The 144,179-nt window shown below is 43.2% G+C and overlaps 5 protein-coding genes across 11 annotated transcripts in view; 2 read left to right on the top strand and 3 right to left on the bottom strand.

Annotated features, from left to right (window-relative positions):
* LOC143280819 (mediator of RNA polymerase II transcription subunit 6-like) overlaps positions 1–3,417 on the bottom strand; it is a 30,726-nt gene extending 27,309 nt beyond the window's left edge. The window contains exons 1-2 of the mRNA XM_076585519.1: positions 3,271–3,417; positions 737–899 (exon numbers count right to left, since the gene is read on the bottom strand). Of these exons, the coding sequence (XP_076441634.1) occupies positions 737–899; positions 3,271–3,283 (176 nt within the window). The 5' untranslated portion in view covers positions 3,284–3,417. The remainder of the gene's footprint in view (positions 1–736; positions 900–3,270) is intronic.
* Positions 3,418–6,150: 2,733 nt separating this feature from the next.
* LOC143281554 (small ribosomal subunit protein uS10m-like) lies at positions 6,151–26,594 on the top strand. 4 transcript variants are annotated; one of them, XM_076586778.1, is made up of 7 exons: positions 6,151–6,183; positions 7,069–7,118; positions 8,035–8,143; positions 9,136–9,278; positions 13,475–13,583; positions 23,179–23,268; positions 26,431–26,594. In XM_076586778.1, the coding sequence occupies exons 1-7, from the start codon at positions 6,166–6,168 to the stop codon at positions 26,497–26,499; spliced, it is 588 nt and encodes a 195-aa protein (XP_076442893.1). In that variant the 5' UTR covers positions 6,151–6,165; the 3' UTR covers positions 26,500–26,594. The 4 variants fall into 4 exon arrangements, with proteins under 4 accessions (XP_076442893.1, XP_076442894.1, XP_076442892.1 ...); XM_076586779.1 differs by lacking the exon at positions 6,151–6,183 and adding an exon at positions 6,210–6,228; XM_076586777.1 differs by lacking the exon at positions 6,151–6,183 and adding an exon at positions 6,364–6,405 and having other exon boundaries at positions 8,035–8,134.
* A 15,847-nt stretch (positions 26,595–42,441) lies between these two features.
* On the top strand, positions 42,442–79,027 carry LOC143281553 (protein stum homolog). The gene is made up of 3 exons (XM_076586775.1): positions 42,442–42,895; positions 72,656–72,829; positions 78,200–79,027. Exons 1-3 carry the CDS (start codon positions 42,589–42,591, stop codon positions 78,214–78,216), a joined length of 498 nt encoding a protein of 165 aa, XP_076442890.1. The 5' UTR covers positions 42,442–42,588; the 3' UTR covers positions 78,217–79,027.
* Positions 79,028–82,990: 3,963 nt separating this feature from the next.
* Positions 82,991–108,788, bottom strand: LOC143281552 (transmembrane protein 160-like). 4 transcript variants are annotated; one of them, XM_076586770.1, is made up of 5 exons: positions 108,526–108,786; positions 107,563–107,989; positions 106,040–106,064; positions 91,057–91,155; positions 82,991–85,999 (listed from the first exon to the last, which is right to left on the bottom strand). In XM_076586770.1, the coding sequence occupies exons 1-5, from the start codon at positions 108,669–108,671 to the stop codon at positions 85,749–85,751; spliced, it is 948 nt and encodes a 315-aa protein (XP_076442885.1). In that variant the 5' UTR covers positions 108,672–108,786; the 3' UTR covers positions 82,991–85,748. The 4 variants fall into 4 exon arrangements, with proteins under 4 accessions (XP_076442885.1, XP_076442887.1, XP_076442886.1 ...); XM_076586772.1 differs by having other exon boundaries at positions 107,563–107,676; positions 108,531–108,786; XM_076586771.1 differs by having other exon boundaries at positions 108,531–108,663.
* Positions 108,789–118,538: 9,750 nt separating this feature from the next.
* LOC143281377 (uncharacterized) lies at positions 118,539–119,672 on the bottom strand. The gene is made up of 2 exons (XM_076586582.1): positions 119,187–119,672; positions 118,539–118,943 (listed from the first exon to the last, which is right to left on the bottom strand). Exons 1-2 carry the CDS (start codon positions 119,670–119,672, stop codon positions 118,539–118,541), a joined length of 891 nt encoding a protein of 296 aa, XP_076442697.1.
* Between the last annotated feature and the right edge of the window lie 24,507 nt (positions 119,673–144,179).

Genomic DNA, 144,179 nt, shown 5'->3' with positions numbered 1-144,179 from the left:
GCAAATCTGTGTGTGTGTGTGTGTATGTGTGTGTGTGTGTGTGTGTGTGTGTGTGTGTGTGTGTGTGTGTGTGTGTGTGTGTGTGTGTGCAGGGTTCAAATTTAACTTATTTTTTTGAGTGCCAGTTGGGCACTCTAGACAAAACATTTGACTGCCCAATTGTGGTTTTGGTTGCCAGCCTGATAAAATGAATTAAATCTTCCTTCATTTCAACCGTGTGCTAAGGAAAGTCTTCCTGCAAGGCTTCATTGTACACACACTGGCGCTTTGATTCGTACTCCTGATGTTTATTCTTTTTGTCATCCTGATCTTTCATCTCTGTTTCGGGAGCCTTTCTTTTAACATTGATGATGGGAAATATCGTTCATCGCTGACGCGCCATGAACATCAACATCCAATCGCATACGCACAAAGATGCTGCTCCGCGAAGTGAGCTACAGCAGATGACACTTTACATTTTGATCAACTGCGTTCGAGCTTGCTTTCTTGGTGTGTCTTTTAATTAATTTCCTTTCGCCTCTATCAATTTTTGAGTGCCAACTGGGCACTCTTGACAGACAATTTGCGTGCCTGAGCCCACTTTTCGTAGCATTTGCACCCGAGCACCCGCTAAATTCAAACCCTGGTGTGTTTGGGTGTGGGTGTTTATTGTCTGCTTTGTTGGCTTTTTGTATGAACATCATCTGACAGTTATCAATAAGGTATACTATTGTGACAGTCTCAGGAGATATCTTACACAAGCTGATCTGGATTGAGACGCTGCATTTTGATGACCTCATTGTTACATGTGCGGTCATAAAAAGGGTTGCTTCGCTCAGAGAAGTAGTCCAGGACGTTGCTCTGACTCAGGATGGGAATCCACTGGGAGTCATGCCAGGAAATCCCAAGGGTGTTACTCTCTGTGCAAACAGATGAATGGTTATAAAATCAAGTCACTTCCTCAGCATTCGCAACATTGTTAAATAACACATTTTTTTCACATTCAAGTAATCAACATCTGAATAAAAGTTCCTTTGACAGCTTTACCCATGTAATTATAACTAAAACTTAATAAAAAATAAAAAATAAAAAAAAAGTAACTTCAGTACGATGAAGGCTAACTATAAATCATGTCTAAAATAAAAAGAAATTTATCAAAGTCCAACCATCACTTTCAGTGATTAACACAGATTTTTGTTATGTTTATTCATGAATCCATCATCAGGGACATGTCATCTGGTAGCATATAATGTTACAGTTAACACTTCTCAAACAAAAAACATATTTCCTTTGAGTCATTTGATTCATTTCTAAAACAACAAATACTGGCAGAACATGGTGCAATGATCTAATCATCCTTCCCATCCACTTCTTGACACCACCAGATGGCACTGGACCCGCATTAAGCTTTAGTAATATAATGACAAATTTGTATTTATAACTTTTTTTTCTTTTTCTTTTTTCTCTCTCTCTCTCTAACTTAAAAAAAAAAATTCTTTAAAATATAAATCCAGCAAGCATAATATTCAATATTCTATTACATTGTCACTGTTTCTGTCTGTTGTCAAATCAACAGACATTTTCTTGCTGGACTTTGCGTTCGGAGTGTGTGATATGTCAGGATCTAAAATTAACTGGTGCGTTTTTGCAAATGCATAGTACTTAGTGGTTTATTGTTGTTGTTGTTGTTGTTGTTGTTTTTTTTGGGGGGGGTTGTAAGTTATTGCGCGCACATGTGTGTGTGTGTGTGTGTGTGTGTGTGTGTGTGTGTGTGTGTGTGTGTGTGTTTTATGTTTATTGTAAAGCACTTTGAGCTCCCTTTCAGGGAGGAAGCACTCAACAAGCATCCATTATTACTATTATTATTATCATTGTTATTTTCAAAGGTACATTTAGTATCCTTTTTTTATTTTTAACAGTTGTACATTTGTGTACTTTCTCTCCCTTTTTTCACATGATTACATTTCCATTCTCACCCTATTCTTTGTTTGCTTCTATATTCATGGCAACTTTGTGTACATGTAACATTTTTGTGCTGAGTGAGTGTTAGGTTTTTTTCCTTTGCTCTTGTGTCTTTTTTTCTGTCTGCCTGTTTGCTCTGGCCTCTCACTCCCTAGTCATTATTTATTGTGGATTAAGTATACATTCAAGGAGGAAGAAAACAACAACAAAAAACACCATAAAATGGTAGTACCTTGATGTACAGGGGAGAGATTGTGACTGATTTTAACTAGTCTATTTAAGTATTGTGACTTAAGACATCTGTTAATTCAGTATTGTCATGTATCATTTTGGTATGTAACCAGTTTTAAGTGTTGGGACTTATCTTAAGTACTATGATGTTTGAGGTGTTGGGGTACTGGTGTTGTGGAGAGGTCAGCCAGAAAGAATAACAGAACACCAGAAGTTCCAGAAACATGAACAGAACAACTTAACAACTCGATCTTTATTAAGACAGCTACAGACTGGAACAATCTGAATGACAATCAGCTGCTGGCAAGGGTACTTGACCACCATCACAGTTGCAGCAGCATGCGCGCTGTGTAGTAGCTACACAGCGACCCCCCAACCCCCGGTTGTGTATTGTGTATGTAGACGACAAGGCTCCTATAAAGTAAACCATCACAAAAAAAAAGAAAGACAGACAAGAGAGGCAAGGCCTTCAAGACTCACTTGTGATACACTTTTTTTTTTAAATCCAAGTTTTTTATGTATTGAGTATAATGCATTTACTGTTATATTTATATTTTTTGTATTCTCTGTTAAAGTTTACCACGGACACACAGACACACAGACACAGACACACACACACACAGACAACCGAACACCGGGTTAACTCACTCAGTACGGCCAGTCCTCTCTTCTCCTCTACACAGACCCTTCCGATGTCCACTGGGTGTCTGAATGACCCAACCTTTAGCTTCCGTCGTCAGAATTGTGGTATTCTTTGTAAACATTCACCTCTTCAGTATAAGAGCCTTCCGCTTGCAATAATTTGATGATGGTAACTGGGGTGAAACGCTGTTAACGTCGTCTCTTTCGCCGTTCGTATGGAGAGAGTTAAAACATAGACTCACTTTGTTTACACAAGTGAGTCAAAAAAGTAAACAAGTCGTAACAATCACCGCAGAAAAACAGGTTTACGTGGAGCAAGAGAAGGATTTTGGAAAAGACTGCATGATAACTATTTTTAATAAATGTCTCCTGCTGACAGAGAGGGAGGTGTGGGGTGGCCATAGTTTATTACATGCTGTCATGCTTTTAAAATAACAGTAAATTCTTGAAACTTACCCGGTTTATCCATTGCGTGGTCGCCGTCAATCAAAGGTGGAATGATGGTTGGGTGCTCTTTGTGACTTCAAGCTTGAAGAAACTGCTTCCGGGGGAGCACGTGGACATAAATTTGCGAACAAAGAAATGTTTTTCAATCATATTTTGCTGTTGTTGTTGTTGTTGTTGCAATTACTATGAAATTCTTTGTAGTCTATTAACAAATGAGCTCAGGAGGCAGGATAGGTTCAGGGGACTGGGGTCAGCTCGATACTCCACCGTTTCGTTTGATCACCGCGTCGACGCTCCACGGACATAATTATAATAATGGTTGCATTTATATAGCGCTTAATCCTGTGCAGAGACAAATAAAAGCGCTTTCACACCAGTCATTCACACGCATGCATAACTCTGAAACTAAAGAAACTGAAGACAAGGAAGAGGCAGAGGAGGGAGGCTTTCTTGGGAAGAAGTGGGTTTTAACAATTTAAGGCATCCCTCCACGCGAGGGTCCGACGCGCCCCACAAATCAAAACAAAGTGTCGCCAAATCAGCTGAAATATCGCCAGTCCACTAATAAGTCGTCAACCGACGAAATTTTGACGGTTTCTGACATGCTGAATAGCAACAATTCAGCAGTTAACTGGGGATCGAGGTGACAGCGGTTAACACCCTCCTTGCATATAACAATGATATTGTCGCCGACGACATTATGTGCAGGAGAGCGACAATATATACAGTGAGAGTTTGCACATATTGTCGCCGGCGACAATATATGCCGCAATATCTCTCTTTGCCTGTTCCGTTTCTTTAATTTAACGTCTTTTCCCTTTGAGTGACATTATAGACGTCTGCATGTATGCTCTGTTTAGATGTCTGTCTCACGGTACCGGCCTCTGTGTGCGTGTGTGTCAGTGTGTGTGTGTGTGTGCCAGTGTGTGCAGTGTGTGTGTGTGTGTGTGTGTGTGCCCATTGTCCGGCCGGCAATTTGTGTCACTGAGTGTGTGCGTGTGTGTCTCTGCGGTGTCAGCAGTGTCACGGTGTATGTGTGTTTGCCGTCTGTGTCTGTCTGTCTGCCGCCTGTTTGTCTGTTTATGTCTCTGTGCAGTGTGGCTCTGTCTCCCACGGTGTGTCTGTTTTCTTGTTTAACTGAAGCCAGCATGTATCCCGGCTTCACTGAGTAACTGAAGCTAGTGTATATCAGTACAACTAGTCGAGAGTTGTGCCTTGGGTTTCTGCTTATGAATATTCCTCTTGTGCCTGAATCTTCTGCAGTTTCAAGTTTTGATTTTTCGGTTCTGTGGAGTCCGTGGACATACTTGAATGTGTCTATCATATCCCCTCTGAGTCGTCTGTGTTCCAGGCTAGGCAGGTCGAGTCGTTCTAGTCAGTCTTTCCGCGTAAGGTAGCTCACTGATCGAGGAGATCAGCTTTGTGGCTCGGCGCTGCACGTCCTCTAGCTGCTTACATAATGTCTTGTGTCTAGGTTGCCACACAGTTTGCCGTGCGTACTCGAGGATAGGCCTCGCTATTGTTTTGTACAGCTGGATGAAGAGCTTGCAGTCTAAGAACTCGAAGGTTCTGCGGATGACTATGCCAATTACACTGTTCGCTCTTGCTGTGACACTGTCCACGTGCTGCTTAAATTTGAGGTCGTTATCAACTTGAACACCGAGGTCCGCTTCCACCTCACTTTCTGCCAAGGGTATTTCACTGATGGTTCCGGTTTCAGCATCTACATGCTTCATATGGTACGATGCTATTGATTTTCGTGTGCCAATTTTCATCACTTTGCATTTCTGTGGGTGGAATCTCAGACTGAAGCCAATCGTTTGACCAACTCTAAAGGCTGTCTAGGTCTTGCTGGAGCGATGCGGTCGATTCCTGGTTGTCGCTAGCGGCATAGATTTTTGTGTCATCTGCAAACAGTTTGACGGTGTTTTGTACATGTTTCGGTAGATCGTTGACATAGATGACAAACAGGATTGGTCCTAGTACACTGCCTTGAGGGATACCGCTTGTGACAGCTACTTCGTCTGATAAGGTTCCATTGATTCTGACTCTTTGTTTTCGGTCTCCAAGGAAGGCTGATACCCAGTTGAGTATTGGGCCTTTTAATCCGTGGGCTTCGACTTTCTTCAGCAGACGACGGTGCGGTACAGTGTCAAAGGCTTTTTGGAAGTCCATATACACGACGTCACTGATGCTCCTGCCGGAGTCTATCAGCCTGGTCCAGTCATCGAGAGTTTCCAGTAAATTGGTCACGCAAGATTTCCCCTGAACGAATCCATGTTGCTCTTCACATAGTAGTTCATTGCGCTGTAGGCCATGATTCATTATTTGTGTCCTCATGAGCGTTTCCATTACCTTGCACAGGATACAGGTCAGGCTGACAGGTCGGTAGTTTTCTGGCTGCTGTCGGCTTCCTTTCCTCTTGTAGATAGGAGTGACTGTGGCTTCTTTCCAATCATTAGGAATTTCCCCACGTTCCAGAGTGAGGCGGAATAGATGTGCTATTGGACGTGCTAGAGACCCTGCTGCCTTCGCCAACACCATAGGGTGGATTCCATCGGGTCCAGGTGCCTTGTTTGTTTTCAGATTTTGAAGTTGCTTTTTCACATCTGCTTCAGTGATGTTTACCTCTTGCAGTATTTCCTGGATGTTGTACTCGGGTGGTGGTGGTAGGTTCTCCTCTTCTTCCTGTGTAAAGACTCTTTGAAAAAATTCGTTTAGAACGTCTGCCTTTTCTTTGTCTGTTGTCGTTTTTTTTCCATCAGCTTTTTTCAAATCTGCAATGCCTGACCTGCATTTGGTTTTCGACTTGACATATGACCAAAAGACTTTGCTGTTATTCTTTGCGTTGGCTGCGACCTTTTCCTCTCTACCTGATCTTTTCGCTTTGTGGCACGTTCTGGCATGGTTATTTGTGCGACGGTATTCCTGTGTTTATCAGTTCAATAATCTGTGGGGTAGCAAATGGTAATGCTTACTCTGGTGGGGTTTGTAAATAAAAGGTCAAGACTGTATGTTTGTATCTGTGAAAAACGAGAAATTTAATGCGATGTGTGTTATTCGATGTGTTGGTTCTTTGTTCGTTGAACTCCGGTAAATCGTTTCAAAATGGCGTCCACCTTGTTTCGACTCGGTCACATTTGGGTAACAGAAATTTTACTGTCATTGTGATTGTGCCAGAAACTGGCAGTGTTTGAATCTGAAACTGATGGCCAGTATACTTTGTCGAGCCCACCAAAAGACTTGCAGACCGTCTGCTGCCTTCCTTTCGTTATTAACCCAAGTGGCTGAAATGCATACTGTATTACATGTAGTGATGCAGACAGAAAATAAACGTGTGTGTGTGTGTGTGTGTGTGTGTGTGTGTGTGCGCGCATTTGTGTTTATGTGTGTATGATAGGCCTTGTCACTCTGAAAGTTTACACTTTTTGGTCTCCCTCGCTTGGAAAAAAGTGATAGGTTTATGTGTAAGTCTTTCTTCCGTGAATGTCCAGTTTCAGCATGCTCACCATCAGTCGTTACTCAAGTGATATGTGATTATAATCGTCACACCCACCATTAAGAGGTAGTTGGCAAGCTTTTTTGAGTGATATCACAGAATGTAATTTTATTCTCCCTGTGGTTGTGTCTGTGACCTCTGCATGTTTGACACTGTGTGCGTCTGTGTGTCTGTCTCTGTGCCTGTCTGTGTCTGTTTGCAGGTGTTGTGTAATTGTGTACATGTATTCCAGAGACTTTTGGGGAGAAGGAGGGCATAATGTTTTGATCAGAGATAAGGCCTGAGCAAGTTATCCTTTTTGTCATTAGGTGACAAGGGCAGTTTGCTGCAAATGTGGATACACTGGACAGCTTGCAAGGTATGAACTTCACACATAATACAATTTAGCCTGTACTGTTTCTGATTATTCACTTCTTTTTTTTTCACTTCCAAACAAATAGTATAGGAATAGAACAATAAGATTGTTTTGTAATATATATAGATTTCTGAGTTTTACTACCTCCTGCGATGCAAAAGTTTACACTGCAGACTGAGTGAAACAAGGTGGTTGAGGATGTGAACCCTATGGTATGAATTTGTCTTCTTTAGATTGTTCAGTCCTGGTGGACTCCTGACCACAAGAGTGCTATGGCTTAGATAAAAAATAACATTGAGCACAATTATCGATATTCAAGTGTCATTCACTCCACTCAAGTTGACCAATACAAAGGGTGTTTGTATCTCTTGCCTGATAATGTTATGAAATTGGGAGAAATCACACACAATATAAATTTAATGTGGAGCAAAGGGACAGCAGCATTCCTGGAAAATGCAATACCCAACACCAAAGCATTGTTCAGAATGCAAAAATTATGTGAATGAAACAAGACAACCACACATTTCTGTTACAAATATTTGGCTAATTGTCTTTTTCAGATGAACTAAAACAATATTAAAACCAATCTGTAGATCTTCATGTACTCTTGTGTACTCTGTATATATATATATATATATATATATATATATATATATATATATGTATGTATGTATGTATGTATGTATATATATATATATATATATATATATATATATATATAAACTTTTTCCAGACTGCTTTAAAATCAGATTGTCTGTAGTGTTTGTAATTCATTAATTCATATGATATCTTGATTACTGTTGATTTCTAAAAAGAAAGAATAAATTGCATTAAATGTACATGGCTGGTATGTCTTTGGAGAAGATGACTAGTTTGCTCCTCATTCAAAGTCACTTCCTGTCTATTGCTTTGATTTCAGACTTGGTGATACTCAGTCATTGAAGGTTGTTATTCCAAGATTTTGCCTGGCTAAGTCTCCCACCAGTTTATGTGTGGCAGCACAGACATACTGCACTCCAGTAAGAACAGTAAGAAGCATTCCATATTTTGATTGATTGATTTAATTATTCTCATAAATTATGATTGATAAATTATTCTGATATCAAATTAACTAGCTGCATAAGTAGTTAATGATCTGCATAATTCTAATAAATGTTCCATTCATTTGCATCTTTTAAGTAAATAACAGATTTTAAAAACAACAAAAGTGTGTTTGTTTTTTAAAGAGGTATAGCCCATGATATGTTCTTTTTTTCTGGGTGCAGTGATTGAAAGGTTAGAGCGCTGGATTCTTGCCCAAGTTTCCATGTTCGATCGCTAACACACCTTGGAGATCTTTCTGATCTCCCAGGTCAACATGTGCAGACCTACAAGTTCCTAAACCCTTTTCTTATATAGCATGTAGAAGATCAAATACTCATGTTGAAGATCCAGTAATCCATGTCCGCGTTCGTTGGGTTATGGAAATTTATAAGAACATACCCAGCATGCACATCCCTGAAAACACAGTATGGCTGCCTACATCACCAGTACATGGCAGGGAAATAAACAGCCATACACTCAAAAAGTTTCATGTCTGTGTGAGTGGGCATGGGTGCATGACTAAAACTTGACTGACTGACTCAGGACACAAATGATGAGTGCCCAAAGGTAGTTCTCAGTCAGCTCTGCCAAGGGAAGCAGCCCGCTGTGCAATTGACACAGTGTTTGTAAAGCTCTGTTTGATCTCTGACCGAAGATAAGCACTATAAGTTTCCATATCCTCTTCCTCATTTTTATCTGGATTTATTAATATGAAGATCTATCACATGATCTTGCATGCTGTATTTCTTTTTTCCATATGTTCCATATCTGAGGCATTTTGATTTTATCATAAATGGAATCATTTCAGTATGAAAAGACTATAAAAAAAATTACATACTTATCCAGTTTACTAGCTTGTTTTCTTCTTGTTTTTTGAACATGCTCATAGTCTGTACTAGGCAAATGTAGCTTTTTTTTCCCCTGTTGATGTTTCCAGACAGGAGAGGACACAGAAGAAGCAGATGACCTCTACCGGCAGGTGACCATGGAGGTCAAAAGTCATGACAGAGCCGTGCTAAAAAGTTACACCCAATTTGTTACCATGACAGCCAATGAATTTGGCTTGAATCTGGCCAAAGTGTGAGTTCAGCAGTCTGAGTGAGAGTTGAGAAGCTAGAGTAAGAGTACCCAGATTGAGTTGAGTAGCCGGTGTGAGCTGAAAAGCCAAAGTGTTGAGTAGCCAGAGTTTGTGTTGTTTAATCAGAGTGTGAGTTGTGTTGCCAGTGTTGATAGCTAGAGTGTGAACTGAGTAGCCAGAGTGTGAGTTGAGTTGTCAGATTGTGATTTTACTATTTTTAGCAGATAGAATACAAGTTAAGTAGCCAGAGTGAATAACCAGAGTGTGAGTTGTGTAGCCAGAGTGTGAGTTGTCTGGCCAGAGTGTGAGTAGCCAGAGTGCGAATGAGTAGCAAGTGTTTGTAGTCAGAGTGTGAGTTGAGTAGCCAGAGTGTGAGTAGCCAGAGTGTGAGTTGAGTAGCTAGTTGAGTAGCCAGAGTGCAAGTACCCAGAGTGTAGGTTGAGTAGCCAGAGTTTTATTACCCAGAATGAGAGTTGAGTAGCCAGAGTAGGAGTAGCAAGAATGCGAGTTGGATAGCCAGTTAGTGTTGAATTGCCAGAGTAGCCAGAGTGTGATCTGGATAGGCAGTGTCGGTAGCCAGTGTCAGTAGCAATAGTGTTAGTTGAGTAGCCAGAGACTTTGTTGAATAATTCAAGTCTGAACTTGATAGACAGAGTGCGAGTTGAGTAGCCAGAGTGTGAGCTGAGTAGTCGAAGTGTGAGTTGGATAGTGTCATGTAAATTTGAATCTACTACAGTCATTGAGAAAAATCTAGAGAGATCATGTGACTGAGCTGAATGTTTACATCACTCACAGACATACTGCAAAATGACATGGCACAGCACATTAAAGATTCTGCTTGTTTGTTGGGGACTCTTGATTATCATAACTAATCAAATTTGTCCTGAACACAATTACCAATCGGAAGGCTCTTATACTGAAGAGGTAAATGTTGACAAAAAAAACCACAATTCTGACGACAGAAGCTAAAGGTTGGGTCATTCAGACACCCGCTGGACATCTGAGGGGTCTGTGTAGAGGAGAAGAGAGGACTGGCCGTACTGAGTGGGTTAATGTGTTGGCAATTGTTATGATCAAATCTATCAATGTTTTAATCTTTAGCTGACTTTATCATGGCTTTCTGGGCTGGGTGTTGTATAACAAAAACCCGGAATGCTTGATGAAAGCATGACACAAATTTCTCAAAAGCTTTTTAATATGTTTCACACAAAATATTTTGAATTTTTCCCCTTGCAAACATACCTGGGGTTGTAATAATGGGATACCACTGCTAAATACAGACACACAGGCAGTCTGCTTAAGACATCAACAACAACAACAAAAAATATATATAGTAACTCTCAATAATGATGTCTTGCCAGAAGAATCCATGACTTTAACCCCTTGACCCCTGAGCTTTGGTGACAAAAGATCAATGTGGCATGAATTTAAAGCGTATTAACAACATTTTGTGTAATAAGTGGCATCATTGATTTAGGAAAACAAAAGTTACGCAGTCCCCAGAGGAACAAGCCAAAGTAAAGAATGGCGATCAGCATCCTGACCTGTAAGCTCAGTCTGTCTCAGGTGACAGCCCTTCGCAGATTAGCACACTTGTCAGCAGTAGTCTAGGGGTTGATACTACTGTGACTGCACTTTTCACTGCAAAGCTATTTTGCAAGCCTAAGCAAGGAAAAGGCCATTATGACAACAAAAATACTCTTGTGAATTTAAAGCTGGAACACAACTCATTCTATACTGCACAATGACTTCCTTCATTATACTCTGTGTTATGGCCATTTGTTTATGTTACAAGAAAAATATCTAAAAAAAGAATGCAAGTACATACAGCTGTGAAATTTTGTGTTGATATAAAGAATAGAATGGATTAACATTTGGCAAAGTTTCAAAGCACTCACTTTATTGTTGACTGATTTATCATATTTTGAAAAAATCCATGATTTTCAACAGCTGACATAAAGGGGGTGAGTTTTTCTCATATGACAGAAATTTTACAAATGTGGTCTTTTGTAACCACAGACACTTCCTAATTGTAGCAACTGAATGGGCAAATGTGTATGCAGAGTGGATATCCACAACAGAATCAGTTTGTATTCGACTTTGAACCACAGTACTTGCCGAAATTAATGGAGATGCCATCTTGTCAAGTGAGTGAGTTAGAAGGCAGAGTTGGGTGACTGTACGCTCGCATGTATTGTACTCAAACAAAGGCATTCTCAGCCACAACAAAAATACAGGTGCAATTTTGGGTGACTGCAAAACAGAGCTGTGCCATTTAGTTTCGCACAAGACCGTTAACCTATGAACTACAAATTTTTAAACTCGCTGTACGCTACAGCGTACCACAGTAACAAAGCGTTTTGTGCATGAGGTACACTATAGCATACCTTAGTATAAATTAAAGTATAACTATAAAGAAATGCTCATTTCAAAACAATAATTCTGATTGTGCATAGTTTTTCAACACCTTCAGCTCGTTGTTTATGGATTACAGCCACAGATAATGGCTCTATTTGCACCACAACTCTTACTTAAAATGAAGTAATCAACTATAAAAGTTGATGGTGCTGACATCACAAATAATGTGCATGAAACACAAATTCTGGCAGGACTGCCACTTGATTTTCTTCCCCTGCAGGACATCACAATACAAAAAGGGGCAATAAGACAACCCTATTGCTTCACCAAGGCAACAACAACAAAAATCTGGCCACTCACACTTTGGCTATCCAACTCACACTCTGTCTACAACCCATACTCTGGCTACTCACACTCTGGCTACTCAACTCTCACCCTGGCTACTCACACTCTGGCTGCTCAGCTCTCACTCTAGCTACTAACACTCTGTCTACTCACACTTCAGCTACTAAAGATAGACGGAGTGTGAGTTGACTAACCAGAGTGTCAATTGTTAGAGTGTCAAAGTGTGAGTAGCCAGAGTGAGAGCCGAGTAGCAAGAGTGAGCGTAGTAGCCAGTTTGATAGTTGAGTAGCAAGAGTGAGAGCTGAGCTGAGTGTTATTACCGAGAATGAGGGTTGAGTATCCAGAGTGTGAACTGAGCAGCCAGAGTATGAGTGGCAAGAGTGGGAGTTTGATAGCCCAAGTGTTTGTAGCCAGAGTTTGAGTTGATTAGCCAGAGTGTGAGTAGCCAGAGTGCAAGCTGGATAGTGCTAGTAGCCAGAGTGTGAGTTGAGTAGCCAGGGTTTGCTTTGAGTAGCCAGAGTCTGTGTTGAATAGCCATAGTCTGAGCTGGATAGACCGAGTGTGAGTTGGATAGCCAGATTGTGAGTTTGGTAGCAATAGGGTTGTCTTATTGCCCATTTTTGTATTGTGATGTGAGTCCTGCAGGGGAAGAAAATCAAGTATCAAATTAAGTAGACTGCCTGTGTGCCTGTATTTAGCAGTGGTATCCCATTATTACAACCCCAGGTATGTTTGCAAGGGGAAAAATTCAGAATATTTTGTGTGAAACATAAAAAGCTTTTGAGAAATTTGTGTCATGCTTTCATCAAGCATTCCGGGTTTTTGTTTTACAGCACCCAGCCCAGAAAGCCATGATAAAGTCAGCTAAAGATTAAAACATTGATAGATTTGATCATAACAATTGCCAACACATTAACCCACTCAGTACGGCCAGTCCTCTCTTCTCCTCTACACAGACCCCTCAGGTGTCCAGTGGGTGTCTGAATGACCCAACCTTTAGCTTCTGTCGTCAGAATTGTGGTTTTCTTTCTCAACATTTACCTCTTCAGTATAAGAGCCTTCCGATTGCAATATTTTGATGATGGTAATTGGGGTGAAAAGCTGTTAACGTCGTTTCTTTCGCCGTTCATATGGAGAGAGTTAAAAGAGTGAAACACAGATCAATGTGGGCAGGTCTGCCTGGCTTTGGTGGAAGCATTCACACTCCTACACACAACTTTCTGTTTGACAGAAACATGTGTTCTAATAATGAGCAAAAAGCATAGTTTTTGTAGCTTTTGCCTTATGTATCTTTTTGTAATAATTGTATTTCAAATGATTGTATATCATTTCATGTTTTATAGGTTTACTTCTTAAAAATGAAAAATAATAACGATATAACGTAGTGTTAAATCTTGTGTGTTTTCAGTTTAACATCTGTCCACATTATGATTTTAGATGAAAATCTGAAATCTGATTTGTGTGTGTGTGTGTTTCTGTGTGTGTGTGTGTTCAGGTTTGAACCTCCGAAAGTGATCAAGAGGTACACAGTGCTGAAGTCTGTGCACATCTACAGCAAACACATGGTGCAGTATGAGGCTCGGTCACATTTCACTGTGTTTGAGGTGGGTGACTTTCTGTCATACTGTGGTTTTGCTGTGTACAAGCAATACATTGTACAAGAAATAATTTACAAAACATTAAAAAAAAACACTATCTTAGACTGAAAAGCATACTTGACATTTAAAAACATTATTTCAGATTGAAAAGCATATTACCGTAATTAACTCTGATTATACCAAATTTATGGGTCAGGTCAGGGGCATAGCCCTTGCTACTGGTACCACGTAACCCAGTACTACCTGCGGCATGTGAAGTCTCCCAGCGATGGACCAGGCAGAGGAGGAAACCTTTCCCAATGGCTGTGAAGGTGGAAGAGGATGACCAAAGGGCAGGGCGAGCTCTTATCCTTGGCTGGAAGTCCTAGGAGATGGAACTCCGAAGAAAAAACCTGCACCTGTTGAGGCCGTTCTGCATGTGGCAGTATCTGCACCTGTGGGACTCTGAGTGTTGGTAGGCAAGAGAGTGGGGAAGGGACTGCACAACTCCTCTTCACTAAAAAAAAGTCACCTGTGCTGGTCAGGCAACCAGGCAAATGTCGGAACGACGAGCTTGCCCTACAACACCCAGCTTTCCCAAGCTATGCAGCGATAGAGAAGTGGTAACGGGGACAGGCAGAGGATGCTGCTGGCAGTTCCTAGTCACAACTCTGCACGCAGGCGGCTGTGGGGTGATGGTCGTCCGCCGTAGACTGGGGCAGATGCAGTGCCCGTATCCTCACACAGCATCAGAGCAGCCCTTTTTAGGGACAGAACTGCTCTCCCCACACGGGGAAGGGGAGATAAAAGGATCCCTAAACAAAGCCTGCCTCACCTAGAACCAAGTAGGAAGCCGCACCTACTTGGACATCCAACACTAGCGGTCAAGAACAACAGAAGAAAAGAACCAGGAGTCATGCCTTGACTCTTGGTGCCTGGAATGTTCGCACCCTTTTGGACAGAGATGACAGACCAGAAAGGCACACAGCGCTCATTGCTAGAATGCTTGATTGCTACCAGGTGGACATAGCAGCCCTGAGTGAAACCAGGTTTGCCGGTGAAACCCAGCTGGATGAAGTTGGAGGGGGCCACACCTTCTACTGCATTGGGAAGCCGGAAAGCACCCCAAGAACCTCAGGCGTGGGCTTTGCCATACTGACGAACCAAACTTGGAAGACAGCTTGACAGCCTTCCACATGGAATAAACGATAGGCTGATGACCCTGCGTCTGAAGCTGTCTGAGGATCGCTTCACCACAGTCATCAGCTGCTATGCCCTGACGATGACCAACCCTGATGACATCAAAGAAGCCTTCTATGAGGAGCTCAGCCACACCATTTCAGCGGTAGACAGAAAGGACAGGCTGCTCATCCTTGGGGATTTCAATGCCTGCATCAGTGTGGACTTCTCCTCATGGCCAAAAGTCCTAGGACAGCATGGCACTGGCAAGTGCAACTCCAACAGACTGCTTTTGCTGTCCCTCTGCGCGCAGCATGGACTGACCATAACCAACATCCTCTTCCAACAAGCGGACAAGTACAAGAACACATGGATGCATCCCTGCTCCAAGCAGTGGCACATGCTGGACTATGTGATTGTCCGGCAGAGGGACAGAGGTGATGTTTCCATTACACGCTGCATGAGAGGAGCAGTCTGCTGGTCGGACCATTACCTGGTACGCAGCAAGATGAACATCAGACTTGCAAGCAAGCTCCAACCAGCCAGGCAGAAACCCCCTAGGAAGCTGAACATCCACTGCTTCCCTATCACCAAGGACGTGCTGCAGCAGCAAATCCAAGCAGCTCTCTAAGAAATTCTTGCATCGATATAGAAGAGGTATGGAGCACCTTTAGAGATGCTGTGAACACAGCAGCAGCTGACACACTTGGCTTTGTACAGAGGAGCCACTGGTTTCATGAGAATAACTCTGGAATCTCCAAGCTCCTGAACACACTGCATATACGGCATCAGGATCACATTTCCGATAAAGACTGCCAGAGGAAGAATAACCAGTACTTGCAAACCAAGCAACTCGTACAGAAGAGGCTGCATGAGATGAAGAACACCTGGTGGGAGAGAAAGTCCGAAGAGCTTCAGTCCGCTGCTGATGCTCAAACACAAAGACCTTCCATGATGGTCTCTGAGCTGTGTGTGGGCCGAGAGTCACAGGATCAACCCCTGTCCGAGCCTTGGACCAGACCACCCTCCTGACAGACAAGAAAGACATCCTTGCTGGCTGGGCAGAGCACTTCAACACCCTCCTCAACAGGGACTCGTCCGTATCTGACGAGGCAATTGCAGCCTTCCCACAGCTACCAGTCAATGACTCGCTAGCTGCCCCTCCCACCAAGGCCAAGACCCGGAAGGCCCTGAAGCTGACAAAGTCAGGAAAAGTACCAGGAGCAGATGGAATCCAGGCCGACATCTACAAGTATGGAGGCGAGGTGCTGACAGACAAGCTGACGGACCTGTTCCAGTCTATCTGGGAGAGAGGGGAGGTCCCCCAGGATTTCAAGGATGCTTCAATTGTCCACATTTACAAATGGAAGGGAGACAAAACATCCTGCGATAACCACCGTGGAATCTCTCTCCTCTGCATCACCGGCAAGATCTTCGCCCGCATCATACTGAACAGACTGGTGGACCATGTTTCCAACACAGTCATCCCTGAAGCACAGTGCAGCTTCCGCTCAGGCAGGGGAACATGTGACATGGTGTTTGCCGTACGCCAGATGCAAGAGAAAGTGCTGTGAGCACAACAAGGAGCTCCACATTGTCTTTGTAGACCTGCCGTGGTCTGTGGAAGATCCTTCTAAAGTTTGGCTGCCCAGAGAGCCTAATCCAGCTGATTGCATCATTCCACGATGGCATGCAGGTGAGAGTACAGGAAAATACTGACATGTCAGATTCGTTCCCTGTGGTAAATGGAGTGAAGCAGGGCTGCATCCTGGCACCCACATTGTTCTCCATTCTCTTCTCTGCCATGCTGATTGACGCCTTCCAAGACTGTGACCAGGGCGTCTACATTCAGTTTCGCACAGATGGCAAACTTTTCAACTTGCGACAACTCCACGCTAGGTCCAGGGTGTTTGAGGCACTGTTGAGAGAGTTCCTCTTTGCTGATGACTGCGAGCTTGCTGCACACACCATGAGGACATGCAGTTCATTATGGACAGGCTCTCAACCTCCTGCAGGCGTTTTGGACTCACCATCAGCCTCAGCAAGACCGAGTACCAGCTAGCTCACAGAACGCCAGTGCCTCACCCCCACCTGCAATCAAGATCGATGACACAGAGATCAAGTCAGTTGACAAGTTTTGCTACCTGGGCAGCATCCTATGCAGCAACGGAACCCTTGATGCAGAAGTGATGCTGCGCATCGCCAAGGTCAGCTCTGCCTATGGCAGACTGAACAACAGGCTGTGGAACAACAAAATCATCAGGCTCAGCACCAAGATGAAAACCTACAGAGCTGTGAAACATGGTCGACGTATCGCCGTCACATTCAACAACTTGAGCAGTTTCATCAGAGATGCCTACGAAAGATCCTCGGCATAAAGTGGCAAGACAGGGTCTCCAACCTCCAGGTCCTAGAGAGGAGCGGCCTGCCCAGCATCGAAAGCCTGCTGATCCAGTGCCAGCTACGCTCGACAGGACACATTGTCTGCATGACAGACAGCAGGATCCCGAAGATGCTACTGTATGGCCAGCTGAAGGCAGGCCACCGCGAACTTGGAAGACCCTGCAAGCGCTTCAAGGACATCTTGAAGACAGACCTCAAAGCCTGTGACATAGACATCACTTCCTGGGAAACTGATACCTTTGACCACTCTCGCTGGAGGATGCTGTGCTCTAGTGGCATAAAGATGTTTGAAAACAAGAGAACGCTGGCCATTAAGGAGAAGCGTGAGAGAAGGAAGCAGGGCTCAATTTCTGGAGACGTTTTCCCTTGCAACACCTGTGGGAAGTGCTGCGCATCCAGAATCGGCCTCTTCTCCCATATGAGGACATACACTGACAGAAAAGCCTGCCTGCCTACTCATCCATCGGTCCGACGGGAAACTCCATCATTCCAAATTTATTGATAGTTGGTTCTACTACACTCTGTTGTTTGTTGATGTGCATGTTTAATGAAAAAAAAATGATATAAAAGATGAAAAAAACTGTTCATAGCTGGTGTAAAATACTAAAAGGAACTGTTTTAATTGAATCTTTAAAATCCTGGAATACAACTGAATATAATAAATACATTATCTGGATCTGGCAGACGCCACTTCTGACACGACAGTACTAGGAGGATGCATGTACCTAGCAGAAAATATAGGCAGAGAAAGACCTAAAGAAAACTATCTACCATCAAAACCCCCGGTTCAGCCAGAAGAGTCCAGGCCCCACTTCCAGAAGCAAAACCCTATTAAAAACAAAAACAAAAAAAATTTAGTGCTGATGAAAATGCACTGATGGAGCCTACGGTGACAGTGGCCTCACTCGGTTGGTTCCACTCCATGGCAGTCCTGATGAAGAATGAGCTACGATATTGTTTTGTTCTCGCATCGGGGACCTGGAATCCACGGGAGTGGTTGATGGCCTGTCTTTTTAGTACATTTGTTGTTTTGAATCCCTCAAATCTGGTGGGCTTAATTCTGCGGTTATTTGTGGGGGCCGGAGTTAGGAGTTTTTCCACTGGGATAGCTGGGAGGACACCCTCAGCAATCTTATAGAAGAGGCTGAGGCGTTGGTGCCTGCATCTTCCCTCCATGGGCGGTAGGTTTAGTTCCTTCAGCATGCCCCTTATGCATCCGGGATTCCTGGACTTGTAGTCTCCGGTAATAAAACATGCTGCTTGGCGTTGCACTCTCTCCAGCTTCTCAATGTCCTGTCTCTGGTACGGGTCCCACACTGTCGCGCTGTATTCCAGCTTGGATCTGACCAATGTTGTATATGCTAGGCGCCTGCAGTCTTTAGGACAGTTCCGGATGTTCCGGCACAGGAATCCTAGGGTCGATCCAGCTTTGCGGCAGATATTGCAGATATGTGAGGACCATTTCAAGTCCCTCGCGATTTGTACTCCAAGATAGGGGATTTCTTGTACTTGTTTCAGTATGACTCCTCTCAGGCTATAGAGGTAGGATGAAATGCTTTTGATGGAGAGCAGATAGTACTTCTGGGCGTTGAAATGTATGCCCCACTTCTTAGCCCATTCTTCTAGGTTTCTGAGATCTGCCTGCAGGGTCAGATGGTCCTGGAAGCTGCAGATTTCTTGGTACAGCAAGCAGTCATCAATGAAGAGCCATACCATTGATCTCACTGATTCCGGCAGGTCATTGATGTGGCAGAGGAAGAGTAATGGGCCCAACACTTTGCCTTGTGAGAGACCGCTGCTTCTTCGGATGCCTCGCCATCCAGAACTACCCTCATCTTCCTCCCTCCCAGGAAGTTGCTGAACCATGTGTAGACTGGGCCTCTGACTCGGTAGTGATCCATTTTATGCAAAAGTTTGCTGTGGGGGACCTTGTCAAAGGCTTTGCTGAAGTCAAGGACAATCATATCTGTCTGCCTCCCAGCATCATTTGACTCATGGAGATCATTTGTCATGGTGAGGAGTTGTGTCTCACATGAGTGGACAGCCCTGAAGCCATGGTTTTTGTCCAATAGGATTCCATGCTTCTCTAGGTGTGTTTGGAGGTGTTGGCAAACGATATGCTCCAGAAGTTTACAGGCCATTGAGGTAAGCGAAACTGGCCTGTAGTTTTCTGCTCAGTTTTTGTCACCTTTCTTATAGATGGCCGTGATGTTTGCTGAGCGCCAGTCAGATGGTAGTTGTCCAGTCTGGAGAGAGTGGTTGAAAATGGTTGTAAGGGGTTAAGCTATGGATTCTGCACAAGTTTTTAGCATTCTGTTCGGTATGCTATCAGGGCCAGAGGATCTGGGTGGATTCAAATTCCTCAGCAGTTTCAGGACACCGTTAACTTCCACGGACGAATTGTCGATGATCGTGTAGGCTTGTCCATCCATTGCTGATAGTGCTGCGTCATCTTCTGTCGTGAATACCAAGCAGAACTGCTGCAGGAGGATCTGAGCTTTGGTGATGCTGTCGTTAAGAAGAGTAGAGCCTTTCTTCATGGGTGCTACTCCGACACTGTCCTGGCGTCTCGCTTTCACATATTGCCAGAATGGCTTGGAGCTGTTCTCCTTCAGGCCTTTTTCAATTGTTGTGTTTACTTACTCCTACTCAGTCCTCCTGAACTATCTCCTGCATTCTTTTTGACAGAACGTGTAGTTTTTCCAGTCACCATATTTCTTTGCTGTTTGTATAGCCACTTTTTTCATTTCAGTAGCTTCCTGATGTGTCTGTTGATCCATGGAAGGCTGTAGTTTTTTCGCCGGAGGTTTGATGGGATATGCATCTTGACGGCTGACATTAATGGTGTCTTGAACTCCCCCCATGTGGATTCAACATCTGCACCTTCTTTGCTCATGTCTTTGATGGTCTCAGCGATCTTGTTAATGTCCCTGTTGAGATCTTCCCACTTTGCTTTTGAATAAAGATAGTGACGTTGTGGCTTCCCTTTTGCTCTTTGTGGCTTCGTTTTGAAGTCTGTCACTACTGCATGGTGATCCGACACTCCAGGGATAGATGAAGAGCTCCTGGTGATTTGTGGGTTTGAGGTAAAAACCAAGTCAAGCATATTGTTCTCCCTGGTTGGCTGTTCATGGACCTGGGTTAGCTGGGCAGTTGAGGTGATGTCAGTGAGCTCCAACTGTACTAGACAGTCTGTTACATTAGAGGCCACTGTGTTCCAGTCAACATCCGGACAGTTGAACTCTGCTGCCAAGAGGACGGTTTGCTGTTTCTGAGCGCTCATGATTTTTTTTAAGGCTTTTGTTTAATTTGCTTAGGTCTTTCTGTGAGCCATGGGGCATGTAGAAACAGCCGGCAGTCAGGTCCTTGTTTCCTTGGAGGTGGATCTTCACCCAGATCATCTCGCAGTCTGCATCGAGCTCTGGAAGCGCTGATGACACAAGGCTTTTATGCACCAGGATGAATACCCTATCCCCTACAGTTCCTTTATCCTTTCTGTAGGCCGTATATTCTTTTAGGAAGGCCTCAACCACTTTGGTTGATGTTTTGGATTGTGCGTGAAATTCTGCCCAGTTTCTGATGACACTCCGGCAATTGACAGTGAGCACCCTCAAGTTCTTTTTCTTTGGCGCTCGGATGGAATTGCTTTTGTTGGATGTAGAGCCTGAGTATGAGGGCTGCTGTGGTTGACTGTACTGCTGGGGAGTCTTGTTTTGACTTTGAGATGGACTGTGCTAGGTGCCATTCATTGGGTGTTGCTGTGGCTGTGGTATGGAAGCTGGTTTTTCCTTGTTTTTGCTTAGGTTGAGGGGGCTGCTGGTTTTGATAGGACTGAAGAGATAGGAGGAGTTGAAGGAATCAATAGATAGGTCTGATAGAGGCTGATAGAAGTTGTTGCTATCTATAGAGTAGCTGTGGAAGGTGAAGCTACCACAGTTGATGCTGTCACATTTATGACATATCCACTGTATGCTCTGACGTTGAAGCAGGCTGAAGTCTGCGGTGCAAAACTCCAAGCAAGACCTGTGATACCACACACTACATTCATCGCAAGCAACACAGTCAGTGTTCTGGTCACAAAGGCCACAGGGGAAGGTACTTGCTTGTCGGTGTGGTCCAGGATTACAATGCACATTGCCCGCTAGCATGAGGGATAGAACCAGGAACGGACTGACCTGGCACTTTCTGTAGTGGCAGGGCTTCCGGCTCTGTCTTACTTTCTTCCCAAGCAGAAGTGGCCCAGGCGTGCAGAGAGGAGTCTTTCCTGGCAGGGGTGATTTGATGTGGACATAGAAGATGACAAGGAGAAGTAGACTTGCTGAAAGGCTGGCCATGGTGAATTTTTCCACTGACCACTTTCGATATTTCTGTTTTGTTCACATTTTGGTCTGTTTTGAAGGTGGCAGAACTACTGAGTTGTGAGTTTCAATTTCAGTTTTGATATTACAAATGGTCCAAAAGTTTATGAAGGGTTCAATTTCCTTTATTTTACCTTTCTACCATATTTATAAATGTACCTTTGAAAAAAATAAGCTACAAAAACTATTATTTAGAATCGAAAAGTTAAAAAAATGTTTGCAAGATGGTTACGGTGGTATTTCCTGCTCGCGCATGCGCCCTCCAGTCTTATTGTAAGACTTATGTAATGTGTGTTTTCTTTTCTTCATGAAAAATGAACTGTAAAACATCCACACTTTAAAAAAACAGAAGACAATCATTGTTTCCTCATCTGCAGATATGCCCTCTGTGTGAGGGGGTGTGGGGGTGGGGGGAGGTGGTGTCATTGCATAATGTATGTATGTGTGGCTTTACTTACGTATGTCTTGGTTAAGTTTTTGTATGTGCACATTCAATATTAAAAAGAAAAATCTATGTTTGTACATTACCTCAGAATGAATAATTATTATACCACTAACAGGATGATTTCTTATGATCCTATAACAAAGTTGAAAGCCCAAAGATGGAATAAAAAGAAGAAAAAAAAGAAGACATTTTCGAATGATAGTTTCAGTTTCAAGGTGTCAAAGCATGTGGACTGATCCATGCACACAACACCACATCAGCTGTTAGAAAAGTAAAAAAAAAGAAGTAAAAAGAATGAATGGAAAGGAGCAGATTCAATAAATAACTTGTGTCCATCAGTCTCAGGGACTTTAGTTGTGCTGTTGTTGGTGATTGATGCAGCGTCAGGTGAAGTCTGATACTGATCTGTCTGGCTTTGAAATAGCTGTAATGAATATTGGTTTTGATGTCATCAATGTCAATGTTGGAATCACATGTTTCATCTGCTACAGCGACTTTATCTTTGAAATTTTTTAGAATTCAGTTGTATGAATTTTTGTGGCTTTTGCTAATAATTGGACTGAGGTAAGAAAATTTTAGATTTCAAAAGTGCCAGTTGACATGACATTGTATTTCCTGGCTTTAGTTTGGGTCATACAGATATGTAGACATTTCAGATTTTAGCCAAGTACAAGTCAAATTCAGTCAGTAGATGGTCAGTGTTGGGGGGGGGAAACATTGCAGTTTGTGTTTGAAAAGTCCTGTTTATTTTTAAACAGGCATAAGTTTTGCAGTTTCTGTGATGAAAGAAAAATGTGGAGCGGTGGCTTAGTGGTAATGCATCCGACTAGGAAGCGAGTGTCCATGGATTCAAATCTCATATACAGATTCCTCTAGACTTTGGTGGTGATCTGGGTGCTAATCTTTCGAGTGACAAAGTAAATTAAGATCATGTTTACAGCATGCACTTAGTACTTGTAAAGGAACCACAGCAATAAAAGGGTTGTTCCTGGCACAATTCTGTAAAACATTCCACTTTGATATGATAAAACAAATACGCTTGCAGACAGAAAAAAGAAAAGGCTAGCATTTCACTGTCTTGTTATGATGCTTTCACTCCCCCGGCCCCCTCCCCCCCCCCCCTAGAGAGCAGCCTCAATTTCACACAGAAATCTGTTGTGACAAAAAGCAATACAACAATGCAATGCAGCGCAACACAACACAACAGAACACAAATCAGTGCAGTGACTGATTGCAGTTGAAGCATCTGACGGGTTCCACAGCTGACACTTTCCTGGAGTACATACAGCGCAATCTGCCTGAAGGCATGGCCATGAAGGTCACCAAGGTCAGTCACACTCATGCCACATTCTGTGCTGATATATTTCATGTCATTGACATCATTTTAAGGTAAAAGATTATTCAGCTATAAATTAAGTGATTGATTAGCTGTTGCATTCTGTGTCTTTTCAGTCACCTGTAATTATAGAATTAAGTCAACAAAACTTCCCCTTCCTGTCCCCTCACTCTCTCTCCCTCTCTGTCGGTTTTTGTTGTTGTTCTGTCCAGTAGTCTTCAGCCATAGGAGACCACAGATGACCTGGTAACCAGTTCTCTCTGTCTCTTCTTGTTCTTTGTCTACATCTGGTAAGATCTGAAATCCTAAGAAAAGTAAAAGAGAACCTAAAAAAACAGTCATAAGGTCATCACACCATTGGTCGCCTCACAGAAAGTGGGAGCAGCCGTAATTCTAGCTTGAAAGGCCGAGCATGGTCCTTTGTTAATCAAATGACTATTGGCATAATTTCCAAACCAACATAACATAAATTTCTTCAGACAGGAAGATAGCCTTTCTGGGCTTTCCCAAATACATTTGACTGAGCAACACATTCATTTCATCAGAGATTTTTTCTCACCTCTCTTGAGGCAAATCAGTGGCAGTATGTGTGTGTGTGGACATATGTGTATACATATGTGTATGAGTGTGTGTGTATGTGTGTGTGTTTGTTGGGGGTGGGGGTGTACATCTGTGTTGTGGATGTTGTGTGAGCTGTGGAATGTAGTACATGTATTGTGCATGTTTGAGTATATGTGGGTGTGGATAGGTGTGTGTGTGTGTGTGGGTAATGTTGGAAATGGGGAATGTGAGTGTGTGTGGGTGTGTGTGTGTGGAGGTAATGTGGCATATGGGGAATGTAGATGTTTGTGCACATGTGTGAATAGAATAGAATATCATAAATTTTGATATCATGAAACCTTAAGGTTTATAAGACACAAGACCCTCGAAAGCTGCCTATATGGTGAGGTAAAATGGTTATTCACATAAAAGCCCACTTCATGTACATAAGAGTGAACATGGGAGCTGCAGCCCACGAACGAAGAAGAAGAACAAGACACAAGAAGATAGACAAATAAATAAATAAATAATGAGTGTGTGCGCACGCTGTGTGCACAGGAGTCAGGATTTGTGTGCTTTTATGTATAGTGCTAGGCCTGTTTACATTTGTCTTTGCTTTCATATCTGTGAGACTGATCATTTATTGCATATGTTTTGTGTGTGTGTGTGTGTGCTTGTGCTTGTGTGTTTATTTATAACAATATTGGTTTGTTTCTTTATTTATTTATTGATTTGTATTATCAATATTATCATTCATATTACTATTTTTTCTTATATTTCATTTTTGACTCACTTGTGTAAACAAAGTGAGTCTATGCTTTAACCCGGTGTTCGGTTGTCTGTGTGTGTGTGTGTGTGTGTGTCTGTGTGTCCGTGGTAAACTTTAACATTGACATTTTCTCTGCAACTACTTTGTCAGTTGACACCAAATTTGGCATAAAAATAGGAAAAAATTCAGTTCTTTCCAGTCATCTTGTTTAAAACAATATTGCGCTTCTGGGATGGGCACAAAAAAATAAAGAATGAAGCCTAATTATATGCAAACTGCATTTACTGTTATATTTATATTTTTTGTATTCTCTAAACTTGGCACTTTGATCTGATATTCTGACCCAACAGCTAGAGCAGTCATTATTATCATTTTTGGCTCAAACAGGAACTTCTTTTGCTAAGCATGGAAGCTTTATTTATTTTGCAAACGTTTTGGTGCAGATAGAAAAAAAGGGAAATTACTATGTAATGCTAGTGGAGTTAATTTGCTTTAAACTGATCTTTCTCATCTTAAACATTACATTTTGAAACAAGAGAGGCAAGGCCTTCAAGACTCACTTGTGATGCACTGTTTTAAAAAAATGCAAGCTTTTTACGTATTGAGTATAATTTCAAAATGTAATGTTTAAGATGAGAAAGATCAGTTTAAAGCAAACTAAGTTCCCAGCAGAGTAATTTCCCTTGTTTTACTGCCTACACCAAAACGTTTGCAATAAATAAAACTTCCACGCTTAGCAAAAGAAGTTCCTGTTTGAACAAAAAATGATAATAATGATAGATCTTTGGTTGGGTCGAATATCAGATCAAAGTGCCAAGTTTAGAGAATACAAAAAATATAAATATAACAGTAAATGCATTATACTCAATACATAAAAAGCTTGGATTTTTTTAAAAGTGTATCACAAGTGAGTCTTGAAGGCCTTGCCTTTCTTGTATTTATTTATTTATTAAAAAATAATTCTTTTATTGATTGATTGATTAATTGATTAATTAATCTATCTATCTTTTTTACTTGGGGTGTGCTGGGGTGAAGTGGAAGGTGTGTGTGAATTGTAAGTGTTGTTTTACTTTTCAATACATGTATTAATTCTAATGAGTTTGTATCTTGATATTTTATCATGTGGGTGAGTTGAGAGAGCTGAGTAAGTTGTGAGTGATGTTACACTGTTTTTAAGTGGTTTGCAAGTTGTATCTAATCTTTTTTATTTATTTATTTATTTTATTATATTCTGGTTTCTTATTTATATTAATAGGTATATTATGAAAGGCACTTACAGCCGCAGGATAAGCGCTATGCAGATGGACATTATTATTAATATTTCATTTTACTTTCCCTCAGGGCCTGACTAATCGCATTGGTTTGCACTGCTGGTCAGGCGTCTGCTTAGCAGATGTGTAGCGTATATGGATTTGTCCAAACACAGTGACGCCTACATGAGCATCTGAACTGAACTAAACTCTCTGTCTTTCTCAACATTTTGCTCTGTTTCAGGCCTGTCCATTTTGGGATATTGTCCTCCCATCTCTTTTTCTGTCTGCCTCTCCTTTCTTGCACTGTTCCTTGCAGGATTGTCTTAGCAAGTCCTGCTGATCATGATATGTGCCCATACCACTTAAGTTTGCATCTCTTCACTGTGGTTAGATTTTCATTGTATCCGATTGTTTGTCTGACTCTTGTTTCTCACTTTGTCATTGGTGATATGATTTCTGAAGGAGGTGCTGATGGAGTTTTTTGAAGTATCTCATCTCTGTGGCCTGTATGCTCTGCTCTTTGTCAGTTTTTGTTACTGCTGATAAATGTAGAACATGAATTTCATGCATGTATGTCTGTTATGTGTGCAGCATCGCCTGGAGAAGATCCCAGACCATTTATCCCCCCCTGACGCAGCAAGCAATTTGTCTGCATCCTGATGTTCCACCCTGTGTAGACCTAGTACTCTTGTTTGCTTTCATGCTGATTACTGACACTATTTTTAGAAAATGAAATACAAGTGTCACTGAATGTTTTGCTTAGATTTTTCCCTTTTTCTCAACGTGTGTTTGAACTTTGTGCATGTGTATGTGTGTGTGTGTTTGTGTGTGAAGAAATCCAAAAATTCCAAATATATTCATTGCACATGCACATGCATGTACACTTGCTTACACACATGTGCATGCACACACACACACACACGCAAACGCACACACCCACATAAAGGCAACAGAGCTTACACAGCTTGATTCTCTCTCTCTCTCTCTTTCTCTCTCTCTCTCTCTCTCTCTCTCTCTCTCCATCCATTTTTACCAGCCATTTGTACGTTTCCTGGTCAGTTGTTATACATCTTTTTTAGTTGTGAGTTCAGTGTCCAGTCTCCCTCTGTCTCTGTCTGTCTATCCATATCTCTTGCAAGAAAAAAAAATGCAAAGAAAAAAGAAATATTACCGAGGCTTAATATCCTCAAAAGAGAACCCAAAATCAGTATGGCAAGCTATAAATCAACCCACAAACAACACACTTCATCAAGAGCAACCATGATCAAACACTTTCCACAATAGCCCAAACTGTTATTACCACTGATCAAAATAAGTTGAATGATCTTGAAAAGTTAGTTTTTTTTTATTGTCATGATGAAAACACCTCAACTAAACTACATATCCCATCCACAACAGTATTTGAAGTCTTTAACTAGTTACCTTATCCATTTAAAAACAAACACAAACTAACAGATTGGATGGAATTGACTGCAGAACTTTTATACTAGCTGCTCTGATTATTACAAAAACATTAACATACATTTTAGTATATGTATTGACAAAAAACTACTGTACTTTCTGAGAGCATTTTAATGAGCAAAGTTATTACTGTTTACAAATCACGGAATAACTCAGATCCTTCAAACTGCAGTTCTTCTTCTTCTTCCGCATTCCCTAGCCACCCTAGACTTTCAGTCCAGTCAGGATTGCAGTCTGCAGTCTGCCGCAGTGACCCCGCTGGTCCCCACAGTTTCTCCTGAAGTTCCACCGGGGTGGGGCATGCCTGGCGTCTCCGGGCGTCGAAGGTGGGGCAGTGCTGCAGGATATGGGAGGGGGTTTGTGGGCCTGTGCCACAAGGGCACTGGTAGTATGTGATATCTTCAGATGGTAGAGATGGGAGAGGAGCTGACAGTGTCCTGTTTGCAGTCTGAAGATTGTGACCTGTGCTGCTCTGTCCAGCCTATGGGTGCCGTCTTTTTCGTCTTCCAGCCTGATGTCCAGACATTGGCGCCATGCTTTCCTGAAGCTGTCTCTCAGTATCATCTTTGCCTCGCTGCAGGACACTGGGTGGGCTGGCTGCTCTAATTTGCTGCCTGTCTTGGATAGGCGGTCCGCCTCTTCATTGCCCCCTATGCCACAGTGGGAGAGGATCCACTGCAGCACCACAGCAGTTCTATGTTTGAGGAGATCCTGTTCTTGCCTGATGTCTCTTAAGATCTGCTCTCATCCTGGCACCTGGAGACTCTGCAGGATAGACTTGCAGTCAGTCAGGAACACTGTGTTGGTGGGTAGTGTGTCTTCCTGGCTGAAAGTCTGGGCTGTGAGTAGCAGAGCACAGGCCTCAGCACGGAAGTTGGTGACAGGGTGCCTATAGCCACTGACTTATTGATGGTTTTGCCGTCAGGGAATCTATTATACACCACACTTCCTCCATTCTTCACTGCCTCTTCAGCAGACCCATCTATGTATGCTCTTGCCCAGGTATTGGGAGGGTATTTGGTGCTTAGTGCATCCAGAGTCAGCGACTTTAGTTCAGCTGCTATGTGGCACTCCTTGCCCTCAACACCTGGGATGTTGAGCATGATGGCTGGTGTGTCTGCCTGCCAGTCCTCATAGTCTTGGAGGGATTCAGTTGGCTGGTTGGTTGCCGACAGAGGATGGTGGTGTTTCCTCTCGAGAGCCTTGACGTGGTTTGGGCTCTGTCGCTTCAGTCGCTTCTTTGTGGGGGCTTTCAGTTTGGTCCGGCAGAGGGACAGAGGTGATGTTTCCATTACACACAGCATTAGAGGAGCATCGCCTGGTACGCAGCAAGATGAACATCCGACTTGCACGCAAGCTGCAACCAGCCAGGCAGAAACCCCCTAGGAAGCTGAACATCTACCGCCTCCCTGTCACCTAGGACATGCTGCAGCAGCAAATCCAAGCAGCTTTCCAAGAAATTCCTGCATTGACTGATGTAGAAGAGGTATGGAGCACCTTTAGAGATGCTGTGTATACAGCAGCAGCTGACACACTCGGCTTTGTACAGAGGAGCCACAAAGACTGGTTTGACGAGAACAACTCTGGAATCTCCAGGCTCCTGAACACACAGCATAAGGCATCAGGATCACATTTCCGATAAAGACTGCCAGTGGAAGAATAACCAGTACTTGCAAACCAAGCAACTCGTACAGAAGAGGCTGCGTGAGATGAAGAACACCTGGTGGGAGAGGAAGTCCGAAGAGCTTCAGTCTGCTGCTGATGCTCACGTCATGAAGACCTTCCATGATGGTCTCCAAGTTGTGTGTGGGCCGAGAGTCACAGGATCAACCCCTGTCCGAGCCTTGGACCAGACCACCCTCCTGACAGACAAGAAAGACATCCTTGCCGGCTGGGCAGAGCACTTCAACACCCTCCTCAACAGGGACTCGTCCGCATCTGACAAGGTGACTGCAGCCCTCCCACAGCTACCAGTCAATGACTCGCTAGCTGCCCCTCCCACCAAGGCCGAGACCTGGAAGGCCCTGAAGCTGACAACGTCTGGAAAAGCACCAGGAGCAGATGGAATCCAGGCTGACATATACAAGTATGGAAACAAGGTGCTGACAGACAAGCTAACCGCCCTGTTCCAGTCTATCGGGATTTCAAGGATGCTTCAATTGTTCACATTTACAAACGGAAGGGAGACAAAACATCCTGCGATAACCACTGTGGAATCTCTCCTCTGCATCGCTGGCAAGATCTTCACCCGCATCATACTGAACGGACTGGTTGACCATGTCTCCAACACAGTCATCCCTGAAGCACAGTGCGGCTTCTGCTCAGGCAGGGAAACATGTGACATGGTGTTTGCCATATGCCAGATTCAAGAGAAGTGCTGTGAGCACAACAAGGAGCTCCACATGGTCTTTGCAGACCTGACTAAGGCCTTCGACACAGTGAACCACCATGGTCTGTGGAAGATCCTCCTAAAGTTCGGCTGCCCAGACAGCCTGATTCAGCTGATTGCGTCATTCCACGATGGCATGCAGGCGAGAGTACAGGAAAATACTGACATGTCGGATCCCTTTCTAGTGGTAAATGGAGTGAAGCAGGGCTGCGTCCTGGCACCCACACTGTTCTCCATTCTCTTCTCTGCCGTGCTGATTGACGCCTTCCAAGACTGTGACTGGGGCATCTACATTCAGTTTCGCACAGATGGCAAACTTTTCAACTTGCAGTGACTCCACGCCAGGTCCAGGGTGTTTGAGGCTCTGATGAGAGAGTTTCTCTTCGCTGATGACTGCACGCTTGCTGCACACACCCATGAGGACATGTAGTTTATTATGGACAGGTTCTCAATCTCCTGCAGGCACTTTGGACTCAACATCAGCCTCATCAAGACCAAGTCCATGTATCAACCAGCTAGCTCACAGAACACCAGTGCCTCCCCCCCACCTACAATCGAGATCGATGACACAGAGATCAAGTCAGTCGACAAGTTTTGCTACCTGGGCAGCACCCTATGCAACAACGGAGCCCTTGATGCAGAAGTGACGCTGCGCATCGCCAAGGCCAGCTCCGCCTTTGGCAGACTCCACAACAGGCTGTGGAACAACAAAGGCATCAGGCTCAGCACCAAAATTGAAACCTACAGAGCTGTTGTGCTGACCACCTTGTTGTTGCTGTCAAACATGGATGATGTATCGCCATCACATTCAACAACTTGAACAGTTTCACCAGAGATGCCTACAAAAGATACACGGCATACAGTGGCAAGACAGGGTCTCCAACCTCCGGGTCCTAGAGAGGAGTGGCCTGTCCAGCATTGAAAGCCTGCTGATCCAGTGCCAGCTACGCTGGACAGGACACATTGTCTGCATGACAGACAGCAGGATCCCGAAGATGCTTTTGTATGGCCAGCAGAAGGAAGGCCACCACGAACTTGGAAGACCCTGCAAGCGCTTCAAGGACACCTTGAAGACAAACCTCAAAGCCTGTGACATAGACATTGCGTCCTGGGAAACTGATGCCCTTGACCGCTCTCGCTGGAGGATGCTGTGCTCTAGTGGCATAAAGATGTTTGAAAACAAGAGAACGCTGGCCATTAAGGAGAAGCGTGATTGAAGGAAGCAGGGCTCAACTTCTGAAGACGTTTTCCCTTGCAACACCTGTGGGAAGTGCTGCGCATCCAGGATCGGCTTCTTCTTCCACATGAGGACACACTCCGACAGATAAGCCTGCCTGCCTACTCATCCGTTGGTCCGATGGGAGACACTATCAGTTTCGGGAGAAGGGGGTGTGAAGGGAGTCTCTCAAGTTCTTCATTTTGCCTCAGGAGTTTTTCTCGTCTCCTTTCTCCTAGTGAAAGGAGGCCTGCTGTTTTCTCCATTGCTGACACTGGAGTTGTTTCCATGCCGCCTGTGATGAGTCTGGGGCCAGCATTCTGTGTCTTAGTCAGGCTGTCAAGGTTGGTCTTAGCAAACTGCAGTTCAATTTCCATTACTTTCAAAGCCAATAGAGAAACACTTAAAAAACAAAAAACAAAAAAAGTTAACCACTTGAGTGCCCAACAAAAATTTCCCTCCCCTTCCAGTGTGCAAGAAATTGCCCCAGGACAGCTATCACTGTCTGCGTCGCAAAATCATTAAATGTGTGAAATTGTCATAATTTGATTGTTCATTGTTCTTTCAGGAAAGCATAGGTTTTGATACTTTTTAATAGTTTGCATGCTAGAATATAAAAAGAATTACTCTCCATCACCAAAAATCCCATGGCAAATAGTCTCTGAGCATGAAATAAGCTTGGCACTGAAAGTGTTAATGAAATTTAACATCCAGCCCAGTCTGACTTCAGACAAAAACATTCATACCACACAGCATTAGTTAATCCTGTAGATGACTGGCTTTCCAAAAATATCAGTAACAACAGATATTGTAATGTTTTGTTTGTATATATTTCAAAAAAGCATTTGATGTGACAGACTGCAACCTCTTCCTTAGAAAACGAACTATATGGTCTGTTAATCAGATTTTTGAACATTTTCAGTCAGTCCTCTCCATTTCAACTCAACTGGCAAATGTCATAAATGCAAATTTTCAGAAATATGTAAACAACAATTCTGCTTTAAATCACAAGATATCAAAACAATTAATAACACTACATCCGTTTGGTGAAACAAAAGTATATTCACCTTCTTCATCACCTTCACATCATCTGTTCAAAATAATATCAAAGAGAAAGCAAAAATCCAACAATTTACAAGAATTGTTAATTACATCATGTTTGACTTCTTGAGTATTACTCCCATCACCATTTGCATTCCAGTCCTCAATATCGTGGGGCACGTAATTTGCCCTATCTTCTACTACATTTTGTTTGTTACCTTTTCTGTCATTCATGTCACCACATAAAAAAAATTATTAAAAAAAAAAAAAATGTACACACGAATTGTCAACAAGAAGTGAAGATTCAGTAGTGTGAGTGACTGCATGAGCATTACTGTTGGGTTATTTCCCTTGAGGACTCACGAGAGGTCGCCAGAGAGAGTTGCACGGCAGGAATAAATTATAACAACAAACTATGATTGCTGTGTGTTAATTTGAGGCTGAAACATCACATTGGCAACGAGAATTCCCAAAGGACTCGTGCAGGGAAGTACCAAAATACATTTCTATTTGCTTACCATGTAATAGTTCTCACAAGATAGACAGTTCTTGGAGAAATATGCACTTGTTTGTTTCATGCTAGAAAGAGACAGTGACGCCATTTTGTATCAGTCAACAAATCTACAAATTGTTTTTCCACTGTGACATTAGAAGTTGTTGTGTGTGTTGTTGTTTTTTTCAGTCATAATATAAACCTTGCTTGAGTGTAATCCACAATTCAGAATGGCACACACAAATAAGTTTCATGAGTTCAATGCTATTGGACACCTCACTATGTACTTTGAAGCAAACAACATTGCTGATGATGAACATAAGAGTGTGTTCTTGTCAGTTATTGGTGCCAAACATTATTCACTGCTTCGTTCACTGTGCTCACCTGCCACACCAACAACAAAGAATCATGACGACCTAATTGCTATCCTCAAGGCACATGCGTCACCCAAACCACTTATCATAGGTGAAAGGTTCAAATTTCACAACAGAAAGCAGAATGCGCTGGAAACTGTGAACAACTTTGCAGCAGAACTTAGACGATTAGCATTCACATGTGACTTTGGAGAGTTCTTGCAAGATGCACTTAGAGATAGATTTGTATGTGGCCTTTTTGATGCCACAAGTCAAAAGAAGCTGTTATCTGAGAAAGATCTCACCTTTTCAAAGGCAGTGGAAATGGCCCATGCTATGGAAACAGCTGCAAGCCACTCTGCAGCTCTTCACCAAGAGTGCTCAGCTGAACTATCATCTGCACCCGTTGTGAACACAGTCCAAAGAAAAACATCAATCTCAAAAACACCTATCAAAACCACTAATGAGCAAACACAAAACACCAAGTGTTACCACTGTGGTAAGGCACGTTTTGCTGCAAGCTGTCCTTTCAAGAACTACACTTGTAATCACTGCAAGAAAGTTGGACACTTAGCAGCTGTCTGTCGTTCAAGGCACAAAACTGGATTGTCTGCTCAGAAGTTCATTTCAAAAGATCATGAGATAGAAGTGGTGATGTACACTGATAAGAGAGGAAATAAGATCATATAAAGTCCCTATACAGGTTGAAGGCAAACCTGTGGTCTTTGAAATTGACACTGGAGCCTCAGTCACCCTCATCAATGATAGAGTTTTTGATGATACATGGGGTAGGGGCATTTCATTGGCTAGATGTGACACAAAATTGAGAACATATACTGGACAACAGATTCCAGTGCATGGAAGAGTTGAAGTCCAAGTTTCCCATCAAGGCAAGTCTGCAATACTACGTCTTATTGTGGCCAGTGGTGGTGGTCCAAATCTACTGGGCAGAAACTGGACCAGGAGACTGGACATGCAAGCAGCGATTCTAGTGAACCAAGTAAGCATGAAACCACCATGTGGGCTGTCAGAATGTGACCAGTTTCACAACCTGTTCAAGGATGAATTGGGTTGTGTTAAGTCATGTCCAGTCACACTTCATATTGAAGATAACTGCAAACCAAAATTCTACTAAGCCAGAATGGTGCCTTATGCCCTCAGGGGCAAGGTTGAGGCTGAGATTTAGAGGCTTGAAGACCAAGGCATTATTGAACCAGTGAAACACTCAACTTGGGCAGCACCAGTGGTCCCAGTTCTAAACCCTGATGGAACTGTGCGTTTGTGTGGTGACTACAAAGTAATTGTGCACACTGTAGCAAAGGCAGATGTGCACCCCTTGCCTCGAGTTGAAGACCTGTTCAACAAAGTAGCTGGAGGGAAATCTTTCACCAGATTTGATTTGAAGCATGCATTCCAACAGTTACCACTTGCAGAACAATCCAAAGAATTGACCACCATCAATACACAGAAGGGCCTTTTCAGATACGCTCGTTTGCCCTTTGGAGTCTCAGCTGCACCAGCCATCTTCCAGTGAGCAATGGCTGCTTGTGTCAGGACATTGCACAGGTTGCAGTTTTCAATATGATGTCCTGGTCACTGGCAGCACTGATGAAGACCACACTCTCCACCTGCAGGAAGTATTTTGCAGACTTGAAGCTGAAGGTTTCCAGTTGAAGGAGAAATGTGAATTCATGCTACAAGAAGTCACATACCTAGGTCATCAGATCAACGCTGAAGGAGTCCAGCCCACACCTGAGAAAGCGAAGGCTGTTCAGGATGTCCAAACTCCCCAAAACGCAACTGAGTTGAAGTCATTCCTTGGTCTCATTAACTTCTGTGGGAAGCTTTTGCCTCGGTTGTCTCCAGTGTTATCTCCACAGAACAATCTTCTTCGCAAAGGTGTTGTTTTCAGATGGGGAATTCTGCAGGACCAAGCTTTCAAGAAGGTGAAGGAAATGCTTCTGTCAGCTGACCTTCTCGTTCACTTCAATCCAGACATGGATGTAACCTTATCCTGTGATTCTTCCACAGTGGGCCCAGGAGCAGTTCTAGCCCACAAGTTTCCTGATGGCTCAGAACGCCCCATTGCTTACACTTCAGGTCACTGAACAAAGCTGAACAGAATTACTCCAACATTGAGAGAGAAGCTCTTGCAGTCGCCTTTGGAGTGAAGAAATTTCGTGACTATGTCTTTGGCCACTATTTCTGGTTATACATTGATCACAAGCCCTTGATGACATTGTTCAATGAACACAAACCCATTCCAGCAGAGGTCTCTACCAGAATTCAAAGATGGGCATTGCAACTGTCAGCATATATACATACACAATCTGCTACAAGTCAGGAGCCACTATGTCACATGCTGATGCCCTCAGCAGGTTGCCCATACCAACCACCAGTGCTGAGTCTCAGACTCCAGAAAAGTACATCTTCCTGATGGATCAGACCCCAGTCACTTCAACTGACATTCAAGCAGAGACTGACTGTGACCCTGTTCTATCACATGTCAAGAAGTACACTTTAGTTGGCTGGCCATCTGAACTTCCAAGAAAATGGCAGTCAGAACTGAAATTGTACAGGACCCATGAAATAGAACTGTGTGTTCTAAGTGGTTGTCTTCTTTTAAGGAACAGGGTTGTTGTACCTCCGGCTTGTAGAACGGCGATGCTGGAGTAACTTAACTCTTGTCATCCAGGTGTCTGCAAGATGAAGTTCCTTGCCCGCTCCTACGAGTGGTGACCAGGACTTGATAGTTACATAGAAGCCACTGTCAGACTATGTGAAGCCTGCCAGCAAGTTCGTCACATGCCTGAGAAAGCTCCACTTCATCCATGGGAGTGGTGTGAAAAACCATGGTCAAGACTTCATGTGGACTTTGCCAGACCCTTCATGGGACATAATATAATTATTTTTCTTGTGGTTGTTGATTCCTACTCTAAATGGACGGAGATGAAGGTGATGACCAAAATCACAGCAGAAAGGACTATTTGCTGCTAAAGAGAACTCTGCCACACATGGACTACCAGATACCATTGTCTCTGACAATGGACCTATGTTCACTTGCACCGAGTTCAAAACATTCACTCAGTTCCTAGGCATTCGCCATGTGCTGGTCTCACCTTACCATCCAGCTTCCAGCAACCTGACAGAAAGAGCTGTTCAAACATTCAAGGAGGCCATGAAGAAGATGTCCCCCATAACATAACTTGGCCACTTTTCTCCTTGAACAGCACATCATATCTCACTCAACTACTGGTGTGCCTCCTGCAGATCTCTTAATGAAATGGAGACTCAAAACACGTCTGGATTTGACACAGCCAACGCTGTCTCGCAAAGTGGAAGAAGTCCAGTCACAGCAGAAGATGTATCATGATCAAAGTGCTAAGGACAGAGACTTCGCAGTTGGTGACAGAGTATATGCTCGTAACTCTGGGTCTCACAAGTCCTGGCTGCATGGAGCTGTTGTTGAAGTCACTGGCCCTCTCCCTTTCAAGGTGCAGTTTGGAGATGGACGTATGATAAAACGCCACAAAGGTCAAGTTCGCAGACGTTGGACTGAGAACAAAGGACTAGAGAACCTCCCTTTCCCCATGGTGGCTGACCCTACTGTCCCCAGAGAAGAACCAACAGACACCAATGCTCCCAGCCCTGTGGACCCACTTTCTGGTTCCTCTCCCCAAGAACCAGTTCCTCCTGCAGCCACTCCTGGTCCATGCCCAGACACGCCTGTCCGTTCCAAACTCACTCGCGTTGACAGTAAATCACCAGCCTGTGCTGCAACATTTCCAGAAATTCCAGACCTAGGCACATCTTTCAAGAGTGCTGCAGTTTTCCAGAGACCCACTCCTGCCTTGGCTGAACGTCCCAGAAAATTCCGCAGAACTCCAGATCGACTGGACCTGTTAATTCAAGGACAAAAAAAAAGAAAAAAAAAGAAAAAGAAAAACAACAAAAGACAACAAAACAAGCATATGATTTTTTTTCTTTTCTCTTTCGTTTGATTTTTTGACTCACTTGTGTAAACAAAGTGAGTCTATGTTTTAACCCGGTGTTCGGTTGTCTGTGTGTGTGTGTGTGTGTGTGTGTGTGTCTGTGTGTCCGTGGTAAACTTTAACATTGACATTTTCTCTGCAACTACTTTGTCAGTTGACACCAAATTTGGCATAAAAATAGGAAAAATTCAGTTCTTTCCAGTCATCTTGTTTAAAACAATATTGCGCTTCTGGGATGGGCACAAAAAAATAAAGAATGAAGCCTAATTATATGCAAACTGCATTTACTGTTATATCTATATTTTTTGTATTCTCTAAACTTGGCACTTTGATCTGATATTCTGACCCAACAGCTAGAGCAGTCATTATTATCATTTTTGGCTCAAACAGGAACTTCTTTTGCTAAGCATGGAAGCTTTATTTATTTTGCAAACGTTTTGGTGCAGATAGAAAAAAAGGGAAATTACTATGTAATGCTAGTGGAGTTAATTTGCTTTAAACTGATCTTTCTCATCTTAAACATTACATTTTGAAACAAGAGAGGCAAGGCCTTCAAGACTCACTTGTGATGCACTTTCTTTTTTTTTAATGCAAGCTTTTTATGTATTGAGTATAATTTCAAAATGTAATGTTTAAGATGAGAAAGATCAGTTTAAAGCAAACTAAGTTCCCAGCAGAGTAATTTCCCTTGTTTTACTGCCTACACCAAAACGTTTGCAATAAATAAAACTTCCACGCTTAGCAAAAGAAGTTCCTGTTTGAACAAAAAATGATAATAATGATAGATCTTTGGTTGGGTCGAATATCAGATCAAAGTGCCAAGTTTAGAGAATACAAAAAATATAAATATAACAGTAAATGCATTATACTCAATACATAAAAAGCTTGGATTTTTTTAAAAGTGTATCACAAGTGAGTCTTGAAGGTCTTGCCTTTCTTGTTGTTAATTGCAACAAATTTTCTCCTTGAACAAATTGAAGTGACATTTATTGTTCATTTAAATGGGCAAATTTTTTTCTGCTCTGTGACACTTTTATTTTCTTTTATGTTAAGCTTAAATAACAACTTAAAAGGAGGGTGTTGGATTATTTCCCTTGTGGACTCACGAGAGGTCGCCAGAGAGTCGCATGGCGGGAATAGGAATCGTAACAACGGACTGTGATTGTTGTGTGTTCATTTGAGGCTAAAACATCACAATTACTTCTGTTTTATAAAATGACTGACTTGTGCTTCTGGAGGGCCAGAGCTGGCCTTTTTCACGCCTCGGTGAAAATAGATCTGGGAGCTCAAGTGTGTGCCAGTTGAAGCAGTCAGATCTATACGTACTGACAATGGCCGATGTCGTCGCTTATACATTGTATTGTATACTGACGACTATTCCATGCCGTCTGCAATTTGATCTGAGGTCAGTGAATCACAGTGGGAGTGAGTCTACAAGAACTGAAATGACATCAAGGGGAACACTGATGTGTGTAGTAGATATGCTGGGTGACAGTGGTAGGGACAGTATATATGGTCGTCATGATTCATATATCTGTGATCATCGTTGCCCTGTGTGCTGTCAATTCGGTGTTTTCCTTTCGCTGGCTTCTCAGTGGAGATGTAGAAAACAATTACCCCGGTCCCAACCACGACAAACGGTCAGCTTCGCAAAGTGATTCGAGGAGGAAGGAGGAACGCCGGACTCACTCGCAGCTTGCATTCATGCAACAAACATTCTCAGTCTCATACAGTTTTTGAAACATGAATTTAATGAACAGTCTGATCCGAGGAGATCTAGGGTATATATAAGAACGAGTTAAATCAAGTGAAAAAGGAGTGTAGGGGGATCAACACCCGTTGCGGTAGACTGGAGAAAGAACAGAAACAGGTGGCAGAGACAGTGAAAGATGTGACATCAGATACGCAACAGGGTGTACCAAGAGCTGAACGAAGAAAGAAAAGAAACGACTAGACTCGCACAAACAGGCCAAGAGTTAAGAACACAAATCGAACAATTGAAGACTGACACAGACAGGCAGGAAGATTTTTCACGATGGGACAACTTGAGAATGTACGGGATACTGCAACAAAGTTATGAGAGTTATGAAACATGTGCCACTGCCGTGATCGACGCACATGACAGTGTGAGCGGGAACAAAGTGTCGAATATAAATGACGTCATCAGAGCTCACAGAACAAGGCGTGCAGTTGAGAGACAGCCCAAATCAATGAATGAATGATGATGAAGTTTGCTTAGTGGGCAGATAAAATGTCGATCATTAAAAACAACGACTTTCGTGAAAATTCAACAGCAAATGGAGAATGGGTATGAAACGGTCTTACTGAAGCACAGTCACGACTGATCGCACAGGCTAAAAGTGAAGGGAAAAGAGCTTTTTTTCCATTGGGAGAGAAAGGTGGTGGTGCCTGACGTCCGATCTTATTCTGAGGTGGACAGAAGTGGACTGGGCGACAGAAGCGCTGTTACCTCAGGCGGCGACGTGACCCCAGGCGGCAACTGGAGCGTGGTTCCCGAACAGCCGACAGCTGGAGTCTCGGGTGGCGGACATGGAGACGAGCGGGCGGATGACGCAGTGACCACTGGTAGGGCTTCCCCTGGCAGTGACGAAGGCGACACAGCAGCACGCAGGGATTCCTCAGCTCTCTCCATGCAACAAGTCCGTTGCGCATGACCAACCACAAACAGCAGGTGTCAGTGTGAGCAGGGACGGTGTCACACGTAGTCGGCAGAGGCAGTGGGAGCATGTCTGCTTCATCCAATGGACGCATTTTCTCGACGGGTAACGGTCGCAGATCAGCTACGTGCACAAAGGATTCCTCTCGAGGTGACGCACGGAATTTTCCAAGATACGGGTAACAAGATAGGGTCTATAAGAACTGATACTCTCACTCACTCAACCAGTAATGTGTATATATATATATACGTCTGACAAAGGTGATACATTTATTGTATCACTGTGCGCATCTTTGGGTCTGGTGGGGCCCAGTCATTCACCACTGTATATCCCAAGATAAAAGATAAAACACGCTCACGCAGACAGAATAGAAGTTTCTGTGGTTTGTTGAGGTCTGTGACGTGTGTGACTGGAATGCTGCGCAGGATCAAAGGTGACACCTTCACAGTGTACTGAATGCAGCTATTACCCTGTGCAGGGGATATGCCTTATCAGGGGAATAAGCTGACAGCCTTGTGAGTTGATGGATGTGGAGGGTGGAGAGGGAGATAAACGTGAGGGGGTAGGGGCGGGATCGTTCTGGGAGGACAAAAGACGATTGATGCTAATGAGAAAGTGGGAGGATAAGGAGCCGATAGAGATCCCTGTGAATTCCACGTCACCATCAGACAGCAAACTTGATGGATGACACTCCACAGTCCTTTCACTACCGCCGGGTATTCTTGTGGTCACTGTGTTGTGTTGTGCTTAAGGCCAGGAATATCAGAAACAACAAACTCACAAACAAATAACGACAGCTGCAACACCTAACACTCCACAATGATAAGAATATATCAGCCAATGTAACCAAACTTGATAAAAACTAACCCTGCGACAGAAGTCGGGCAACGATGTGAGTAAATTTTTTAAAAGAAAAAAGAACTTCAGCATACATGCACAGAATATACCTATATGCTATATCGGTACGTGCAACGTATCGACAAAAGACAACAAAAATGAATAACAAAATACCCACAAATACATAGTTTAGATTAATAAAACATTTAGTGTCGAATCATGGCCCTTTGTTTTTGTGGTCAGTTGGGCTATTTGCAACATAACTTGTCAGAAGACAGATAAATGAATACGGAAAGACTTTTGCCGTTTGAAAACAAAACATGACTATAGCGACAGACAGAAAGGTCGAGGATAAGTTCGAACTGAAAGATCGAAGAGCTGTCAGACAGGAAAAAAAAGGAAAAGAAACAACCTACAAAAGAAAGGCAGAAATAAATCAGGACATCTCTGGCCTATAATTTACATATTGATATCAGGGATATCATCATTTATAAATGGAAGCACTGTTATAGCGCACGACAGTAGTGACTACAGGTTCTTTATCAAATATGGTTGATATATCCTTTTACATTTTCAGTCAGCTTGCAACAATGAAGATTGTGTATGGCCTTTTAGACCGTGGCTGAGTAATCTTTAAACATTATTCTATTTCATCTATTTTGAATACTCGTCTTTGATCCCGCCCACCAAGTATCCCGTTTCTCCCAACTAAACATTTATCTCCTCTCCTACCCTTTATTTACTTATTTATCTTAATACGATTTACATTAAAATGTGAAAATTAATACCTAATTCGATGTCTACAATCACCAGTATAATGTAATGGAACATTAAACAGAATAGGCAAAGCTTTATCTAGGTGTCTGCAACCAATAGTAAGAAAAACAGAATTCCTGTTCCCCGTCCTGTCATCATCACCGCCAGCCCCTAACAAGAAAGCTGCTTGTTCAGCACGTGAGCAAACAGCCCACGGCAAGCAGACACAGGCGCACGCACAGTGTGTCTTCTCCGCTTTGTAGCCGTAAAATTCGGGTCTCACGGCACAGCCAACCTTTCACCACACACCGGTTGCAGCAGGAGGGGAAGTGCTTGCTTCCAGAGCGACTGAAACGAGAGTGACACGTTTTCTTGTGAATCAGGTGGTGGTGGACAACAGTTCTGTGGACGACAGTGACGCGTAAATTATGTATTTTCTGTTTCAGGGAGAGGCGGCGTCAAAGCGTACGGACTGATCCATATACACTACACCACATCTACTTCAGTTAAAATAAGAAAAGAAAAAAAGGCAGATGCTTGACCTACTCATAAACCCAAAGCGCAAGTCATGGCCTTGAGATCCTACTTAGGTATGCATGAAAAATAAGCCCAAAACGAAACGAGACAAATACACCGATAAGCAAATACACCAGGCACGTGACGAAGGCTAGCACAGGACTGACCACCGTGAATTGTATAACCAAAGGCAATTCAGTGAGAGACAATGACATGTAAACTATTAAAACAAAAGGAACAGCACAATTAAGTGAGCAACATTGACAGAAAATTCCGTGAATAAAAGAGATATGGATTACCGGGGTTGGCCAGTGCACAAAAATTTGTTAACAAGGTAAAACCAACGAGAGAAAGGATGACATGAACATTCTGTGCAGGAAACATTTAAGCGTTTTGAATATTTTCTTTCTGTGAGCAAATGAAAGAAACTGTGGTAATAAGTTGAGACAGGAAAAAGGAACTTCCAAACAGCAACAAAGGAGTTATCTATTTTTGTCTGCTTGGTTTGCTGGTCGCCTTTGTTGTTGTGTTGTGTGTGTAATTTGTTTGTTTTCTTTTGTTTTGTAGTATTTGAAAGGGATGTAGGGGGTTTCTTCCTTGGGAGTGCAGCCCGAATTTATCGCAAAGAAAACTGGTGATCAAAGTGACAAAACACAACACAGCACAACACAACTCAAATCGTCACACCACACCACAGCAAACCACACCACCCAACCCAACCCAGCCCAACACGAGTAAGAAGATAATCCTCAGACTGATTTCCTGGCGACTAATGAGAGCAGGCAACAGGAATGAATACCTGACAGAAGTACCGAAAACCTATTAAATCTTCGGCGTAGGACAAGTTAGTGGTGCATCTGTATCAGTAATACACTGCCACGGTATAAAATAGACAAGAGTGTGATTGGAAAACTGACAATTCCAGCAGTCAGTCAAACAAACAAACAAACGAATAATCGAATAAACTCAAAGTAGATCACCAACAGAATAGAGGGGGCCGGGGGGAAATCACTGACAATGAAAGGACCCAGTGCCGCAGCAGCAAACTCCGAAAGGACACTGTGCTCAGACTGGATAGTGCCCAGCAGCTCAACTTCCGCTGACCCCGGCAAGAGAACTGCGGCCCCCTCCACCTCCCCCATCCAACTCACCACCGCAGGGGGGTCGTCCAAGAAGAGGACCCCGGGGAGCGCGGTGGGGGGAGGAAGGGAGAGGATGGGGATACTGAGGGAGAGGCGCGGAGTGCTGTACAACTCTATCCCCCGGATGCCGCTGCCCCTGGCCGTCTTCTGCTGCCTCCTGAACATCCTGCTGCCGGGACTAGGTAAGTTGTTTCGTTAGCATGTTGAGTGGTAGCCTGGTGGTAACGCGTGCGCATGGGCCGCCACAGAATCTGAGAGTACGACAGAAATGTCTTCCCCTACACAAGACCTTGCGTGGTGGTCTGAGCAAGTGATGAGACGATAAACTGTGGTCCTGTGTGCAGCTGGTTCCACAAAACGTTAAAGCATGGAAAAGCAAAGCTCAGGGGAACCTGCAAGAGATGTCAAGGGAATAGGGACGGTGGGCTCCCGCAAAGGATAATGTACCCAGTTAGCCTAAGCTTTCTCGCAACCCCACGCTTTGTCTCACTTCAGGAAATTTCTCTATGAACTTTGAACACGCGTGAAATGAAAGCATTCTTCGTAAATGTGACAGAAAAGGTTCCATTACAACAGATATCAGTACTTTATTTGGTCCCATTTTCACGCTCCCTACACGAGGGTATAGTACTGTGAAACACCTTTTTCTGTTGCATTTAGGTATATGTAGAGGGTTGATCGAATCATTTCAATATTATTTCCAACATCCCCGAGGAAAGTAAAGTCTTGGCATATATTTTTGTTAGAGTTCTACACATTGCCATAATTTTGGTGTTGCTATTGGTTCCGATGTTGAATTTTAGGTCAATAAATTGCAGTGGTCCACCTTATGTAAAATACAATGCATAGGCATCAGTTTAATGTCAAATACAATAAACAGATATCAGTTTAAGTGTCATCACTGTCGATGTCTTCACTAACGCCATTGTAATCATCATGATCGTCGTTGTAGTTCTCCTTCTCCTCCTCTCTCTCTCTCTCTCTCTCTCTCTCTCTCTCTCTCTCTCTGTCATTTTTCTCTAAGATTTGTATTGGGAAAATACAAGAAACCAACCCCGTTGGCAAAGGAAATGTTTTTGATAAAAAATAAGGGAAAGTTCCTACGCTTTCTCACACATTGGAGGGCACATACCCCCAGCACCCACCCAATTGTGTGTGGGTGCTTACATGATAGTTTATAGTAATTACTATGTTTGTGTACAGTGTGTCACCTCCGCCCACCCCCATCCTTCACCACCCATCACTCTCCTGTCCCCACCAACTTAGCACCCCAACCCTTCCTCTCTGCGGTTCTTTCTTTGAGGTTGGGCTGATGCCTTGTTCCTCTTCCTCCCCATCTTCTCCTCTCTGCTGTGGTTCACTTCCCTATGATGTCAGGCTGACACCACACTGCTCCCCTTCCACCCACCTCCCTAGTCCGTTGTCTTCGGTCAGTGAAGTCCACGGCAGTCCCTGTGCTCAGCTGGCTGGTATTTGGTTGTGTGTGCTTGTATGGTAACCATTTTGTCGGCGTGGTGACTATGCTCATTTGCTAACAGGGTCTTTAATCAGTGCCTCCAAGTGTTACTCTCCTTCTCCTCACCCCATTGATACCGCTATTCTATTTTCATGTTGCACGCATAGTCATCTTTTGACTGGAACGTCGTCAGCATGTTGGGAATGTTCCTCTGCTTGTTTCCTTTTTCGAAGCAACCTGCATCTGGCTGGGGTAGTTGACAGTGCTTTAGTGTCTGGGACATGGAGAAATTTATGTAAATGCTATCTTCCTCCCCAACCTTACTGCCACCCTACACGTCCTTGTCACGTATTGCGTTAAATCTGATGTCACTTCATATACAAGTTGGTTGAAAAAAAGTGAATCAAAATGGAGCAGTGAATGTGTCAACCATTCAGCGTCACTAAAACAAGCCAAGATTGGTCAAATTGGTTCCAACATTCAGGGAGTGTTGTAGTTTATCAGTATTGAACACAGTATGTTGCCAGAAGGAATAACACTAGTGTGCAAACTTAATTGTTAGCTGTCTCCCAGAAAAAATGGACCCTGATACCGGTTGAATGATGTAAAGGTGCAAGGGCAATCCTTGATGACAGACTTCGGGCTGTGGGTAGGCTACACAACTTGTTTTATTTGTATACTTTGTTGATAACTCAGTCTCTGATTTTTGGAGGCATGTTTTTATGTCAGTGTAATTGTGTTGTTGTTTCATGTGAGTATTGAGATACTCTTTTAGCTGTTCTGGTATTGCAGAGTTGATTGTCAGCAACATGTGTTTAATTCAGAAACTGTGGTCGGCTGGAGTTTTAACAGCATGATTTGATTTAGAAACTATGGTTTGTGTCAGTGAACAGCCAGTAGGTGAGTAAGCTTGATCCCATGCCTAATGCAAAGTAAAGGGGTAAGGTGTGAAATGTAGCCAATAAATGAGAAAAGTACTGGCCTATGTCTTTGAGTATCCCCTCTTGTAAGCCCACGATTTATTGCAGTCCCACGATTTCTTTCACTTTGAGAGAAATCGTGGGATTATGAGAAATTGTGGTCGTTCCCCTTCCACGTTTTCCCTCCATTGCGAGAAATCGTGTGGGGCGCCCCCACGATTTCTCACACATTGTGGGAACTCCCCCTTATTTTTATAATTAAAAAAAAAATTCCTTTATCATCGCAGTTTGTTTCTTGTCTTTTCCCAATGCAAATGTCAAACAAAACTGAGAAAGAGAGAAAAGGAAAAGAGAAAAAGGGGGGCGACGACAACGACGATCATAATAATGACAGTGGCGTTAGCAAAGATATGAACAGTAATGACACTGAAACAACTATTTTTTGTATTACACATAAGATGGATCAATGCAATGCATCGACCTCAAATTCAACATCGGAATCAATTGCAAACAACGAAATTCAGGCAATGTGTAGTCTCCCGTCGGTCCGACGGATGAGTAGGCAGGCAGGCTTATCTGTCGGTGTGTGTCCTCATATGGGAGAAGAGGCCGATTCTGGATGTGCAGCACTTCCCACAGGTGTTGCAAGGGAAAACGTCTCCAGAAGTTGAGCCCTGCTTCATTCGCTCACGCTTCTCCTTAACAGAACAGAAATCTAGAAACTATTTCTACATACGTGTCAGATACTATTAATCAATCAAATGTTGATCCACAAAATGTTGCTCCAATTATGAGCACTTCACCAGTTCCATTTTGGGAATTAACGGGAGCAGCTTTTGATATTCAATATTGTGACATTAAGAAAGATGAAAATCCCAGTATACTGGCTTCTCGAGTCAAATCGCACTTGTCTGAAACATACCCCCACCACTTAAAAATATATACAGACGGTTCTGTTCTAGAAAATCAGTTTGCTGGTTCTGGATATGCAATTCCTGCTTTGAAAATTGAAAAGTCATATTATACTGGAAAGGGCTTCTCAATTTTTACAGCTGAATTAATTGCTGTCCTTTTGGCATTAACATATCTAATTGATCTGCCCCTAAACTTGATTAATTTTTTATTTTGTGTCGATTCAAAATCAGTTCTGCAGTCTATCAAATCAGGTTGTACGAACATTAATTATAACATCATTTTTTAAATAAGATTTTTGATTCATTGTATTCAAATGAGAGGAACTAATATTGAAATGTGCTGGATTCCCCCACACTGTGGGCTTTTCTCCAATGAACGTGCAGATCATCTTGCAAAGCTTGGAGCTAAAAACGCTTTAAATGCAATTGAACTTCCTCATCGTTTATCATCATCTGAAATGTGTAATATTGTTGAAAGAAATATGCAAAATTCCTTTGTCTTTAGAAGTTAACACTTCTGCCTTATTAAATGCTAAAAGAACTGGCAGGGCTGTTAAGAGCATGGCATTTAGGTTATTACTAAATGCCCCGTACAAAAAATATTGTGAAAATATTTAATGCATTTGCAAGGAACGTTTAACGGTAGAGCACGTTTTAACCCGGTGTTTAGTAATGAAACCTTTTTTGCCTCCAGAAATTACGGAACACGTGTTACCCGTTTCAAATGTTAACATTTTTTGGAAAAAGTTATATATTTCAAACTGTTCTTTATTAAAGTTAGCTAGTTATGTGTTAAATAGTCCAGTTGGTTGTTTATTGTAGGTCCTCACATGAACCTCTTTTCAAATAATAATATACAGAAGTAGTGCATACAATATTTGATTATTGATCTTTTTTTTTTTTTTTTTTTTGGTCCTAATCCCGCTTCCCCCGTCCCGCCTCTCACACACACCCTTCCAGTATTATGTTTTTTTTCTTTCTCCAATCACTGACACTCACCCTCTCCATTTTAGATTTTGTACTTTATCTTTTCTGTTCTCTCTCTCTCTTCCTTTCTTAGTCCCCTCCCCCCCTTCCCCTCCAACCTCAACTGCCCCCATTTTCATTCCATCCGCTCCTGGTGCTTTTCCTGACGTTGTCAGCTTCAGGGCCTTCTGGGTCTCGGCCTTGGTGGGAGGGGCAGCTAGCGAGTCATTGACTGGTAGCTGTGGGAGGGCTGCAATTACCTCGTCAGATACGGACGAGCCCCTGTTGAGGAGGGTGTTGAAGTGCTCTGCCCAGCGGGCAAGCATGTCTTTCTTGCCTGTCAGGAGGGTTGTCTGGTCCAAGGCTCGGACAGGGGTTGATCCTGTGACTCTCAGCCCATACACAGCTCAGAGACCATCATGGACGGTCTTCATGTCGTGAGCATCAGCAGCGGACTGAAGCTCTTCGGACTTTCTCTCCCACCAGGTGTTCATCTCACGAAGCCTCTTCTGTACGAGTTGCTTGGTTTGCAAGAACTGGTTCTCCTTCCTCTGGCAGTCTTTATCAGAAATGTGATCCTGATGCCATATATGCAGTGTGTTCAAGAGCTTGGAGATTCCAGAGTCGTTCTCGTCAAACCAGTCTTTGTGGCTCCTCTGTACAAAGCTGAGTGTGTCAGCTGCTGCTGTGTACACAGCATCTTTAAAGGTGCTCCATACCTCTTCTACATCAGTCGATGCATGAATTTCTTGGAGAGCTGCTTGGATTTGCTGCTGCAGCACGTCCTTGGTGATAGGGAGGTGGTGGATGTTCAGCTTCCTAGGGAGTTTCTGCCTGGCTGGTTGGAGTTTGTGTGCAAGTCTGATGTTCATCTTGCTGCGTACCAGGCAATGGTCTGTCTAACAGACTGCTTCTCTCATGCAGCGTGTAATGGAAACATCACCTCTGTCCCTCTGCCGGACAATCACATAGTCCAGCATGTGCCATTGCTTGGAGCGGAGGTGCATCCATGTGTTCTTGTACTTGTCCGTTTGTTGGAAGAGGGTGTTGGTGATGGTCAGTCCATGCTGCGCGCAGAGCGAGAGCAAAAGCAGTCCGTTGGAGTTGCACTTGCCAGTGCCGTGCTGTCCTAGGACTTTTGGCCACGAGGAGTAGTCCACGCTGACGCGGGCATTGAAATCCCCAAGGATGATCAGCCTGTCCTTTCTGTCTGCCGCTGAAATGGTACGGCTGAGCTCCTCGTAGAAAGCTTCTTTGATGTCATCAGAGTTGGTCATCGTCTGGGCATAGCAGCTGATGACTGTGGAGAAGCAATCCTTGGACAGCTTCAGACGCACGGTCTTCATCCTATCGTTTATCCCACGTGGAAGGCTGTCAAGCTGTCATGCAAGTTTGGTTCGTATGGCAAAGCCCACGCCTGAGGTTCTTGGGGTGCCATCTGGCTTCCCAGTGCAGTAGAAGGTGTAGCCCCCTCCAACTTCCTCCAGCTGGGTTTCACCGGCAAACCTGGTTTCGCTGAGGGCTGCTATGTCCACCTGGTAGCGATCAAGCATTCTAGTAATGAGTGCTGTGCGTCTTTCTGGTCTGTCGTCTCTGTCTAAGAGCGTGCAAACATTCCAGGCACCCAGAGTCAGGGCATGACTCCTGGTTCTTTTCTTCTGCTAGTGTTGGATGTCCAAGTAGGTGCGGTTTCCTACTAGGTACTAGGCGAGGCAGGCTTTGTTTAGGGATCCTTTTATCTCCCCTTCCTCATGTGATGAGAGCAGTGCTGTCCCCAAAAAGGGCTGCTTTGAGACTGTGGGAGGATACGGGCGCCGCATCTGCCCTAGTCTATGGCGGATGACCATCACCCCACAGCTGCCTGCGTGCAGAGTCGTGACTAGGAACTGCCAGCAGCATCCTCTACCTGTCCCCGTTACCACTTCTCCATCGCCGCAGGGCTTGGGAAAGCTGGATGTTGAAGGCTAGCTCGTTGTTCCGACATTGGCCTGGTTACCTGACCATCACAGGTGACTTTTCTTTAGTGAGGAGGAGTTGTGCAGTTCCTTCCCCACTCTCTTGCCTACCGACGCTCACAGTCCTACAGGTGCAGATACTGCCACGTGTAGGACGGCCTCAGCAGGCGCAGGTTTTTTCTTCGGAGTTCCGTCTCCTAGGTGGACTTCCAGCCAAGGATAAGAGCTCCCCCTGCCCTTTGATCATCCTCTTCCGCCTTCACAGCCGTTGGGAAAGGTTTCCTCCTCTGCCTGGTCCGTCGTTGGGAGACTTCACATGCGGCAGGTAGTACTGGGTTACAGGGTACCAGTAGCAGTGGCTATGCCCCTGACCTGACACACGGCAATTTGTATAACGCAAACATAACATAACATAACATATAATATAATACTTATGACTTGAACTGAATCTTTCCTGGATGTTGGGAATAACATCAAAATGATTAAACTTTCTACATAAATGTGATAGCAAAAAAGGTGTTTCACAATGCATTACCCTCACGTAGGGCGCGTGAAAACTGACTGGACCAAATAGTTCTGATGTTTGTTGTGATGTAACCGTTTCTGCCACATTTATTTAGAATGTACTTCATTTCATGCTCGCTTGTTCATCTGTTTGTGTCAGCATCCTTTCGCATGCAATACTGCACTGAAGATAGACTATCAGTTTTGGAGAAGACACACAGAACATGAAAAGGTGAATTTAAAAGCAGAGTGAAAGAAGTCCAAATCAACCAGTCTTTACTTAAGGAAACACACACACACACACACACACACACACACACACACTCACTCACTCACTCACTCACTCACTGGCATACACACACATCCATACTTTTTTTTAAACCAGTACTGTGCGATCACCCTCACCATCTATTGTTGATGTCTTCGCTAACGCCACTGTCATTATCATGATCTTCGTTGTCCTTTCCCCGATTTCTTGTTTCTTTTTCTCTCTCATTTTTCTCTTAGATTTGCATTGGGAAAAGACAAGAAACCAACTCAGATCGCGAAGGAAATATTTTTGATAAAAATAAAGGCGACTTCCCAGGATTTCTCACACATTGTGGAAGTTCCCCTTTATTTTTATGGAGAGAAAACGAAGGGAACGACCACGATTTCTCTCAAAGGGAGAGAAATCGTGGGATTGCGAAAAAATCGTGGGCTTACACCCCTTACTATTTTGCTGTTTTGTTGACTCACTTGTGTAAACAAGTGAGTCTATGTTTTAACCCGGTGTTCGGTTGTCTGTGTGTGTGTGTGTGTGTGGCTGTGTGTCTGTGTGTCTGTGTGTCCGTGGTAAACTTTAACATTGACATTTTCTCTGCAACTACTTTGTCAGTTGACACCAAATTTGGCATAAAAATAGGAAAAATTCAGTTCTTTCCAGTCATCTTGTTTAAAACAATATTGCGCCTCTGGGATGGGCACAAAAAAATAAAGAATGAAGCCTAATTATATGCAAACTGCATTTACTGTTATATTTATATTTTTTGTATTCTCTAAACTTGGCACTTTGATCTGATATTCTGACCCAACAGCTAGAGCAGTCATTATTATCATTTTTTGTTCAAACAGGAACTTCTTTTGCTAAGCATGGAAGTTTTATTTATTTTGCAAACGTTTTGGTGCAGATAGTAAAAAAGGGAAATTACTCTGTAATGCTAGGGGGAGTTAATTTGCTTTAAACTGATCTTTCTCATCTTAAACATTACATTTTGAAACAAGAGAGGCAAGGCCTTCAAGACTCACTTATGATGCACTTTTTAAAAAACATCCAAGCTTTTTATGTATTGAGTATAATTTCAAAATGTAATGTTTAAGATGAGAAAGATCAGTTTAAAGCAAACTAAGTCCCCCAGCAGAGTAATTTCCCTTGTTTTACTGCCTGCAGCAAAACGTTTGCAATAAACAAAACTTTCATGCTTAGCAAAAGAAGTTCCTGTTTGAACAAAAAATGAAAATAATGACAGATCTTTTGTTGAGTCGAATATCAGATCAAAGTGCCAAGTTTAGAGAATATAAAAAATATAAATATAACAGTAAATGCATTATACTCAATACATAAAAAGCTTGGATTTTTGTAAAAAAGTGTATCACAAGTGAGTCTTGAAGGCTCTGCCTCTCTTGTTACAATGTTTGGATATCACGTTTAGTTTAAACAGTGATGTTTAAATGGTGTTGTTTCTTGGCCCACATAAACGATAATGTTTGCTACTGATTTGGGTTCATTGATTTGTCAGTTTTGTGATTCAGTTGAAGCAGCATAAGCACTGAGGAATGATGAACTGTAGAGATAGTATGTGTGTTGTGGCTCTGCACAGTTAGCTACTTTATGGTTAGAAACACCTAAAGTTGGTTTTGAGGCATTACCTACCTATTTTATGTATAAGGTGTTGACGATTAAGTTTGAAGTGAAAGGATCTACAGACTAACACTGTGCCAGTGTGTGCTGAGGGTTTTTCATGTGTGTATGCACATAGATGTAACAGCAATTTATTATGGGACACATAGGCCTGCTTATTTGGCTTGTTAGTAGTGATCACACGTGTAGTAGTTAAGTGCCAGTGTTTGCTTTGTTCAAAGTAGGAAAGCACATTATAATGTGCTTAATGAGTTGGTAAACACTGAGAGCACTGAGAGTCAGTCTGTTGTTACACATGGTTTGCTGTTTGCTGGAAACATGCAGAGCATGGTGATTCTGATTCCCTTATAATTGTACCAGTGAGATACTTTGTTGAGACAAAGTGGGTAGTTGTTTGTCAGAATGGAAACCCACATTTATTGTTGTGTGGCATTTACAGGACTTGATAAGCACTCAGAGTTGTACTGGTTAGTTTTATGTTCAGTGCACAATATTGCATGTCACCATTGATTGCAGGTACGCGAAATGAAGTTTGTTTTACCTCACATAGATCTCTCTGTGAGAAGAGTGAATACCTTTGAACATGTGGTGAAATGTGGTGTTATGTGTTTAGGCCAGGCAACATTTGTTGGTTGTTATATCAGCCTTTCATGTCAGTGACGTCTGGCATCTTTTGATATTGTTTCTGACCTGGGTTTTGGTTTTGATACAGGTGTGCTGCTTAAAGATGCTTAATGTAGTGCCCGGTGTCGTGTGTGCTGCTTATTGCTGCTATTGTAGGGTTCTATTAAAAACTTTATATAAACCAGTCCATGTGGATCTGCTTTTGGGTTGTGGAGAGAGTGTGACTGTGCATCTTCATCCTCCTACCTGCGATCCTAGTCCTTCTGTCCCCTTCTACCTTGTCGACCCTTCCCCCTACCAGTCCATACCCTATTTTCTCCACACCCCTTTTACAATTATAACTCAGAAAGTGACGTCTTAGGAAAAAAAAAGGAAAATAAGTGTTGGTGGTGTTGTGGATGTTTCATTTCGGAACCTGTATTTGTCGGCGGCAACATTATGCAGGGTCTTACGAGATAGCTCTGGCTGGTACAGGGGACCAGATGCCGATATGGACAGCCAGACCTCCTTGGCTTTCGGGGTATGTGTAGTGGGTATGTGGACCTCGCCTCATACTCTGGTTTTCTGAGAGAGAGAGAGAGAGAGAGAGAGAGATGCAGACGGAAATTGAAAGAAACGAGTAGACAGAGAGAACAGACAAACGGGGAGACAGACAGAAAGAGAAAGGGAAGAGGTTGGGGGCGTGTGGAAAGAGAGTGAGATGACACTAACAGGGGTACAGACATAGGTACAAAGAAGTATGACTGAGAGAGAGAGATCGGATGTGTGTGTGTGTGTGTGTGTGTGTGTGTGTGTGTGTGATCTCTTCAAACCCGCGTTCATCTTTCTGCAAAACTTCCATAATCAGAGGGGCACTTGGATCTCAGGATGGATCCTGAACATGGATCCAGGGGCTGGATGGAAGCAGACACAGCCAACTGTTGGCTGGCTGGAACAGAGCACAGACTACATGCAGACTGCAATGCGAACTGGTTATCAGTACGTCTGCCCTGTGAGGGCATTTGACCTTTTGTTTGGTTGGCGTTGCGTCCATGGACTCGTGCGGCATGGCGGAGGTTTTATCAGGGACGTGTTTCTTCTTTTTGCGGACCAGCTATCACTGGGCTGTATGACAAGGGTTACACTCCGCGCGCGCGCGCGTGTGTTTACATGCCTGCCAGCCTGTCTCCTGAGTGCCTACCTGTCTCCTGTCTGACTCTCTCGGTATTTCTTATGCTGAAAATAAATTCATTAAATCTTATGAACAAACACATTCCTTCTCACGAATGAAAACATTTGTTTATCAAAGAAAATTGACGAATTGATTAAACATGTTACTCATATTGTGTGTGTGTGTGTGTCCTTCTTTCGGATAACCGATGTAAAACACAGTTCCAGAGATACATGCGTTTTGAATGTTTGGTTAGCACTTCATCCATTACTATTTGTTATTCCACTTTTTGGTAGTAGCAGTGGATTATGTAATTAACTTTTTAGTAATAGCATTAGTTTCAGTGATGAGATAGAAGGGGGATGGCGAAGAGAGAGGGGGGAGGAGAGAGAGATAGGGAAGAAGAAGAAAAAAGAGTGTGTATGTGTGTGTGTGTGTGTGTGTGTGTGTGTGTGTGTATGTGTGTGTGTGTGTGTGTGTGTGACAAACTGACAAAGAACGCAGAGCAACAGCCGAATGGTCAACGCGTTGAACATTCAATTTGATGGTCCTGGGTTTGGATCCTGGTCACGACGCCTGGTGAGTGAAGGGTGGAGATTTTTCCGATCTTCTCTGTCAACAGATACGCAGACCTGCTTGTGCCTTTTCCCCTTCGTGTGTATACTCATGCAGAAGATCATATACGCATGTTAAAGATATCGCAATCTATGTCAGCGTTTGGAGGGCTATGGAAACAAGAACATACCTGGCATGCACCCTCCCGAAAACGGAGTATGACTGCCTACATGGCGAGGTTAAAACGGTCATACACGTAAAAGCCCACTCGTGTATACGATTGAACATGTGAGTTGCAGCCCACGAACGAAGAAGAGGAAGAACATAGAAACGTCATTGTTTTAAAGAACCTGCAATCATCACTGTGGTGCACTGTAAAGGTGTTTGCAGTTATAATAAATAATATCCTTGATGTCAGTCTGTAAACCATCAGGCATGACCTACTTTATTACATAAATATGAGAAACTGCCTTTGCGCCCACTGGCTGCACTGCATTGGTCTCTTCCTTTTTGTGCGTGATTCTATGGTTCTCCTGTTTTGATCTGGACAATTTTTTTTAGACTCTGGTGCTATAATTTCATCTGTGACTGTAACTGATGAACTTCCTTCTGACCATTCTGCTGTTGTTTTCTCGCTTGATACTCCAAAACCTACCAGAACCAAAAAATCCGTTACTCGTAGCAACCCGAAATTTACCAACATTAGTAGTAGGCCTCCTTCGGTCATGGCTGACCATGGATAGAGTATATCCGACCTAATGTCTAATTGGGCTGTCTGCTTGGACCAAGCAGCGTCGTCTGTGACTGTAGAGACCGATGCGAGAGAGACAGTCTGTCGCAGCGATCACATGTGTAAGCTGATGCTGGTCTGTCGGCTGCTGTCCCTTTTCTGCGAGCTCGCTTTTCTGCTGCAGCAGCTGACAGTTTGTCCTCACCAATCCGTAGCTGATTCTTGAAAGTGCTTCTCCATTTGTTGCGGTCATCTGCAAGATTCTCCCAGGACTCAGTGTTAATCTCTCAAATGCCTTCATGTCACGTTTGCAAACGTCTTTGTATCTCAGCTATGGGCGGCCGATGCTTCTCTGCCCCGAGGCGAGCTCTCCATAAAGAATGTCTTTTGGGATGCGACCATCTTCCATGCGGCGAACGGGGCCCAGCCAGCGCAGCCGACGCTGTCTCAGCATGGTGTACATGGTCGGGAGGCCTGCGCGAGTCAGGACTTCGGTGTTTGTCACCTTGTCTTGCCAGGAGATGCCGAGTATGCGCCGTAGGCTTCTCAGGTGGAAGGTATTGAGCCTTTTCTCCTGACGAGCATGTGTGGTCCACGCCTCACTGCCATACAGCAAGGTGCTGAGGACGCAGGCGTTGTATACAGCCATCCTTGTCTTCGTGGTCAGCTTGGGATTTGTCCACACTCTTTGTGTGAGGCGGGCTAGCGTTGTGGCTGCCTTCCCGATCCTCTTGTCGATCTCGGTGTCAAGGGAGAGGTTGTCGGTGATGGCGGACCCAAGGTAAGTGAATTGATGGATGGCTTCAAGCTCGTAGTCATCAATGGTGATGGCTGGTGGAGATGGCGTGTCTTGGCCTAGGACATTTGTCTTCTTGAGACTGATGGTCAGACCGAAATCTTTGCAGGCCTGGGAGAAGCGGTCCATTAGTGACTGCAAGTCCCGCTGGGTGTGGGTCACAACTGCGGCATCGTCAGCAAAGAGCATGTCTCTGATGAGGGCTTCGCGGACTTTAGTCCTTGCTCTGAGGCGGGCGAGATTGAAGAGCCTGCCATCTGATCTGGTCCGCAGGTAGATCCCTTCTTGCACTGTGCTGAATGCATGTCTCAGGAGAAGAGCAAAGAAGATTCCAAATAGGGTGGGGGCGAGGACACAGCCTTGTTTGACACCGCTGCGTACGTCGAAGGGCTTGGAGAGGTTACCATTAAACTGCACCGTCCCTTTCATGTTGGAGTGGAAGGACTCAATCAAGCTGTGCAGTTTGGGGGGACAGCCGATCTTTCGAAGAGCCCTGAAAAGGCCATCTCTGCTGACTAGGTCAAAGGTCTTGGTGAGGTCAATGAATGCGACATACAGGGGCATCCTCTGCTCTCTGCAGTTCTCCTGGATTTGGCGAAGGGAGAAGATCATGTCTACCGTGGATCTCTCTGCTCAGAAACCGCACTGTGATTCCGGGTAAACGCGTTCGGCCAGTTTCTGAGGACCCGAGCGTAGACTTTGCCTACAATGCTGAGAAGTGAGATGCTTCTGTAGTTGTTGCAGTCGCTCCTTTCAGCCTTGTTTTTGTAGAGGGTGATAATCTTGGCATCCCTCATGTCCTGCGGTACAGCTCCCTCATTCCAGCACTGACAGAGGTCTGTGTGCAGAGGATGCAGAAGAGTAGTCTTGCAGTGTTTAATGAGGTCTGGGGGAATTCCGTCACTGCCAGGTGCCTTGCCTGATGTCAGGCTGTTAATGGCCTTGCTGAGTTCGTCCTTAGTTGGCTTGGCATGCACTTGATGGCATCGAGGGCTGAGTTGGACACCATGTTTTCTGTGGAGTAGAGGTCGGAGTAGTGTTCTGCCCATCTCTCCATCTGCTGGCTAGGATCGTTGATTACTTCCCCAGTGGAGGATTTGAGGGGGGCAGTCTTGCTCTGTGTTGGTCCCAGTGCCTTCTTGATGCCATCATACATCCCTCGGATGTTGCCTCTTTCAGCAGCATTCTGTCGCTGAGCTCTGTCCAGTACTCATTTGCACATCGCCTGGCGTTAAACTGAACCTTACTCCTGGCGGCCCTGAGGATTTGCAGGTTCTTCTCACTGGGTACTCGGTGAGTGCAGCGCACTTGGCCTCAATACTGGGAGTCATCTCTGATGATTTGGCCTCAAACCAGTCGTGGGACTTCACGGTTTTCTTCCTAAAGGTGGCCATAGCAATGCGGTGCATGGTGTCTCGTAGCGTTTCCCATCTTTCCCAATGCATCGAATTCTCTCTCAAAGGCCACTGCGAACTGTTCTACAAGGTCTGGCTGAGACATCTTGCTGACGTCGATGCGAGAGTTCCCTTGTTTCTTTGAGCAGTGGAACTTCTTTGGTTGCAGTCTGATCTTGCAGCATACCAGAGAGTGGTCTGTGTCGCAGTCTGTGCTGTGGTAAGAGCGAGTGTGGAGAAGGTTTTTGATGGCAGCTCGTCTTACTAGGATCAGATCCAGTTGGTGCCATTGTTTTGAGCGCGGGTGCCTCCAGGAGACTTTGTGTTGGGGCTTCGTCTTGAAGAAGAAGTTGGCGATGCACAGTTCATGGCAGGTACAAAACTCAAGTAGTCGCTGTCCATTCTCATTCATTTTCCCCACTCCAAAGGAACCAAGACAGGAGGGCCACGAATCGTTGTCTGCACCCACTCTGGCATTGAAGTCGCCCAGGAGAACAAGTTGTTCTGTCCTGGGGATGTTCCTTATGGTTGATGCGAGATTTTCGTAGAACTCATCCTTGGTGTCTGGAGATGCGAACAGTGTTGGAGCATATACGCTGACGAGAGTGACATAGCCTTCGGAGGTGTTGAGGCGGAGAGTTAATAGTCGTTCTGAACCATCGCTGCCTGGTTTGATCATGTTCAGCAGGCTGTTCCTGACTGCAAAGCCTACTCCGAACTCTCTTGGGGTATCACAGCTCTTTCCTTGCCAGAAGAAGGTGTAGTCCGTCTCCTTTAGTGTTCCTGAGTCAGCCAGCCGTGTTTCCTGCAGAGTGGCAATGTCCACATTTAGTCTCTTCAGCTCGCTGTTTATGACAGCCGTCTTTCTGGCGTCGCTGATGTCTTGCAGATCTTGGGAGAGCCCAGGCATCATTGTCCGGACATTCCAACAGGCCAGTTTCATTGTTGATCCGTTTCTTGAAGTTTTCTTTTTGCCTGGCGCGGAAATTAACGACCTGCTTGTCGGATATTCTCCTAATCTTCATACACCCATAGAAGAAGGCAGGTCGTGGCGGGACAGCACCTAACTGGCTGGGGGCTGCCCAGCTTGGGCGGGCGGTAGCTGTGCAGTGGGACACGCGAGGGTCCCTTCCACCGTCAGAAGCAACCCCTGGCGTCGGCTCTACGCCAGTTGAGCACTAACTTATAACTGGTAACTGTTGCTTCGCGTGTTGTTCTGACGCTAGTGCTAGTAGCGAAGCTGGAGTGTCCTCTCCAGGTTTTGGGTGCAAGGTGCAAGGTGTTTGTGGATGGATGGACGGATATAAGCCTGGGCAATGTAATATGGAAGACAGGCTGTTGCCCATGCAGCTTGTCAACATTAACACTTTTTATTCTCAAGCTGCTGAACGCCTTTCCAAATTTTCTTCCTGTACCGACGTCTCCACACATTACAACACTATCCTCTCTCAACTGCTGGATGGACATTCACCCCCACTACCCACATGCTGCCTGATAGGCCTTCCTTGCCATGCACACAAGACTTTCGAATTGCAAAACACAAGCGTCGCCAATTGAAACGGTGATGGAGATCAACAAAACTGAAAGTCCACAATGAAATCCTCCAAAAACAAATAAACAAAGTCAAACATATGATCTCATCAGCATAGACAAACTTCTTTTCTCCTCAAATTCTCGATGCCACACCCACCAAGTCTCTTTATTCCATCATGTCAAACCTTCTTGGTACTACAAAAAAGACTCCTCTCCCTTTTGCCTACACTTTTTTCTGAACTCCCCAATGTGTGCATGAATACAAATATCCAGGAACCGTTCTTGATCATAAGCTGAATTTTACTTCCAATTCAAATGTTATCTGCAAAAAGTGTCAGTCTCGCATCTATTGTCAACAGAAACTCAGAAACATCAGAGTTAATTCAAAAGTACTTGAAGGATTTTATAGATGCTTTATAGAATCTGTTTTAACATTTTCTTTTATATGCTGGTATGGAGGTCTCGCTGTGATGAATAACAATATGCTAAACAAGATTGTGAATGTGTGCATTAAGACTGTGGGTGTGAGACAGGACATTCTGTGTGATTTGTACAATGTCGGAGCTCGACAGAAAGCCACATGCATTTCAAGCTGGCAAATAATTATCATCTCTTACTTTCAGGCAAACGTTTGTGTGTTCCAAAATGTAAAACAGTAATTGATAATCAGATGTATGACTGAAGTGAATGCCAGAGCTCTCCTGACGAAACGATTTTGAACATTTTCGCTGACTATTTTTGCAAGTTTACAAGATATGTTTGGTTTTATAATCACACCGATTATTTGCTTTAGTCTTCTATGTTTACTTTGAGCGTGTTTGTCATATATCTGCCATTACATATTCGAACTGATCCATTTATAAACTCTGCTGAAAAGTTGCCGAACAGAAGCAGTGCACACCCAGAGAAGCCGGTAGGTCGTGGGTCAGACCAAACCAGAGACTTAACCCTTTCACCACCAGTCAGTTTAGAGAACCAAATTCCCTTGTGGTACAAACACAGAAAAGACAGTAGCTAAGAATAGCTGGGGATTCCCCCTTCGATGTATAGAAAATGTGGCCTATCCTACCATCGAACACGAAGGAATGCTCACGCATTCCTACACAAAACGTATTCGGATTCGGACGAAGGAATGGAATAGCATTCTCCGAAAGTAAAATTCCATCATGCGCTGTACACGTGATTTTGTGATTAGCCAAGCAGAGTGCGCTATTCTGGGTCACTCCACAATCGAACAGTATGATTGGTCAGCCTGGGATGTGTGGCCCGTCTCGCACACACGCTGACAAAGTCACTGACCGTTCGTCTGCTCGCGTGCCAGCCTGTTAGCAAAGCAGGCTCTTCTCCGAATGTTGTGAAGCGAACAAGGCAGTGACGGCAACGTTTTAGGGTTGCCGAAGTACTTGAAATGCTACAAACTGAAGGGTCGGACATTGAAGAGGTGGATGATGACAAAGAAGAAAGCGAATTTAATGCAGAAAGCGAGCATGGGTATGGTGATTCGGGGTGAAAAATTGGCAGTATTTTCTACATATGGCAAAACTGTAAAAATAAGATGAGATATTTGATTTTTTTTTTATGTAATAGCTCAACCCGTAATAAACCAGTTCTGAAAGTTTCATTTTCTTACACAGTATTTTGTATTTTTTTGTAATTTTTTTCCAAACCCTTACAAATGGGCCGTCTGTGGGGAAAAGCAAGGGAGAAAACTTGTCGTCCCGAGTGAGTTTTAAGAGCAGTAGGTTCATGGATAACAGACCAATGAATGGTCACCTTTCAGTGACATGGGTCCTCTACCACGCCTGTGCATAAATGCGAGCTTGGCGGTGAAAGGGTTAAAAACAGGCAATCTAACAGCTGTCCTGGCAGGCGTCTGGCACTAAAGGAAACAGTGTAAGGACTGGTCGGCTTGGTGTCAGTATAATGTGACGGGTGGGACGAGTTAGCTAGATCTGCTCCACCATCCTCCGCCTAAACATGATATGAGATCGCCCAATTGCGGAAAAGGCATGTCAAACCCCAATCAACAAGCAAACAAACCTTTTTAAATACAGATGACCTCTGACCAGCAGTCATCTCCATTGTACAAACTACATTGTACTCAGGATACCCTACTAAGTTGTTAAAATTACCAGTCAAGATCTGCAAATTCGTCAAACTGACCACTCGTCAGTGGCACTGGCCACTGGTCATAATATGCATTATCAAAGGTACAAAAATTATGTGGAGACATTAATAAGCTGTTGAAGAGTCAGAATCTGACATTTTAGGTCAAAGTGATCATTGGTCATTGTCATTGACCACTGGTCATCTGCATTGTGCAAGGTACAGTAATACACAGGAGACCCTAATAAGGTGTTTAATAGTAAAAACTTACAATTTACGTCAAAGTGATCACTGGTCATTGTCATTGACCACTGTTCATCTGCATTGTGCAAGGCACAGTAATACACAGGAGACCCTAATAAGATGTTTAATAGTAAAAACCTGCAATTTACATCAAAGTGATCATGCTGATGGCACTGATCTTTTCCAATGTGAAAATAAAAGTACATTTGAAGAAGCAATTAAAACTATTAATAATTAATTCTGGAAGAAAGTCTGGGTTATTTTCCCATAATATTGTGACGTTACGAATAAGTAGACTCACTCTCACTTTTGTTTGACTTGCAAATCAGATCAAAACGAATTCACTAAAAGAAGAAAAAAAAAAGTGCAATGACTTTCCAAATGGAAACAAACAAAACAAAAAATACTGTGCAAGAACTGTATTGGTTTAGTTCCATATAATTTTGAACCCTGGGCTATGGAAGCTGCTGAAACGTGAACAACACATCTAAAAGCTGTGGGTGCCGATTTGAAATTGTTTCCCACCTCAATGCCGCCCGAAGAAAGCACATGTTGCAGAGTCAATGATGTGACTCGTAGCCTTTGAAGACGATGAATGTGATGGGCCTGCACTTTGAATCACATCACAATTGGCCTCTTTCTGTTTCCTTTCTAGAGAGCCAGGCCCCCCGATATGGCGACGCCCTATTTTTGCGTCATGATTCTAGCAGATATGTTTAGTTGAATGCAAGGTTCTGTAATCATTTACCTATTTGCCAGGGTTTTAGAGCATGATGCTATTTCACTTCGTCTCCCCTTTATAAAAAAAACAACAAAAAAACAACGCACGTCAATTAACGATTAATGATAATAAGTTTACACACTGCCCAAAACCCCGTTAAATATTTCTTTCTGTAAATAAGGTGTCCACGTGTCTTACAATATCCTTATCTATGATGGATACAAGCCTAACTGTTGCGATAAGTGGGATGTAAAACTAAATAAGAAGCTTCACTGGAATGTAACATTTAAGAACATACGACACATAAAACAAATTTCGATGGTTTCAGAGAAAACTTGGTCACAGAATAATAGCAACGAACTCTGTATTAATGCATACGGGTTTAACCAATGAAAGCCTCTGCAATCTGTGTCCAATGGATTCAGAAAATACTTATCATATATTTCAGGCATGCAAAATTGTGCAATCATTCTGGAATGAGTTTGAAAGACGTATTAATAATCAGTATGAAAACGTCTCTTAAAGATATGATGAAAGAATTGTGCTTTGTGGACATTGATACTACCTTTAGGTATGATCAAAATTTCTTATATATTCAAATTTTCCATGTACAAATGCCAAATGGATAATACCTTTCCACAGCTTCGTCATTTCAAATTATATCTTAGATGTGTATTCGAAATAAAGAAACATATTTCTCTTGTATAGGTGACATACAATAAGTTTGTAATTAACTGGCTACCATACACAACATAAGGTGATATTCAACTCCTCAGCTGTCTTTTGTGTGCGAAATATAGTGAAAAAATGTCATGGATATAACCTTTATAATGTAATGTGTTGCATACGATCCAAATGCTTCCATCTTATGTATATTTGTAATTACGTATGCTTTCAGACACGTATATGTATTTTATGTTATGATTATCCAATGTTTTATAGCCCTAGTGTAATGCCACAAAACGTAACGCAAATTCAAAAAAAAAAAAGTTTCGCTCCTATGAATCTGTCTTTGACCACCGTCTCTCCGCCCGAACAAAGACCATGAAAAAGCACTCCATAGAAGCCTTACTTTGCGAGTGACTGGGCCCAAATGGCACACAGGGAAAACCATCTGCAGGTAATTGTTAACCACTTTGCAGAAATGTCAAAGCTCTTCAGACTGACAATCAGCTCAGGGAAAACAGAGGTTCTGTCCATGCTGCTCTGAACGCAAGCCTGCCCCAGCCAAACATCACTATCAAAGGAGTCCAACTGGAGTGCGTGGAGAACTTCAAGTTGGCCTACTTTGCAGCACATCTCTGCAGACATCACATCCAGAATTCAAAAGGCCAACCAAGCACTCAGAAGACTGAAAGTGAAGGTCCTCCAGCAGAAAGGCATCAGACTGTCAACAAAAATCAAGGTCTAGAAAGCTGTCGTAATTTTTAACTGCTGTATGGGTGTGAAACGTGGACCCTGTATCATCTGCACATCAAGCAGCTAGAGCAGTTCCATAGTAGATCGCTGCACATGATCATGAACATCCACTGGCAGGACAAAGTCACAAACCAAGAAATGCTGGACAGAACTTGATTAACAAGCACTGAGCCGAGGTTGCTCAGCTTTGTTGGACTGGCCTTGTCATTAGAATGGACGAAGGTCCTATATCCATACAACTTGTGTACGGTCAGTTACAGGAAGTGTCATGCAAACAGGGAGGGCCTAACTGAGGTGCAAGGACACATTGAAGAGCTACCTCAAGTGTAGCAGCATACAGCCTCGCAAATTCAAAGCTTCTGCAGCAAACAGACCAGCACAGAGGTAGCTCATTTCCAGTACGACGGCTGACTTTGAAGAGGACCGGCAACAAGGTCTCGCTGACGCAAGAAACAAACGTCAGAGAGTGGCGTCCACCCCTCCCCCAAACAACAGATTACCGTTTCAACACATGCGGGCGCCTGTATGCCTCCAGTTTTGGACTGCGGAGTTACTTGCGCTATCATCGCTGAGAACACACACTGCGTCATAGTCTTCGGACTACGTGGACTACCAAGATTTTTGCCTCATATCTGATAGCACTGGGCAAAAATGCAGTCCACACCTCTTTAGCAGATCTACACAAAGGACACAAGTCTGCAACTCCTGATCTGCTAATGTTGTATAACAGTTTGTCAGAGCTTTGTCACGTTGGAAGCATCTCGACAGTGAACGCTTCTGAGTAAGCAAGAGCGGAGGGATATACTGAGAGAACGACGACCTCACATCCAATGCTCCCACCTCATCCCTCACACACAGGCACCTCTGTACGATTTAAAAAAAATGTTGATGAACAGTTCAGCTAGTTTGGTTATCAGTTACTCATTTTAGGGATGTTTAATTGTTACATCAGTCAATATCAAGGCTTAGAAAAGTCACCCATTTATTTTTCATTTCTATGAAAACAGACATTTTATGAAATTTTAAACACACACACAAACACACAAACACACACACACAGTTTTACTCACCAACATAGGCGAAACAGTTTTTCCCCCATCCCCACCACTCGGCAGTTTCAGAGGGGCCCCCCTTTCATCGTCCCTTATCACTAACAGTGAAAAGCTGTTGAACAAAAGAACGAACACGCCTCCACTTTGTTTCTGTGAAAATCTTTGATGTGTAACAACTACACGAAGATGCCACTGACCTGGTTGCCCCCGTGAGGCCCCATCAAAGTGTGTAACATTCAATGCTCGTGCAGGTAAGTAGTTGTTGTTCTTGTGTAAGGGGAGTATCAGTATCAGTAGCTCAAGGAGGCGTCATTGCGTTTGGTCAAATCCATATTCGCTACACCACATCTGCCAAGCAGATACCTGACCAGCAGCGAAGGAGAACACTGTATTACAAAATAAATAAATAAAGAAGAAGAAAAAAAAATCTTTTTTTTTCTTTGACCTGGATTTTTAACAGTGGATCAATGATGCTACAACGTATGTCGTTTATCTGCTTTAACAGTCAATCACAATTGCTGTCCGTTTGTCTCCTTGCTAGTCACCTCTCTCTCTCCCTCCCTCACCCTCTCTCTCAATCTCTCTTTTAATAATGAGAAATAGCCCTATATTAGACCAAAAACAGTCACAAAACAACAGCAACAACAAATATTTGTCAAATACCCGAAGTGCCTCACTAATCAACCGTTGTTACAATTCAACTGTGCAGGATTATAATAACGATGACGATGATCATATTAACAACAATAATATGAACAAAAAAAATAAAGATGATGATGATGGTGATGATGACAACACCAATGGCATCACCATCATCATCATCAAGAACAAAAGCAACAACAAAAACAATGATAATACATTCTTAGAATATAGAATAAACAAACACAAAAAACAACAACAACAACAACAAAAATCAACTATGACAAATGTGTGTGTGTGTGTGTGTGTGTGTGTGTGTGTGTGTGTGTGTGTGTGTGTTGTCATTAGTATCATTATTGTCGTTGATATCATCATCATCAATACTTTCATCATCATCATCATCACTACCATTCACCACCACCATTTACCACCACCATGATAATCATTGTCGTCGTCATCATACCCAAATGGATGTAGGTCATCAAAGAATGTGAGCCGGGTAACCTTTCAGAGAAGGTGTCTGCACTTCGGTGGTGAGCCGCTGCTCGTCTCTCACCCGTACACATTCCACACTGCGGTTCTTTGGGCTGTGCGCTGAAGGTCAGCTCAGAAATAACTGCATTGCCCGAGAAACGACTGTTCTCTCTCTCTCTTTCTTACTCACTCATACATTGTCGCATTTTGGAACTCAGTCTCAGCCTTTAACGAGCTAAATAAGACCTCCACCACTGACAGGAAGTGACGAAACAGTGAAAACCGGAAACCAGCGAAACGAAAGTATAAAGTCATTTACATTGAACAAATCTTACGACATTCTTCCCGCATCGAAAAAATTGTCACAGCACATGAAGACAGAGAAATCTTTGACCGCTGAGGAGAACACTGATCAGGAAAAAAAGAAAATAAATAAACTACATTCTTCGGCCTTCAAGAGTATGTTACCTCCCATAACGATCAGGCTGTTTTGAAACCCGAGTAGAACGGCGTATTTCATGAGTAGAGACTTCAGGAGGTTTAGAAGTGAGACCTGGACTTGGAGACTGATGAATACTGTCGGCTTTCTCTTCATGCTCTCTGTTCTCATTGTGAGTGTGAGATCGTCAATGTTCTCCGTCGAGTTCCACGTTTTCGCCTCTCTCTGCTGGAGTTCGTGGGAAGGGTGCCAAATCCCGAAGAGACACAGTTGATTCACGTCCATCTGGATAACGGATGTGTGCGCACAGAGGGTTTACATCCAGCAGTAACACAGGATGTACTAGCGGGCTTCCAGCATGGGTGCGAACAAAACGACGAAGCAGCAGTGGCCCAGGACTCACCCAAGAAGGGAGTGAGAGTCCAAAAGAGAATCTTCGTTGAAAAGCAAAAACCTCTCATGAGGGGTTGTGTTTGTTGCTGTTGAGAGAAGGGGTCTGATCGTGTGCAGAGCTTCAGGGATAACAAATTCCCAATCACGATCCGTCAGTCCTTGAGAGTGAAGTGCAAGCAGCACAATTTTTTTCCAGATGATCCCAATGTACCTTTCCACTTGAAAATTTCTTGTTGGATGATACAGTGTACGTCTGCTAGTTGCAAACCCCACTGAGAGAGATAATCCTTCAGTTCCCTGTTGGATGATAAGGTGTACTTCTGCCAGCTGCAGCCCCCACTGAGAGATATTCCTTCAGTTCCCTGTTGGATGATAAGGTGTACTTCTGCTAGTTGCAAACCCCACTGAGAGATATTCCTTCAGTTCCCTGGACATGAATGAGGAACCTCAATCTGAATGAAGAAAGCCTTGTGTTCCACAGAGTGCAAACAATTGTTCTAGGCATTTGATCATGGTGGATGTTTGCATGTCAGGGCATGGGAATGTAAATGGAAATCTCGAATATTCATCAGCCACAGTCAGAATGTACTTATGTCGTGTGGACGATGACAGTGGCCCTTTGAAGTCAATGCTTATGTGTTCCATTGGCTGTGCAGCCCTGATCAACGTGCCTTCAGGTCGTCTGTAGAAGCTGGGCTTGATTTGTGCACATACCCGACACCCAACACACTCACATCTTACTTCCTCAGCTGAAAAGGGGAGATTATTTGAGTGTACAAAATGAAGAAGGCGAGTCACACCAGGATGACACAACCCTACATGAAGATCTGTGAGGTGAGTAGTGAGCGGAATAGATGCACAAGTTGCTCGGGACAGCATGTCCGGGGCCACGTTGTTGGAGCCTGGACGATACTAAATCGTGTAGCTGTTGGCAGCTAACTCCAGTCGGCAGTCTTGAATTTTCTAATTCTTTATTTTTGTACACCTACGGTTGTCAAACATGAAAGCAACAGAACGTTGGTCAGTGATAAGTGTAAAGCGTTGACAGGAAAGGAGATAACTACATTTCCTCACTGTTTCAATGACAGCAGTTGCTTCTTTTTCAACAGCAGGACAGTGGCGTTCTCCTCCCTGCAAGGTACGTGACATGAAGGCAACAGGTCTACCATCTTAACTGAGAGTTGCTGAAATGGCAGTATCTGACGCATCACACTCAACAATGAAAGGTTTGTTCTCATCGACGGAGTAGAGCACGGCTTTCAACAGTTCTTTCTTCAAAGAATCAAAAGTCTCAAGAGCTTCAGCTGTCAGGGGGAATGACTGAACATCCTGCAAAGGCCGTATTTTGTCTGAAAAATTTGGAATCCATTTTGCGTAGTATGCAAACATTCCAAGCACTCTGTGAAGAGACTTCAAACAAGCTGGTGGGGGCAGGTCCTGAAGACGTCGCAGTCTTTCTGGATCTGGCTGTATGGTGCCATTGCCAACAAGATAGCCAAGAATGTTGATGGAAGACGAAAACAAGATGGACTTTTCCTCATTCAGTGTGAGTCTTCGCCTTGCAACGACTTCCTGGAACTTTGACGCATTTCTGTCATGCTCCTCTTGAGTATGACCAGCAATTGTAATGTTATCAATGTATCTGTTAGGCTTTCCTCTTCCAAGAGTTTGTCCATTGCCCTCTGAAAAGCTGCTACACCATTTGTCACACCAAATGGTATTCTACAGAACTGACTAAGCTTGCCTTTGGCTTCAAAATCAGTGTATTTTATGTCGGATGCTTTGAATTAATTTGATGATAAGCACTTTTCAGATCAAAGGTAGAAAAGACTGTGTATTGAGTCAGGTCATTCATTAAATCATCAGTCCGAGGAAGTGGATATACATCCAACTCCGTGAACAGGTTGATGGTCTGAATAGTCTACACACATTATTTTCTTGTGGCGATTGAGTTCATCTTTGGAGACAACAACCTGTGTTCGCCATGGAGAAGTACTTGGCTCTATAATGCCTTCATCCAGGAGTCGTCTGACCAGGTGAAATAAAAGACTGATCATCTTTGCTGAAACGTCGGAATTTCGATGCAACAGGCTTGCAGTTTGGTTTAAAATTGTTGAAGAGTTATGATTCTTCAACTGACGTTGCTGAGAGTGCACATCTAGCATCTTGCCTGCTCAGATTAGAATTTGAGCCACCATACTCAATAATCAGACTGTTGTGTTGTGCCTGGAAATCCTGCCCAAGAATAATATCTGTGCAAAGATTTCTCAAAACATACAAACGCATGTCATGGTAAGTATGATTTTGCAATTCAAGTCCAGAGATATCAGTCTTCAATGTAGACTGTGCCATTGAAATGTTCTTTGTTACTGGAATCATCTTCAGATGAAGAAGAGAAGCAGCTGTCTCACTGATGAAGTTGTCAGAACTACCCGTGTCAATGAGGACCATCAAAGACTGATCACCGATTTTTGCTGAAGTAGTCGCACCAGTCAGTTCAACAGGTGGGTGACTACGAACAGAACACAGTGCAGAAGAATGTACAGCAGCAGAAGTACCTTTCCTCGTTTTAGACTGACAAACTTTTGCAAAATGTCCCTTCTTTCCACAACAATTGCATGTTGCATCACGAACAGGACAATATTTCATATTATGAAAATTTAGACCACAAAAGAAACATCCTCGATTTCCATTCCTGGATGTTGCTGCAGAAGTAGAAGCTGCAGCACTGAAAGGAGCTTGTGAAGTAGACAATGGACTTTGTGATGAGTAGACTTCAGAATTACGCTGCGCCCGATCCAATACATTGGCTTGATCAAAGGCAGTTTTCAGAGCAAGAAAATTGTTCTCCAATAAACGCTGTCTGATAACTGGAGATGTCAGACCATTGGTAAATGCATCACGGATCATCTCTTCACGATACTGTTCAGCTGAGACTGACTTGAATTTACAGTCCTTGCTAAGTTTCTTCAGGTCTTACAAGAGTTCGTCTAAAGACTCACAAGCATGCTGTTTGTGTGTTGCTAGAATATGACGAGCAAAAAATTCATTGGGAGTTTTCACATTCAGTTCTTGCAGAGTCTGAATGGCTGATTCAAAGTCACGGCATTCGTCTGTGTACTCACAGACTTCTGCAGAAACGAAATTAACAAGTGTTCTAAACTTGTCAGGCACATGTGGTTTACATTCATCGATAGTTCAGAAAAGTACGATACCAGTGTTTCCATGGCTATGCTGCAGCAGGAGAACTCGGATCGAGGTCTAACCTTACAGGTTTCAGAAGAGTCGGAATTTACTCCATGATTTTGATGCCGTGATTTTGCTGATTACGTCGACATTTATTGATTGTTTATTTAGCCGATTAAACTACCGTATTTTGGAACTCAGTCTCATATTCAACCCGCTAAATAAGATGTCTACCTTTGACAGGAAGTAACGAAACAGTGAAAATCGGAAACCAGCGAAACGAACGTATAAAGTCATTTATATAGAACAAATATTACGACATACATGTCGTCATGTGTGTGTGTGTGTGTGTGTGTGTGCGTGCGTGCGTACGTGCGTGTGTGCGTGCGTGTGTGTGCGTGCGTGCGTGCGTGTGTGTGTGTGTGTGTGTGTGTGTGTGTGTGTGTGTGTGTGAATAGAACAGAATAGAACGTTTTATTGTCTTGAAACCTTAAGGCTTATAAGACATAATAAAATATAGACATGATCATATCAAGAAAAGAAACATTCATAAACAAATTTCGCCAGCCTTGGCTGTGATTCTTTTAGTTAGATTAATTCACTTGGCTTGGCATTTGGACGACATATATCGATTAGGAACCTGTTTCTATAAATATTGTATTTTACACAATTGTCTAAAATGTGTATATCGTCTTCTAAACTGTTACAGTTATTACGCAGTCTTTGCTCTTTCGGTGCATTTTATACCGTCCCTGTTCGATTTGTTAGTCATGGGCACAGATTCGTAACATAGTGCTTTTTATGTGTTGTATATTTGGTTTATTTTTTAATGTTTGTCACAGCGTTCTTGTAAAATTCTAATTTAGATGAACTGTTTGTTTTTGTTTCCAAAATTGTACATATTCATTTTCCAGCTTCTTGGATTTAGCACACTTTAATCTTTTAACACTAAAAGTGAACTGATCTTTCCAAACATGATCTAATCCAGTGCTAGTTAATACATTTCTTATGAAAAGTAGCCACTGAACATTTTTGTTTCCTAAAACTGTGTGAACCATTGTTGTTGTTTTTTTTTGGTATGACCTCAAGTAATTGTTGACAAAACTTGACATGAAGTCTTTCATGTGGAAATTTGTTGAAAAGACAATCACTGAGTACTTTGAAGAAATCAAACGATACATCTGTAAAATCATATGGAAACCAAACTTCTGCTTCATACATTGATATAGGTGTTATCAAAGTATCATATAACTGACACGTGATATCTATATTGATATTTGTATTACGAAATGTTCTGAGTAGCATAGCTATAGCCTTGTTTGCTTGATTTTTAGATGACCCTGTGCTCGACTTAAGTTGCCGTTTCTATGAGATATAACCCCTAAATATTCATATTCTTCGGCTGTTTCAATCATGTACTCTAGGGACAGTTTTTGAAAAGACGATTACTTAATTTTGTCTTTTCTCTATTCAATCGCAAGCCCTATAGTGTGCAAAATGTTAATGTTTCGTTGTAAGCCGTCTTGAGATAACGATAGAATAACTAAATTCTCTGCATATAAAAGACAAGGGAGTCTAGTAGATGAAGTACTGTCAATCACAGGGGATTTCATATCATTATGAAAATATTGAATAGAGTTGGGCGCAGTGTATTTCCCTGATGTACCCCCTTTCGAATTATAAATTCTCTGTTGAAATAATCTTACAGAACCAGATCATATGGAAAACGCATTTTCTCTTTCCAGGCTTCTTCCGTATGGAACTCATTCCCGTTTCCTGTCCGTCATGTGTTTCTTGCCCTTCTTTCAAACCTTTGAAAACTCATTATTTCCAGCCATTCAAATCAGTATGTAACTCCTTGTCTTCACTTTTATGTTTTAATCAAGTTAATTTTTTACTTCTATTGTCTTCACTATTTTTAAACGTACACATGTTCATATGCCTTGAATGATCGGGATGTGCGCGCACGCGCGTGAGTGTGTGTCTACATCTTGTGTGGACTGGGTGTGGGTTTGTGGGATGGAGTTGGAACTGGATGATTTGTGCGTGCGCGTGTATTTGTGTGTTTTTAGTATGCACGCCTTACTGCATTTAAAATTTTTTTTTTAATTGTAAACGCCCAGGGCTTTTGTATCATTAGATTGGGCGTACCAAGTGTCCTTTTTGAATTTATTATCATTATTATTATTAATTTCATAATCATTATCATTATCATTATCATTATATTTCGCGTAGATTTTAGCGTTTGTATACATATCTTTTATGATATCAAAACTACCTTTTATTTCTATTCGGTGTAGCTTCAGCAACATTGCATCATGCCAAACACTGTCGAACGCTTTTTGAAAATCTACAAAACAGCCATATAGTCGACTGTTTTTATTTTTTATTATCTCATCTACTGCCTTTTTTAAAAACAAAAATTTGATCAGTGATTCTATAGTTGTTGTTTTTTTTCGAAATCCGGCTTGTTCTTTGATTAAAACGTGATTAGTCTCCAGATATTCATCAGTCCATTCTGGTATTCAGGATTCTGTAGAATACGTTACCTGACGTATTAGTCAGTGCAATCTCCCGATAGTTAATCGGATCCATTGGATTGCCGATTTTATATAAAAGGATACAGATACCAGTATTCCAATTGTCTGGATACACACCTGTTGTATATATTACATTATATACTAACTTTTGCATGACAGGTAACAGAACTGGGAGACTGCTTTTGATCATTTCCTTTGTTATTGCGTCCCTTCCTGACGATTTTTTTGTGTGTGTGGTTTTTTGCTTTTTCTTCTTATTTTTGTTGTTGTTTGTTTGTTTGTTTTTTTGTTTTTTGTTGTTGTTGTTTTTTTAATACTAAAACATGCCTTTCGTATTTCTTCTTAGTAATTTCTTTATTGATACTTAATCAGTTAATGTATTATCATCATCAAACATTTGAGTGATTTCAAGTTCATTTCGAACGTTTGGCTTTTGCTCGTCAGTCATTTTCACGTCGTTTCCCATTAAATTTTACAAATGAGAAATCCATTTTGAAACATTTAATTGATGTCTACATCAATAGGTGTGTGTGTGTGTGTGTGTGTGTGTGTGTGTGTGTGACCTATTCTCTGAGTAGATTTCTTGGCGCTTTACAAAAGCAAGTATACAGAAACACGCTAACGCACACACAAATTCTTCTGTGAATCTATTTCTTCTCCTCCTTCTCCTCCTTCTTTCTCCGCCTCCTTCCTCTTCTTTTTCTCTTCTTTTCTTTCCTATTCATCTTCAGCTTCGTATTCCCCTCCTCCTTTCACCTTCCTCTTCTCTATCCTTCTTTTTTTGCTTTCCCCCTTTTTTCTTCTTTGCCCTCTTACACTTCTCTGTCTGCTTTCTCTTATTCGCCTTTTTCTTTGTCTTCGTCACCTCCTCTTCCTCGTTATCCTCCTCCTTCTCCTGATCTACTCCCTCCTTCTCCTCCTTCTTCTCACCCTCATTTCTTCCTCCTCCTCTTCTTCTTTGCCCTCCTCCCACTATGTTCTAATTCTATTCTTTCTGTTATTCGTCTTCTTCTTTGTCTTCGTTTTTTTTCCTCCTCTTTTTTGTTTCTTTTCTTCTTCCATGTTTTTGTTTATGGCATTAGCCACCAGCAGACGAAACCAGCCACAAGTAGCCTGAACCAAACGGGCGCAGCTCCTGGTGTCTTGATAACCTGCCTGAAGACTGATACCGATGGATTTGTTATCGCTGCATGCATCTTCATCTTGGACCTCGCTGTGTTGATACCAGGTTTTCCTCTCTTTTTCTTCCCATTCTTCTTTTCCCCTGAAAAGTTCCCTAGGTGGTCTCTTGGTGACTAGCTGACTGATGTTGGTGGCATTATTGTCGTTGCAGGCACCTTCATCTCGGCCTGGACCTCGCTTTGTGGTTGCCATACCCGCCTGGGATCGCCCGTGCAGGCAGTGGGCTTGGGCCTGTTGGCCGCCCTAGGCCAGATGGTCAGCTTCGTCGTCATTGTCGGCTGGGTGTGGAGCATCCTGTGGGGCATGAACTTCGTCCACATTGCTAGTGCGTTGGGGTGCCTGTCACAGTATGTGTGTGTGTGTGTGTGTGTGTGTGTGTGTGTGTGTGTGTGTGTGTGTGTGTGTGTGTTTACAGCTGGGTCAAAAGCAAAGTGAGAGCTGTATTATCAATGTTTTTCCGTAGCAATGGGAAATCATTTACAGCTTAGTCTTTTGTGAAGTACTATGACTCTCAAAACTAGGAGGCAAAATTGCACTGGCTCTTAGTGCTGCAGCCTTGGGGGCTAGTTGGCCTTTGTGAACCATCCCAATGCCGACTGACCTAAAACCCTCTTGGCCGAGAGAGTGCGGATGAAACATGGGCAATGCACTCTCCACTATAATCAAATTCTAGCCCAGATAGTTTGGACAGCAGTTACCTCTTCTGCTGTTCTGATGGTCATTGTCGAACACGACTATCATACACATATATGTGTGTGGTGTGTAAGTGTGTGTGTGTATGTTTGTTGTTGTTGTGTGTTTGGGTGTGTGTGTGTGTGTGTGTGTGTGTGTGTGTGTGGTATTGTGGGTTGGTGTGAGCACCCTTTGGGACACGAACTGCGTCCACATTGCCAGTGCATTGTGGTGCCTGTGGGTGGGGATGGGTTGGGCAGGGGGCGTGGTTGTGTCTTGATAGAACGTGTGTGTGTGTATGTGTGAGCGTGTGTGCGTGCGTGCGTGCGTACATGTGTGCGTGCGTGTATGAGATTGTGTGTGTGCGTGTGCGCGCGCGCGAGTGTGTGGGTGTGTGATTGTCAGCTTTGTCGTCATCGTGCACTGAGTGCGGTGCATACAATGGGGCATGAACTTCGTCCACATAAATGGGTGGGTGGATCTAGGTTGGGCGGAAGTGTGTGTGGGAGGATGGGGGAGAGGGGGAGCGGATGCGTGTGTGCGTATATGTACATTCTTGCTTGTGGGTGGGGATGGGTTGGGCAGGGGGCGTGGGCTGTGTCTTGATAGGACGTGTGTGTGTGTGTGTGTGTGTGTGTGTGTGACACAAATGGATAGATTGACATGCATACACGAATAGATGGGCACATACGGACAGACATGCAGGTAAGCAGACAGATACACAATATTTAACATATCGACCTCTTTGAACATTTTTCTTCCAAGTGTCCACCGGTGAATCCCAGAAGCTTCCGTACTACGTAAGAAGACAGAGCAGCGTCGAGTGACACATCATCGACGTCACTCCAACGCCACGTCATTCCGCAGCATCTGGTGACGTCGCACTGACGACTCCCATCGTGTCAACGTCATGACTTGCAGGCGCTGGATTTGACTACTGTTTGCTCTGTCTACAACAACTCAGCAGTTATCTGGGCTGCGTTATATGAGCAATCTTTGCCGCATTGAGTTTGATTAGTTTTAAGAATGCTCAAAGTCTATGGGAATAGCGTATAATTAGGGACATTCTTAATACTAAGCAAACTTAGCGCTGTTAAGATCGCTTATGGAACTAAGCCCTGATATTTGGCGTAGTCAGTTGGAATCACTGGCTGGTTTGGCAAGTGATGGCACTGGCTACCATTCGCCGGAAAAAAACTGGCAATATTTAAAACTCTAATGTGGTGTGTATTTGTGTGTGTGTGTGTGTGTGTGTGTGCTCGCACGTGCGTGCGTGTGAGTTCCGCAACAAAGTCCACTTGGTAAGACTATTTTGATTCAAGACTGGTACATGTAAACACTGCAGGTTTTTCCTGTCCCCGAACAGGCCGCTGGAGATTCCATTTTCATTTCCGTGTGTGTTTGTCTCTCCCTTGTGGAGGATCTGAGTTGGAGACGCTAACTTCATTTGTTGTCTTCAAGGCTGATGCATTTACAAATCTTGTCCTCTTTGACAAGGACTTCACGAGACAAATGCGTGTCAGGAATCTTTATGGTATTCTTTGGAGCCCTCGGCTTTCTCTCAGCCCTTTCATCAGCCTGTGTACCAATTAAAGTACCGCTAATATGTAAAAGCTTGCTTTATCATGTCTTAGTTACCAGCTTGTTTGACCTATTCATCTGCTTAGGCTATTTTCATGACATACATACATAGGATATATATATATATATATATATATATATATATATATATATATTGTATATTCCGAGGATCGTTGAGAAGATGGTTCTTAGCGACAAGCCCTCTGGTGAACAGTTCGTCAATTTCTTTCTTTTTTTGGGGGGGGGGGGGAGTTGATCGAGTCTTTTACACCTCTGCTACTATTTATAAAAGTATAGCTATATAGCGCTGAATAAATCAAAGCGCTCACACACCAGTAATTCACACGCATGCGTAGGTCTGATTCAGAGGAATGAAAGATAAACTTGTTGATACATGAAGAATACAGAAAACTAGAGAAACCTTAGGTCGGGTAGACGGTCGAGGTTGGGGACTGCTTTGGAAAGATGTGGGTTTTATGGGTAGACTTGCAAGAGCTGAGTGTAGGTATTTTGACGGCGCGAAAGAGGGAGTTCACTTAAGGTCCAGAAACAAAGAAACAGCGGCGGCTGAGGGGCGATTACAGAATACATTATCTCCAATGAGATAGTAGGCTACTTTGTAGTGAAAACCACATAAACAATACACTAGAATCATAGTTATTCAATGCATATATAAAAGACATAAAATGCTTATTCAAATGTGGACTAAAAGTAAACCACATATGTACCTACAATAATCAGTCGTATGCAATAGTCACAGTAGACATAAAAATACTTTGGTTGCTTAGAGTAAACCACACATATAGAATAACCACAGCCATACACATGTAACAATCACAGGCATATAATATCATGATATAATAAAATATATACATTATGATAAAATGTGCTATTCAACAGTTTTTGTTTTCTTTAAACATCACGCACTCATACATATTGGCCTACATTGGCATAGTTTCTATTGAATCATACAATCAATCATTAAGTATTATTGTTCAATAGTTTAGTCCTGTTTAATTGAGTTTCGGGGCATTGAAGCGCAGTTTGCCTGAAGGCAGAAATTGATAACAATTTGCCCTAGAATGTGTGCTGTCGCTTGAAATACTTATGGCTTTCTGTCGTACACTATCACTGATCAGTTCACCTAAACTGCTCTGTCTCACACCCACAACCTCCGTGCATACATTCACAGTCTTATTCAACCTGTTCTTATTTTTTACAGCAAGACCCTCATACAAGGATATACGAGAGAAAGATCAAATTCAGTAAAGCATCTATAGAGTCCTTGAAATACTTTTGAGTTAACTCTCATGTTTCTGTGTTTATGCAGACAATAGATGCGAGACTGGCATTTCCTTGTGTATAAAAATTGTATTAGAAGTATAATTCAGCTTGTGATCAGTAATAGTTCTTAGGTGCTTATATTCAAACATTCATACCATTGAAGAATAGGCCGGTGTACGCAGAAACAGAAAGGATCTGAGTTGCAGAGTAGAAGGCAATCACATAGATAGTAATAGGTAGACGGACGTATCTGGAATGTTATATTCATGATAATTTTCCACAAACTCTTTTGAGCTGTTTGTTGGGAGATTTTCAAGTTATGTTGACCTTTTTTCAACGCAACGAGGAAGACGTTCGACTCCGATTTCTTCTTTTTCCGCGAACTCAACCCGTTTAAAAGTATACTGTATACACATGGCTAAGTGTATCGGATTAGCAACAAAAAAAAAAAAAAAAACAAAAAAAAAAACGAAATGCAAAATTATTCTATAACTTACTTAAGGTGTTTTATTACAGGCATCTCGATGTGAATCCCAATGGTTTCTAGAGCCTCAGTGGATGTGAATGAAAGACAAGTTCACGTAAGAACTGATATTCAGTTAAGAGCACCGTTGTGTAAAGTTTATATACAATTCACTGTTAAAAAACTGATGAATTTCTTTTATCGTCGATTGATTTGTTTGCTGAATAACTATCAACCAGTTTAGTGATGTATTTATTTATTGAACATGTGTTCAATGTTACATTGGCCCTGTGTTCATTTTCCCACAGTAACAGATGAAGATGATAATCATAACTTTGGGTGTGTTGTAAAGGGTAGGATCGGGTGGAATGCTAGACTTGCAATTCGTGTGAACTCATTGTATATCGAATTTGTTCGTGTTGTTTGGATTTTTTCTGTGTGCACCTTTTTTTTTTCTTCTCTCTTTCGTGTGTGTGGTTTAGAAATTAACGAATAAAACTGTTGTTTATTGCTGTTGTTTTTTAAAAGATGATTTTTTTTTTTTTTTTGTTCAGTATGAGGAGACACGATAATTCATATGGTTATTTATGGTTGAAGAGTCAGGTTGTGTATACTGCCATTAATCTTTCTTTTTTTTTCAGTATCGGTTCACAAATTCATGCTGAGTGAAGACATTTTTTTCTCTTGGTAGGATAATTTCAGGAACCCCGAATCGATTGTAAATGCTGTAATTTACACTTTTCACGTGTGTCCATTTATTTGTTGTGTAAAATTTATAATATCATAAGATGTGGACTCGTGCATCAGTGTAACTTTTTATTACCATGATTATAATTATCTTTGTTTTTTACATTCCCTTGGTAATGCTGATTGTTATTATTTACCTTTCCCCGTCGCAGACGCGGAATTCCAGTGCATTATTTCTTCTTTGGCATTGTTTCAGTTCCAGGCTCATACACCTACTTCTTCTTTTGTTGTTGTCACAACCGTGTGAAATCCGGGCTGCTATCCCCAGGTAGAGCGTTTCGCCAAAATGGTAGCAGCACTCCCCCCCCCCCCCCTCACTTCCTCCCCTCACCCCGCCGCATAGTACCCAGACCAGTGGTAGTGGAGAGGGTGGGGATGGGGGGTGGGGGGTGGGTGGGGTTCAACTCGAACCCGTGGACACGCTTTTCAGTCGGGTGCATAACCACTTTGTCCCCGTTCCAGTCTGTACGGTTTGATCGATAATATAGGATCTTGGAAGCATGCCTATTTGTTCATGTGAATTTTCAGAAATGTCTGTACGGCTGTTTCTGTTTCGCTGCTCCTGTTTGTGAACTGACCACCACTGTGTCACCACGATTTGCATATTCCCGATTCGCCTGTTTCCAGAAAGCTCGACCTTGTATCCGAAAAGACATCACGCAGTTGCTCTGTTGGCGATATGAGTATAGCTATCTGTCCACAAATATATTTCGAGAGTCATCCTTGTGTGTGTGTGTTGGGGGAGGGGGTGTAGGGTGTGTGTGTGGGGGGGGGGGGGATGCGTGCGTGCGTGCATATATGTGTGTGTGTGTGTGTGTGTGTGTGTGTGAAACGTTTACTGGCTACGGTCAAACTGGGTCGAGCTGAATGAACTCCGCCCCCGTATGTCACATCGCAAACAGCAGCCCCAACAATCTCATCAGGTTCATCTCCAACGGTATGTTGCAGATGCTGGAAAGGTATAGTGTAAACCAATGAAGACCACACTCTCCACCTGTTGGAAGTATTTCGCAGAATTGAAGCTGAAGGTTTCCGGTTGAAGAAGGAGAAATGTGAATCCATGCTACTAGAAGTCACATACCTACATCACCGGATCAACGCCGAAGGAGTCCAGCCCACACCTGAGAAAGCGAAGGCTGTTCAGGATGTCCAAACTCCCCAAAACACAACTGAGTTGAAGTCATTCCTTGGTCTCATTAACTTCTGTGGGAAGTTTTTGCCTCGGTTGTCTCCAGTGTTATCTCCACAGAACAATCTTCTTCGCAAAGGTGTTGTTTTCAGATGGGGAATTCTGCAGGACCAAGCTTTCAAGAAGGTGAAGGAAATGCTTCTGTCAGCTGACCTTCTCGTTCACTTCAATCCAGACATGGATGTAACCTTATCCTGTGATTCTTCCACAGTGGGCCCAGGAGCAGTTCTAGCCCACAAGTTTCCTGATGGCTCAGAACGCCCCATTGCCTACGCTTCCAGGTCACTGAACAAAGCTGAACGGAATTACTCCAACAGTGAGAGAGAAGCTCTTGCAGTCGCCTTTGGAGTGAAGAAATTTCGTGACTATGTCTTTGGCCACCATTTCTGGTTATACACTGATCACAAGCCCTTGATGACATTGTTCAATGAACACAAACCCATTCCAACAGAGGTCTCTACCAGAATTCAAAGATGGGCATTGCAACTGTCAGCATATATACATACACAATCTGCTACAAGTCAGGAGCCACTATGTCACATGCTGATGCCCTCAGCAGGTTGCCCATACCAACCACCAGTGCTGAGTCTGAGACTCCAGAAAAGTACATCTTCCTGATGGATCATCTTTTGACGACCCCAGTCACTTCAACTGACATTCAAGCAGAGACTGACTGTGACCCTGTTCTATCACATGTCAAGAAGTACACTTTAGTTGGCTGGCCATCTGAACTTCCAAAAAAATGGCAGTCAGAACTGAAATTGTACAGGACCCATGAAATAGAACTGTGTGTTCTAAGTGGTTGTCTTCTTTTAAGGAACACGGTTGTTGTACCTCCGGCTTGCAGGAGGGCGGTGCTGGAAGAACTTCACTCTTGTCATCCAGGTGTCTGCAAGATGAAGTGACTTGCCCGCTCCTACGTATGGTGGCTAGGACTTGATAGTTACATAGAAGCCACTGTCAGACTATGTGAAGCCTGCCAGCAAGTTCGTCACATGCCTGAGGAAGCTCCACTTCATCCATGGGAGTGGGCTGAAAAACCATAGTCAAGACTTCATGCAGACTTTGCCAGACCCTTCATGGGACACATGTTTCTTGTGGTTGTTGATTCCCACTCTAAATGGATGGAGATAAAGATGATGACCAAAATCACAGCAGAAAGGACTATTCATCATACATGGATTACCAGATACCATCGTCTCTGACAATGGACCTATGTTCACTTGCACCGAGTTCAAAACCTTCACTCAGGTCCTAGGCATTCGCCATGTGCTGGTCTCACCTTACCATCCAGCTTCCAGTGGCCTGGCAGAAAGAGCTGTTCAAACATTCAAGGAGGCCATGAAGATGATGTCCCCCAAACTCACCGTGCAGCATAAGTTGGCCACTTTTCTCCTTGAACAGCACATCATATCTCACTCAACTACTGGTGTGGCTCCTGCAGATCTCTTAATGAAACGGAGACTCAAAACACATCTGGATTTGACACAGCCAACGCTGTCTCGCAAAGTGGAAGAAGTCCAGTCACAGCAGAAGATATATCATGATCAAAGTGCTAAGGACAGAGACTTCGCAGTTGGTGACAGAGTATATGCTCATAACTTTGGGTCTCACAAGTCCTGGCTGCATGGAGCTGTTGTTGAAGTCACTGGCCCTCTCTCTTTCAAGGTGCAGTTTGGAGATGGACGTATGATAAAACGCCACATAGATCAAGTTCGCAGACGTTGAACTGAGCACAAAGGACTAGAGAACCTCCCTTTCCCCATGGTGGCTGACCCTACTGTCCCCAGTGAAGAGCCAACAGACACCAATGCTCCCAGCCCTGTGGACATTAACCTCTGAATGTCAAGCTGGTTTTCGAAAACATCACTCTACCATAGATCACATTTTTACTCTATGCTAAAGACCAGAATAGTCTAAACAAAAAAGGTAAAAAAAACCTATATGTTGCTTTAGTGGATTTTAAGAAAGCATTTGACTCTGTTCGGCATGATAGACTGTTAGAATGTATAAAAAAAACAATGGAATAAAATGAAAGTTTTTATGTTCACTTTGGGCTATGTATGATTCTTTAATGTCATGTGTATGGATAAACTATCAGCTATCAGATTATTTTGCCTGTACTGTTGGTGTTCGTCAAGGATGTGTATAAAGCCCCAACTTATTTTCTCTTTTTATAAACCAGTCAGCAGATCATGTATCAAGAAATGGAAAGCATGGTATCTGAATGCTTCCCGGAATTATGGAATTGTTTATATTACTAATCGAAACATACAAACAGATGCTACCTTTCACTTTATCTTATTATTAGCAAAACAGTATTTGTACCAGTGTAAAATGAACAAAAATAATCCTTTATTAAGTGTATTCCTTAGTAAACTTAAACATAGGTACAAAATAGAAGAATACATAGCACGAATAAATTCAAGATAGTCTGATTTTCAAAACACCTGGACACCATATAAGCCTATGTTCTTAGAGTAACTTCTATCTTCCCATCTGCTGCCTGTATCATTGTTGCACAGTAGATTGATTTTTTCCTCCCCATATTTTTTATTTTTATGTATTTTATGTTTTTTTGTTGTTGTTTTTTTTACTAAGAATGTGGAAATGAAATGTGTCAACCATTAATATGCTACAAAATGTCCTTAGGTTCTGACAGTATAAGTCCCATTGAAACAGTGTGTTGCAATTCTGCAGTCTATATGTCATTGCAGAGTAATTGAATCACATTCGTATGTAAATGCATCGATTATCAAGTATGTCTCTCCAGTATGTCTCCTCCTCTTTTCCCATGTATGTATGTATTTGCATCTACCCCCCACACCCCCTTTTTCCCCACCCCTATATGTATGTTCTTTGTTGAAAAAAAACAGGCTGTTGAATGTGATTGTGATTGCTCACTACGTACTTGTACTGAATAAAACAAGTTTAAAAAAACCAACAAAAAACCAACAAAAAACATTGTTATAATATGAACTCGCATGCTCACAAATTTCAACAGAATCAGACATGCTGATAAAAAGTCGAAGGGGATGTTGTGGTTATCACTGATTGTCGTTCAGCCGGCAAAAACTAAAGGGTTGACAAACGTCTTTAATGATCACACACACACACACACACACACACACACTGATAATAATAATAATGATAACAAACGTGCTCATAATGTACATCTGACATTACTTAGCATTTTAACATAACGTTTGTAGTGTCATTTTAATGTTACACATTTACCAACATCACAAATATATATTGTGCAGGATTCCATTCTATATGCAAATAATCCTGGTAACATAACAATGTTCTTACTATTGATATGTTTATCCAGATTGTACTCCTCTAACCCCCACCAGCGACCGCACCAGACCCTGCCCCCCACCGCCCGCACTTCCCATGTGTTTGTATAATGGCCTGAGGCTGATGTACAATAAACCATTTGTCTTGTCTTGTCTGCAGTCAATGGATCTGGCCCAAAGTATCTTCCTGAACTCCATATCTATGCTCTGTCTCACCAGCTCCATTCTTCCTCTGATACTTGACTTCTCAGGATACCTCACATCAGAAATAAGACCTACAGACACAGATCGTCTTCTTTCAAAATCGCACAAGCTCACTCATTCTGACTCCCTCACCTCATTCAAATCTAGTCTCAAAACTCACCTCTTCCCCCAGTAATAAGTTCAGATGAGGCAGATTCACTTCTTTGCGTGTGGTGTGCTTGACTATGTATGCACATGTATGTCTACACATACACATGCATGTGTATGAATGTGTATTTGTGTGTCTTTGTATGTTTGATCGTGTGTGTGTGTGCATGTGTGTACGTGTGTGTGTGGAGGGCAGCTGCTATGTACATATGTATGTCAAAATGTATGTATGTATGTAGTGTGTGTGTGTGTGTGTGTGTGTGTGTGCTTAGTTTGTTAGTCACATTTTGGTGTAATTTTTTTGTGTCATGCAAACAAACACATTTTGCAAAGCACCTAGAGCAGATTTCTGGATAGTGTATTATATAAGTATCCATTATCATTATAATTATTAAAATGAAATGAAAATGTTAAAAAAAAAAAAACCCCACAAAATTATTCATAATGAACAAAATTATTCATAATAAGTCTGTCACACTTGCTCAGATGGTTTGAACAGAACAGTCCTTTACATGACTGTCCTCACTGTGATATAAAAAAACAACACAAATATAAAAAATATATATGAGATATTATATCTTTATTATAGAAATGATCTGAAGGCCTGGCCAGTGCCTTGGGTTTATGTGTAGGTCCAGGTAATGGCATCTGCTCTTTTAAATCAACATTTTTGGGGGGATACATGTATATGAACCGGTCTACATGCTTTCACACCTCCTTGAAACTGAAACTGATGAAATAGTAGTAGCATACAGCCACAAAGGTCTCAGAAGAGTGGTGGAACATGTGCTTTGCCCATTTACATTCACACCCACTGATAGGCAGAATTTGAAGTGTCCAATATGAATTGTGCAAACCCTGAAATGGCTTCACGGACACACAGTACTGTGACACAAGAACGCTGCTGAGAAAACTTTTATTCAATATTGCAATTTCAATTCAAGGTATAACGCAAAACGGTATATTTAACTAGATTAACAATGCTAAAGAAATACACAACTCTGTGATGAGGTACTTTAAAGGCTGCAGAGTTCACTTTACTCACCGAGCTGAATTGGAAGGCTGACTGTGCATCAGCTGGCCACTATCTCAGGGGAGGCAACCGCCTGCCAGTTGGCACTTGTTACCTTGTGATTGCCTCTGTGAGTCTCTGTGAGCTGGCAATTCTGTTGCAGCTGAAAATTACCTTACATGAAATATACAAACAACTGGGAGAGAGAGAGAGAGAGAGAAACTGCAATGAAGACTGAAAGGAGGGAGAGGGGCAAATGCAGAGATAGAAAGATAATGGCACACACACACACACAACTCACACCAACACTTTTTTGTTTGTTTGTTTTTGTGGAGTCTCCAACCTCCTATTTTTTTCATTTCTTTCTTCCTCTTCTTTTTTTTAAATATAATTTTATTAATTTATTTATTGATAGGGCTTCTGTCCTCCTAATTCTGGTTTTCTTTCCCTTTTTTGTTCGGACTCCATTTTCTTTTTTAGACTTCTTTCCTTTTCTTTCCATTCACACCCATTAGTGCACAGTTCTTTGTGTGACTTTCTATTGTTGGAAAACTACTGTCTTTTGTGCATGATTTGTGACATCAATCTTTTTAAAATGATATAGTGTTTTTGCTTCCATTTGCATCTCTTGTATTCCCTCTGCAAATACAACAGACACAGTTTAATCAGTCAGTCGATGCTGTTCATACTGGAGGGAGTCATAAAAGGCTGTATTAGGGTAACCAACTGTAGTATACACTATTTATCATAATGATATATGGTTATCATCAGGGACCCAAATAAACATTTATATAAAAGAACTGCTGCTTTTGCTTTTTATTGTTTTCATCATTACTGGCATTATCATTATCATCATTATCATAATTAGTATTAGTATTGGTTTTGTTGTTATCATTTTAAGTAGTAGTAGTAAGAGAGAGGGAGAGGTATGCCAAAGATAAAAGTTTGTTATGTTTTGTTTTAAAAAGAAAGTGCATAGATAAGTATTCACTTGTGGAATGTCAGTCCATATGCTTGGGCCTCTTTCCTGTCCCTGTTGTTGCAGTTTATTGCCGAACAATGATGAACCATTTTGCTGGAAATATCTACAATCTAACAGCGTTCAGTAGTGAAATGTATGTTGATAGCCTCCTTTATGATGGTGACCATCCGCTGCACACAGCATCCTGTTAAATAGGTGCAGCTGCCACTTCTCCCTATTCAACTTGGTGGCTATATTCTTGGGATGATACCGCTACACTTATTTAAGGTTATAGGTCCCAAAGCCTTTCTGTGGCCAGTAGGGCAGTGAATTCATATCCATTGTGCCAAGGGCTTCACACACACACACACACACACACAAATCAAACAAACAAAAAAACACTACGAAGGAAAAAGAATAACTGCAACTTAAAGAATTACAACATTTTCTTCAACAATTCAAGTGTGTCTGAAAGCTCTCAGGCAGTACATGCACAGCAAAGCAACATGAAAAAAGGTTCACAGAAATAGACTCAATACAGTGATGAGTACATAACTTCTTCCTAACTAATGTGGTTCTTGAACTTCTGATGTGTGGCTGTGTGTGTGTGGCTGTGTGTGTGTGTGTGTGTGTGTGTGTGTGTGTGTGTGTGTGTGATTTTGTCTATGGCATGTTGTACATGAATGGATACATGTATATGTAAGTGTAACTTTTCTTGTAAATGCCACAAGCTCCCTGTCTGGGATGTGTGAGCATCAGTCTGCAGTATTATGATGATGATAATCATTATCAATGTCATTAACATATATTGATAACCTCAGACTTCTTTAATAAACAATACAGAGAAACATACACATACGTGTTAATATAAATAACAATATGTGATGGGAGAGCACCAACCTATAATGATATAAGTATATCTTAAAAAGCAAAAAACTGTAAACTGAAACTGATTTCTGCCAGAGACTGTTACATTACCCATCAATCATCTATTCTTCTTTTTTTTAAAGTCAAATATGCAAACTCATAATAATCAAAATACATTATCACAAACAAGATAAACAGATATTGGTTTGATAGTTTCATGCAAAGATTCAAGTACCTGTCATTTCTTAAATCAGATCAACCATAGGATTTATTTTGTCTGCTTCAAAGACAAATCTGCCCAAAATTTCAAATCTCCATCAAGAAATAATAGTAAAGAATGTAACCCTGCCTTGAATACCATGTACATATATCACACATTGAGAAGAAACATTCAACTAACATTTTAAAATAAAGCAAGAAACATTCAACTAACAATATTCTAAAATGTGACACCTCAAGCTGCAAAATTGTGAAGATATTAAGTGAAAACTAAGACTTAGCTCTCATGCACTGAATAGATAATTAAATGCACAGAATAAATCTACAAATGACAATACACAACACACACACACACACACTCAAATCCTATTCTGAATCATGTCCCTTGCCCCCTCCCTCACACTCCCCCACCCCTCCCAAACATTTCTACCAGCAACACACACACACACACACAAATCCCTGTTAACTCTGCAGACTCGCACACACACACTTTTTGAATCATGTCTCTCCTCCCCACCCTTTCCCCCTTAAACGTTTTCACCAATAACAACAAATGAATAAACCCAAATCCTCCGCACTGACAACTCAGATTTAGACCCTCACACATCGTCCCCTTGTTCGGCAGCGCTTTTCTCTTCCAGCCCAACCAGCTTGCTGTCTGCTGTCTCATCGGTGTAGCCCAGGAAGAGTGTGCAGACAACAAACCACAGACCCAGGTGCAGCACCGCCATGGAGAAATACATCAGTGCCCCAACTGCCGACATGCCCATCTTGCGGCGCAAGCGTAGGAGGTTGTAGATGTAGTGGTACGTGCCCCATGTCAGGTTCAAGCCCGACACGAAAAAAGCACCTGAAGATATAATAAAACCAAACCACACATTAGTTCAAAACACAGCTGTGTGCTTGTGTGTGTACTCGCACATGTGTGCACGTGAGAATAAGGAAAAGAGAGAAAGACAGAATGCATTTTAATCATACCAGCCACGGCCCCTCATACAGCGGTGGTTTGAAAACATTAGTTCAAGGGTACAACATATCTAACATAGACTTGAACAAAATTACAATACAGGATACATAGAAATGACAGAACAAACCTGAAACACCTTATACAAATAATGGCAAATTGTTTGACAAGATCCTCATTCACGGAGGCCATGAGTAATTTAAGTTTGAATACAGAAGGTTGTCTAAAAAAACACCTTAGGGATTGTTTTCTGAGACCATCCAGGACAGAACAACAAATGTACTTCGCTTTCAGATTTGTGTGTCAGAGAAACAGACAGATGGAGAGAGAGAGACAGAGAGAGAGAGAGAGAGAGAGAGAGAGAGAGAGAGAGAGAATATGTATTTGCAATTTGAAACAAGAAATATAGAATCCTTGCAAAGGAAAACGTGCGACAGAAACTATATTCTTTCCTTTCTTTTTTATGAATGTATTTTTGTTGAGGTGTACGTAGGTTTTTCTTTTGGTTTCAGCCAAAGATAACTTTGTTACTGTAAGATTATCATGAGTACAAACTGACCACTAATTCCTATCTTCAGGATAATAACTTCATGATCAGTCCAATGGAACACTGACAAAAAAGAATACCGGAACTCATTTTGGGGACCAAATCCAGTATTGGCTACTAAGCACAGGCAGAACCAAAAGGACACTGTTAAATACTTGTTCACTCGTACCACAGTGAGAGATCCTGCTGTACATTGCTGTGTTGCACTGCTTTACTGTGTTATACATATTGCAATAAGGTATGTGCATGCATGTGTGACAATACACATGCAAATAATAATAACTAATAATAATAAGGTGCATTTCTATACAATGACCATGCAGCTTAAGTGCATATAATAATAATAATAATAATAATGGGCATTCATGGCGCTTAATCTTACCAAAGCCCTAAGCACTTACAAAAACAAAAATACATATAGGACAAGTATACTGGGACGAAACAGCACAGGCATCAAGGGACAGTCACCACTTCCACCACGATTTTCCCATTCTCCTATCACGCACACAACAGACGCACATGCAGAAGGGACACACAAACTGGAGAAGAATGAAATAGAGATGCCAATCAGGATGTGAAAAGAGTAGTTTTAAGAGAAGATTTGAAGGATGACAGAGAAACCGAATTGCGGAGGGAAAGGGGGAGCTTATTCCACAAGGACGGGGCCTGGAAAGAGAATGAACGTTGGCCCGCAGTCTTGGTATTAAAGCTCGGGATACAGAGAAGGTGAGTGTCAGATGAGGAGCGCAACTGTCGTGATGGAGTGTACAGATGTAGAAGATCAGTAAGACAGGAAGGAGTGAGACCGTTCAGGGATTTGAAGCACAGCAGAGACAGTTTATATTCAATTCGTTTCTCAACAGGGAGCTAATGAAGAGCACAAAGCAAGGGAGTGATACAGGTAGATTTAGAGCATCTCATGACTAGACGAGCAGCATCGTTCTGCACCTTTTGAAGTCGAACGAGAAGATTCTGAGGACAGCCAGCAAGGAGAGAATTACAATAATCCAGTCTTGAGAGAACAAAAGCAGAAACAAGTGTTTTGGTGGCCTCTTCAGAAAGAAGATGACGAACAGAACCAGTGCAATGGAGCACCATGTAGCACCCACGACATACAGAGGAAACATGGTGGTGAAACGATAGTGTCTGATCAAGTGTGACACCCAGGTTGCGCATGGTCGTAGACGTCTGAATGAGGCAGTTATTCAATTTAACCAAAGTAGGAACAGAATCAGTGGACAGAAGTCTTTTGGGCGCAATGAAAATCACTTCCATTTTGTCATTGTTTAGCTGAAGTTTGTTGTTTGTCATCCATGCTTTAATGTCTGAAATACATATCTGTGTATGATGGATAACAGCAGGAAGCTGAGAAACATGACAGGACAAATATATAAATAATATAAATTATTATACTGTGCACACACTTGACTGTGCTGTTTTTAATCACACAAAGATCGGTACTTAAAATGTTCAATGAAACAAACATTAGTAATTAAAGAATGATGCCAAGAGAGTAAAAGATTAATGAACAGTAAAGAGTGGTAACTCTCTCAATGGACAAGGGGCACAATTTCAAGTCAATGCTACTTATGCCACCAGTTCATCTAGCACACAGATAAATAAAAAGTATATGGGAACTAACCCAGATACTTCCTCAAAAAGGAAGCTCCGGGCTTGTCCTTACACCAATCATTTGACATGTGCACACAACAGCAATGACAGAAGAAATATGCAAATACAAATTAGCTTTTTATTCAAGACTGGCATAGCCTTTTAATCATGAATACGCTACACAGAATATACAGACAATACAGAACACATGGTTGCTCTGTTGGGTATGTGGCTCAAAATTTTAAAAAAATAATGAGGCTAGGAGAATAAAGGATTAATAAACAGTAAAAAGTGTTCCAGTGTACCTTATATTCACCTGCGTTTCCTTCATTCATTTATAGTCTGAAGATGATGATATTAGACTGAAAATAAATGATACTATTATTATTATTATTTGTATTACTATCATTTCCATCATAATGATGATTACTATTATGTCTTTGATGTATTAATAATTAGAAAGGAGTGACTTCACGTTGTCATGTTGTTTATCCCTGGGTAAGAGTGAAGACAGAATGCCAACATTGTTTGTCAGTTTACCTGTTGTGTGAGCCTGAGCTGAGTGAATGCAGCAGTGTGACAGTGTTGACCCTGACTAAGAACTATAGTTGTATTTTGAGAATTTGAATTTCCATTTGCCACCCCTCCCCAGAGTTCTTTAGCTCCAAGCTTTTCTTGTTCGTGTATTGGAAGCAAGTGGGCGTGGTGTTGGTGAGACAGTCTCTTCCCTCTGAATATATCTTCCAAATGTTAGCTTCATCCTTCTCTTGGAGAGACTGAATATATCTTACAACAGCTAGCTTCATCCTTCTTTTGGAGAGACAGTCTCTTTTCTCTGAATATATCTTACAACTGTTAGCTTCATCCTTCTTTTGGAGAGACAGTCTCTTTTCTCTGAATATATCTTACAACTGTTAGCTTCATCCTTCTTTTGGAGAGACAGTCTCTTTCCTCTGAATATATCTTACAACTGCTAGCTTCATCCTTCTCTTGGAGAGACAGTCTCTTTCCTCTGAATATATCTTACAACTGCTAGCTTCATCCTTCTTTTGGAGAGACAGTCTCTTTCCTCTGAATATATCTTACAACTGCTAGCTTCATCCTTCTTTTGGAGAGACAGTCTCTTCCCCTCTGAATATATCTTACACCTGTTAGTTTCATCCGTCTCTTACTCATGAATTGGAAGCAATGGGACATGGCCTTAGAGAGACATGTTCTTCCCAACTGATAATAATTACGTTTTTGTTTTGTCATGTGTTTTTGTATTTGTTTTTTCATTGGTAGGATACCTGTTTTCTAGCCAGATTTGGTTTGGAAAACATTTCTACTCTATCCTGCTGTGATACATTATTTTGAGTTGTTCTCAGGCACCCCATCTCCAGGTTTACAGGCAGTGGTTGCCGTTAGGGTGCCATTAGAGGGCTTTCTTTGTCTTTACTTAATAACTTCTATCTTACTTGATACTTCCATTCTTGGTTCTTTCTCCCATTTTGAAAATTCTTCCTACAGTCTATAACAATAAGCTCCTATCTAATGTATAGTTTCCCTTGCTGAAATTTCTGACAAGGCTTCTGATAGTATGTGTGGACATTCCCCCTCCCCCCCTTTTTTTTAAAATAAAAAAATGTAAAAAATATTGTATGAAAGTTGTGTATTTGTGTTGTGACTTTGCATTTCTTTTTCCAGAGTTTTTAAGAGTTATACTCAAACTTTTTTTCACTGTGTATACCGGTACTTACTCTTTTTTTCCACTTAAGTTGCTGAGTGGTTGAACTGCTGTAGACTAGTATTCACTGCAGCACACTTTGAGTCATATTTGGAAATCATTGTCATTATTCTTTCGGATTTTGACATGTGACTTTAGAATTATTTCCAAATATTTATAATTAGTCAACCAAGTGACAATACAGTTGTGAAAAGAAACAAATGAAATAATTAATATGATGATTTCAAAACTATAATGGGAAAGTGTAAGGGGGAATAAATTATTGATTGTGTCTCCTTGGATTGGACTTTTCATATGATTTATCCCTGAAGGAAAAACTGTGGACATGTTTGTTTCATTTTCTTTGATGCATTAACAGTCAGAAAGGAGTGTCTTTACAATGTCATGTTGTTTATCCCTGGGTAAGAGTGAAGTCAGAATGTGAATATTGTGTGTGAGTCTACCTGTCATGTGAGCTTTAGCTGAGTGGATGCGGCAGTGTTCTCTGCAAGCTGGTCATCTCCTCTGGATGCTAAGTTTGCTGTTTGGTTGCTAATGCACTTGAGTGCCCTGGTTATGGTGCTCAAAACAATTTTGATTGATAGGATAATAGTCCCAATGAACCTACTGCGACATGGCACAGTATGTGACACCAAAAGGAGGGGTTTGAATTATACTCCTGGTTGATAATATATAATTACTATGTCAAACTCAAATGCTCGCCTGTCCGTCCCCACCGTCTCTGCTGTGGTTCACATGGGGCTTTTCTTCTTGGCCATGAAATGAGTCATTGCTTGTAGCTATTACAATGTTTGACTGACTAGAGCAGGGCGGACTTGGCTGGGCATCTTTTCAATGTGTTGCCACTATAATTATGTGGTCAAACAGAGCAAAGTGACAGGATGAATTTGCATCAATTTGACATGTTAAGTTTGTATCACCAAAGAGCGAGTATAATTCAAACACCTCCTTTCATCATTGTTTTTTTAAGCAGACATGGTGTAGATTATATGAATCAGTCCACACACTTTGACACCTTCTTGGAACTGAAACTGAACACTTTCACAACCAGACGTATACCTTCTGCGGCCTGCAATGCCAGAGGGGTGGTTCCTTCAGCCATCATTGCTATGGCAACCACAGTAGTCAGGTAGGAGTTTCGACACCACGACAGGAAACCTGCAACATCCACACCATCATTTTTTTTCTTTTTCAAGATGAGTAGCTCAATCATCATAATAATAATGGAAATTTATACAGAACATTCCAACACTCAAGGCGCTTTACAGTAACTGCAAAAAGTAATATCAAAGAAACAATAATATGGTATGGTGTATAATGCAAACAGATAAACAGTAACAACATATCTATCTCACACACACACACACATACAAATGGGTGCACACATGCACATACACAGACACACATACGCACACACATCACACATGCACACACACACGCACACAACACACTCACACACACAGGGGCAACAACACTCATACTACTTCTCTCGGTCACACACAGACATACAAATGGGCACACACATGTACACAAACATATATATATACATACACACACCACACACAATCACTGATGATAAGTCTAAAAGATAATCTTTTCAAGACATAGCGCCCACTTCTATATGAATCAGAATCAATCTTCATGTCAATTAAACCTGAACAAGGCTTATATGACACAACTGCAAAGTCACATATACCACACACAAGAAGCAAAACAAAATAATAGTAAATAAATATGGTCACTCCAATATGCTTTGGCTTCTTTTGGCAGCAGTTAATGACAAATTTTCCAAACAATCCCAAAAGTTTGTCTTCAAGTATTAGCTGACTAGGTTTAATCATATTTGGAAGGTATTTTTGAATTTTGTGTATGAATTCTACACTAATTTCTTGGAATAACTCGCAGTCATCTAAGAAATAATATTCATCCTCTATAGTTTGACATTGTAAATACAGTCTCCTTTCTTTTGGGATGTTGAAATACCTTTTTCTATTGCTAGATGATGACAGGATATTCTTAATTTGCATAATGATTGTTTTTGATAATAATTAATCAAATCAAATCAAATTATGGTGTTTACAGCCTCACCAACCACTAAGGCCATCTCAAGGCTATTGCCACGTTAATACCTACTAAAAGTCAAGGGTAAAAAAAAAAAAAACAATAAAAACTAGTCACCACTTTAAGCTTTCCTCTCAAAGTTTAAAAACCTTCCATAGTTTTAAACCTTCAAATCTGATTAAAAATGTTCACTTCTTTCAAGAAGTCCATCAGCACCCACAGAGAGACATCACGAAACAAAGTCTTCAGAGAATCCGTCGTGTAATGTCTGTGTCTAACGTTATGTAGATCCCAACAGTCAAGGAGCACATGTCTCACAGTGCGAGACTCATCACAGGGAATACATTGATGGACCTCCTCCCCCTTCAACAAGTAAGAATGAGGGAAAAAAAAGTGTGCCCCATGCGCAGTCTCTTTTAGGTCTGGATGAATTTGGAACAGCTTGTTGTCCATCTGGGTGTTCCACTCCTCTTGCCAAAGATCCTTAACGTAAGTGTTCACCTTCTGCTTCATGTCTGTGAATGGTACGAAGGATCTTGATAATTCTTCCATTACAGCATTCTTGGCCAGCTGGTCTGCCCTTTCGTTACCACGAATGCCAACATGGCTGGCCAACACAACATCATATCCTTTCTTCGTTACGAGAGTAAAAGCATTGTAGAATTCCAGCAGTTGGGATGTCAGATTCCTGCAGGCGATCGCCTCCAGGGCTGACAAGCAGTTGGAAAAGATCATGAAGCTCTTTTGTTTCGAAAAGAGAACCATTTTTATCACTAGAACCAGTGCAGTCAGTTCCGCAGTGTACACTGAGCTATCAGACAGGATGTGTTCCATTGCGGGCTGGTCAGGAAAGGCGGGACAGAATGCAGATGCAGCGAGGTCAGATCGAATCGGACCTCAGGTGTTTGTTTTAAAGGTCAACGGTGGGCTGTCGGGAACTTGGAGAAATCTGAGATGCCGTCGACATCCAGATTGGCATTTTCTATGTGTGGCTGAATGCGGAGTCCAAGAGGAGGGATGCAGTTTGGGTTGTCTTCAAATTCCTTGTTGAAGGACTTGTTGAAGACACTATCCTAAGCAGGGTTTTTGGGTTCTGATGACAGTTTCAAGTAGTAGTTCATGGTCGACTTCAATCTGCAGATGGAGAGAAGCTGTTCCCCTGCCTCTGTATACAGGCTGTGCACAGGGGTGGTGCGGAATGCACCTAAGCTGAGACAGAGCCCTTGGTGGTGTATCGGGTCCAGCAGTTTCAGGTAAGACGGTCTGGCCGATCCGTACACTACACACTCGTAGTCCAGTTTGGACCGCACCAAGGCTCTGTAGAGGTGCAAAAGTGTTTTCTTATCAGCACCGCAGTCCGTGTGTGCCATGACTCGGATGATGTTTGGAGCTGTTAGGCAGGAAGTTTTCAGCTGTTTAATGGGCTGAGGAAATTCAGCTTCTGATCAAAAATGACCCCCTGAAATTTGGTTTCCTTGACCATCAGGATGATGGATTTTCCCAGATGGATTTCAGGGTCCAAAAAGAAAGTTGTGAAAGTGGATACACTGAGTTTTCGTGGAAGAAAAGGTGAAACCGTTCTCCTCTGCTCAATGCTGAATTTTATCTACACTGAGCTGATCATGTTACACCTCTGCTGAATCAGTTACACTGGCTTCCAATTGAGTCCTGCATTCACTATAAGTTAGCAACTATCGCCTTCAAACATTTTGACAAGTTGCTCTTCTATTGTATCTCTCCTCTGTATTGGAAACATATGAACCACACAGAACATTAAGATCCAGTTCTGAAAAGCTGCTTAAGTTCCAAGGACTAATCTAAAATGCGCTGGAAATAGGTTTTTCAGAGCTTAGGTTCCCCAAGTGTGGAACTCTCTACCTTCATCTCTTAGAAATTCCTCTGACCTACATTCAAAGTCAGATCTGAAAACTTACCTTTTCCGTAAGCATTTTTGTTCTGAATGGTGAAACCAAGGTATGCTTGTTTGCAAGTATCTTTGTGCTAGTATTTTTGTAGTTCTGTTTTAATGCATTGTGTATTTTATGTAGTTTCAGTCTTAGATGTGATGTCATTTTTTCTATCTGGTTATTTTTAATGGGCGTGTGTGTGTGTGTGTGTGTGTGTGTGTGCATGCGTGCGTGCATGCATGCATGCGTACGTGCGTTTGTGAAGTTTCAGTGCTCTGGTACGCGTGTGTAAGTGTGTAGACATGTTAGTATGTCCAGACAGAATTCCATGTTAGAAAATAAGAAATATTTTAATGCTTATGCAATTTTGTTTTTGGTGCAGTTGATATTTAATGTCAGTGTGTGTGTGTGTCTGTAAGGGAGGGACATTTGTGTGTGTGTGTGCGTGTGTGTGTGTGTGCGTGTGCGTGTGTGTGCATGTGTGTGTGTGTGTGTGTGTGTGTGTGTGTGTGTGTGTTCTATGAAATGCATTTTGTTTTAATCTAAGCCTTATTTACTTCATAGCTTTTATAATCTTTAGTGTGCTTTTGCATTCATATGAACACACTGGATGTTTTCCATTGTCAGACAGTGGTTGATATGTTTTTTAAGGCATGTTTAGAGTCAACTATGATGTAAGGCGCTTTGAGCAGCATTGGTGCTGGATATCACGCCATAGAAGAACTATGTATTATTAGAGCTGAAGCCATCACTGGAAGCTGCTGCACGTGCTGCCAGTTGCATAAAGGGTGAAATTGTCCACAGACAGCTGTCCAATCCTTTCTGAACCGATCGGACAATGTCGTTCATCTTGATGTTGAAGAGAGCAGATGACAGAATGCTCCCTTGTGGAACACCCAGCTCCAGCTCATGGATGTTGGACAGAGTGGTGCTGAACCTCACCTGGAATTGTCGGTCTTGCAAGAAATTGTGCATAAACTGGGGGAGATGTCCTTAGAAGCCGACGTTAAGATCTGAGAGGATGCCATATTTCCAGGTGGTATCACAGGCTTTCTCAAAAAAAAAAAGAAAAAAAAAGGCCTCCACATCCTGTTTGTTAACGAAAGCGTTTCTTACTGCTGTTTCCAGACGGACCAGATGGTCAATGGTACACCAATGTTTGCTGAAACCACACTGCCCCTTGCCAGAAGGCCGTCGGCCTCCAGTTCCCACATCAGTCCACTGCCAACCATCTTCTCCACCAGTCCACAAATGCAGCTGGTGAGTGCAACTGGGCAGTATCTTGAAGGGCCAGAGAGGTTCCGTCCCAGCCTTGGCACAGGGACCATGAGGGCCTTCCGCCAAGAGGGTGGGAAAAAGCCTTTGGTCCAGACATGACTGCAGACTTTAAGTAAAGTTTCGAGACAGGCTTCCGGAAGATGTTTCAAAAGTGTGCAACGAACCTCGTCCAGTCCAGGAGAGGATTCCGTACAGGTCCGAAGGGCAGACCCCAATTCACTCAGAGTAAATGGAAGGTTACAGTTTTCAGTGTTGTCAGGCGCTCCCTCCGTCAGGTCTTTGGTTTAGAGGCACAGGGTCGAGCCATGGGCAGAACCAGAGTTCGAGTCAATGGTGGAGGCCAGCAAACTTGCAACTGCCCTCCTCTCTGCAATCAGAGCATCCAGGATTGTTGCCTACTCTTTTTGAAAAGACATCTTGCCATCACCCCCAGCGGCCGATGGGTCCCAACGCCATCCCTCCGGTCTCTGAAAGACTCACCCCCGCACTCCCCTCTGAGACCCTCGGGCATCCCCACATTCTGTGCCGAACCAGGGCACCCCTGGCATCCAAGGCCTGGAGGCAGACAACAGCACCGCCACCCCGGTGCATTCCAAGACCATCTCTGTCAGAGTGTCAGCAGGATCCTCACCCCGCAAGACCGTCACTTCCGTCATTTCCACTCGTACCTTTGAAGCAAAAATTCCCAAGCCAGCCTTGTCACAGTTTAGGCAGCCAGGCAGAGAGCCATCCTCCACATCTGTGGAACAGAGGATGACAGGAAAGTGGCCACTTCCATGCAGACTGTCATGCACCCTCCACTCGCAGCCCAGGACTAACGATGGATCACAGACCGACAGATCCAGACACGAAAGCCCCACAGAAGAAAGATGAAGGCAAGTGGGTGACCCGTCACCCAGACAACATATGTCCATGTCTGAAAGAAAGCCCTCCAAGAGACCTCGGGCCAACACCACCTCACCACCCCAGAGCGGGGAGCGGCCACCGAAGTCTCCCAACACCATAAAAAGCCGCGGACGCCGGCCAACAAGGTTCATCAGGTCCTGCCCCAGACAGGGACAGGAGGAGGAAGACAGACTGAACATACAGCAATAGCTCTATTTAGTGCGACTCAGCTGTTGCCACCTGCAAAGGTGTGCCTAAAGAAACAGTACTATATAAAACAGACCAATGCAAAAAACAGAGCAACACCTCCTGTCAATCCATCAGGTTGAGTGGGCTTAAAAATTGAGTTAAAACCCAAAAGGCCCGAAAGAATGACAAAGCAACTGGAGTTCTTCAAAGTTAGTGCCAAAACCATGGATACTCCATTGAATAATCGCCACAAAAAAACTAGGGCAAAACTGCAGCAGCCTCCTTGTCCATCTATACCTCCATGAACACTTATTTTGTCTGTGTCTGGCCAAGCCAGGACATCCCTCACCCCAGTCCTCCCCAACCTCACTGAGATAGCAAGCCCTCCCTCCCTACCTGGCCCCAGACTGGGGGTGGTGGGGAGGCCTCTGGGCATTCCTACCAGCCCGAATGGCCAGCTGATGAGAGGTGGGATGAGGGGGGATGGGAACGAGAGGCAGACACCATGCCTCCACCCGAGGCCTCTCCCCCTCGTCCAGCAGCCCCTGAGGACCCGACTGCCCCAACTGGTGCATCTGTCCACGTCCCTGCGGACACTGTCCGGACTGCAATGTTTACCATCCTGGGTCGCACGACCGACACATACGACGGTCCCACCTTTGGCAAAGCAGCCTCCACGACCTTCCCTGCCTCAAAAAAGGGTATCTTCTTCTCTGTCTTCACCTTCTGGATCTCCTCTTTATTCCAGGTGGGGCAATGCTTCGAAGAAGATGGGTGGCTGCCTCCGCAGTTGATGCAAAGGGCCAGACCATCACATTCACCCTGGTGAACCGCCCCTGAGCAGGCACCACATGCCTACCCCTCCCCACAGCAGTCCCGCACAATACCAAACTTTCGGCACCCGAAGCACCAGAGAGGGGACAGCATGCACAAGAACAAGCTCACCTGCAGGTAGCCGACTCTGATGTCTTTCGGAATGTTTGAACAACAGAAGTTGAGGAAGAAAGTGTTGGTTGGGACTTACGTATCATTATCCTGTAGATGTCAGTGACCCCCAGAGAAGACAGCTCCCTCTTGATATCAGCCTCCGAGACTCCCCTCAAATAAGGACATCTAATTACCCCCCCCTGAGCAGCCAAGCCCCCGGTGAGGAGAGACCTTCACCGCACGATCCACGAATGCAACAGCCTTCAGCAAAAGTTGCGACTGCCTCTCTGATGAACACCCCATCAGGAATGATCCATTCCTCAATCGCTAGATGGACTTCAGGGCACCAGCCAGACACTGAAAGCCTTTCTGGATGGCAAAAGGGCCGAGAGCTGACAGGGTCCGCCAGCACTAGCACCCTCCGCCACAAGCCACGATAGCCAAAACCCAGACAACTTACAAACCTCCAAACCGGAGCTGGAGCAGCTCTCCGCTCCTGGTCTCCACCCCCCTACCCCACCCCCAGAGGGACTGTGTGGAAGCCATGCCTAAGAATTTTGGGGTTTCCCATCCCTCCCTCACCCACTCACCATGAAGTCCAACCCAGGGGCCAGGGCCAAGGGAACCCCTCCAGGTTTCTGGAGGGACACATGAAAAACAACCAAGAACCAACTCTATCCCCCCCGATCATGCCCAGCTCCTGGGAACAGAGAACCGGACACTGCGGGGTCTGCCCCAGCCAGCCTCTCCACCACCAGTCCCGACCCAGCCCCATGCAGGGGCAGCTGATCGACACACATTGGCTAATTGTGTGCCACCCATCCAGGGGAGGTCTGAGCCAAGGGACATGCTGAGAACAGCATGCGCTCTCAATCCCCAGAACCTCATTTCCCTCCATCACAGGTCACACCACAAGGCAAACATGGCGTGCCTGAAGAAGGCCACAGAGAAAAGGCTGCAGAGAAAAAAAATGAGGAAATGAAGGCTTGATGGGGAGCTGAAGAAAAAGAACCGGTAAAAAGAAGAAGAGAGAACAGCAAAAGGGACAGTGGGTCACTTTAAGTTTGGGCCTCACATCCTGTTCGGCATGGGAAGCTCTACCAGGGGCATCAGTGCAAAAACAACCAGGTTGCCATGGGAAGTTTATATATTTCCATGTTTTAATCTTTTTCATATGCATGGGGTTTCATTTTTCTCCTGTGAGCATGTCTAAGTGCGTGAATTTGTTCCCAAATTGCACGTGTGGTTGAATATGTTCATGTTATGTGGAGTGGCAGTGGTTCTTCCCCCTGGTATGTTTTGTGAGAGGCAGAGGAGCTGTTGGGTAGGTGGCATTCAGTTGGATGCCCAGTTTAGTGGAGCCAGAGTTGAACCCCAAGTTATGGAAACACTCATGTGTTTGAGGTCTCTGTGAACCAAGTTTGGGTTGCTTTGTTGTTCTTTACTTATAACCACAAGGGGAAAACAAGTATTCCATGTAACTATTCTGTTTTGTTATATTTTCAGGATTAAAATTTCCGTTTCTACAAGTGACATTTTTGTAGGAAAGGGAGGGAATTCATAAAGGCAATCAAATCCTTTACTTTTATTCGTTATCACTTGCTTTCTGCTTTCTTTCATTTGTTACATTTAGGCCAGCACATTGGGAATGTTACTCCAAGATTCTATTTGTTGATTTTACTTGTATTCATATAAATTGAATGTTTGCTAGTTTGTGGTTAAATTCTAAATTGGAATGTAATGCTGGCCTTTTAGGCCTCTATCTGTTTCTCCCTCCCCCAGTCTGCCAGCTGTTCCCACTCTTGGCTTGGCAAGGTGTGCCTCCGGTGGAAAGATGATACAGGACTGCCGTCAACTGTAAATTCCCCAAGTTTCCCCCCAGTATCCCTTTTCCTCCATTCCTTTCTCCTTTCCCCAGTCTGCTGATAGTCCCCCCAGTTCGGTCTCTCCGCAGGGGAACGACACAGAGCCACTGTCAAGACCCAAGATCCCAATTTCCCCTTGTCACCCTATTCCCTCCATCTACATTCCCACCCATTTTGCCCAAATTTCAGTCTGCGCAAGTTCCTCTGTGACACTAAGTTTGGGAAGAGGAGGACACTTCTGCAGCTGCCAAGGTGTGGCCAATATTGTCTGAAGAATCAAGACCAGAGACTCAGGACGGCTGGGTTGTGTTTTTGTTGTTGTTTTGTGTGTGTTTGTGTTTTTATTGCTTTCACGTCAAATTTTATTCCCCTTTCAATAGTTGTTTATTGTATTAACATAAAATTTTAAAATAAAAACTTATCATTTTAACTCCCTTGTTCCTGATGTTCTCTGTGTGAGAGGATTTTGTATTTGTATTTGTATTTCTTTTTATCACAGCAGATTTCTCTGTGTGAAATTCGGGCTGCTCTCCCCAGGGAGAGCATGTCGCTACACTACAGCTCCACCCATTTTTTTGTATTTTTTCCTGCGTACTTTTTATTTGTTTTTCCTATCGAAGTGGATTTTTCTTAGAATTTTGCAAGGAACAACCCTTTTGTTGCCGTGGGTTCTTTTACGTGCGCTAAGTGCATGCTGCACACGGGACCTCGGTTTATCATCTCATCCGAATGACTAGCGCCCATGCTACAACTCAAGGTCTAGTGGAGGGGGAGAAAATATCGGCGGCTAAGCTGTGATTCGAACCAGCGCGCTCAGATTCTCTCGCTTCCTAGGCGGACACGTTACCTCTAGGCCCTCACTCCACATAGGCCCTTTCCTATAGGTATACAGCCTGGTCAGCTACAATGGCAATGTAGACTGTCAAATAAGGCCTAGAAAGTGATAAACCTTTAGATGCACTGATGCCCCCGCCGACCTAGCTCGCTTGATCACTGGCCACTAAGCCTCCCAACTACAACAAGGTAGTGACCGCCCAGGCAGGGTTCAAGGAAAAACCAGCCTGACCCCCTCCAGGGTATGGGAGGAAATCCATACATGGTACTCACTTCCCCAGTTAGTAATGCTTTTGGTTCTGACCTAAGCTTCGTCCTCCACATCTGGACAAAGAGATGCACATCAGTATCACAACTCTGGCCCCGTATTTCACAACAGGGCCATAGTCATAGTACAAGGAAAGACCTGCCAATGAGGATTCTTGTTCTCAACAGCCAATCTGTCCAGAGAAGGAAGCCAGAACTGGAAAGCATCATCAATGCCATTAAGCCTGATGTGGTTGTAGGCTCAGAATCCTGGCTCAATACTGGCATTCACTACACTGAAATCTTCCCTCTAGAGTACACAGCGTACAGAAAGGACAGAGAGTCAAGCAACCATGGAATAATTTTTCTTCTTGTATCCTCAAAATATGAGAGCTGCCAACCTCAAGAACTCACCAATGCAGAGTCAACTAATTAATCTATCTTGGTGAAAATAAAAATAAAAGGTGCTAAAAGCTTGTACATCTGGTCTCTATATCTTTCACAAGCTTTCCAAAGCCCAGGCTGTCTTAGAGAGTTAGACAAGTCCTTGCACAAGATCCCACGAGACTCGCACATCTGGACAGGATGTGATTGCAATCTCCCTGACATGTACTGGTTGACAGACACTGTTAAATCACACACTAACCAGCCAACCCTATCCTCAGAGCTACTACCCATCATGGGTGACCATCACAAGGAGCAGTCTTGAAGCCAACAAGGATCATCACTTACACAGCTAATACCACCAAGCTGTTCTTTACCAACAACAAAATGCTGGTTAAAACAGTAAAATTAATACGGGGATATCAGATCATGAAGCAGTCTTCATAGAATCCCTCTGCGACCTGTCATCCATCAAAGAAGTCCAAGAAGGGTATTTATCCACAGAAAGACAGACTTTCCCTCTATGAAAGAAAAGCTAAAAAATCTCTGCCCTAAGTTTGAGACATTAGCCACCACATTGTCAGTTGAAGACTTGTGTAAAAGATTAAAGACTTCACTCCATGGCTTGATCACAGAGTATATACCATCTAAACTCTACAAATACAACAACCTCAAGCCATGGATCACATTCACAAACTATGTTAAGAACAGGCGGGAAAAAAACTCCAGCGCCTTGACAAGAAAATCGAGAATGGGCAAAGATCTGCACATTCAAGGAGAAATGATTACACCAAGGCCAAAGCTGAAATTCAGAGAGAGGAATGCCAAAACATTTGGAAATACATTAACAACCTGACTGACCCCATGGAAGAAAACAAACCAGCATGCAATCAGAACATAAATGCTTCTGGAGCTTTATAAAATCTCAAAGGAGGAACAACACTGGCATTGCGCCCTTGAAACATCTTGAGAGACTGCACTTGTTAGCTAAAGATAAAGTAGATATTTTGAACACTCAGTACCAGACTGTTTTCACAAAAGATAAACAGAGTGATATTCCAGTGCCATCAGGAACACCCTTCCCAGAGATGAAGGATATTACAATGATGATGATGATGATGATATGGATACTTATACAGTGGCTATCCTCAGTCAGAGACCAAGCTCTAAGCACTTTACAAACACATTTGTACAACAGGCTGCCTACCTGGGTAGAACCGACTGACGGTTGCCATTGGGCACTCATCATTCGTTTCCCCATGTCATTCAATTAGATTTCAGGCATGCTCATATACACACTCAGACAGACATGTAATATTTTATGTGTAAGACCGTTTTGCTTATTTACCCCACCATGTAGGCAGCCATACTCCATTTTCAGGGTTGTGCATGCTGGGTATGTTCTTGTTTCCATAACCCACCAAACGCTAACATGGATTATAGGAGCTTTAAATGTGTATTTGATCTTCTGCGTGTGTATGCACATGAAGGGGGTTCAGGCACTAGCAGGTCTGTGCCCATCTATGAATGATGACGGAGTACTCAAAATCCTCTCAAGGTCCAATCCACACAAGGCAGCAGGGCCAGATGAAATACCAGCAAGAGTTTTGAAAGAATTTGCAGAAGAACTGGCACCACTGCTCATGCTGATATTCAAGAAGACAAACTGAGAGACGTGTCCCTACAGACTATAAACACACCAATGTGTCAGCAATTTACAAGAAAGGGGACAAAAACTGTGTTGCAAACTACGGACCAGTTTCCCTGACCAGTCTCATTTCTAAGATCCAGGAACACATTGTCACCAGCAACATCATGCGGCACCTTGATCATCACAACATCCTACCAGACTGCCAACATGGATTCAGGACGCGAAGAAGCTGTGAGACCCAGCTCCTCACCTCAACACACAAAACTGCCTCTAGCCTGGATAAAGAAATCCAAACAGACATGATTATTTTAGACTTCTCCAAGCCCTTTGACAAGGTACCCCACAATCCATGTAAGATCCATCAGAGGATCAACAACCTTTCTCACTAACCGCACCCAGCAAGTCATAGTTTATGGCACAGAATTCAACCTAGCTGCTGTCATCAGCGGAGTGCCACAGGGTACTGTTTAGGCCTCCTACTCTGTCTCATATTTATCAACGACCTCCCAGACCAGCTCAAGTCAAGAACCAGATTGTTTGCAGACAACTGTATAGTCAAAAGAGAGATCTGCCACGAAGACGACTGCGAACTGCTTCAGGAGGATCTAATCATCCTAAGTGGGAAGAAACCTGGGGCATGCAGTTCCACCCGCAAAAAATGCAACATACTGGCTTGCTCACGATACAGGAAGCCTGTGACCTTTGATTACCACCTAAGGGGACACAATCTGGTTAGAACATCATCAGCTCCCTACCTTGGAGTTGACCTCAACAAAGAACTGAGCTGGAATTCCCATGTGGATAAAATCACAAAGAATGCCAACAATATTCCTCTAACAAAATCTTAGAACTGCAAGCAGAGAAACAAAAACGAACACCTACTAGACCCTGGGGCACCCCCACCTTGAGTACTGCTGCACAGTCTGAAATTTTCACACCAAGGATATGACCAAGAAGCTAGAAGCCATTCAGAGAGGAACAGTGAAATATATTTATGTCAACAACTGCTATGACACCACCAGCAGCGTCTCAGCTATGGTCAATGAACTAAAGTGGGAATTACTTGAATCACGAAGGGAAATAAAAGCCAACTGTCCATGTTCTACAAAATTGCACCACCCGCACTAGATGCAACCACTCCCTTAAGTTCAGACAAGTTACCACAAAAACAAACACATACAAACATAGTATTTTTCCAAGAACTATCCCAGCATGGAATCCCTGCCAGCATCAGGTGCTAAGGCTCCCTCCTTGGTATCTTTCACGAGGGAGCTTAGCATCCTAACCTAAAACATCTGAGTAGAGACCATGCATCAAAGTAATGGTAAATGATGGGCTACAGCTGTGCCGGTTGGGATGATTCCCATGGAGTGCTTCGTTAGTCAGAGAGGTCCAGTCCAGATACTGTGAAATAAAGGTCCATGGTCCACCCCTCACTCTCTCCCTCATCTCTCTCTCTCTTTTTTTTTTCAAAGCGCTGTGCACAACCAAGTAACTTGAAGGTCTAAACAAGACAACATGACTAGAAGACTGAAGACTGAAATGACACTTCTGTCCCTTCAAATGAAGTGTGGTTGAAGGGAAAGGATGAGGTGAAAGAGCTGCTTGACACATGACAGGTTTTTTTAATTTTTTTCATATAATGACAATAATACCACCGCCACACTTGGCACCCGAGGTGATGTGGAAATGAAAATAAATTGTATCCAGGGGGCATCAGGTCGGAACACTTGCTTTTGTTGCTGGACTCACGGTCAGTCATGAAGTCAGCGATCGTGGTGCGTTTTTTGGCGTTACCGACAGACCAAGCACTGAACTGACAGACACATAGCTGGTTGGGTTGATCAGCACTCTGGAGCAGGACCATGGTCAGCTTCTTGGCATTTACACATCACTGGGGTGAGGGATTGTTGAGGGGATTGTATGAAAGAAAGTCACAGTAAAAAAGTAACAGAAAAAATGTCAAAAAATTAGGTAGGTAAAAAAGTCACATGATTAGGAAGAGAAAAAAGTTACAGATGAAAAGTCAGAGTAAATATAAAAGTTTTAAAATACCAGACCTGTTGGCATTTCTCCTGTTCTGTCAGGTAAAATATAGTCATTTAGGCACAATTTAGGCCACATTTATTGCTCTGGATCACTTCCATGAAGACAAAAGAATAAAATAATAAAAATCTGCAAAGTCAGTAAATCAAAATGTATTAAAGTGTATAACACATAACCAGACTGAAGTTTTTTGTCTATACTCTGATATAGAACACAGGGAGCAGTGTAAAATGATAAATTGTGGTCGCATGAACCTTTGAAATGTGTAGCTGAGGACATGCTGTAGTATCCCTTGAGTATGTGAACAAAGACAGCTGGTCTTAATGAAACTAGGTTCATCTCATTATCAGAGGGGGAAGGGAGAAAGAGATCTGAGTGTCTGTCAGATCAAGTTTGGCCAAATTAACAGCCATCAGCATGTAATGCCCCGGTCGCTGTACATAAGGGTTAAGGCATGTAATGTGAGCAAGTACAGTCTAACTGACTTTTTTCCTGTTTAATTTTGTTATTTTCTTTTCTGTGACTTTTTTTTCCTGTGACTTTCTTTCTGATCACCATTGAGTGTCATCAGATGGAGGGATGGTAAAAACTAAAAGAAGAGTCAAGATGATCAGAGGGTAGAAGGTGTAATGAAGGCAGGGATTTTTTGCATTTTTATCCTACCACCTCATCGTGAACGTACGTTGGACAGATGAAAGCCAATGCCTGACATACTGATTTATTCACTACTTTTTGCTTTGAGGGATCCATGTGTAGTGATTAAGTTAAAAACAACAACAAAACTAGCCTAATTTATTTTCCCTAAGCTGTGTTAGAAGTAGCTGCATGTGGAGCTGCCAGCAAGCTACCAATCATCGCCTATTGTCCTAACATGTTGGGGACAATGCCAGACCCAAATACAGCCAAATGTGCCCATGAGCACCATTCCAACAGCAAAAGCAGCTGATTTGGAAATTCCCTCTCTGCATGCAAAGAGTGAGGGTTGGGAGGGGGACATTGGAATGCAAATGAAAAGAGGGAAATATATCATTTTCAAAATATTGTTTGGAGGGAGTGTGAACATACAATGAGCATCAGCTGTTCATTACAAATACAAAAACAAACAAAAACCGCTCTGCCTGTATGACTGTCAATGACAGTTTTTGCCATAATCACTATCATTATTGTTGTTATTATCATTATCATTTATCACAAAATATATGTCAGCAGTATTGGAAATTTGTTTCCGCCACTTTGGTGGCTAAAGAGATTATTTTTGTTGTTGCTGTATCTTTCACTGGACCTTTTTTTTCCCTCAAGAGAAAGGCATACACCAGTGGGGGAAAGTATTTATACTGATATCTACACACCTAGCCCTTAATCTGTTGACTATAACCAAGATCTTAGATCATATAATTTACAGTTGCTTAAAAAAATTACGTGCTCAAACTGAAAAAACTACCATTGAAAAATACATACTACTCCTAGGATGCAGGCTGATAAACCATTACCATGTCACTTCTGTTTCATAACAAGGTACAGTGTTGTATATTCCTTAATTGTATCATTCACATAAAAAATGAGTGAGTTTGGTGAATCACTGAATGACAGAAATAACATGAATAAATATTTCACAAAACAGATGATCATTCTGATCTGTTAATAAATCCTTCTTTGGTCATTTTAAACAAAACTCTCATAGTATTGCACACATAAACACACATGCGCACCAGCACATGCATGTATGTGCACCAACACCACCCACACACATACACTACCAAAAGGCTTACCATTTTCATTGGCAAATCTCAGCACCTGCCCACATAAAATATATGTATCCTGATAGGATTTGCAAGGGGGACAGCTGAAATTTTTATATATATTTCATCATCAAGGTGTTATGTCAAACCAGATATATGTGTATCATGCCACAAGCAAAGCTATATATGGCACTTAAACAATGAAATTTTAAAATTTTAATATATCAAATAGAGTCTGATAGAGAAAGACAGTGAGACAGACAAAACAGGAGGGGCTTCTCTGGTCACTTGGTCACAATCTTTTGGTTTTCTCTACATAATACATTCATCAGTTACAATGAGGCAGACAGGAATAACATGGCATACATCCAGCATAGCCTAAAAAGGCTTTGTGACAGTTCTAAAGGACTAACAACTGCAAAGGATTCTTGATCAATTCTCAGTGGAAAACCAACAAACCAATGTCCACTTGGTCAGAATTACACATCCAGTTTTTGAACACTGGAGGTAAAAGAAAGGCTTGAGCTACCAAACCCAGATCCAACACTCTGTGACTATCAGTACACATCGTAAACCTGCCAATAAAAATTGATCACATGAAGATGGGATTTTGTTTTAAATAATGATGGGCACAATAGCTGAGTGGTTGAAGTGCTGGACTTTCAATCTGAGGGTCCCAGGTTCGAATCTTGGTAACAGCACCTGAGGGTAAAGGGTGGAGATTTTTCCTATCTCCCAGGTCAACATATGTGCAGACCTGCTTGGGCCTGAACCCTCTACATGTGTATACGCAAGCAGAAGATCAAATACATACGTTAAAGACCCTGTAATCCATTCAGCGTTCGGTGGGTTATGGAAACAAGAACATACCCAGCATGCACACCCCCAAAATCAGAGTACAGCTGCCTACATGGCAGGGTAAAAACGGTCATACATGTAAAAGCCCACTCATGTACATATGAGTGAACGTGAAAGTTGCAGCCTGGCCACGAACGCAGAAGAAGAATTTTTAAATAATAATGTTTGTCATGAGCACTTTATGAGCCAGGGGTCTCAGCACACCATATGATCATTCCACTTCAATGATGGTCAGAACTGCCACAACTGGTTTAGTTGTGAGGTGATCGAAATGAAAAATATTTATCTCTTTCTCCATCTTGGCAAATGAAGAAAAAAAAACAACAACAACAACAAGCTGTCACTTCAGTCCTTTTCAAGGCACTTCCATCCTTTTTTTTTAAATGAGTGGAAGGGTGCCTGTTTTGTAATAATTAACTGTTCAAAGACTCAAAAAAGTTTGTCATGAAGATGGCAAGTCCATGACCTGTTATATAACAATCAGAATCTAAAGCAAATTAAGTGTATTCTAAAACATAATCCTCATTTTCTTTCACTTAATTATATAACTTTAATTAAAACACAGAGGAGCACAGCAATTCATGCAAATAAATAAAACCATTCAGTATAAATAATATACAAAATACCTGGAAAGTATACATACGACAAACATGTGCACACACACGCACACACACATCCACATTCAATCTGATTACCCAGTCATCTTCTCCAGAAGCACTGCTAGTCTGATATGCATGTTCCTGGTCAGCTTCTTTTCCTTTTCCCATGCCAAGCTGATTGGCTGAAGGAACTGTCATGCTAAATCCTCGCTGTGGTTCAGCCATGTTTGGAAACAAAAATATTGCACCAGTCAATCTAGAATTGACTTTCACTGCCTCCTTCATAGAGCCCTCTGTAAGAATTTTTGATTTATGAGCATCAAGTGTCTTAGACTTTGGTGTTGCCCTTACACAATGTAAAAGACTGAAATGCTGACTCTGTTTCCGAAAGAATAGCAGAAGTTTTTGTTTCTGGTGTATACTCCTCAGAGAGAATGAAAAAAGTCCCTTCACTGAGTTGATACAATTCTGCCTTTGGGCTGCCATGTGATACTGTAGATGCCAATGCCACATTCGCTGATACCTGTGATCATGACAGACACAATATTCTCATTTACTATACTTTGTGAATGCAAAGGGCTTGTAAAGTGAAGAATGGTGGAGAAGCAATCTTTATCAAAATTCAACATGAAAAATGAAGTCTTATCAATATGCTCTCTCTCTCTCACTCATACACACACACACACACACACACACACACACACACATATATATATATATATATATATATATATATATATTAAATCCTTTTCGTAAACTATGATTTCTCCCTCACTCGTTCACACACACACATGATAAATTCCTGGCTGGGGTGCAGCGAAGACAGAAAAGAATGAAAAACCATGCGTATCTAATGAATGCTTAAGTTTGATTACTTGTGTATTCACATCTACTGAAAGATGTCCATATCAAATGTGCACCGATTCGGAATTTCGCCACTTAGGGCGCCCCTTCATCACGAAAATTCTTGGCTATAATAAATTTACAGCTACACTTAATAGTCAGTACCTGCAGCATTGATATAATACTATGTAACACTGACGGATGGTTATTGCCTACCTCACCTGAGCTGAATCAGATAACCAGCCACAAAACGTTGTTTTCAGTTTCACTCGTTCTTCTTGCCAAGTTTCAATTTCATTGGTGCACGGGAAATAACTCTCGTCGATGTTTATATCAAACAGCCGATTCAGCAAACTCAACATTCATCCATTCGTTCTCGACTTTCTTCATGCTCTGGTTTCTCATCAGAATGTCAGAAAATCGTTCGCATTTTACTCATAGACGTCTCGTGAGCAGAGCTGATAGGTGCCCAACAAGAACTGTAAAAAATTGTCGCGGATGTGCTTTTTTTTAATATTATTTTTAAAAATATGATAATTATGATAAATAACAAGGCTCCATAAACTTATTTAAGCGCGTTGGGTTACACTGCTGGTCAGGCATCTGCTTGGCAGATGTGGTGTAGCGCATATGGATTTGTCCGAACGCAGTGAGCTACAGATACTGATATTCCAGGTGCACAGAGCGGTTCTGCAGAAGCGGAGCGGTTGCTATTTTTCAGTGTGCCAAATTTAGTATCAACTAAGTGTGTGGTTCGTCTGTCGGGATCGACGAGGACCATCTAGTCATCCTGGGGTTGGGTGGGTTGGGCTCTGTGGGTGCGCAGATGACTGGTCAGGCCAATGCGCGCTCGGAAGGTTCTGACGCAGTGTGGACAGGGGACTTGCTGGCACTGCTTTTCCTGGCCTGTCTGCGTTGCTCTGCTGCAGCGATTCTGTTGGCCTCACAGGATTTGGCGCCTTTGTGGACAGCTGAACACCACTTTGGTCTGTCCATTGCATTCAGCTCCCATGTGTCGTGGCTGATGTTGAAGGCCTTCAGAGAAGCTTTCAGAGTGTCTTTGAAGCGCGTCTTTTGGCCTCCATGGGAGAGCTTGTCATGTTGGAGTTCGCCGTACAGCAGTTTCTTGGGGAGCCGGTGGTCTGGCATGCGAACTACATGGCCTGCCCAGCGCAGCTGGGCCTGCATCAAGATGGTGTAGATGCTGGGCAAGTTTGCACGAGTGAGCACCTCTGTGTCAGGGATCTTCTCTTGCCACTTTAAGCCGAGAAGTTTTCTGAGGCTGGTGGTGTGGAAGTGGTTAAGCTTTTTGGCGTGGCGTTTCCATGATTCACATCCATAGAGCAGTGTGGTGAGAACTATGGCCTTGTATACTTTGAGCTTTGTCTCCAGGGTGATGTCTCTCCTGTTCCAAACGTTCTTATGGAGTCTGCCGAAGGCAGCGCTGGCTTTGGCGAGTCCGTGGCATTCACCTCGTCGTCGATGACAACTGTGCGAGAGAGTGTGCTGCCCAGGTATGTGAACTTGTCCACCGCGTTCAGTCGTTGCCCGTTGTTTGGTTCAACGTAAGGCTTCCCTGGAGCTGGCTGGTGCATCACCTCAGTCTTCTTTGTGCTGATTGTGAGGCCAAAGTTGTCACAGGCAGCAGAGAACTTGTCGACACTGTGTTGCATGTCAGCTTCAGAGGCAGTGTTGAGAGCGCAGTCATCAGCAAAGAGGAAGTCGTTGACGGTGTTTGTCCTCACCTTGGTTTTTGCTTGAAGCCTCCTGAGGTTGAAGAGTGAGCCATCTGTGCGGTACCTGATGCCAATGCCTACGTCAGCGTCTCTGAAGGCATCTGTCAGCATGGCTGAAAACATGAGACTTAACAGGGTGGGGGCAAGAACACACCCTTGCTTGACTCCGTTGGAGACAGGGAATGGTTCTGAAGTCTCTCCGTTGTCTTGGACTCGGGCCAGCATCCCATCGTGTAGTTGCCGTATGATGGTGATGAACTTTCTGGGACATCCGTACTTCGCCATGATTCTCCAAAGGCCATCTCTGCTAACAGTATTGAAGGCCTTGGTCAGATCGACATAGGTGGAGTAAAGGTCGGCATTCTGTTCCTGACACTTCTCCTGGAGCTGCCTGGCAGCAAACACCATGTCGATAGTCCCGCGTTCTTTCCGGAAGCCACACTGGCTCTCTGGTAGGAGACCTTGCTCAAGGTGCGCTATGAGACGGTTGAGTAGCACTCTGGCCAGAGTCTTGCCTGCGACGGACAGCAGGGATATTCCACGATGGTATCAACTAAGTAACTCCTGTGAAAATGACAATGTTTAAAGTTTACCAAGGACACACTCTGAGACATACATACATATATATATATATATATATATATATATATACAGACAGTGATCATGATCAGAATGCATCAGAATGGCCTGAACAGAGTGGACGAACAGTGACAGCGTTGCGCGGCTGGTCTCAGTGGAACAGTCAGACACTACAAGGAACCAGACAAGCAAAGGTATGTCAACCTTCACGCAGGACTTTTCCTGAGTCTTTCTCAGTGCCGACATAGAGCCAGCTGAATCCTGGCACTTCAACCGAAGATCTGATAAATAATTTCAAGATTTGTCACACCAAAAACGACTGACCACAGCCCGTCATTTGAATCACCATAAAGCTGACTTTGAAGGCATCAGGCAATTGTTGAGGTCGGTGGATTGGGAGAGAACTCTACAAGACTTTCGGTGGTGACGACTGATACTGATGTGGAAAACAATCAAGGACAAGCTGACAGAGTTAACCAGTAAGTTTGTCCCCAGCTGTAGGGCTTGTAAGAGAGGAAAGACATGAATGGATAAAAGCTTCCTGGCATCGGTCAGGAAAAAACACAAGCTCTTTAGGAGGTGGAGGTGGATAGAGTCACATGAAAGCAAAGCTTATGAAGAATACGTCAGGGCCAGGAACCAGGCCAGAAAAACGTGTCGCAAGGCAAAGAAGAGGCTAGAAGAGAACTGAGGTATTTGCAGCACAGGCGAAACGTAATCCTAAGGCTATTTGGTCGTATGTGAAGAACAAAACCAAGACGCGGAGTGGAGTTGCAGATCTACAAAAGGAGGATGGCTCAAGGACAGCATCTAGTCAGGAGAAGGCTGAGGTACTTAACCATTTTTTAAAGAGCGTCTTCACAGTTGAAGGAGAGGGCGAGTTGCCGAACCTACCACAGTATACGTTTGAAGAGGAGCTCACTGACCTTGTCATCACAGTAGAGAAAGTGAAGAAACTTTTGGCAAATCTCAAAACAGGAAAAGCCACAGGGCCAGATGGTATTAACCCCCTACTGTTGTCTGAGGCTGCTGATGTACTGGCATTCCCAGTTACCCTCTTATTCAGGAGATCATTAGAGGAGAATAAGATACCGCAAGACTGGAAGGAGGCCACAGTCACGCCTATCTTTAAGAAAGGTAGCAAACTTTTGGCAAATAACCATCGGCCAGTGAGCCTCACCTAGTGTATTTTGTGTAAAGTCCTTGAAACCTTGGTGAGGGAGCAGGTCATCATCCACCTCCAAACAAATGACTTGATCTGCAACGAACAACACGGCTTCATACAAGGTCGATCCTGCTGTACGCAACTCCTCAGTTGATGTGTTAGACTCGTGGACGAAGATCCTGGACAACGGTGCTTCAGTCGACGTAATCTACATGGATTACCAGAAGGCTTTCAACAGCATCCCCCACCGTCGGCTGATCTCCAAGATCGAAGCTTTCGGACAGGGAGAGTACTAGGGTGGATCCTGGATTTCTTGTCTGAGAGAAAGCAGAGGGTGGTCGTGGATGAAGCATCGTCGCAGCAAGCTGATGTCACAAGTGGAATCCCCCAGGGGAGCGTTCTTGGACCCTTGCTGTTTGTGATGTACATCAGTGATCTCCCCAGTAGAGTGGACAGCACGACCCGCCTATTTGCTGACGATACGAAGATTTTCACAAGGAGTGACCAGCAAACATCAACCGGCAGAGACCCTCCAGGATGATTTGGACAGACTGCAGCAGTAGTCAAGAGAGTAGCTTCTTAGATTTCATCCTGAGAAATGTAATGTTTTTAAGCTAGGCAGCCACAAGTCTGAAGCCATTACCTACATGAGAGGGAAGACAAACAACGAAGACAACTACAGCCTGGCACTTGCAGAAAGTGATGTGGAGAAAGATCTGGGTAGCTTCATAGACAGTAAGCTTGACTTCAAGGCCCACGTAGCAAGCATCACCTCGAAGGGGAACAAAGTGGTAGGAATCATCAGAAGATCCTTTGATTTTCTTACTGAGGACCTGTTCGTACAACTGTTCAAGGCACTGGTACGACCGATTCTTGAATACGGACACTCAGTCTGGAACCCCCAATTGAAGATCTGCCTCTGCAGTGATGTCGAAGATGTTCAGAGACGCGCCACAAAGCTCATCGGCTCACTGAGGGACAAGGGGTACTCAGAGAGGCTGGCCATGCTCAAACTGCCCAGTGTAGAGCACAGAAGGAAACGTGGCGACATGATCGACACCTACAAATATGTCCATGGCATATACAAGACGGACAAGCCACAGTTCACGCTCTCCAGCAACAAAGTGAGCAGAGGACACAGCCTGAAACTGAGCAAGGTCCACTGTCGACTCAACATTTGGAGTGCCTTCTTTGTGGAACGGGTCATCAACACCTGGAATGGTCTCCCAGAAGAAGTGGTGACAGCCCCAACACTAGCTGCTTTCAAGGGCCGCTTGGACACTCACTGGGCCAGTATTCCCACCCTTTACGACCCAGAGTGCTACTAGTCTGTAGTCTTAACCACGCATGCAAGTGTTTAGAATAGTGACGAGCCCAGAACGCCGAACAGGCCACTACCAGGCCTCAACCGTCTATCAAGATCAAGATCAAGATGTCCTTGTGTAACCGCCTTGACAGCACTGCAACTGACATTAAGTCCCCGTTTCCTCCAAGGTCTGCTCAAATATTTTTCAGAGTTAAAAGAAATTGGAACTGAGCTGCGAAAAAGAGAGGAAGACATATTAATAAACGTACGAGACAGTGTGAGGCAGTTTGACGATAGGCTTGGGAAAGTATAAGATGATCTATTTAAACAGACGATACTGTTAAGAAAAGACAACATTGTTTTGGGGTTGTTTTTTATTTTTATTTTTATTTTATTTTATTTTATTTTTTACTACATTCATGAAACAACCAGGAGACGGAGGGGAAACAGAGGACTGTTTACAGATTCTGCTTGAATTGCTAAAAAAACACACAAAAAAACACATCTCAGGAGTTTATATAGAGGACGACTTACTAGGCAAGAAAAAGACAGGAACGTCCACGCCCAGTGTTGGCAAAATGTTAAGAAGCAAATGTAAAAGAATGTTAATCAGTGATAGGTCAACACGTGAAAAGCTGTACAAGGTAGGAATGACATTCGAAAAAGTTCAGTTCAGTTCACTGAGTTACTCAAGGAGGCGTCACTGCATGCGTTCGGACAAGTCCATTATAGTACGCTACACCACATCTACGCAGCAAATGCATGACCAGCATTTAACCCAACGCACTTGGTAAGGCCTTGAGAAAGAAAAAGAAGTAAGCAGATAGATAAATAAAATACAATACAGAAAAAAACCAAATAAATAGATAAATAAAGAGACAATAATGATAATTAACAAACAAATAAGTAAATAAATGTAAATCTACACACACATATTCACAACAGATATGCACGGCCAAACATGCAGTTTCACAGACATGAAAGCACAAACAAACCGGCGCGCGCAGGCCCAACTGACGCAAAATGTAAAAGCACACGAGCCCTGACACACACGCCGCACGCACACACACACAGACACACACACACACACACTATCTTCCACATTCCCCTGCCCCCAACCCCCGGCCCCCCCACAGCACCCCCCACGCCCCTACCCCCACACACATTCCTACGTATCGCAACTTCCACGGCACACACACACACACACACACACACACACACACGCGCGCGCGCGCGCGCACACGTCCATGCGCCCGCCCCCTCCCCCTGCTCCCCTCCGCCCCCATTTATATACACACACGCACATTCCAATATTCCGTAGTTCCCACAATAATACAGACATGAATACACATGTTCCCCATCACACACACACAAACACACACGTGCACAACAGATATGCACCGAATATGCAGTTTCACAGATATGAAAGCACAAACACAAGTGCGCAGGCCCAACGTCACACAAATAAGCACACGAGCCCCGACACACACACGCCGTACACACACACACACACACACACACACACACACACTATCTCCCACAGTACTCTGCATCCCCCCTCCCCCATCCCACGCACATTTCTACGTATCACAGCTTCCACGGCACACACACACACACACACACACACACACACACACACACACACATGTCCATAACCCCCCCCCCCCCCCCCCATCCGGCTTCCTCTTCCACCCCTCGGACACCCGCTCCCCCCCACCCCCGCCCCCATTTATACATACTTACACACACACACACACACACACACACACACACACACACACACACACACACACATTCCAATATTCCGTAGTTCCCACAATACAGACGTGAATACACACATCCCCCATCACACACACACACACACACACACACACACACACACGGATACATCGCAGCCCCCCCCTCCCCCCCCCCCCCCTACACACACACACACTCACACATACGCAAATACACGCATGCATGTGCTCGCACGCGCACATAGCTCTCCTGACATATGCGTACACTTACACACTCGCGTGCGCACTGACACAGACACATGCTCGCGCGCGCGCGCGCACACACACACACATACACACGCATACGCATTCGTCTAAAATCACAAATGTGGATAGACGTTAAGCAAAAGAACGAACAAACGAACGAACGAACGCGCGCGCGCACTGGCACACACACACACACACACACACACACACACACACACACACACACACACACACGCACGCACGCACGCACACACACACACACACACACACACACACACACACACACTTCCTCTGATTTGCCACAAGAGGGGTGGGAAAAGATCTCTCATGCCAGGAACGTGGCGTCTAGCGTGTTGCTCAGTCTACTGTATTTGGAAAAGCCCAGAGAGAATCTGTTCCGTTCTGAAGAAATTTGTGCAATGTTGGTTTGGAAATAATGCCAATATTCGTTTGATTTGCAAAGGATTGTGCTCTACCTTTCATGCTAGACTTGCGGCTGCTCCCTCTCACTACCTTTCTTTCTTTTAGGCCATCGATGGTGTGATGGCCTTGTACCTGTTCTTTTTGGTATTCTTTGACTTTTCTGAGGATTTTCCGACTGATTTTTCCTACATGTAGACCGCACATTCTTGTTGCATTACCAGTAAGCTTGTCAGCTCTCTCATTTCCCCTAACACCTGCATGTCCCGGGCAGTATGACATGTAAGTTTTTTAATGTTTCGAGAAAGAGGTGTTGGAAGCAAGATGCTAAAGATGGTGCAAACCATGTATCGTAGTATGAGATTATGAGTAAGGTGCCCTGACAGTCTTACAGATTATTTTCGAGTGTCAAACAGGGGTAAGACAAGGTTGTGTTCTCTCTCCCTCATTATTCTCTCTCTTTTTTTTCATTTATTTATTTTCATATCAAATAAATGAACGGGCTACAGAAATTGCCCAAAGTGGACGATATGGTGTACAGTTAACACCTGAGATAATCCGGATCTTAATGTTGTTATTTTACGATGATGTGGCTCTTACGTCTTACTGTCCAGGTGGTCTTCAAAATCAAATCAACATTCTAAAACACCATGCTGACAATTTCTCCCCAAAAATTGATATTGAGAAGACGAAAATTATTGTATTCAGGAAAGGAAGGTTCTTTGGTGTAAATGAAAAATGGAAATATGGTAATGGAGACATTAATTTTGTAAACAGATACAAGTATTTAGGGTTAAATTTCTATAATCAAATTATCCCTGACGTGCTGTGGAGGAACTTGGCACTAAAGCCAAAATCAGAACAAGTCAGTTACTCAGATGTCTTTGGAAGCTAGGAGATGTACTCAGGGAGGCCTTTTAAAAAATGTTTGATACCCAGGTTGCTCCTGTTTTGTATTGTGGCACAGAAATTTAGAGATAAACACAATTTGATGTTATTGGAAAGGTATACCTACTTATCAATATATGTTAGTATGTAAAAGGTACTTAACTGTTGGAATGCAGACACCAAACAATATGGTACTTGGAGAACTTGGGTGCTATCCAATGAATGTCAGCAGCCGAAAGATGCATACGCTACTGGCTTTGAGTGTGCAACATGCCAGAGGAAAGCCTGCCCAAGAAGGCCTATAACATGTAAAATCATTTCCAAGAGTAAGGCAAAAAGACGTGTGCGTTTCAGATCAGGCAGGTGGAAGAGCTGTGTGTCGTCATTTTAGTGAGTTTCGTATCTTAACATTTTACTAATGGAGTTAGCTGAGAGAGCTGTGCGAGTCGTGAGTGATGTTACAATGTTTTTAAATGGTTAGTATGTTATATCTAAACTTTTTTATTTTCTTCCTTTTATTACATTCCTGTTTCTTAATTATAATAGGTGTATTGTTGAAGGCATTTTGAGCCGCAGGGTAAGCGCTATATAAATGTACATTATTATCATTATGTGTTAGTGGATCTGGAGACGTAAGGCAACAGCAGAATGTTGGTGTCGTGAGATGTTTTCTCTTTACATTCAAACAAAGACTAGGTGATCAATATGGATAGACTTGGCTGGATACTATTGAGTCCAAAGACCGCTTTAAATTGTACAGTACTTTTAAGCAAATGTTCTACACTGGAAAATACTTGGATTATAACACGTTTAAATCTTACAAAGATACTCCTCAATCGTCCCATCGCTCATCTCGAGCAAGGTCTGCTGCCAGAGAGCCAGTGTGGGTTCCGGAAAGAACGCGGGACTATCGACATGGTGTTTGCTGCTAGAAAACTCCAAGAGAAGTGCCAGGAACAGAATGCCAGCATCTTTTCCACCGTCGATCTGACCGAGGCCTTTGATACTGTAAGTAGAGAGGCTCTTTGGAGAATCATGGCGAAGTACGGATGCCCCAGGAAGTTCATCGTAGTTGTGCGCCAGTTCCATGACGGCATGATGGCCAGAGTACAAAAGAACGGAGATGCATCTTAACCGTTCCCTGTGTGCAGTGGCGTGAAGCAAGGCTGTGTCCTTGCACCAGTCCTGTTCAGCCTCATGTTCTCAGCCATGCTGACTGACGCCTTCAGTGGAACTGATGTGGACATAGGCATCGGGTACCGCACAGATAGTAAACTGTTTAACCCAAGGAGCCTCCTAGCAAGAACCAAGGTCACAAAAGATACCATCAGAAATTTCCTGTTCGCAGATGACTGTGCCCTCAATGCTGCCTCAGAAGCTGATATGTAACACAGTGTTGACAAGTTCTCTGATGCCTGTGACAACGTCGGTCTCAACATCAGTACCACGAAGACTGAAGTAATGCATCAGCCAGGTCCAGGAAGGCCCTACGTTGAACCAAACATCACACCAAGGGTCAACGACTGAGAGCGGTTGACAGGTTCACTTATCTTGGCAGCACACTGTCCAGAAACGCCACCATCGATGAAGAGCTGAACTCGAGGATCGCGAAAGCCAGCGCCACTTTCGGCCAACAATAAAAGAATGAGTGTAATGGAAGAGGCATCAGCTCTGAAATTAAGATTTCTTCTGCAGCGTTCCTAGGCCATGTTCAAACGGTCAGTCCAGAGTAGTTTACGAAGTCTGCAGTCCGCTGGAGCTCTGTAACCGTTCCCCACAACTTGTCCTGGAGCGCTGCGGGACTGGGTCAGATCTTTGTGTAAAGGGCAGTCTTGCAGTACATGGGCTGGAGTTTGAGGAGCGGTGTCACACGGACATTGGTCTGTGTGGGGAATTTTCAGTTTGTAGAGATGGGGGTGGCCTGTGTGCAGTCTGAAGATGATGACTTGCTGAGCTCGACCCAGTTGATGGATGCTGTCCTCCTCTGGTCCTGGATGTAGCCGTTCTCGCCAGCTGTTTTTGAAGTGGCTGCGCAGGATGGTCTTTACCTCCCCAAAGCTAAGGGGGTGGGCACATTGGGTGAGCCTGCTTCCTGCTTTGGAGATCTTGTCTGCCTCTTCATTTTCTGCAATGCTGCAGTGACAGGAGATCCATCACAGGACCGTTGTGGTTCTGGCATTTAGGGCCTGCATCTCAGACTGGATGTCCCGCAAGGTTTTGTCTCCCACTCTGGTCTGGAGGCTTTGTAGGACAGCTCGGCACTCGGTGAGGAAGACAGTGTGGTCTGTCAAACTGTCTCTCTGGTTGAGGAGTTGGGCTGCAGCTAGTAGCACAGATGCTTCGGCTCTAAAATTCGTTGAGGTGAGGCCAGTAGCAATGGAATGCCTCACCGAGCTGCCATCTGGGAATCGAACGTAGACACCACCTCCCCCGTTCCTAATAGCACTCTCGGCAGAGCCGTCTGTGTATACACGGGTCCAGGTGGTGTTCGGGTAGTCCCTATCCAGTGCTTCCAGGGTCAGCAGCTTCAGTTCAGCATCCAGGAACTGGCCTTTGCTCTGAATGCCGGGGATGTCAAGAACAGCAAGGGGGGGGGGGGGGGGGGGGGGGGACATCTAGTGACCAGTCTTCAAAGACTTGCAGGGGTTCAACAGGTTGGTTCCTGCCAGACAAGAACTGGACATGGGTCTGGTGGAGGGCCTTGACGAGGTGGTTTGTGCTTCTGCGCTTCAGGCTATTCTTGGCTGGGGCCTGGAGTGTTTAAGTCAAAGGGGGTGATGGAAGCCGTTTCAACTTCTCACTCTGGCGAAGCAGTCTCTCATCTCTTCTTTCTTCCAGAGACATGAGTCCAGCAGTCCCTGCCATAGCATTGATGGCCACCTGCCATCAATGCCACCTGTGATGAGGGGCAGACTGGCGTTCTGGATTTTGGCCAAGGGTTCTGTGCTAGACTTTGCTGCTGTTGCCCAGGCGTTGGAGGCATACTCTATGTGAGGTCTGGCTGATCCTGTGTAAACTTGAGTCAGGATCTTCATGTTAGCTCCCCACTTGGTGACGGCCAGTTTCTTTATCACGGCCATCTTGCATATGGTTTTGCTCTGGGCGGTGCTGATGTGTGAAGACCAGGATAACCTGCGGTCCAATTTCACACCGAGGTAGGTGGGTGTGTTCTGTTGAGGGATCGACTCTCCTTCATTCTGGAGGGTGAAGGTCTCTTTCTTTCGGGACAGGGAGAAGATGGCTTCTGTCTTGGCTTGTTGATTGTGACCAACCACTCTTTTGACCATGTGGCAATGCTGTTAAAGGCTACTTGCATCCTGCAGGTTGCTGTGGAGATCTGTTCTGCTTGTGTCCAAACCGCTAGATCGTCTGCATGGAGGGCTCTAGAGATATGCATTGACAGCTGTTCAATGACAGCGTCAATGAAGATGGCGAAAAGGGTAGGTGGTACCACGCTGCCCTATGGGGCCCCTTCTAGTCTGCTGAAGTGGCCGTCAAGCTTCACGCGAGCAGATCTTTGTGAGAGATAGCTCTGGATCCATTGATGCATTCTCCCACAAACCTGTTTCTGGAGCAATTTGAGAAGAAGGCCTTCTTTCCAGACCTTATTGAAGGCCTTAGTCAGGTCCACAAAGACGGCCAAGGTCTTCATCTTTTGTTGGAATCCGTTTTCAATGTCCTGGGCTAACAGAATGACCTGATCTTCTGTGCTTCTGTTCTTTCTAAAGCCTGACTGTGCTGGAATGATGAGGCCATTTTTCTCCAGGTTGTACTGCAGTCTTCTGTTTACCATGTGCTCCATTGTTTTCCCAAGACAACTGAGGAGGCTAATGGGTCGAAAACTTGTCTTGGAGTGTCTGTCTTTTCCCTTCTTGAGGATAGGAATGATGACAGCTTCTTCAATTCTGAGTGGGAATTCCCCTGTGTTCCAGGAAAGGTTGAAGATTTGCGGTGCTATTTGCTTTGCATGGTTGCTCAGGTGCTTTTAATCATTTCGTTTGTTATTCCGTCTTTGCCTGGTGCATTTTTTGTTTTTCAGTTGTCTGATGGCCGCATTAAGCTCCTGGGTGGTAAAGGCATATCAGTCATTGTGGGAGGTGGCCTCTGTTTTGAGAGTTCTTTTCTGGTGCTCTGCCTGACATTTTCTCGTTTTTCTAGGGGGAAATCCAGCATGCTGGCTTCTATAAATGTGATGGCAAGCAAGGAGACTGTTTCCCAGTGTAATTTTGGTTGTTGTCTTTCAAAAATGTTGCCCTGTGGGTTTCTTGGTGTTTGTTGTTGAGAGTTTTTGTCAGTCTCCACAACTTTCTTGTCTTTTTCCAAGTTCAGCAAGCTTGTCTTCTCTTGCCATGACCTGCCTGGCTCTGAACAAGCACGATGGTTTGTCATCAGGTTTGTTGATTAGAATGAGGTTGTTTTCAGTCATCCAGTCCTCAACGCTTTCTCCTCTGTTGTTGAGATCCTGGTAGCCCCAGCTAGGTGAGTGGGCGTTGACGTCGCCGACTATTAGCAGATTGCTGTTCACGACAGGGAGAGTCTGTAAATGCAGGTCTCGATCAGGTGGACTATAGACGGTGATTTCTCTTACCGCAATTACTAATTTGACTGCTTGGAACTCAGTATCGCCAGCTGACTTTCCTATCTCAATTGCAGTGATAGAGTTCTGGACAAGGGTGATGATCCCTCATTTGGAACGGTTGACTCTGTCATACCGAAAGAGCTCGTAACCTCGAACAGAGAAGCGATGAGCATCTATCAGGTGTGTTTCCTGTATACAGATGATTCCTGGTTATCAGAAACCGTTGAAGCTCAGGCTTCTTCTTGTGAAGGCCGTCAGCGTTCCACTGTGCAAAGCCGAGCGGAGCTGCTGGAAGACTCTGCTGGCAGTGTGGGCTGTTCGAATCTTGCTGATGCTGCCTTCCCGACGCAGTTAAGGTAGCTTCACCAGTAGCAGTGGGTGGGTCCCTTTGAAGCAGGGGGTCTGGCGCTGTTGCTGCCTGGCGTACCACGGGACCAACGTCATACCATCGAATGTCCGTCTGCATGGCCATAGTGGGTAGGATGCGTACATGTCCGGTTTTCTCCTATGTTTGTGACGCTGGGGAGGAGGTTTGCCCGCTGTCTTCAGCCAACATTTTCCGCCTTCGGAGCAGCTCATGGTTTGATTTTGGAGTCTCCTTCTCCTAGATGGATTGCCGTCCAAGGCTAATGAACCCCATCTGCCTAAGTGTGGCCAGCAGCAACTGATGTACCCTTGCTGATGCTCCATCTGTCACTAGCAGCATTTACCTCCACGTTCTTTGGCAGTGTGTGCACTAACTGGCCGCCTCTCCGCCGAAGACACTGGGAGGATTTTCTGCCAAAAGGGTCTGGGTAAGAATGCTCCCTTCAGGGGTTTGATGGGTCCGTCATGGGTGTTCTACGAGTTTTCCTTCTCCATGGGTTGTTCCTGGATGGCCGTCGCATCTTCTGCACCCATGCTGACGCCCTGAGCTGTCACAGCAGCTTGTATGTCTACCTTCGGTGCCGGGTTGTGAACATATCTGTTCTACAGCCACCTCCGCTAGACTAACCCCCGAGAAACCTGGATGTGACTCCTCAGGGGTGCTATTTGCCCATAGGTGGGGGATCATATTCGTGGGCACCAGGGCGTGTCCACACACCAGTGGGCCTGCATGCTGCACGTCAAGGGGGTAGATCCTCCTCCTTCAAACCTCCGTGCTTAGCGTGAGGGCGTGAGCTACCCAGTTTACAGCATCGCCACGAGAAGGTGCAAGGACGGGTCTTGGGACAAGCAAGGTTATGCTAGCCTGGAGGATTTACTCCACAATGGACACCCCACGAGAGCTGCACTCCATGACACGACAGTGACCACACACAACACGAACGTGCAGGCAAGCAAGCCAAATTTTGTTGAAAAAAGGATAGCAAACAAGCAAGCACATGCCATATGCAACCACCACAATGACACAGACCACTAACTCTGGACTAGAGTGGTCCAAGGGGAGCATCCTATTGATAACTCCTCTTCTTGCACCACTAACACCGGTATTAGTCCCCTGGAGTCTTCATCCCACACGGAACAAAGGGTCCTTGACACCTGAAACTAAGATGAAAGTTTACAAGGCTATTGCACTCCCTATGCTGCTGTGAGACCTGGACAGTTTAACAGCGCCATGCCAAGAAACTGGACCACTTCCACACAAACTGCTTCAGGAAGCTCCTTGGGATCAAATGGCAAGATATTGTCTCAGACACCGAGGTCCTCTCCCGTTCGGGTCTGTCTATCCTTCACAACATCCTCATGCAGTCACAGCTTCGCTGCATGGACAGGACATGTAGCTCACATGCCAGACCAGCGGCTACCAAAGAAACTCTTCTACGGTGATCTACAACAGGGCAAGCGCTCCCATGGAGGCCAGAAAAAGCGTTTCAAGGACACGCTAAAGTCATCCCTGAAGGCCTTCAACATCAACTCATACACATGGAAGCATGCAGCTGTGGACAGGTCCGCATGGCGCTCTGCCATCTTCAAAGGCGCCGTGACCTGTGAAGCCACCAGGACAGCTGTTGCTGAACAGTGGAGACAGGCGCGGGAAACCCGAGCCTTGGAACCCCCAATTGCCGCCACCATCCTCCGTCCACGCTGCCAGAGAACCTTCAGGGCGCAGATTGGACTAACCAGCAATCTGGGCACACATCAACCCCAACAATCCCAGTCCCAGGATGACTAAGATGGTTCTCGTCGTGCTGACGGACGAACAACAACACAAACTACGATGCAAAAGGGTGTAACACCTAGACATTTATTATGCCCTGTTTGTAAACAACAGATCGAAGACGAATCCCACGTGCTAATTAACTGTAAAGCATATATTTTCAGGACAGATGTAAATATTATTCAAAGCAAATGTTTCCTATATGATATCATGTGATGATGAGTCGTCTGTTTTTCAGTTGTCAAGATTTTTGTACAAAGCGTTTCAGAAAGAGTTAAGAGCTCAAAATTGATTGGTGATGATGGAGGAAGTTAAATAAATATTTTGAAGTCTGGAAGTCCTTTGATGAAAGAAAAAGGCAAAGGTAGCTGACTCATTGAAATGCTAAGCCCGTGTTTGTCATCTATATGTACGATAATAATCCCAAGTAAGAAGCCCTTCATTTCGTGCGAAATTTGATCGATAGATGTTTTCTAACCTATTGAAATGAACAATCTGTATATTCAATGGCATGTCGTCATGTCATATCTTTATATATATACACGCTCCTCCCCCCCCGCCCCCCTCCCCCATCACCCGCCACCTTCTCCCCATATATGCATAACTCATCGGATATACTGGACATCGGTTGTACCGGACTACGCTTATGCCGGCCATGTTTATCCCGTCCCCAGGAGTACTAACTCCGGATATCATGTGTACTGTCATAGATCCCGTCCCCAGGAGTACTAACTCCGGATATCATGTATACTGTCATAGATCCCGTCCCCAGGAGTACTAACTCCGGATATCATGTGTACTGTCATAGATCCCTTCCCCAGGAGTACTAACTCCGGATATCATGTGTACTGTCATAGATCCCTTCCCCAGGAGCCTTCTCTCCAGATACAGCGTCATGTCAGACATCGCTGATGGCGCCTTGTGCCGTGCCCAGGAGTACCTAATAATTCTGATTCATTGTCAGATATCACTAGCAGTAAAGGTTCATCATTCTTTTACTACAAGGACAGAGGTAATAACTTTGGTCTCAAATACTGCTTTGCGAGAAAGATTGTCTAGACATTACACAGTTTGTGTCACACAAACATACAGACACCTGAAGGTGTTACTGCAGTCTCACTTTGAGATTAGTGCCATGCCATTTTCACTCAAAGCTGACTTAAAATAAAAAGAGAAATAATAATATCAGCAATATTGAAAAATAAAAGGCAAAGCAGAATAACTAGAAAATACAGTTCCATGTGACATGTGTTCTAACCTTTTCTCCACTATCACTTTTCCTTCTCTCGTTCCTGCTCTGTGTTGTTCCATCTATCCTTTCACGCTTTCCATCAGTTCTCCTCCCCATATCATCCGTAGCCATAATTATGTTTCAATATAAATCGTTTGTTGCCTTCTATCCTGGAAAAGATTGCATGGGTGTTACTGTCGTCCACATGCATGCTTCAAAGGAAACGAACCTAAGAGTGGGAGATGGGTGGGGGGTGGGTCAGGGGACTCAATTTTACACAAAGCAACTGAGAAAGAAACTGATAAAGAACAATTCAAGTGCCATTGTGACATCATCAACCAAGTTTATATTTTGTTCAATAAATGATTGAACTAAAAATACTTGTCCATGGCCGGCCCTCTTTTACTAGGGGTCAGCTCCATGTTCCCTCGGCTCTATGTTCCCTCAGCTCTGTGTTCCCTCAGCTCTATGTTCCCTCAAGTCAAGTAACATGTCATGTCATGTCAAGTGACCAGTGGTAAAGCAGTGGTCAGACTGACCAGTGGTCAAGCAATGGTCTAACTGACAAGTGGTCAAGCTATAAGGTCAATCTGACCAGTGGTCAAGCGACTACAGTCATATTTGGCCTCAAACGCAGTTGCTTCCCTTCAACTGTAAAAAGCCACAGCACAAGCTAGCAACACTTAGTTTCGAACATACTGAGTCATTGATCCACAACATCCATTGGCGCTATTGGAGACAACGCTGCTGTGCTAAGGTCAAAACCAGTATCTTTGATGTGGCAGAAGAGAACCCACGCATTTTCGTTCTGGAGTTTCAGGATCATAATCACCCCGATGATTCAGCTATGATCAACAGATCCAGAATGCGGGCACGTTTGGTTGAGCAGTGTCTTGAAGGCTCTACACGGCCATGTCACCGGACCTACAATGCTGAAGTCGTTCGACTACGCAGACAAGCCCAGGGCGGTGGAGACAGACCCGAGTTGCCCCCCTTCGAGAGCGTCAGGTCTTCCATGCAAAGAGCTCGGGCAGCATCTTTGCCAGCCATTCCGAGAACCGTGGATGCTGTCCAGATTCAAGGAGCGTGGGCACAAACCTGGACTGACGAGAGGTTCTTGTTACACGCCGATAATCATTGGGGAGTTCTTGTTTTCGCAACTGACGAAAATTTAACTGTTTTGCAACGTTGTTCTACGGTTTACATGGACGGAACCTTCAGAAGCTGCCCTCGTCCCTACGAACAGGTGTTTACAATTTTTGGGAAGACCCATGGATTTGTTCTTCCTCTGATCCATGTTTTAATGGAGCAGAAAACGGTTGGACATTACCGCCAGGTTTTCCAAGCAGTTAAAACAGCAGTGAGACGTGTGAGCCATCACCGCTTCCGCCCAGAGCAAGTGATATGTGACTTTGAGCAAGCGCTCAAGACTGCAATAGAAACTGAATTCCCTGAGGCCAATATCGGAGGGTGCTACTACCATTTCAATCAGTCTCCCTGGAGGCGCATCCAGCACTTGGGTCTAGCTGGACCATACCAAGCCGATGACCGTTTTGTACAAACCATAAAGAAGGTCATGGCGCTCGGGTACTTACCCGTGGCCCTTGTGCAGCTTAATTTCCAAGCTCTGGTGAACCAACGCGGGACACGGCGACTCATCACCCAGCACCCTGAACTTGAGGAGTTCTTGGAGTACGTGAGGAACACCTACATCAGGCCTGGCTGTCCATTCCCCCCCGTTGTGTGGAACGTATTTCATTGTGATATGGATCAAAGAACAAACAACCACGTTGAATGTATGTCTCTCTTTCTCTCTTACAAACACACACACACACACATATATAAACGCACACACACAAACACACTACTAAGAATATATATATATTGAGGGGACTGAAGGCAGACACGTGGTTTGGGTGGGTTTTTTTTTGTTTTTTTTAAATTTTATTTAAGAGCTCAGAGTTATTTTCTGAAAAAAAGAAAAACATAAGTTATTTTTCTGAAAAAAAACATAAGTTTTTTTCTGGACAAAGAAACATAAAAGGGAGTCCATACTTTCCTCACCTGTCTTTCTAAACTATTTCACTTTTGTTTGTGTATTTGTCACCTGACGAAGAATTTAGTCGAACAATCACTTTGTTTTGTGTTGGTTTAAATTAAAAAAGTGTCTCTATTTTCTGTGGTTTGTTTCTTTATTATTATCAGAGGCACTTGCAGTCGGATTGTTACAGTTTTGCCTAGTGTTCAAGCAAAGGTCAGTTTGAGCTCTGTGTAAAACTGCCGAGTTTTACGTGCCTGTCATTCCTCTATTGCATAAAGACAGATATAATGTGTTTGCTTTTTTCAAGCGTTGATGTCGTTTTTAAATTGCTCTTCAATGTTTATAAGTGTCTATGTTCTGTTTCCAGCGTTCCACCGCACGCTCAATGCTGCGGTGCAGATCAGGCACCCCACCCTTTGGCTGTTCATCCGCCATTTGAAGGACAGCCAAACCACTGCCGAAGCGACCATCGCGAGGGCTGCGAAGGGGCACGCTCCCCCAAGGCGTCGGCGGAAGTGGAGGATCCATGAGCAGCGACTTGTCAGGTTGAAAGCTCAGTACAACAATGGCGAAAGAGATGTTGACGCATACTGGCGGGCGGTCAGCCGCTGCGTGATGCATCCTCTGTAAACTTTCAGATGATGGGACTTTTCATATGCTTTCATATGCTTCCACTGGAAAACAACTCGGGGATCGTACTGAAAAGTTACTTTTTATATCAATTACTTTATTTTGTTACTTCATTTGATTTTTGATAATGTGCTTATGTGCAAATGACAATTATTATTTCTTGCTATTATTTCTTGCTTTACTCATTCTGGAAGTCAATGGGAAGGACAAAACATTTGATTTCAATGCGTTATCTCGCTTAAAACTGCAAGACTTGCGTGACATTGTAGTTATGTCTCACTGCGTGTAATTCGATTCCGCATACTCCTCTATTTGTCTGTCTTTTTTTCCTGCCTGTATTTCTGTATGTATGTCTGTCCATCCGTTTGCTTCTCTCTCTCTCTCTCTCTCACGTCATTTTCATTATAAACTCACGCTTGACCACTGGTCAGTTTAACCATTGCTTGACCACAGGTCATTCAGACCATTGCTTGACCACTGGTCACTCCGACCATTGCTTGACCAATGATCATTCTGACCATTGCTTGAACACTGTCACACTGACCATTGCTTGACCACTGGTCACTCTGACCATTAGTTGACCTCTAGTCATCATGTAACTTGAATTGAGGGAACATAGAGCTGAGGGAACATAGAGCGGTTTGTTAGGAGAATTAGCTCTATGTTCCCTCAGGTCAACAGATATTTACGTCATGTAATATGGCATGGCATATGTCATGGCACATGGCATGATATGATATGGCATTATGACATGACATGACATAGCATGTAACTTGACTTGAGGGAACACAGAGCTGAGGGAACATAGAGCTGAGGGAACATAGACATGTGTGTGTTAGACCTAATTTCTATTTTATCTAATAAATGATTCAACTAAAAAATACACTGATGTCCAGAGCCCTGTTTACTGAGTATTTGGACCTAATTTATGTTTTGTTTAATGACTGATTAATCTAAAATACATGTCATCAGCCCTCTGTACTAGGTGTATTAGATCTGATTTCTATTTAGTTTATTGACTAATTTCGTCTAGCATTACCGCACCCAATTCCTTCGATTATTTCGTGCCAGTGACTGATTTCACTGAAATCTAGTAAATGCCCAGAGTGGCATGTGCTGTGAGTTTAACTATGCCGGGTACTTTAAGTGTGTGTGTCTAAGCACAACAGACATAATCTGGCAGTGATTGATACATAGATTTGGTTTTATTAATGTTTTGAGCATTTGTTTAGAATGGGCTTTGCAATCAAATTTGGAATGGCGTCACACATTATGAGTGAATCATTGAAGACCGGCGGGATAGATGCGAAATAGTATCCCATTAAAACAGTATCCCCGCACCCCGCCTTCTGGAAATTCTGCGCTAGAAATTTCCTATCACTCTCTTTGTTTCTGCCTTATTAGATATAATAGAATAAAATAAAGCGAAAATCGTTTTTCAAGCACTACATTCGCAAAAGCGGTTTATTATGCCAATTGATTAACAACCGCTAAAACACAGTAGTGCTGAAAAAAAAAAAAGTCTTACAAGGCAATCCAGGCAAACAAAGCGAAAGAAAGACCGGCGGACCCACAAATTCGTTGACGTGATCTGTGTCGAGGTGGACGGCCGCGGCATGCAAAAAGCCCTCTGACATTCTATGATTTTTACTCGTTTACTCAACAATTGAAGACAAAACATAGAAGAAAAACAAGGACAGCATAGGAAAGAGGAGAAATTCAACTTAATTCCTGTATAAAACATATCTTTATGTCTTAAACATCACTCAAGTTACAGGCTTGGGGAAAATAGGCAAAATCGACGTTTTTCAGTCTTAGCTTCAGTTTACCGGCTGAGGCTGCCGGTATCTACATTGGCACTCCGGCTTTGATCCCAGATCTAAAAACTCCCAACATAAAGTGTACTGCTGCTTCATAGTTGACGTGATTCCGGACGCCAATTGCTACAAAGTTCTTATTGCATTGCACCTGCTACAGCGATTGTTACGAAAACTGGCAAAGATCCGTCCACTGTGTGTGTGTGTGTGTGTGAGCGATGGCGTGTGTCCGTATGTCAGTGTGTGTGTGTGTGTGTGTGTGTGTAAAATATGGGCGACGGTAAAGTGTGTGTGTGTGTGTGTGCGTGCCAGCGCACGCGTGCGTCTGTCGATATGTGTGGTAGTGTGTATGTGAGCGATGGTAACGTGTGTGCGCGTCTGACGGTACGTGTGACAGTGTGCATATGAGTGAAGGTAACGTGAGTGCACGTCTGTGCCGCCGTGTGCGTCGATCTATGTGTATGTGGAGTGTTTATATGAACATGTGTTTACGATGTGAGTGACGGTAAAGTAGCCTATGTGTGTGTTTGCACGCGAGTGGGCGAGGGCGTGTGTCAAGTAGTGTGTGTTCGCACGCGTACCTGTAAGTATATGTGTGACAGTGTGTAAGAGCGATGGTAACGTGTATGTGCTGTTGTCTCCTTTTTCTGCCTTCCCAGTCCATTCCCCTTTCTTTTTTCAAGCAAGTCTTCACACTTCAGTTGTTTTTTGTTGTTGTTTTTTTCTTCTCTCGTTTCCGCAGTCTATGATATACAATATGTGCTGTTTTGCTCTGGCGATTAAGTAGAGCGATGTAAACATTGGGACGGACACTAACTGCCCATTCTGCAGTGTTATATGCCTGTATGGTCTTTGCAATGTGTTATTTTGTTTGGCTTTGAAGTATTGTTCTCCCCCCCCCCCTACCCTCACACCGCCACTCCATTTTTTACGATTTTTCAACTGTGAAATCTGGGGATGATAAATCAAGGCGTCCTCAGCACGGCCTAGTCTCATTTGCCTTAAGGAGCTAAATGGCTGGGATACTGTGTCATGTACTGTGTTTTGTGGGTTTGACTGATTGTTTTTCGTAGATGTGATAGTTATGTGTTGACGCGGTTGAGCATTTGTATGGTTTGACAGTCCTGATATGGCCTTGTGCGGTCGGATGAACTATTAGCAACAAAAACAAGAACACCTTCATCCTTACGTAATGCCCAGATGAGATGGCAGCTAAGGTCACTGCTTGACTGTACGGGATTCACGCCACAGACTCGTGCAAAGTTACGGTCGATTTCGTTACAGTGAGTAAGCTAATTGTTAACTTCCAAAATCTTTCCTTTGAAATGACTGAGGAGACCGTGACATAACAGCTGTCAGTAGTAGTGGTGAGTTTAACGACGTATTGCCGAGCTTCCCAAAGGTTAAGTTGTTCGTGGCTGTGGTCTTTTCCGTGAAGTGTGGTGCGTTCACTTCGAGGCGTTGGTCCTGGCGACAAAGATGCAGCAGCCACATTAAAAAAGAAAAAAAGAAAAGAAAAAAAAAGTGAAAAAAGGTCAAAGTCGGTATGCTCTGTAAAAATCCGTGCTTCCAGGAGTTTTTTTTTTCTTTTCTGGCATAAATTCAGCCGAAACACCCAGACGGTAGACATGTCTATTCTTCAATCTGTGGAAGCTTTTTTTGATGACTTTACTTTTAATTCCATGACTTATCCACGACTTCGACCATAACTCCCTGACTTTCCAGTCCTGAAAAATCACGTCTTCAAATTCCATGACTTTCCAGGAACCATACAGACCCTGTTAACACATTTCCATTAAAAAAAAAAAAAAAAAAAAAAGGAGAAAAAAACGAGAGAAAAAAAAGAAGAAAAAAGCAAGCTCTGAGATTTATACCATTCTCACATTAACACTTATAGGATAGGTATACCTAATTGCGAACGCTCCAGTCGAACTGACCAGCTCAACATGTTTAGTGTTGACCTAAATGTGTGTGTTTAGTGTAAAGATAACATGTCGGACGACAGTCAAACGAAGTGTTGTTTCTAAAGGTTTTCTCCTATTGGTTGCACCAGGAAGAATTCGTCTGCTCATTCCTTTCAGCGTTTTCCGGTCGACGTTTGAAATAGCACGGGTGCCCGAGGGTAAATGTGAACGGGCAAGTCTAATTGCGAACGATGGCTTTTGGTACATGAAGACAATTAAAACAGAACCAGGTCTTTAACTCTTAGAATCTTCACAATGATGAAGGCGGTAGTCAAGGGGAAAAAAAAGAAGAACTCATTAGACATAACATATGATCGGAACATCGCACCAGACTGTTGACCGAGCGATGACGTCACGAAACAAGGATTGTCAGAATTATTTCCCTTAATTTCGGCCCGCTTCCCTTTTGTTGATTCGACGATCCGACTTGCTCAAACATCTCGTGCTCTGGATCGATTTACAAAAACGGAAAAGCAATGGAAAATAGGAAGACCGTTGACAAGCTTGGTATTGAGGCAATATGTCCATACAACGATAAACTTAGCTTTGTGAATGGCTTCGACCAGTACGATTCAGTTGAGAGTGATTGTGTCTGGTGTCTGCATGTGTCACTTTCACTCCGTTGTGTGTGTGTGTGTGTTCTTCGATTTTTACGCCTGTTCACCGAGACGGAAAAAAGAACGCACGCACGCACGTTCTATTAGTGTGCGTGTATGCACTGATCAAAACAAAACTTAGATCAGTGGCTTGTGCGTGCATGTTTCTGAGTGGTGTGTCAATCACTCAGTGTGTCTAGTGTGTTAGTGTGAATTATTCACTGCGTGCTTTGTGTGTGTGTGCATGTTTGTGACACTTATGGGTGTGTTGCGGTTTTGAGGTTTCAACTTGAGCGATGTGAGCCAACAGCTCAAGCACTGATACATATACACACCCACACTATCAAGTCATTGTGTGTGTGTGCGTGTGTGCATGTTTGTGACACTTATGTGTGTGTTGCGGTTTTGAGGTTTCAACTTGAGCGATGTGAGCCAACAGCTCAAGCACTGATACATATACACACCCACACTATCAATTCAATTCAATTCAGTTCAAAATACTTTATTATCTGCTTCAACCAAAAACAGAAAAACTCTCTTTAGGCTCACTTAAAATAAAATGCCCATCAGCAAAAATCAAAGAGAAAAAAAACAACAAACAACTGACACACCCTTCACTTATCACCATGCACACATCAATTATTATGTAAAAAGAAAAACATGTGGGTAAAAATAAGATACTATTACATTATGATTTACAGCGTAACAACCGTGTGTGTGTTGCGTGTGTATCCGTGCGTGTGCAATGCATCGTTTTGTGCGTGTGCATGTGTGTGCCTGCGTGTTGAGCGTGTGTGCGCGCGAACGCGCGCGCGTATGTGTACGTTTCAATCATTATAAAAAGGAGAATATTCAGTAAGATAATTATAACATTTAAAAAGACAAATGCTCATCAACAAATAAAAACGAATGAGCAACTGGCACACCCTTCCTTGATCACAGCGTACATTTGAACTATCATGTAAAAAGAAAACATTCAGGTCAGCCGAAAACAAAAATTACACTTTAAGATAAAGTGAAGTATTTCAATGATATAAAAGGAAAATATTCAGTAAGATAATTATAACTTGACATTTAAGAACATGAAATCACAAGAACATGAAATCACAGCACAAAACACATAATGACACTGCACACTCACACATATACACACACAGAGTACAAGACAAAATCAAGTTCACATAATTTTACCCTCCGTATCTGATAAGATAATAATAATACATAGTTTTTCTATTGCGCGATATCCAGCACCAATGCTGCTCAAAGCACACACACACACACACATGCCCATTAAAAATAACCAGATAGAAAAAATGACATCATATCTATGACCGAAACTACATAAAATACTTTTGTGTGTGTGTGTGTGTGCGTGGTTTCATGTAAGCTTGCATGCGTGTCTTATAAACCTTGTTCAGGTTTAACTGACATTAAAATTGATTGTGATTCTGATTCACACACACACACACACACACACACACACACACACATATAAATGTCCCTCCCTTACAGACACACACACACACACACACACACTGACATTATTTAAATACCAACTGCACTAAAAACAACATTGCATAAGCATTAAAATATTTCTTATTTTCTAACATAGAATTCTGTTTGGACATACTAACATGCCTACACACTTACACACGCGTACCAGAGCACTGGAACTTCACACTGAAACACATGCACACACACACGCACGCACGCACTCGCACACACACATGCCCATTAAAAATAACCAGATAGAAAAAATGACATCATATCTAAGACCGAAACTACATAAAATACACAATGCATTAAAACAGGACTACAAAAATACTAGCACAAAGATACTTGCCAACAAGCATACCTTGGTTTATAAATTTAACCATTCCGCCCAGAACAAAAATGCTTACGGAAAAGTTAAGTTTTCAGATCTGACTTAAAGGACTGTAGATCAGAGGAATTTCTAAGAGACTGAAGGTAGAGAGTTCCACACTAGGGGAACCTAAGCTCTGAAAGACCTATTTCCAGCGCATTTCAGACTAGTCCTTGGACCTTTAAACAGCTTTTCAGAACTGGATCTTAATGTTATGTGTGGTTCATATGTTTCCAATACAGAGGAGAGATACGGCGGAGGAAGAGATTCATCAAATTTTCGGAAGGCAAGTGCCGCTAGTTTATAGTGAATGCGGGACTCAGTTGGAAGCCAGTGTAACCGATTCAGCAGAGGTGTAACATGATCAGATTTCTTTTTGGCGAGAACCAGTCGTGCAGCACATGTTTTGTTTTTACTAATTTTTGGGTAAGAGAACCAATCTCCCCATTAGCATTAATTGATCACAGCACTGGTCGGCATGTGGTCAGCATTCAAAAGCAGGGTTGGGGGGGGGGGGGGGTTATACTGTGTGCCAGCAGTGTCATCTACACCCCCCACCCCTTCATCCCCCCCTTCCCCCTATGTCTTAGCCGGCGGCTTTGTCACTTGCCGTAGTGATGGCATAACCAGCCAGCAGGCACGGCATGGTCACGTGCGACAGGCACAACTTGTGCAAATGTCGGAACGTTTCCCGTGCAGCGGTCTCCGAGTCTCTGAAGGCGCCCCCACCTTCCCCTTCCCCCGTCTTTCCTTCCTCGGGGTTCACGCTTTTTATTGTCTGATGTAGATGTCGGCACGTCGAGAGCTTACGTTGATGTGATCTTAGATCAAGCCAGCTAACAGGTCGAGAGTTGTATCGTCCTGTCTCCCCAATTTCTTTGCGTCGTAAACGGGTGACTTGTCGTCATAGAAGTGTTTCGACAAGTGGGTTGAATTCAGGTAGCAAAGCAGATCAAACTGTTGCATTGGACGAATCAGGATGGGTCAGTAAATCTGTCAGTCATTCACAAAGCGCCATTAGGACAAGCCAAGATTTAATTGGTTACCTCAGTTCAACCAGTCGGGGGAGTGAGTGTTGTAGCTTGTATTAGTATGCACAGTATGTTGGGGGGGGCGGGGGGGGGGGGGGGGGAGGGAGGTGTGTGTGTGTGTTGTTTTCAAGAAAAATGTTCTTAGCACACAAGTTTGCACTGTACCAATATAACCATCTGGTCTCTTCAGCTGTAGTCTCTTTTCCACTGACAGACGTGTGTTGGTTGAGGAAAGAATGGGGTAATGACTGGAGGGAGGAGGGAGTGGGTCTGTGACTGGTTATATCACTTTCAGCAGTCAAGGATTCTCAGCTAGAATTGTGGTCAGTGTCTTGGCTCAATGCCCAAGTTGCCACAGTCATTGACAGTGGTTTTAACCCCCCCGCTCTGTATGTATATATGCAAGAAAGAGAGAGACAGAGGGAGAGACAGAAAGAGGGAGAGAGGGACAAAGGGACAGAGAGGGGGGGAGGTGGGAGGAAAAAGTGTAAGTTTGTAGGAGTGCATATATGTGCATTCCTTTGAATACAATTGTGTGTGTGAGTGTGAGTGCGTGCGTGTGTGCGAGAGTGTGTGTGAGTATGCACACACGTGTATATTATTAAGCTCTGTGTGAGCACTCATATGTGTGCACATGTGCAAATGTGAAGCCGAGGAGAGAGAGATAAAAAAACAAACAACAACAACAGAGTATGTGTGAGTGCATTCATGTGATTTTTTTCAAAGAGAGAGAGAGAGGAAGAGAGAGAGAGAGTGTGTGTGTGTGCGTGTGTGTGCGCGCGCGCGCGCATTCAATTCAGCTCTGTGTCTGTGCGTGCGTGTGTGCAACTTTGGTAATCTGGCTGTAGGTCTCAAATAACAACTGTACGACAGCCTCGGCTGTGTCAGAAAAAAGCACTGACGTCAATTGCTACAAAGTTTCTGTTTTCATCGCAACAATGTTACTTGTGCATAAAGTGGCAAACGATTGCAGCTTTTGCTGAATAACAGAGGGTCAAGCAGATGTACCCACGGCCCTTGTTGCTTGACAGGGATGGAGATCACGCGCACCCACGTTTACGTGTATTCGTCTGTGCGTGCGGGCAAGTTTGTGCGTGTACGTGTGCGCCCTCGCTCGCATGTCTGTGCGCGCGCGCGCGCGCGCGCGTGTGTGTGATGGATCGCATGTGTGTGCATGTGCGCACGTGAGTGCGTGCTTTTCACAGTGATATCAATGCGTGCCATATAGGGATCGTTATCAGCATTTTGACAACTTCTATCCACCGTTAGGAAACTTTCTGACTTCGATTTTGGTGCTCTGGCAAGTCACTGGATCGCCTCTCAAGGGGTCAACAAACGACCTTTCGAAAGATCATTCCATTTCATTTTTGACAGTTCATCCGGTCGGTAAACGATACAGAACTGACGGCCCGTTGGCTTTTCTTTTTCTTTTCTTCCAGAAAACGGACGCTCCGTTTTTAATGTAAATCTGAAAACAGATTTCCGTACCTTGACAGAAGAGTTGCACCCATACAATCTGACACCAATCGCACTTGGCCTCGCCCGCGGCGTCGATTTTGTGAATGGCATCGCCTACCTGTGAAGTTTTTTTGTTTTTTTTTCCCCTTCACTTCTGTTTTCACGATCGTCTCATCTTGCCAGGCCCAGTTCCACTTATTTTTCTAAACACACAGATAAATGAAATCAGTTTTTTGTTGGGTAACATCTCATTTTTTAGGCATTGTCCTGTAGTGAAGCCATATGATAAGCCAACAGATTGTGGGCCTTCATCTGAACATGGGTCAGAATTCACTTGAAAACCTCGTGTAAGCCAAAGCTTCACATGTGTAATGGAAACTAGCCTATTTGGAGAGAACACTTCAGAATTCACTTTATTTCATGGCTAACAACATTGTGTTATCTCCACAGAAATGTCTTGATCAAACACGCAAATGTTCACTGGTATTTGCAAATGTCACTGTGGTGCGTCGGACTGCTGCGATACATGCCTGCCTCCTTGTCCTGTGACTTCTTCAACCTGCTTCCTGCTGTAGTTTCAACTATGGGAAACTGATCGTTAAAAATCGATACCCATTGAGTCCCGATTCAGTGTTGTATCCTCAGCTTGTACAGCCGATAATGCAGTAAGTGAGTGGCATTGCTCAGTACCTTTGTGGTGACGATCGTAGTTTAACACCCCGTCACGTAGTTTCGTCTTCATTAGTTGAGCCTGACCGGCAAAATGGCATCTCGTCCCACAGTGCGTCTCGCGTGACGTCATCTTCTCAAGCCCTTGTTCGTTTGAAAAAAATTGGAGTAATTTGCCCTTGATTAAGCGAAAGTTGCGAGTTCGTCGATTGCATTTGTGTAAATGCTTCAGTATGGGTCTGGGGAAAACGGGAGGAAAGAAGTACTGTGTGCGCTGTTCGAACTTCAAAGGAAAAAGGTGACATCGCAACGAATACCAGCCGCGAACTGATTGCACAGAGCGTGGCGAGCTCAGAATCACTTCGTGAACCGAAAAGGATATTCCTTCACTTTTCACGAACAAGGTCTTCAAAACAAGCACGGTATGTGATATTTTGAATCGAATATTCATTTTTTATGTTTCAAAATATATTTGTTTCAATTCAACGGCCAAGCCTAAGAATGTTTTCTGTCTGATTTCTCAAAGAGGGATAATCAAACTGTCTTCATTTCTCACCCACTTATCGGTCTAAAATACTCTAATGTTTGAATCCAAAAGCACAATTTAACCTTTAAAACGGGAGAATTACAGTACACCAGCTGACTGGTCTTTTTCAACTTCCAGTCACCAATGTTGTATCATTCAACTGGATTTTTTTGTGTGTGTGTGTTTGTTTGTGGTCACATTCTTAGCTGTGATATTTATTCAGCACAGATATATGCATCTCTGACACATAGTACAAACTGACCAGTGTACCCCTGAAACAAACACGACACAGAATTTCCACTGTACAACATTTGTCAGGCACATACTTCTTTCAAGTGGAAATACTTGCACATTTTCAGAAAATGCCTCCAACAATAATACTGAGACAGTGAGATCCTTGCTACTTCCACAGGCAATGTGAATGTTTACACACACACACACACAGAGCATTGTTATTGTTGGCAAATTTAAACTCACGCTTGATTTCTGCAATTTGCTTAATGTAGTAAAAAAGACCCGGGATTTTTTTTTGAGGGTTGTATGGAGTTTAAAGGGAAAAGGTGAAAACCTAAAACAAAGGGAAAATATCTTTCAAGCTTATAATAATTACCCTTTTTTCTTTTTTTTTTTTGTCACAGCTGTCAAAATTCCCAATTTCCAAGAAGACTTCACGCTACTTCTGCATCGAAAGTAAAAACCAGTGCTGTGAAAAAAAAAATTTTGGGGAATTTTACAAAATTTAAAAATTTTGGAATTTAAAAATTTGTAATAAATTTTGACAGTTTGCTTCCCCCTTTACCCCAACCCGGGACACTAAAGAAACAGGAAAGATGATTTATTAGGGCCTGAAGCTTTTTCGTCAAAAAGTTTAGATTTGAAGGGGGGTTTCAGAATGGGTGTCAATTTTTTGATTGTGTGGGGTGTGTGTTGTGGGGTTTGTGTTTGAGAAGGGAAATTGTTTCCCAGGTATTGAAAAAATTTTGGGAAAAGATTTGTCAGATTTTTAATTGTGTTAAAGGGTTTTTTTTTTTCCCCCCTTTCTTTTTGGGAATTGGTTTTTGGGAATGCTCCTGATATTTTTTTTTTTTCTTTCTGATGTGAAAAAATTTTGCGGGCTTTTTTATATATTTGTTTATTTTATATTTATCTGATAAAATGTTGATTTATATCAATATATACATCACGGGAAATAAAAAGAAATTTTTGGGATTTAAAACAGCCAAAGCTTAAAACCCACTGCTTGTTAATGACATTGATCTTAGGGGCTTCAAAAACTTTTGGGCTGTGATTTTTTTTCCCTTGAGGGGGGAAAAGTGGGGGGTGGGGGGGGGTTTTGCATTTGGGGGTTAAAAAGCGGGTTAAGTTTCCCTCACATTTGTTTTTTTTTTTTCTGTTCGTGGAAAAAAAAAAATATAAAAATTTAGTAAATGAAAGAATTGAACTTCAATACGGGTTGTATATCTCAAAACACAAACAAAAAATTTAAATGGTGCTCAATAAAAAATTAACTAAAATTTTTTAAAGTTAATTGGGTTCATTTTTTTGCTTTTAGGTATAAAATAAAGTGATACCAAAAAATAAAGAAAATATCAAAACAAGTGATTTTCTTCAAGTCTGTTTTTGTTTGACTCAGACCTGCAAAAACTGCTTTTTGTAAACAGTCCCAAATTTTGGGTTGTACAGATTTGACAAGCAAACAATAAGAAACCCAAAATGTGAATATATATTTATATATATATATTAATTTGATTAAAAATTAATACAGGAAATAAAAGATGGGAGGTGGGGAATGAAAATGAAAATAAATGCAAATTTATTCACAGAAAAAAAAATTTAAAAAAAAACTCCCCGTTTTTTAAAAAGTGGCACCCAAAGAAAAAAAACTGGTATTGTTTTAAATTTTTTTGGGCCAGTTTTTTAGTTTAAAAATAAACCTTACAGGTTTCCATAAAAAAAAAAACCCTATTCTAACCTGGGGGGAAAGTACAGACATACCCTTTTGGGGGTAAACGGCCATTTGATTCCCCAAAATGGGGGTCTGAATGTCGGGGATTTCTCGAGAAGACTTATCAGTGCATGTCCTGTAATGAGAATAAAGTAAATTTTACTGTATCCCACACATGCATGAATGTTTTAACCATAAGGGAAATAAATTCTTTATTTGGGCATTTTAAAACATCAATAAAACTGTGATAAAACCCACTAAATCAGTCTTGATGAGGGATTTTTCTTTAATCCAAATTTTTCCCACAGCCCCCACTCTTTTTCCCCCCATTTCCATACTAAACTGCACCCTCATTTCCCCACAGATTTCCTTGCTAAAAACCCAACACTCCCCTCCCCACTAAATGTATTAAAAAATAAATGTATAGAAAAGCCGGGGAAAAAGATAAATTTCTTTTAAAAAAACAGCAATGGCCCATTTTCTAAAGTCGAAATTTTTTTTTTAAAAAGGTGCGCGCGCGCGCAAACAAAACCCCAAAACACGCCCCCCCTCCCATTCAAACTATTTTAGCAACAATATAAAACGCAAATTTGTTTTTTGTTTCCTCCTGAATGGATCACACACAGGAGGGGATTTTCAGTTAATTTTGTTAAAAATCTGCGGGGGGTTTTATTGTGTGACAGCGGGAAATGAAACTGATTTGACTTCGCCTTTTGTTTCGGTTCCGGACAACTAAAAAATTTAAAAAACGACGCGCTACTTATCAGTTGCCCGCCCTTTTTTTTTAAAATACTCTTTGGGTTCTTTAACTTCCATGGTTCAAGGCACTTTCTTTTCAGCGGCCCAGACCCCCCCCATGTTGCCTTACCCGGGATTTTCCCCGGGGGAAAGGGGCTAAAATTTTCCACTGATTTCCCCGGTTTTTCTAACAAACCCAAGGTCATTTTTGGGTTTAAAGATCAACATGCAACTTTTAAAACCCCACCCCCCCCCCCCCCCACCCCCCCAACATAAACACTTTCCTTTTGGGGGTGCTCAGTAACTGGGGCGGGCATTGTTCGAAATAACTCGCGCAAAACATCCCATGGGATTATTCCCCAAAACGCCCTTTTTTGCAGTTTCCCCTTGTCAAAAAAGCGTTCCGATCTGTCACCAATATGCTTTTTTTAATAGATTTTTCAGCACTTTATAATGCGCATTTTAACCTATCCGATCAAATCAACTATTCAAACGTGTCAAGTTTAAGTCCCCACAATTGCTTCCCTTTATTTTGGAAATTTTTTAAGCACGTTTGTAACTTTGGGCAAGCAGGGTTTCCCCGAAGAGAAGAGCCCCGGGAAAAAGCCAAAAATCGTGGTTTTTTTACTGGTTCTTTTAAATGGAGGGATTAGGAAAAAGGTCAAAGCACCGTTACCCATTATACCTCTAACTCGCCCAATGTGATTTGCCGTGTAAACCCAACCCCCCCGGGACTGTCGTTAAACACGTGCTTCCCATGGACGCAGCGTTGTGGTTTTTCATAAACGACTCTCCCGAGATTCACAGCCTTTGTTTTTTGGGACTTCCCAAAAATGCATTTTTTTTTGCACTTTTCCAAAAGCATCGTGCTCATCAATGCCATGTTCACCCAGTGAAAAGCACAACAAAAGAGGATTGGGCCTTTTTTGAGGGAAAAAGAGAAAATTGACGAATTGGGGACTCGGTCTTTTTTTGTGGAGACCTTTAAAGCAAAATCGAAGGGTTTTGGGACCAGCGGAAAACCCCAAAAACCCCCAAGGACTCGCACTTGAAGGAATTTATAGGGGAATTTTTAGCCATTAACAAACCAAAAAAATCCCCCCCCCTCGCCCCGGAACAAGACGGGGAAAAGTGACCGTGTGATCGGGCTTTGTCTAACACCCCCAAATTTTCCCCGAGCAGGGAAAAGAATTTTCAGAGGGCGCTTCCCACCGGCATTTTACCCTCCCGGTTTGGTTTTTTAGTCTACAAAACGTCAGATAAAAAACCCGGGAAAGAAAAAACCCCGTGATCGGGTTTTAATTTTTTCAGTAAGGAAAACCCAAAAAAGGGCAACCCGTCATTTGAAAAAATTTAGACGCAGAAGAAACAAAAGAACGGCAACCCAACGGAAAGCAAAATATTTATCCCCTGGTGGAATACCCACAGAAAAGGGGCCTGGGTAGAAAAAAAATGCGGCTGTCAAAACTTTGGCAAAAAGAAAAAAACAAAACCTTTTCCGGGCAAAGATATTTTAAACAAAAATGAAAGAAAAAAAAAAAAATAAACAGTTTGAAATCATTGCCAAGGGCCAAAAAAGACAAGTGGAAACAGTTTTTGGGGGCACCAAAATTTTGAATTTAACATTGAAAAGAGTTCTGGCAATTTTTTTCGTCGCATGGGAAGGGGGAAAAAGTCACAAAAAAACCCCAGGGCTTTATAGACAAATGACGGAACCAAGCTTAAGACAAAGAAGAAAAAAAGGTTTCCCCCCTGCCCCAAACGTTTTAAAACAAAAAGAGCGACAAAAAAACTTTTAAAAAAAAAATTTGTTGGGGGTTAAAAAAAAACCCTTAAAGCAGCTGGAAACGATGATGACTTTTCAATAGTTTAAACTAAACGAACAATAGCCCAAAATGCAAGAAAGAATTTTTCCCCCGGCCCCCCGACAAGTTTCTAATTTGGGCATCAAGGGAAAATATTGGGAAAAAAAGACAGAAGCAAACTTTCAATCTATATCAAAACAGTTTCCCCCAATGGAAAATGTGCCGGAACTGGACACACAGTTCTTAAAAAAAACCCCTACCAAAAAACCCGGAAAGGGCCCTTTGTCAGGTAAGGGGGCTACCCGGCCCAACCATGAAAAAAAATTTGGGAAAAACCATGGAATGTTTTGCATTGAGGTGTATTTAAGGATTTCAAAGAAAAAGAAAAAACTAGAGTAGAAAACGACCTTTAAAATTTCCTTAAAAATAAAAATCCCGTTTGCGCAAACCCCATAAGTGCTACTAAAAGGGATGGAATAAGTTTGACACTGCAAGAGGATTGCAGCAGCGCTTCGGAAAGAACTGTCGTCCTACAAACCCCGGAGATTGGTTGGGCTCACCCTTTTAAAACCCTGGGACTGCCCCAAGGGTCCCCCGCCTTCCCCCTGTCCTCAACAATGTTTTAAAACGAAGGGCCTTGCAGCTTAAAAAACAAAGGAATAGCTCGGGCCCTTACTCTTGCGGAGAAGGCCGTCTTCAAAAATTCGAAAGATGCTCCGGGAAAAAACTAAAACCGTCCAGAAGCAACTAAACAAAATTGCTCAAAAGGGGCAAAAAACCCCAGGATTTCCAAACAAACCAGCGAAAAGCCCAAACGTTGCTGTGCACCCTCAACAACAGCCGCGAGAAATCACCACCCCGTGTCATTGGGCGGGATTCCGATCGGGAAAAAATGAAAGCCTATGTACCTAGGAATACACTTCGACAGGAAGGCCCGACCTTTAGAAAAACATAAAGGAAAATACTGTTCCAAATGCCCAAAAAAAGGGGCCCTTTCCCGGTTTTTTAAAAAATTTTCCAAACCCAAAAAAATTTAAACAAGCCCCCCCTCTTTTCCCGCTATACCAAACACCTCCCCAGTTTTGATCGCCCACCGACTTGGGGGTAACAACCCATCTCAAAGCCCAAACCCCTTAAAAATTTGAGTTCCAAATAAGTATGAGGTGATCCTTTGGGAAAAACAAAAAACACGCCCACGAAAACCATGCGATACCCGCCGAAAACCCTTCCCCTTTAGTGCAGGCCAGAAAAAATTAGAAAAGGTCAAGGGGCCCCCTTCAAAGCATTAAAAACCCCCAAAACCCCCGCATTTACGCAGTTTAAAGAACCCCAAAAAGGGAGCCCTCTAGGACGAAAACATGGGTGGGGGAAGCAGAAAAACCCCAATCCAGCTAGTAGGCCCACTACAAGACCTTTAAAGAAAAAAAAGAAAAGGGGGAAAAACCCCCAAAAAACCCCAAAAAACAAGTAAAAACCCCGCCATTTCACCCACTCTAGGGAAAACAAATTTTTGGGAATGGCCAGGGCAAAATATGCAGAAGTGAAAAACTCAAAAAGAAACAATAAAGAAGAGGTCATTTCATATACAAAAATGGCTGTCAACAAAAAACCCAAACCGGTTGGGGTTTCCCCTGTGAAAAAAAAATGGGAAAAAAAATTAGGGAGAAAAATGGGTCTAAAATCACAACCTCCAGCCAACGATGGAAGTTGAAGCTGTGGGCACATGCCCTCCCGTGGCTATCGTCCAACCATTTTTCCGGAATAACAAGCCATGATTTTTAACCGGGTCAATGAACCTATACAGAAAATTTAAAACGGAAAAGGGAAGCCCGAGTGGCATAAGGCAATGCGCCCAAATTTAGATTAAAAAAATAACCCTGGTCATTTCTGCCCGGGGGCATGCAAAGGGGGTTAAGGGGGAAAAGAAGGGGGCTGACAGACTTCCTGGTTTTAAAGCAAAACCCCAAATAGCAGGCCTACATTTTTAAAATCGGAAATCCCCCCCAGAAAAGTTTAAAGAAAAATCAAAAAAAAAAGGGAAAAAAGGGCCCTCACACCATTTGATTGCCTCAAAGGAAAAAAAAACAAGGGGGGGGAGCGGCCGTAAGGTTTAAAATGAAAGGTAGGCCCCGATGCTTTGCAAATCAAATATCGGCATATTTCCCAAAACCAACCTTTTCGCAAATTTTTTTAAAAAGGGGAAAAGAGTCTCTGTGGGCTTTTCCAAAAACAACGAACTGAGCAGGGACACTAGGGCGCCACGGGTTTTTGGCATCAGAGATCTTTTCCCCTCCCTTTTTGCGGCCAACAGGGGGCGCCTCTGGCGTGTGTGTATGTTTGTTTTTTTTGATGGGTTTTTGATGCGCGGGGTGTAAGTGTACATAAGCATCAGGGAAATTCTGTGGGGCCCTGAATTTTTTGTGGTGAGGGGGAGGTATGTGAGTGTATGCTGCCTACACTGTGGGGAACCGGGGTACGGGAAAATGCGGGGGGGTAATTTTCTTGTATTTTGTTTGTGGGGTTGGGGGTGGGGGGGTATGGGGGTATGTGTTGTGCTTGTACAAGCAAAAGTTCATCTGTGTTGTGGTTTTGTGTGTGTGCCGTGGAAGGTTTCGATAAAGTAGCCAAAAAAATGTGGGGTGGGGGGGGGGTAGCGGGTGGTTTAGGGTTTAAAGTTTTGGGGGTGTGGGGTGTTGGGGCTCAAGTTTTTTTTTGTGGGAAATTTTTCTGTGCTTTCTACGGGGAAACTGCCCTGTTTTT

The sequence above is a fragment of the Babylonia areolata genome, chromosome 4 (assembly GCF_041734735.1).
Source record: "Babylonia areolata isolate BAREFJ2019XMU chromosome 4, ASM4173473v1, whole genome shotgun sequence".
Lineage (NCBI taxonomy): Eukaryota > Metazoa > Mollusca > Gastropoda > Neogastropoda > Buccinidae > Babylonia > Babylonia areolata.
Note: the sequence above shows the minus strand (reverse complement) of the source record. Positions and strands in the feature narration are given on the sequence as shown.

Coding starts and splice junctions, on each gene's coding strand:
- LOC143281554 (XM_076586776.1), top strand. CDS start 6,370: ATGGCGTCCACCTTGTTTCGACTCGGTCACATTTGG. Junction 7,119..8,034: donor TACACTGGACAGCTTGCAAG/GTATGAACTTCA, acceptor CTTTGATTTCAG/ACTTGGTGATACTCAGTCAT. Junction 9,279..13,474: donor GGCTTGAATCTGGCCAAAGT/GTGAGTTCAGCA, acceptor GTGTGTGTTCAG/GTTTGAACCTCCGAAAGTGA.
- LOC143281552 (XM_076586770.1), bottom strand. CDS start 108,671: ATGTTGAGTTTGCTGAATCGGCTGTTTGATATAAACATCGACGAGAGT. Junction 107,990..108,525: donor TCTGATTCAGCTCAGGTGAG/GTAGGCAATAAC, acceptor TCATGATCACAG/GTATCAGCGAATGTGGCATT. Junction 86,000..91,056: donor GGCATTGCAGGCCGCAGAAG/GTATACGTCTGG, acceptor TTATATCTTCAG/GTGCTTTTTTCGTGTCGGGC.
- LOC143281377 (XM_076586582.1), bottom strand. CDS start 119,672: ATGGTCAAAAGAGTGGTTGGTCACAATCAACAAGCCAAGACAGAAGCC. Junction 118,944..119,186: donor TGAGAGACTGCTTCGCCAGA/GTGAGAAGTTGA, acceptor CCCGGCATTCAG/AGCAAAGGCCAGTTCCTGGA.
- LOC143281553 (XM_076586775.1), top strand. CDS start 42,589: ATGAAAGGACCCAGTGCCGCAGCAGCAAACTCCGAAAGGACACTGTGC. Junction 42,896..72,655: donor CATCCTGCTGCCGGGACTAG/GTAAGTTGTTTC, acceptor TTGTCGTTGCAG/GCACCTTCATCTCGGCCTGG.